General features: G+C 39.1%; 1 protein-coding gene across 2 annotated transcripts; it reads left to right on the top strand.

The window, feature by feature from the left end:
- The first annotated feature begins 47,546 nt into the window (after nt 1–47,546).
- Nucleotides 47,547–106,277, top strand: KITLG (KIT ligand). Of its 2 annotated transcripts, XM_062633719.1 has the most exons (10): nt 47,557–47,909; nt 76,201–76,314; nt 84,794–84,856; nt 89,276–89,455; nt 91,342–91,504; nt 92,441–92,536; nt 99,129–99,238; nt 99,728–99,804; nt 101,006–101,089; nt 102,318–106,277. In XM_062633719.1, exons 1-9 carry the CDS (start codon nt 47,895–47,897, stop codon nt 101,043–101,045), a joined length of 858 nt encoding a protein of 285 aa, XP_062489703.1. In that variant the 5' UTR covers nt 47,557–47,894; the 3' UTR covers nt 101,046–101,089; nt 102,318–106,277. The 2 variants fall into 2 exon arrangements, with proteins under 2 accessions (XP_062489709.1, XP_062489703.1); XM_062633725.1 differs by lacking the exon at nt 92,441–92,536 and having other exon boundaries at nt 47,547–47,909.
- The last annotated feature ends 27,149 nt before the right edge of the window (nt 106,278–133,426 follow it).

Raw genomic sequence — 133,426 nt, forward strand, 5'->3', positions numbered from 1 at the left:
AAACATAAACGTCTCATTTGAGTTACCTTTTACTTTAAAATTTAGCATGCAGACATTAAAGAAGGGAAAAATCAGCATTGTCACTGACAACAGGGATGACAGAACAGTAAAGAGGAATAAAAGAATGTGTTCATACTGAACTAAGAAGGAAAAATAGAAAAACGAAACCTGGCAAATTCAAAACACAGAAAAGTTTCATTTTAATTGATCTGTTTGTTTTTTTTAAATCCAAGAGAAACTGTTTTGTTTTCAAAACATTTGCCCCTCTTATCTCAAATCCTTAAACCCCTTTAGTGATGTTTTTACTGATTCTTCCTTAGATGAGGTCTATTTTGAAATGAAAAACACCATTAACACAGATATCTAAGTTCTCCACCAGTAGAATTTCTACCACATTTCTGTTCTTGCATGCTGTGCATTAGACTTAGATGCCTCCCAATTTTCTTGATTAGGTCAAAATGGGTATAATACATCCTTTCTTTGGTGAGCTAGATCAGTTAACATATAAACTGGTATAATTACCTCAATAATCAATAAAATGTTTGATGAAGTTGCTGATAGTGAAGTATAAAGAATTTCCTTCCAAATTCCTTCTCGCATGTCATATTGTACTTAGACTTTACATTTTCTTAAGTTATGCAGTGACTTTATCCTTTTCATTTCTCTACATATACACATTTCAGAAAGCCAGTTAATGGTATTGATTACATATGTGCAATACCTTGTTTATTAAATTTTTAAAATGTATTTTTTGTTTACATTCACTTCACAGATGTGTAAACTCATGTTTATACTAGTTGATGGCTGCAGTTGTTAGCAGCAGGTGCTCCCACACTAGGGCTGAGGATGGGATACCCATTGGAGTTGATGGGATAAGAATGATTCCTAGCACAGTAGAAAATAATTCAAAGTCAGAGGTAGAAAAATGTTTCCAAAGGAGTTGGCAAAATGCAGTGGCAGACATGGATCTAATGGTATCTAAGGTAAACAAGAACACAGAAGAGGCATATGCATGGGAATGCAGACACAGGACTATTGGCTAAGGGAAATATTTTAATGTCCTTTGATCAAAATGAAGGAGAAAACCAATTAAATAAATTTTGAATTTAAAATACTAATAAAGCTAAAGTGTAATGAAGATGTATGGTGACAATTCCTTATGTTACAAAATGGATTACCTTGTTATCCATAATCACAAGCAACTGTTCATTACTTTGCCAGTCTGCACTCTTAATTTGGTTGAAACAGTCTGAGATTTTGCATTTATACCCTGGAGAGCTAATTTTCTCTCCAGGATGCCCCAAAAGTTTTGGCAGTTGCTCATGCTTTTCCTATCCCTCCAGGAAACGAATGAGTTGGTGAGAACTGATAAGAGGAACTATCTGCTGTTCCCTTGAAGACTGACTGGGCTGAAAGCTAGTTGTTTTCCTGGATGGACAGGAAGATGAACCAGCCTACAGCATCAATGCCTTTTTGGAAAAGCAGTCAACTCCCTTTCTGACTTCACATCCAGGCCAGAACTAGCACACCTCCTTCAAAGTGACAAAATGTCCCTAAATGAAACAGTCATTTCTCTTCAGGTCTTTCCTCAATTCTCTGCAGCTGTTTTTTTCTCTACTGACAAGAAAGCAAAATCGCATGGAAGTTGTTTTAGTCATTCACCTTGCTCGTGGGAGACAGATTTGGCAGTTGAGATTCACAAGGCTTTTAAAAAAGAAAACTTATCAGTTAAAACTTTATAATCCCTGTACAGCTACCTAAAGTTTAATTGATTTCTCATTGCTACATTAGGAAAAGTATCGTTTACACAGCAATGCCACCAATAAGTATTAGACTATTTGCATATGAACTACTTGAAAACTGACATCATAAAAGAAGAAATTTATACAATTAACCTTAAAAGGCTTATATTTGAAAACAGAATTGTTAACTAAATGCAAAAAAAGTAAATTAAAAATTAAAGAAAAATTAGACTGTGCATTTTGCAAGTGAAGTTTTAGACTTCATTCCTAGAAATCATTTTCAAAAACAATACATCTAAAATGGTCCTTAAAAGCTCAACTAAGACTTTGTTTTCTTCTTAAGAAGAGAAACTAGGCTTGAATGGCCTTGACTAGCTAGGTGTTCCCTCCCAGGTCTTAAAAAAATAATCTCAGTGGCTTTTAACAAGCCCTCCTGATGATTTAAAAAATTGTTAAAATAACAATTTATTTTTATTCTTTACTTGTAAACAGCAATTCAACTGCCAACAAAACACTTTATCTGGCACAAAATTGGTAAAAAAGTAACAATTTGCTATAAATTTCTTACACAGTATACAGTTAAACAGATTATTAAAGTAAAACAGAATTATAAAATGCATTTCCAAATCTGTTCAATGAAGACTTCACAAAACCTGTAGCCTATGAGAGATATACCTTATATTAATGCCACCCTGGAACCATAAAACTAGTAAAATTTTGCCTACCTCTTTACAAACTAGGTCCATTAAACCGCAGAAACCCATGAACTCTCAACTCTTGCATAATTTGTAGAATTTCCCCAGGAACTTTTTATGTTTGAAAGGCCATTATTACACAAGCAAGGTCACAGTAATATGCTCTTACAACTTAGACCTTTGCTGTACTCCTCCTTAACACTACTGAAGTTCCAGTGGGATTGGGGATAATCCCCAATATTATTATTGTATTATGCTGAAAATTGTGTAATCAGTGTGGCATTTTAAAATCAGGTTTAGAAATGTATGCATTCTAAATTACGTTTTCTAATTAAATGCCTAAAACCCCTAAAGTATAAGTCTTCTGTGCAGGTGAATACTTTAGAGGTCATAATTTTAGAGATAAAAATTCTACAGCAGACAAGACTGGAAAGAATATCTCCTGGACACTAATTAATGAAAACAACTAAATGAATGATACAAGCAACTTCAGTGAAGACCTAAATGCTACCCAAAAGCATAATTGTGAGTAAATACAAACCGCCCTTTTAAAATAAATATTCACTTAACATCCTCAATCTGTAGTACATAAGTCAGTTAAAAGGGAAAAAAGCCTGAAAGAAATTGTTAAGCAAAACCAGAAGGATGTAAGACACTTTAGCTTGAAAAATCACAAATCAGAATTTGGCAGACAGATGAAATTTATGATTGAGTACTCCAGGTGCCCAAACTGGACATATTTTTCAAAACCAACCAAACAAAAAAAGTCAAGGAAATTTACACAGCTCTGATTTCAAGGTGAACAGCTGATTATTTCACCACAATGAAACACTGCAATAAATTTTAAATTCATAAATAGAAAAGAATTCTGTTTACCAGAAGCACCATAGGAGCAACAGGAGGTTGAAAAGCAAACCTTGTTCTCACACCTACTTTTATGTTGATTTTATGAGGTTTACATGGGAATAAGAAGAAAGTTGCTTTCTTTTCTGTTTAAGGAAAACATTGCAGTCTTCATTTAGGTAACTTAACAAAGACTCATGAAAATATTTCTAACTGTTCTCTCATCTTATAAAAAAAATTTTCATACTCTATATCTTTTTCAAATTCACATAATTGAAGTAGCCATTGCTTGTGAAAAAATGTATTTGAAAACATTCTTGAAATTAGAAAATTAAAGACATGAGCAGACAAACAAGTTATTCCAAGTTACAACAATGTTTAAATCTTTGCCACATCAGTTTCTCTTCAGCAGCTACCCGTATGCAATAGTCTTACCTTGAGACACACACTGGAGAATGCTAGGGAGGTTATTCTTCTCTCTCCAAAGGATATGCTCTTTCATGTTTCCACCGGGTGAGAATATTCAGACTGTTTCTGTGGAAAGACCATGCTGTAAATTAGTACATAACTTCACCTGGTGAAAAAAAAAAGAAAAAGAAAGAAAAATAAAAGTCAACCCATATTCTTCAATTTAAGTATCAAATACACTTTTCACAGCAGAAAAGAAAGCTAATGTAGAAAAACAAAATTGAGGATGAATTAGTGTCTGTCTTCTAAGGGAATGCTATCTTGACCTTTGTGTCATTGCAGAAATGATTTGGACACAAATCAAACTGCCATGATCAGCAACAAATAATTGAAATTATTCATTTCCTTCAGAAATATTTAGTTACAAAAATGAACTAAATGATGCAGTCTTATTAGATCATTGAGTCCTAAAGACAACAAAACTAGTCACCCCATTGCAGGTATAATAACTGGCATTTATCCAGAGTATAACTGATAAAGGCATTCATTTTTGGCAATAAAAACTCTAAGAGTTGTAAGAATTTTAAGTAACTCATTACACTATCTTTTAAAAACATGAGATTAATTCTCACTTAGAAAATATATTATTTTGAGTTTCACCCATAAGCATAGCATGAACCAGTCTCTCCTACATGAGGGAAGTTTTATCTAGACATTGATTGATGTAATTTTTAATAATGTGAACAGATTGAGCTTCTCAGTATAAGGCAGTTTTCTGATATCAAAATGTGTTTTGCTGCTATACCTTTCTCTAATTTTTACAGTACTTTACAGTGACTTTTTAAAATATTTAACAAAACTGAATATGGTATTCCATTATGGGACACAACTATGTTGTAAACATAATTTCCTTCTTCGTCTCATTCCTGCTTTATTTATATAATCTCTACATCTAGGTATAGATTTATTTTTCCCTAATATTCATGCTGGCAACACTTTCCAGAATGTTTGTCTAGCTTTTTTTACATGTGGCAAAAGAAAATTTGGAGGAGAACTGAGAAAAGGAAGAAGTGGAAATTCAGAAATTCTGGAGAAGCAATCCATGTCTGCGTGACTGGTCATGAAAAATAGTACTTCTTAAGAAAAAAGAGCATCTGTTCAATGGAAGCTGGCAGCATAAACCGATCAGAGTGAAGAATCAGCTAAATGAAACAACTGACAAAGTGAGGGTAGACCATGAAGAGCTTTGGCCAGCATTTGGGCCTTCTACATCATACTGATAGTTATCTATCAGTATGCTGTAGGAAAAGAAAGCTATGAAATGTACAGAGAGGAAATACAAATATGATCAAAACAGCTAGGAAAATATTCCTTATAGGGGCTTAGAGTTAAAAAAGGGTTCCACAAAGACAGCTGGGAGATGATGGGAAGATAGAAAGACATTGGCAGGAGGGGAACACAACTAGCATCAGTGAACTTTGTGAAAGTGAGTTGTTGCCCTTTGTCTAGTTTCCAATTCCACAACTGTTCAATGTCAGAACCTCAACCTTCTTTAAGAAACACTTTCATGGTTTTACAGGTAAAGGTCAACTGGGTGGATGTAAAGCTAGCCCTAGGACTCTCTGGTAAGGATGAAGAATTAGACAAAGTTCTGGAACATTAATAACAAGTTCGAGCTACTTGTATCATCATATATGCTATCTTCTCTGCAAAGCTTTTAAGCTTTTCACCTCCAAGGTTATTAAGCTTTCTAACACAATTAGCATCCAGTCAAAGGTCAAAAAGAAGTTTAATCCTGAATAATAAACGTAAAATTAGACATCCTGCAAACTAATTAGTACCTTTCCATTTGGCCTCCTATATAAATAGAGCATGTTATTGCCCAGAAGGTGGATTTGTGTGTTTAACTCAGTTTTACAAGGAAGACCGATGGCAGACCGTTTATTGCTTACCTTGTTATGTTCTCAAAGACTTAAACATTTTATTAACTTGCAACAGCTAATACAATTATGTAAATTACATTCTTCAAGTACCAAAGATATTTTCACTTTATTTTTCTGTAAAAAATACTTTTGATCTACTGAATTAAAATCAGATGAAATGCAGCAAGTTGAGACATACTACAGTCCTTATGTAACTAAAGCTACAGTGAAGCCTTTAGGTTTAAGATATTTGCAGCACATTAGAATTTTTATTATTGTATTTAATTACTATAAACCAAACTAATTAACTTTTTATAATGTGTTAGCTATTAGCACAGATGTATTTTTTAAAATATCATATTAACAATTGCCTAAAAGCCATTGCTAAATGTTGCTCTACATTTACTTCTGTAGTGATTTCTGTAACTTACTTACTGTTTAAGCCCATATTAAATTATACTCCCTTCATGACTTCAGTCTCAAGCCTCTGTTGGTATGAGATGATCTCAGATATAAACTTGACAATGTACATTAGATTTCCATTATAGCTATATAGAAATAACATTTTCTACACTTATGAGAGTCTGGCAGTCACTAATGTATTTCAGAATTGACTACATCATTTGTTCTCTCCATCTAAAAGCATTGGAATACAGGGCTAAGCATTTAGTGAGAGGAAACCATTAAAATGAATGGGAAATCTTATTTTATAAAACCAATAAGGAGATGCTTTCCAGATTCCTACTGCAATTCCTTTCATTTCATTTCAATCTAAATCAAAACCTTTAATAAGTAATTTAACTATTAATCTTAGCATTTTCTTTTCTGGGCTTTTTTTTTTTTTTTTAAGGTCTATAAATACCTGTGTGCAACCATCCTGGTATAAAAAGAGAGGCAAAAAAAAAAAAAAATCGATGAAAACATGCATCAGATATTTTTACTTTTTTTTTTTTCTGTAAGGGAAGAGTTCTAATCTGTGGCATTTGAATAAAAAGATGGTGGGGGGGCTGAACCAGTGTTTTTCTTTTGAACAAAAGAATATATTTCCTGTTTCCTTTTTATAATCAAATTATCAATAGAAAATGTAATTCACTGAACATCTGCTGTTCTTTTAGATCAAATCTTTTAAATGGAGAAAGCGACTCTGTATGAAGCAAAGCAGGGGGAGCAGGTGCTGATGAGCAGAAATGGCTTTTTAAGAAAACTGGATTTCAAGATGGGCAACTCTTCTTGCCTCATTCTTCTCTGTTTGTCACCTTCGATAGGAGACAAACTGGATTACTGGATTGCAATTTGGGTTGCATTTAGCTTTAAAGCATAGACCAGGACTTTGCACTTCAGAAATTCCTTGCTTAAGGACAATGCCTGTGCATAACTACTGTACTCAGTAGTTATTGTAACTAGAAACTCTCTCAACACACTTCATACCAAATATATGGAATTATAGTGTATGTATACTCATTCAAAAGCATGAAAAAAACTAATGTTATAGGCATGTTTGTGCTTTCTTTTTACAGTGGCTCATAATCAGGATACATTGCTAATCTCTATATACCTAACCCTGATACTGAATTTCCCTGTGTTATGCGTCCAGCAAACAAAAAGAAACTGTGTGAAAGCTTTAGCTGAAAGATCTTAAACTTAATCTAGTCACAAAAGGGTCAGATGTTCCATCCCCACTTTGCGGAGATTACTGCAGTCCAGACATACCATGGAGAACGGCACCCCGGGCCAACAGTGCCCAGCATGACATGAGAAAGCAGCCGCATGTACCAGAATTTCAAGGTCATTCTATCTGCATGTCTCCGTGTTCATACTTGGAGTGTTCTGATTTAGTCTGTTCCTAGCAGAAGGAGAACCACCTCCTTTCCTTCGTGATAATATCCTTTGGCAGAGAAGTAGACAACATATTAGTGCATTAATATTTATATTTGATAGCCTTACTTAAAGCACATCTTTGTGAACGCTGTTCAGACTTGCATCCAGAAAACATTTTTAATTTAATTCCAGTTCTTTCTTAGACTATAAACACTTCTCTTTCTACAATGTTCATAAGTTTCATGAATACAAGACCTTTTTCACCTCTGACATTCCTTGTTTTAATACACTTATGATTATGAAGAAAATTAAATATGGCTTACCATATGCTAGATGCTAGCTATAGACTGAGAAATGTCCTCATGTCCCACACAGACATATTTTAAAACAATGATCTAAGGAAGAACCTTGCAGGCTCTAGACCTGAGGCTCAGTGTTCATAACTAAACTTTCTAGATGAAATTTAGCTGTCTTTACTCAATACCACAAATGAAGCCCTGATCTTGCTTCACATCATCTTTATCCAGTTCGCAAAACTATATTATTAATGACGGGCTTTTTCTCCTTAAATAGCCAAGAATTAGTAAAAAATGAAAATCATTGCTGCAGGACAGGATAGGTTACTGTGCTGTGTTAAACAAGGGACATGAAGCTTTAGCTGTGCCTTTTCACATCACTCTTTCATGAAACCTATGTTACAAGTCTCCTACAGTTATAAAACACTTTTTTATAATTTTTTTTATCTAATTGTAGATGTTCAGAGGCTTATACAGACTTACTGACTTCTCCATCAAAGGTTCTGCAAGAACTTGTTAAAAAAGGGTGTTGGTATTGTATACATTAAAGATTTTTCTCATTTAATAACACTGAACATGACAGTCAGCTATGGTTATGCAAACAAAACTCAGAGCTTTGTTTCATAATATTTTCCTTTGGCTGTTACTGAGATCAAATAGTAACTGCTTCTCAAATGATTTTTCTACCCTTTATTTTGCTATGTGTATCAATACTAAATGTTTCTATTACATTTTGCCTCACTTCATGTTGCTGTCACACAAGGACTTAGTCTTACTGGAAGGAGTCAGTGTTCTTACCTGCATCCTGCTAGTACTTTTTAATGCTGTATAAATAAAATAATGCTAAAAGAAAGACCAAAACTATGGGGTTTTCTTGCATACATTGTATTTAGAACAGGACAACAGATATCAAAGAAACAAGAGCAAGTAACTCTGAAGTATCATCTAATTCAGTCCACTCTCTCAAGACCTAACCAACCATCCATAAAAATATTCTCGGTGTATATTATTGTAACCTGTTTTGGGGAGTTGTCAATGACATAAATTTTACTTTTGCTAGTAAACAGCCCCATTGTTTAGGTATTTCTAACAATTAACAAATTTTCCTGCTTCCTAACTTGCTGCTTTTCAATTTTTTTTGGTAGTTCTCAGGGTCCTCCTTCTTGCCCTTTTTGAAGACTGGGGTGACATTTGCCTTCTGTCAGTCCTCAGGCACCACTCCCAATTGCCATGACCTGTCAAAGATGATAGAGGATGGCCCAGCAACAATGTCTGCCAGCTCCCTTAGAACTCAGGGGTGCATCCAATCAGAGCCCACGGACTTGTGGATGTCAGGTTTGTCTAAATGTCCTTTAACACAGGTCTCCTCAACCAAGGGAAAGACTTCCGTTCTCCAGATCTTCTCCCTGGTTCCTTGGGACACGGATTACTGAGGGCTTGCCTAGAATTGAAGACTGAAGCAAAGGTAGCATTCAGTGTCTCCGTCTGATGAAGTATGGGACGTCACTGCTTTTTGAGAAAACCAAAGACATAACCTTCAAACAGCCACATGTGCAACATCACATGCACTGGCAAAGACCACACCACCACACCTGCCCCTTTTACTGACAGCTTTCTAAAACCCTAATGTGTCCTATCCCCAACTACTCCACAGTAGGACATGACATGAGAAAGGATTGAGAAGACCAGGGATGGGTCTTCCTCATCACCTGCAGACTGGGATGACCGGAGGCCCATATGGGGCCCTTCCCTTACTTCATTCTCCTCAAGAATGGGTTCAGGTTAAGTAGGATGATGTAAATACATGGAACTCATGCAAAATGAATCTTGGTGAGTAGATTGCAGTAAATACTTTTGTATGAGGGCAAAAAGATATTAGAAGCTGAAAAAGCTGATGGCATGTAAGCTTTGTTTCAGGAACACCGGCTAAATGAGTCATTGGACAGGTCTGGCAGCCAGGAGATGGAAAAGCAGCAACAGGCTGGCAGAGGCAGCAAGCTTCAGGCACATCTCCTTCCCCTCCACCTCGCCCCACCACTCCCTGCTTGCCGCCAGCTCCAAAGAAGAAATCCAGACCTGGCCCAACAGGGCCTGGGGCACAGGGAACACCTGGCTCTTCCTCCTGGTAGCTAAATATGCCACATTCCCAGCCACTAGCGGGCAAATGTGAGCCACACTGTCCACACACAAGGGATGCTGTCAATCACTTATCCTGTCAATGGCTACCCACATCCAATGGCAGTTTCTGATGGCAGTGGATGTAACCACACTGTGGTCTCCAAAACAAGATAGGACAAGGGGTAGTGGGTTCAAACTCAAACAGGGGAGATTCAGGTTGGATATAAGGAAGAAGTTCTTTACTGTGAGGGTGGTGAGGCACTGGCATAGGTTGTCCAGAGAAGTTGTGGACATCACTTCCCCATCCCTGGAAGTGTTCATGGCCAGGTTGGATGGGGCTTTGAGCAATCTGGTCTAGAGGAAGGTGTCCCTGCCCATAGCAGGGGGGTTGGAACTGAATGATCTTTAGGTTCTTTACAACCCAAACCCATTTTTAACAATGAGGGTGGTGAAACACTGGCACAGAGAGGTGGAAGATGTCCCATCCCTGAAAACATTCAAGGTCAGGCTGGATCTGGCCTCTGAGCAACCTGATCTGGTTGAAGATGTCCCTGCTTATTGCAAAGTGGTTAGACCAGATGACCTTTAAAGGTTCGTTCTAACACAAACTGTTCTATGACTATTTTATGATTCTATGGTTCTTTATTCTGCACAAGAGAAAATGGTTCAGAAGCGATGCATCTCCCCTCTGTTTCCTTCTGAATCCTTAAAGAAAATCTACTCATATTTACATTATTGTATTCTTGTGAGACATTCCAAGTGTCTTTTTTTCTTGGTCAGTTAAATAATAGAGACTAAAGTCTTGATACTGCCTGTGCTGCTTGAACATGGGATATTTCAAATTATTATACAGTTTTCCCATTTGGGTTTTCTATGACCTATTATATGCATCCACAGCTCCCCTGCTTCTTAGTCCTGTTTACACATTTGCCTAGTTATTGATTGTTAACTGGGTGTGACTGAAAACTGATAATCTTAGTTTAAAGCCATTTTCTCATGTTCAGATGATCTGTGGTGAAAGGTGCTCTTTTTCTTCTTCATGGTATGACTTCTGTCTCTGCTCTTTTTCTTGGACTGTCGCTCTTTACTAAAAGAACCAAAACCTTTCCCAGCACCATAATCTAAGAAGTCGTACATTCATGCTCTATGTTGTGCTTATCTGTTCCTGGAACTTCTTCATCTCTCACAATGGGGCGGTGACTAGTAAATGGTGACTAGTAACTAGTCCTGCCCTGTCGAGAAGTTGGGTTGCTTTCTGAGGGTGTGCAACAATGGTTCTCCTAGCCATTTATCCTTGCTGCTGCTTAGCCATCATTTACACTTTGTTGATTATGTTACGTACTCTTGAATGCTTTCCAATCTACCTTATGCTATTGGTATTTTTACCCCTGCTTCCTGAGAGATTTATTTGAGTAGGAGGCATGTTAGACAGTTTTATATTCCCAGCTTTCGTTGATAGAAACCTTTGGTATTAGTGTCCAAAAGCAGACAGAAAATGAAAATTGAGAATAGGTGGGGAGAAAGGGGAAGGAATCATTCCTCTTTGTGTGGATTCTGTATTTAAGCAAAGAAAACCTTTGTCATCATTGGCTGTGATGCTGAGCATGTGCTTCGGCTTTTTTTCATCTCTGCAGGCTTTTCCTTATACTCTTTCCCAAAGCTCCTTTATTGCTCATCATTTCTCTCCCACTATCTGCTAATCCGCTTATTTTAAGCTCTTTTTTGCTTACATCAAGAACTGTGCTTTTGTTAGGTATAATGAGTAACCAAAACCAGTGATGACAGCCAGTTGCACCTTGTAGCTGTTCTACAAATGAGTATTATGTCATAACATGCAGTCATAAGGGAAGAAAAGGGAGAATTAAATTTTACAGGAACACTTGCATCTATAATTTCATAACTTTTGAGCACTGACTTTGTCACCTTAGCTATTAACAAAATTTCTAAGTCCAACTGAAACCACTGCTCTCTATTAATAAAATCTTGTTCTTTTACTGCACAGTGGCTTCAATTACCTTAGAGACAGCAGGTTTTATTTCTTCTTGAACGCACAAAGATTTGTTCAAATCTTCATCTTTGAACTTGTTTATGCATATAAGCATCCTTTCCTTTTGAATTTTCTGACATCTGCCTTGCTCAATTTATTCTAAACACAGCAATATATTTTTGCTACCATTATGACAGTTCTATGCCTACTCAGAATTCTCTGTTGAATAAAATTCAAGCTGCTGCTTCTCAGCATCAAAGGTTTTACTCCTCCCTACTTAGTGTCCTGAAAGTTATTCAGCCATACATTAAGACACCTTCTGCTCTTCCAGAAATGCATCATTTGATTATAGATCTTTCTGTTTTCTACAGTTCCAGTTAAGAGAAAAAGAATCGAGTTCTTTTAAATTCATCTAACTCATTACAACACCCAAATGTTCTTTAAAGAATCCATCAGTGTTTTCCTTAAGACCCATTACATCTTTAAGGAAGCAGACAACTCAGAAATAGTAAAGGGCAGTCACACCATTCTTTTGTCATGTACATGTAAAGACAACATATAAAAATATATAATCATACATCTATTAATTTATTTGTATTCTCTAGCTTTTCTATATTACATCTTTTTCAGGTTTTTGAGGTTTCTGCAAAAACCATCGACTGGAATATCAGCTATATATCAAAGCTAAAATACAAAAGTCACAGATTATACTCACTTAGGAATTCCAATGCGTTTGACAATAATGGATTATTATAAAAACCTTATAAGTAAAGTATATAAAACATACTGAAATAAATGCCAATTGTTTTAGTATTATTAGAATTATCAGAATCTGATCCAAATGAAAATAATTGCAATAAATTTGGAGAAGTAAACATAGAAACAAGATACCTGTCAAGATGTGCTGTATGTCTGAAAGATACCATGTTCAACTAATTGTACGTGAGAGATTTGGCAGCAAAAATGCTAGCACAATTTAGGTTTCACACAGAGAAGGCTTAAGTCAGGGAATTAAAAGTTACTTTACCATTACTGTGGTGACACTACATGTGGAATAATATGTATGTTAGAAAAATAAAAACATGGACAAACTGGAGAAATACTGATTTTTAAAGTGCTTAAAGCAGGAAGATTTGTAAGTCTTGTAAGAATAAATTAATGGAGCTTTTTTTCCCTCTTCTTCTTTACTAAGAGATGATTAGAGAAAAGGACTATTACAGTTATTATTTATGTCTAAATGCTTGGAAACAAAAACTCAGCTACTATAAATCTGTGTAGTTCCTTTGGAAACAGAGTAGCTATGCTGATTTATGCAAGTGAAGGATAACGGACTAAGAAATGAAGCAAAATTTAAGTTGATAAAAGGATGCAGTAAGAGAATTTTAGTAGAGTATCATTAAAAAAAAACTGTGAAGAACCATTAAATTTTAGAGCAGACTCCAGAAAGAACTGTGAATAAGACCACTGTGAATAAGAAAGTGAAAGTGTTATAAGTTGTAATTGTTAATGACACAGATGAAGACCATCATCAATGTGACTGTGGCTTTTTCTTTTCCTATTTCAAACGGTGGGATCAAATTAAAAGATTGAATTAGAAGACTTTAAGAACACGATATGTTTTTCTTACCTTTACACACATTTTTAGATGGCAATAAACACCACAGATTTGTGGACCCTGGAATTATTCCAACGCTTAAAAAATAACAGATGAAAACCAAAATGAAACATTTTAAAATCTCACTAGGCAGCATCTGATACCTGTAAGAAGCATTCTGCAGCAGCAGTATTGTTAGCAATAATCTGAATTCTGACGCATACTAAAAGGCACTCTCCTCTTGTGACAGCCATGTCATTTAGTCATTTATATTGTATTGCATATGTATTATGTTCTTTCTGATATGCCGCCATTCCAGCTGGCACACTCACAAGTTTGGAAGGCATTCCCTCTTTCATTCACTCACTTTCTTTCCCCTCTGCTATTGTAAACTATAACTGTTCCTTACAAAATGGAATAGATGCAACAGAAGAGACTGAGAAGGTTCCTCTATGCTGCCACACAAGCACAGACTTCCAGCTCACCTTTGAGTTCAAAATCTCTCATTGTGTGCACTCTTCATGCATTGAATCTAACTGTGGGATCAATGCTCGTATTGATCGTAAGGAGAGCCTTACCCCAGAGTGCTTGACAGACTGGGTCACAGGAAGAGGTGGAAATTGAATTCAGGTGTCCCACATCCTTCCCCTTAAGCAAGAAAATGGTGGAGGTGCCACTGTATGCAGGGCTAAATTCAAGAGGTTTGTTCTGCAAACCCATAATGAGCTGGACTATGCAGGGAAGAAGTGCAGAGGGACACTTTGACTGCTGATATCCACTGAGCACAGCTACTCAGTCCTGTCAAGACTGTGGAAGTTCTAAAGGACTCACAGTATCACAGTATGCCAGAGATTGGAAGGGACCTCGAAAGATCATCTAGTCCAATCCCCCTGCCGGAGCAGGAACACCTAGATAATGTTACACAAGAATGTGTCCAGGCGGGTTTTGAATGTCTCCAGGGAAGGAGACTCCACAACCTCCCTGGGCAGCCTGTTCCAGTGTTCCGTCACCCTCACTGAGAAGAAGTTTCTTCTCAAGTTTAAGTGGAACCTCTTGTGTTCCAGTTTGTACCCATTACCCCTTGTCCTATCATTGTTTGCCACTGAGTAGAGCCTGGCTCCATCCTCGTGACACTCCCCCTTTATATATTTATAGACACTAATAAGGTCACCCCTCAGTCTCCTCTCCTCCAAACTATAGAGACCCAGCTCCCTCAGTCTTTCCTCATAAGGGAGATGCTCCACTCCCTTAATCATCTTTGTTGCCCTGTGCTGGACTCTCTCCAGCAGCTCCCTGTCCTTCTTGAACTGAGGGACCCAGAACTGGACACAATATTCCAGATGCGGTCTCACCAGGGCAGAGTAGAGGGGAAGGAGGACCTCTCTCGACCTACTAACCACCCCCCTTCTAATACACCCCAGGATGCCATTGGCCTTCTTGGCCACAAGGGCACAGTGTTGGCTCATGGTCATCCTGTCGTCCATTAGGACCCCCAGGTCCCTCTCCCCTACACTGCTCTCTAACAGGTCGTTCCCCAACCTATACTGGAACCTGGGGTTGGTCCTGCCCAGATGCAGGACTCTACACTTTCCCTTGTTATATTTCATCAAGTTATTCCCTGCCCAACTCTCCAGCCTGTCCAGGTCTCGCTGGATAGCAGCACAGCCTTCTGGCGTGTCAGCCACTCCTCCCAGCTTAGTGCCATCAGCAAACTTGCTGATAGTACACTCAATTCCCTCATCTAAATCATCGATAAATATATTAAATAATACTGGTCCCAGTACTGACCCTTGAGGCACTCCACTAGTTACAGGCCTCCAACTAGACTCCGCCCCATAGACTACAACTCTCTGGCTTCTCTCCTTCAGCCAGTTCGCAGTCCACCTCACTACCTGATCATCCAGTCCACACTTCCTCAATTTAGCCGTGAGGATGCTGTGGGAGACTGTGTCAAATGCTTTGCTGAAGTCAAGGTAGACCACATCCACCGCTCTGCCATCATCCATCCACCGTGTTATTTCCTCATAAAAGGCTAAGAGATTGGTCAAACATGATTTCCCCCTGGTGAAGCCATGTTGACTGCCCCTCATAACCCTCTTATCCTTGATATGCCTTAAGATGGCACCAAGGATAAGGTGTTCCATCACTTTCCCAGGGATGGAGGTGAGGCTGACCGGTCTATAGTTACCCGGGTCCTCCTTCTTGCCCTTTTTGAAGACTGGAGTGACATTTGCTTTCCTCCAGTCCTCAGGCACCTCTCCCGTTTCCCAAGACTTGGTAAAGATGATGGAGAGCGGTCTAGCAATGACTTCCGCCAGTTCCCTCAGCACCCGCGGGTGCATCCCATCTGGACCCATGGATTTATGGATGTCCAGATTGCTCAACTGGTCTCTAACCCGTTCCTCATCGACTAAGGCAAACCGCTCCATTGACCTGACTTCATCTAAGGTCTCAGGGGTACAGGGCTCTTCAGGACTGCCTGCAGCAGAGTAGACAAAGAAGGCATTCAGTAACTCTGCCATCTCTGTATCTTCTGTCACCAGGGCACCCATCCCGTTCATCTGTGGGCCTACATTGCCTCTGGTGTTAGTTTTGTCTGCCATGTATTTGAAAAAGCTCTTTTTGCTGTCCTTGACCCTTCTCGCCAGGTTTAATTCTAAGGAGGCCTTAGTCATCCTAGCTGCCTTCCTACATCCTCTAGCAGCAGCCTTATATTCCTCCCAAGTGGCCAGCCCCTCCTTCCATGACCTGTAAACTCTCCTCTTCCACTTGAGCATACCCAGCAATTCCCTATTTATCCACGCAGGTCTCCTGGCCCTCTTCCTTGACTTCCTACGTGTCAGGATGCTCCGATCTTGAGCTCGGAAAAAGCAATCCTTGAATGTCAACCAACTATCTTGGGCCCCTTTACCTTCAAGCAGCCTTGCCCATGGGATTTCCCCCAGCAATTGCTTGAAAAGGCCAAAGTTTGTCCTGCTAAAGTCCAGGGTTGCAATTCTACTTGGTATTCTACTAGTCCTACCACACAAGATCCTGAACTTCACCATCTCGTGGTCGCTGCAACCAAGGCAGCCCTCAACCCTTACTGCTTCGACCAGATCCTCCTTGTTAGTGAGGATGAGATCCAGCAGCGCTCCTCTCCTGGTCGGCTCATCCACCATTTGCAGGAGGGAGTTATCATCCACACACTGGAGGAACCTCCTGGACTGGGTTGCTGAGTGGTCCTTCCAGCAAACATCAGGGAAGTTAAAATCCCCCACGATGACCACGGCCTGTGACTGTGAGGCCGCTCTCAGCTGCCTGTAGAAGGCCTCGTCAACTTCCTCACCCTGATCTGGTGGTCTGTAACAGACACCCACAACAGTATCCCCCCTGCCAGCCTGCCCCTTAATTCTCACCCACAGACTCTCAACTCACTCGTCATCTGTCCCTGGACAGAACTCGGTGCATTGTAGTTGCTCCCGCACATAAAGAGCAACCCCACCACCCCGCCTGGCTGGCCTGTCTTTCCTGAAGAGGACATAGCCCTCCATGACTATATTCCAGTCATGTGAGCTGCCCCACCACGTCTCTGTAATTGCCACCAGATCATAGTCTCCTGACTTAACACAGGTTTCCAACTCCTCCTGTTTATTTCCCATGCTGCCCGCATTGGTGTACAGACATTCCAGGGAGCGAGCTGAGTACACTGATTTCACCCTAGGATTACAGGAGGCCTCCCAGTCTTCATCAATTCTGGAGCGCTGCCCCACTGGGGCAAGCCCAGCTACAACCCCATCCCCCTTCGAATCTAGTTTAAAGCTCTCCAAATGAGCCCTGCTAATTCGTGCCCCAGCATCCTTTTGCCTCTGTGGACTCATACCCAAGACCCTCATTCAGGGGACAAGGGGAAATTAATCACACACAGTTTATAATCCAATTTTTTAACCAGCGGGTGATGCTGGTTATGTGCCTACTAGGAGAGTACTTGGGCTAGTGCTTACATTTTTGGGTGGATGAAAAAGAAAAAACTGGAAGCAGGACCTATGGACTGGCACTGGGACAGGTTGAGATCTACAGCTACAATTGAGGGAGTGTGGCACAGAGAGATGGGAACTTTTGAGAGCTGGAAATAAGACAGGCACAATGCTCTGAAAGTAGTGGGGACAAGGCAAGATGTGGTGGTGACTAGGAAGGTCATCTGAGGAGTTGAAGAAGGTTTCGTGAGGAGGAATGATGTGGAGTCCAGAGGGAAAGACTATACGTGGAAGACAATTGTAAGGAAGAAATACGAAGATGAGAAGAAAGCCAGAAAGAAGGAAATAGAGCTGACTGTAAAAGAAAAATGGGACTGGGAAGCGAAATCAATGGTGGGAAAGAGATAGGAATGGTCCTTGCTTCAACTTAGAGAACACGCAATAAAGAAAAAAGATCATGCTTTGAATGAATGAGCAGAAACATACATATTCACATGACACCTTTTCTGAAAGCCTGCATCAGAACTGGCACGGCCTGGGTCTCACTCAGCTTAATTCTACTAATGTTTAGAATTGGAATGTTTAGGTTTAATCTTACAAGTTTTCCATAATCAGAATTTCTAAAAGTCACTAACAAAACAGATGTATAAATTCTCTGTTTGCTATTAATAAATGACTGTATTGTGAAGTTCTTATTAAAATTCTATTTAATATGTTTATACAGAAACCACAAAAAAACAGAATGTAGCACAATCTGCTTTGACATACTCTTGGCCAGAGTTAAATAAAATCCCATCATGAAGTGGTTCAGTTCTAGCAATACAACTCTGGTGACTATACAAGAAATGTTAGTATGTATCTTAAGAGTTTCCTTTAGTTTTGCTACAAAATGCATAGCTCTGTGTGATCGGCATGGTAACAGAGGTAGAAATAAACCTTGTCTTAATCTCTCAGATGGCCAAAGGAGAAATGCACAGTTATAAGTACTTTTACAGTTTTCTGTCTCTGAAGTCATTTCCAGGGAGGAAAAGCTGAGGATGATTATATTATTCTTCCCACTACTAATAGGTGTTAACTTCCTCCTCCTCTGATATCTAGAGGTTATATATAATACATTTTGTCATCCCTGTCTTACGAGGAAGGAACTGAAGTAATTCCTTACACTGACAATATCAGGAATCTTGGTCTGCCCTCCCCAAAAGATTGTTAAGGACAGAAGCTGTTAAAACTCACCTCAGGCATCAGCACATATCTAAAAGGAAAGGCCTATTTTTATTCCTATCTAAATCTATTTATAAAGTTAGATCTTTGATTTTAAAATTATAATTCTGTTCTTAAGAAGTAAATTGCAGAACTGGCATTATGCTTCTGATTTTATGTGGCATATCTGTTCAGTTTGCAAATAATAAATGTTCTTGTAATTATGCCAGCCTTCCATACTCATTCTGAAATGTTACACTGTGGGCTTTCTAATGTGTATGTCAAAGAGCTGGTGCAAACACAATTTGAAGTTAGTAGAAATATAGCCACTGAAATATGTTTGGCAGGCTTAAGACTAGACCTAGAGATTTCAGTGACAAACTTTACATCTAAATCCCAGCATTTTCAGTGGAATATATAGCTCTAAATAACCCATGAATTTCACAGTGGAACATGACTTTTTTTTTTTTCTTGGTCATGATACACAAGATAAATTTTAAATGTGTGTGTGAATCCTCTTAGGACCCAATTAGATCTCAATATGCTTGTCCAAGTGTCCAGAATAAACGCAGAAAATAGCCTGACATACAACACAGACAGCAGTGCATTGATGTGATAGATGAGCTGGCTGCAGACAAGAATCGGAATATACCTAGCCACAGTCACAAGATCCAGTGCAAAACACTGTACTTCGTATGCCAGAGACGCCCTGCCAGATTGTTGCTGGTACTCTTTAGCACTGTCTTTGCTGTCTGCACACAGCACTGCAGCCTGGGGCATGATCCAATCCATAGCCCCTGAGTAAAAGTACTTAGAATCATAGGAAAACAACATGTGAAGGGCAGAGGAAATGACAAAATGTAATATATTGTATGATTCTATCTTCGAATTTCCATCACTGAATTTAAAAACCAAATACGTAATTTGCACGGCAAAAGCTATAAAAACAGGTGAAAAATTGGCTTTGACATTAAATAAACATTGCTTCTTAATATGCAGAGGTTAGATGCATTGAGTAAGTGTCCTGTTTTTACAGTCTAATCCTAATTACAAATCTCTCCAGCATCAGTCTCTAGGACTCTGTATTTCTGTGTTATACAAATAATAAAATATTACCAGTATCTTAAACAGTTATGTAAAACAACATAACTAATGTCAATGTAATTCTACATTAACATTAGGAAATCCAGAACTGCAATTTAAGAACAAGCTTTTAAGCTTAATTAGAAGAAAAAAACAACCCATGATGAGCATTTTGTAACGCTGCATCTCATTATGTTCACAGTGCCATTCATTGTTAATGAGATTTTTCAGTGCTGTCTATCCCTCTCTGTCTATGATGATAGACATCACAGATAGAGAGGGATCTCTGGCTATGACATCACCAAAACAAAAACCAAGCCCAGCTCACTATCAATATTGATCATGCAATTATCTGCTGTAAAAATGCTTCTCGTAATAACCAAGCTCTCCTTTTTCACCCGTTTTTCTCTCCCCACAATGTCAGGAGTAACAATTCTTATCTACCAGGCCCCTGTCTACCAAGTCTGCTCCAAACTGTCTGCATAGCACTGCAGCCCCCTTCTTCTGAAGCTGTTTCCTCTAAACCACCATACCACTTCCCAAATTCCTCCTGACTGCCACATAAATCCCACTCACCATGCCCTTGCCTGGGAGGATCTCCATTTGTCCTCATCTCTAGCAGACAATCTGTCCAGTGAAACCTCTGACACAGGGGATGCAGCTCCCAGTGGCAAAAGACAAGGGCTTCTCAGGAGACCACTGAGGACACCAGTCACCTCCACCACCTGCTGACAGGTGAGGTCACTGTGGGGTTACTGCGGGGATACTGCTACCTCCTGCAGGATGCTTGGCCAAGCCAGGGAATTGCAGGATGCTGAAACAATTCTTTCTTCTCAGACGAATTCGACAAAGCAATTCCTTATGAGGTTACCTGTATTAACACAACAACATGAAAGAGATGTGACTACTATCTAGTACCTCATGTTTGTTAGAATTTAGAATTCTTTTGTGTGTTTTCTAAAATATCGTTCCTCTTCTGTCAGTTTTGCCCCACTTCTGAAATGAAATTAAATATAATAATGTTAAGAGATTTGAAGTTTTTAAAGCATCTCCTCACTACTTTCCTTCACTACCAGGAAGGTAACTGAAAACAAAAATCTTTCATTTCTGGCACCACACTGCAACCAAAAGTGCTGTAGAACATTAAGATATATTTGGGATAAGTAATCAAGCTAATCAAGCTAAAATGTTTCAGATGTTTGTCATAGACATCTTGACAGCAAAATGGCCTCTTATGTGAATTTTACATCCTAAAACCAGGAGGCTGGGCTATTAACAGAAAAAGAGAATGCAGGAAGATACCAGTGGAGCCAAAGATCTATGTCTCTTTTCACCACTTACAAAGATACAATCCAAAATGTTTGGGAGTGTGAGCAGTCAAAATCGAAGAGCAGTCATGCAGACACATACATCAGAGGTTAATGAGCTTGAACATAGGCTTATTATTTAACAGCTCCGTATTTCAACCAGGGACACTGTACAGCCAACAGTGCTTTGAATGCAACAAGCTTACGTCCTTTTCTTCAGCTACTAGAGTGTTCTTTGGCTCCATTCACAACTCTACTAAGAGCAAGGGCAACATGTACTATTACTCCTTCAGTGTTGACCTTCGCAAGGGAATAGTGGGAAGAAGGAAGATTTGGTAAACACGTCTTTCAAACATTGCTCTGTTGTTGACAAGCAGCTGCAGCTGCAGTAGGCTCTGATCCAATGTGGTCCAGCCACTGAAACTGGGAACATAAAAAAAAAAACTTTTTTTAATTATTCTAAAAAGAAAAGGGACAGATTCAATAGGCAGTAAGTTGAAGTAAAACTCAGAGAACAGCCATATGCAGTTACAAAGATAGCACATGATTGGAGCTTCCCATCTTAGCTAACAGTATTTGTAGACCACACAATCTTCCTTTGGCTCCACTTTCTGAAGCAAGTTGTGTGATAGCCTCTCCGGTAAATAGGGAGTTAGCCTAGTGTGACATGAAAAGACATGAGTTCCAGACTTGGCAGCTAGATACATCACATCCTAGGCAAAAAATGTGAAGATTTCATAATCATCTGAATTTCACAACTTCTGGTGGTTTTCTCATAGATTGCCTTTTCATTGAAAGAAAATGTTTCCATATTTTCTTTCCTAAAACTATAATATACAGTGTAAACCACTGTAGTGCCAATCCCTTCACCCAGATTTAGTTAAAAATGTCTTATGCCAACTCTAGATACAGGGAAAATAATTGTGGTGTCTCAGTGAATATACCAGTACTAGCAAGGCTGTGAGAGAATGTGGAAATTGGGGGAAATTTCAGCTTTATTAAGCAGGTAGGAAAAACTGTAACTGAACCCAAGATACTTTTGAAAGCTCTTGCTTATTCGCCTCCTCTTTTTGCAAAAAAAAAAAAGCTGTTTCTCTACCCTTCAAATACAGTTTTCGACCACAGTCACTGCAGCAAGTATTTGTTTGTTGTTTCAGTTCTCATCCTTTGCAGCAACTGCCATTAAGGATGGATAAACGATGGAAGATAGAGGTAAGAAATCTCAAAGGTTTTACTAATGCCCATTGTCACAAAGATCTAGCTAACAGTGAAGTCAAAGTCTATACATGTTGGATATAGCTTCAGAAACCTGCTTTTGCTGTTTTCTCCTCTGTCCTTACCAACTATCCATTTTTTCTAACTCCATGGTGAACTGAGAGCCAGCCCAGCAGAAAACTAATGCCTCAAAAATAAAAGTGCAATATCCTTTTCTCACCTTTGTGAACTGACTTTTTTGCAGTCAGATGACTGCAAGTGCTGACATGAAGCATGTGGGGCATGGAGCTGGAGAGCATGAATGGTAGGATCCTAGCAATGCAAGTACAGATTAGCTTTAAAGCTATGTTGCAGCCTTATTTTCCTGCTTGAAGTCCTGTGAAGGAAATGTCTAAACCAATTTAACTTGGACTAAATATTCTACCTTTTGTCCCTTTCTAGGGCTGTACAGTGTTATCTAAGCAAAAGCTCCAGGTGGGCTTTTGTGTGCAGTCATATTTTGATTAGCTGAAGAACAAACTTTTTAGAGCAATAGTACTAGGAGAGCATTAACACACATACATGAATTGATCTTACCGTGCTATGCACTTGGAACATATTTGGGAAAAAGATGTGCAGTTTACCTTTTAAAGAAAAATAACAGAGGTCATTAATTCTGTAAGACATCAAGCAAAACAAGATGGTGTACTCTGTACCCTATGTTCAGTCAACCAGTGGATCACATCCCATATTAACAAAAGAGTCAGAGATGGCCAGCACTTCTAATACAACTGTTCTCTGGTTCATTAGGGACAATGGTGAAAATTGCTATTTAGGTGCTTCCTAGCGTAAATTCAGCAGGTGATTTCACCAAGTCAATCATAGGAGATAGAGAAGGTTTATAAGGAGACTGTAAAGGTCAATCCATTTGAAAAAATGCACACTCTATTTTATGTACTTTTAAAACATGTTACTAATTATATTAAAACAAAATTAGATTGAATGCAATGGGACAAAAGGGCCATAACTGTGTTTTAAAGAGTCTCATGAAGATTCCTTCAAGTTAGGTGAATCCCTAGGGTTCAAGCAGCCTGTCTTATTCGGCTCTTCTGACATTTATTAGCATATGGCTGTGCCAAGACATAGGCAGGATGCTTCTGAAATGCAGCCTAACCAGACATACTAAAGCATTTTAAAAATAATTGCCCTTATGCTTCACTCACACTCTTAAACAGAGAGACACTGATTCACTGAACAGTCGACTGCAGTACACAGAACCATTTAGCCTGTCTCCAGCTTGGAGCATAGAGAGAAGCTCGATTCCAAAACAAAGAAGTCTAGGAGAGCTTTTAGGGGAAATAATGGCACATGAGAAACTGGATGAAAAAAAAAAAATGTGTTTTTTTTACCTTCTGGAGATACGTTCTATTTCAATTCAACTCAGCTGTCTTGATAATGACTTACTGACAAAGAACAACTCTGGGGAAGCAACCACAATATGCATTAAAACATTGGCAGCAGCAACAACAGAAAAAAAAAAAAAAGTAATTACAATTGTGGTCCACTCCAAAAAGAAGAATTACCTAAGAATAATGAAGCCTGTTAAGAATATGCTAAAAAGAGTAGCTAGAAGATGATAATAAGCTGAGTAAAGGAAAAAAAATCTCTGCCAGGAGCATGAGCACATTTTAGGGACTTCACTGAAGGTAAAAAGGATATGCATACTTCCTGTCATGAAGCTTTGAGAAAAGCTAAAGGAAACCAGCATGGCTAAACAACAGTGCAAGAAAGATTAGTAAATGCAAGAAGGCAAGTTTGAAAAAGTTGAAGTGGTGCCCAAATATGGAAACTAAAGAGGATGAAAACTTTGGCAGGTTAAACATAAAATCACACTAAGGCAAACCAGAAGACCACTTGAAGAAAGTTTGCTAAAAACAACAAATAATATTTTTTTCAAAGATATCAGGCACAGAGCCAGCAGATAGTCAGAGGATAAAAGAAGCATTCAGGGAAGACAAAGCCATAAAAAAGAAATGAAAGTAATCCTCTATTTTTTGCATTCACTGTCATGCAAAGGCTCTCAGGCCAGAAACCTTCTTTACTGGGAAGTCAGTACAGGAGCTGACTCAAATGTAGTAGAAAAGGCTATGGAAGAAATAGATATAATGAATTATAACAGCTGGGACCAGATGTCATTCACCAAGAAACTCAAGGATAAAAAAGCTCAGCCAGTAAGCGTGATGTGCAACCTTTGAATCAGAAAATCCCGAATACCTGTAGACTGGAAGGGAACAGATATGATGTCAGTTTTTAAAATGGGTTCCAGAACAGACCCAGTGAGCTAGGGACTAGTAAGCTTATTGTCTGCACTCGACAAATTGGTGGTAGTTACAGCAAAGAACAGAATCTGCAGGCACATGAAAAAATATTATATACTGAAGAAGAGCTGAAAGCATTATTGGGAAGGAAGGCTTTGCCTTGCAAGCCTCCTGGCAGCTGTTAAAGGAAGTAACAATCTTGTCTACAGAGGACATACAGCTTGCGCTGCTTTTGGCTGGGGTATATTTAATTTTGTTCATAGTAGCCAGTACTGGTCTCTGGTTTGGATTTGCCCTGGAAACAGTGTTGACAATTCAGGGATGTTTTAGGTATTGCTGAGCAGCAGTTACACAGGGTCAAGGCCTTTTCTGCTCCTCGTACCGTCTCGCCAATGAATAGTTTGGAGGTGCACAAGAAGCGGGGAGGGGACACAGCCAGGACATCTGACTCCAACTGACCAAAGGAATATTCCATACCATATGGTCTCATGCTCAGCAATAAAGCTATGGGAAGTTGGCTGGGCAGAGTGCTGCTCAGAGGCCAGCTGATCGATTGTACACAATTGTTTCCATTTACATCATTTGTCTTTCTTGGGGTTTATTTCTCTCTGTTATCTTCCTTTTCATTACATTATTCATATTCATTATTATCTTTATTTTTTTTTATTATTTTATGTCAATTAGTAAACTGCCTTTATCTCAACCCACAAGTTTTCTCACTTTTACCCTTCCAATTCTCTTCCCCCCACTCTCATTGTGGGGGTTAAACCATGCCAGAGCTGGTGCAGTCTACCTGGATTTCCAAAGAGCATCCAAAGAGGGTGCTTCATCAGATGTTCTTGTGGGGACTTAGAATAAGAGAGAACATCTGCTCATGAATTAGGAGAAAAATAGAAAACACTGGGTTAGATTAATTTGATCCCTGGAAGAAGGTCTACATGTATGTATGCTGGGACTGTGCTGCTTGAAGTTTTAGAAAATAGCAAGGTGACAGTGTTTCCTGTGACTATTACATTTTTCAGTGATAGTAAAGATAAGCATCAGCTATGAAGAGCAGAAGAAAAGCGTAAGACGTAGTGGCTAGATGTTAAAATGGTAGAGTTGGGGCTATTCAGCCTGGAGAAGGCTGCATGGAGACCTCATAGCAGCCTTCCAGTATCTGATGGGGGCCTACAGGGATGCCAGAGAAGGACTCTTCATCAGGGACTGCAATGATAGGACAAGGAGTAATGGATTTAGATATAAGGAAGAAGTTCTTTACTGTGAGGGTGGTGAGGTACGAGAATGGGTTGCCCAAGGAAGTTGTGAATGCTCCATCCCTGGTGGTGTTCAAGGCCAGGTTGGACAGAACCTTGGGCAGCATGGTATGGGGTGAGGCGTCCCTGCCTGTGGCAGGGGGGCTGGAACTAGATGATCTTAAGGTCCTTTCCAACCCAAACTATTTTATGATTCTATAGGATTCGGTGAAGATAAATGCAAAGTGCTCACAAAGAGAAAACAAAAATGCCAATGGACCTGTACCCCACATTTGTATGCAATTGATCAGAAAATACTGCAGTGCCACTCCAAAAAGAGCAAGGAAAGGAAGGACTAAAAGCAAAACAACACTAATGCAGATGTTATACAATCTAACTCAGGAACATGTGATTTTGATCCCCTGGGAAAGTACAGAAAGGGGAAAGTAAAGTAGGAAATCGAGCACTTACTGAAAGAAACCTTATCAAACACTCAAGGAGTCTGTGACACAAAGAAGAGAGGAGGAACGGCTTTTGCTTCATTAGGCGCAACTGAAGCAGAAATGAATCATATGAGAGGTGGAACACAACAAAAGGCACATCAGAAAGAACTGGTATAAAGGAACAATAGAAGTGCATGGGGTAAATCAAGTGCTATTGTTAAGACATTGAGAAGTAGCAGGTGAAGAAAGCTGGATGAGAACAGAAAGGAGTTAGCAGGAGTGCTAAAAGACAAAGCAGGATGTCATTAAAGGAAGGCCAACAGAAGACTGCCAAGTTTGAATCCTGTAACTCCCAATCCTACAGAAAATTGGCTGTGCGGAATAAAAGCTGGAATGGGCAAATAGTCAGGGGCTGTGTAGAAACTCCAGGCTTGAGCGATATTAAGGATATGCCATTTTTTCTGCCATTTCAGGATTTCTGCCATTTTGCATAGAAAGATAATTCAGTCAGACTTGATAAGGTGCAGTGAATTAACTTACCTGACTTAGGTTCTCTTGAATAGTTCTCTGCTCAAAGTAGCCTGGGCTGGTGAGTGCCTAGAAGGATGTGCTTTGTCACAGGAACTGTTGCACTGAGTGATGAATCTTCTTGGTCTTTCCTGGCTGAAGACTGTAGTCCCCAGGAATGCCAAGAGCATAGCTTGGGCACTCTGTGGTACATGCAACGATGTGATTTGCTTTCACATCTTGAAGAACATATATACTGTTGAAAGTAGTGTGTGTGCTCTTCACATACATACTTTCAGCATAGAGAAAAAGAAGAAATAGCTACTTCTCCTCACATCACAGCAGAAAGTAGACATTTCTGTACACACGCATGGTTTTTACAGGAAGGACAATCAACAGTATTGCATGCAGAGTTACTCCAGCCCAATACAGGCTGGATTCAGCCAAAACCCAACAGTCTTTATTTTGATGGTACCTGCAGTACTATTAATTAAGGGATTTTTTTTTTTAGACTGATAGTCACATGCATAAATGTGATTCAGACATATGTGGCTTAGTTCATGAGCACAATCAATTCACATTTGTTTTACTGAATTTGACTATTTTCTGAAATATTTAATACCTTCTTTATATGTATGAAAATAGCTATTAAAATGTTGTGAAGTCCAAAATCTTAACATATTCTGCAAAGTCATTACTCTGCCTTATGGGTCTCACTTAAATGTAAAATATGCAGTACTGTAAAAACCAGTACTGTACAGACTTGTTTAGGAAACGATAGGCTTCTGGTCTTGTCAGCATCAGGCAAACACAGCACTCTTACTCCTTGCTGTTTTTAAGCTCTAATGACATTTAAAACTGCAGGAATCAGTGCCTTGTCAGAAATTTAGGTCAGCATTTATGTTTCAAGTTTATAGCTATTTCTTTTTCTCTACGCTGAGTAATTATCTTGCTTAAATGCCCTTTAAAAAAAACATAAAGCCTTTAAAAGATCTATCAAATCTGAGTTTGTGTAAAAAAAAACCAATTTTATATAAAAGAATGTTAAAGTATTAACCTATTAGAATTTAGCTATAAAGCTATATAGTTCTTTTCTAGAGTGTAATTTCTCTGAAGTCTTTCTATTAGTCTAGTGATACTCTAAAAATTCAAAGAGTTGTCTTAGATCTCACCTAGAACTCTACTGAGAATTAAAATATGCAACAAGTAGGACTCCAGCAGTTTCACCCACTTTCTTAATGTGGTCGTCATTATTGCATATTCCATTCTGGTACCACTTTTACTAATGTATGAATGTCAGCAACATCAAAGAGTGCTTCATGGCAAAAGGAAGGGTAAGTATTCACCGAAAAATGAAGTCTTATGCTTAAGGAGTTTATATTCACGTTCACACTTGCACTGGGTGGTCATGTGGTGGAAAATGTTAGCAGTAAATTCATCAGCTTCTTCACAGACTCAAAAGTTACATTAGTTTTCATAAATCCACAGAGATAAGGTTCAAATAGAGAACGCCATAATCCTACCTTCCAGCAGTTAGTTGCTCATAGATAGTATTCATGTTTTCTTGGTCATTTTACAAAAAACCACAGGATGTTAAGTCAAAATCAGTGAAGAATACATAAGAGCAGTATCTCTTTTCCTCAAATTATTGACTTTTCTAAGGACATGGTGTGATTTTTCCACTGAAATAGATTGGGAAAAGGATTTGATAATCTGTTTTTCAAATCACTATGAAGCTGTCATCAAAAAAATCCATTTAGAGGAAACACAATTTGCTGGGCTATAGTCACGTCACCGGTTGAAATTTTATGCCGTATGTGACACATGACATTACAATATGTGATTTTTTTCTCATCTGTGTGTAGATTGTAATGATGAAAATTATATAAAACATTCTATATATAAAATACATAAAAATATATAATGTATAACATACACAATCTATATGCATATATAACAAATAACATTATTTAATATGTAATATATGTGTTTATATAATCATATGAATGATATAAAACATTCAAAAGGGGAAAAACTTTCAAATACAGCAAACATTGCCTAATTAAATACATAGCGTAGTATGAGAAGTGGGAAGACAGTGAAAACATCTGGAATTCATTCACTGGATAAAACAGAAAATCAAATCAAACATGAAAAAAGTTAAAAAGTTAAGTGTGAGTTTATTCTTTCCTCATTTGTGGGGTTTTTGGGGGTTGTTTTTTTTTTTTTTTTGTCTATATGGGCTATGCCATGAGAATTTTGTAAAATAATTGTTATATCAGAAATAATGTAAGTGAAAAATTCTGTTTGTTCTGCATATGCTTAATGTATTTGAATAACATTAAATATAATTACCTTCTAGATAAGGATAGAAAAATTACATTATTAGTATAAATATTTAGAGTGATAAACCAAAGCTTTGCAGAAACCAAGCAGCAGAGCTTAATTATCCAGTAAATGAAAATGTTATCTTAAAACTTATTGTCTTTTATATTGTGACATGGATTTCTTCACTTTCAACACTTTGAGCTCAACAGATAAACAAGACTCAAAAGGTACATAAAGTCTATGCCCTGGAGCTTTTTATGCCCACTGGCAAATTCAAGAACTGATCAAAGTTAGAACTCCAACTGTACAATGAAGGAAGAGTGTCTAAAAATGCATGTTTTGTGGACTGCTTTTTGCTTCCCAGGAAATGATGGCATGAAGCATGCATTCCCACCAAACAACTCTATAAAACATAAGCCTCTAGGTGTTCCCATAGACATAATCTACCACAGACTGTTTAGCCTCTTTTCCTTTTAGCTCTGGGCTAGTTCCATGGAAAGTCTTAAGAGCTCATAAATCTCTCTTCAGGCAACTAAAGCTACATCTGCATGAACATGTAATTCAGCAAACAAAAACAAGATTGGTAGACTGAAGATGCTGATGGCCCTACATCCACATTATGTATGTTCCAGGACTTGTCCTTCTTACTAGATCTAGTCTGGTGCCTTGACATGAACATCTTCATCATGCATATGATTCAAATCTACTCCAAGGATGCTCAGTGGTTTAGACCCCCATTGTGTGTTACAGCATATCTGTATATTCCTTGAGAAAAGCTCTTGTCTTAGTTTCACACAGAGAGATACTACACAGACATGCACATAAGCTGCTCTAGAACACAGTAAATGTGCATTAAGTGGGCATGACTGAGAATTTCAAAACTACATTACTGCACTGAACCAACAAATTCAGACACAAGAAGCCTACATCTAATACAGGAGTGTCAATGGTCTTTTCATCTAACTATACATAATTTCTGTAGATAAACACTAGCTTAAGATTTTAGCTGTGCAAATGAAACCAGATTCTACCTTTATCTTCAGAGCACCAAAATTTACCTTCATATGAGAAATGGACATATGCTATAGACACTGCCCTTCTGTAGGGTGCAGGCAGAACCCTGCTGGAACAGCTGGTGTGTCTGCAATGCAGTCATCTGCAGGGGAGGAGAAGGGGAGTGGATTTATGACAGAAATCCATGCCACATGTTCCTCTTCCCACTGCTGGACCTCCCCACTAATTGCATGGCCTCCTAGCCAGCACAGAGGGGACAGAGTAGAATTGAGTGATCAAGCAATTGCAGGATCATCCCTGCAAGCAGCTATATCTGCCTGTCAGTGAAACAAGAAAAGTGACTTGGTCCTATCTAAGGACAATGTCTGGAGAATCACTTTGTTGTAGCAAGTCATGATACTTTTGCTCCTGTTATCTCCAGGCATCTAGCTCTATAACAACTCAAAGGGTGTTGCCTGTTCTCCCTAATTTACCACGTGATATAATTCCATGCTTCTTGGACTACAGAAGTCATCCTGCAGAGAGCTGCCTGCGCTGTGGAAACAAGGCACAGGCTGAACTAATCTGGGGTACAAATGGTCCTGGCAAAGCAGGGTCAACATGGAGACTGGGAGGATAATTTAAATGGTGTAAAAGGTAATGAAGTGAGAGCCTCAAATCTCCAGGTCAGGTAACACAATTTGTGTTAACAGGCAGTAAGTATTGTTGGACAGCTATCACTACCACTGTGAAGGAAAACAGGGTCAGCTGAGTGATAAAATGATTGTAACTGGAAGACTTGATAGAATGAAAGGTAAGGGGAGGGAAAGAAAGTATGGTCGTAGAGCAGCTTTGTCTCTTACACTGACTACAATGTTTAGACAAACTTACAATTTATCTGTGAATCTTTTTCCAGGTCAACTGCCCTAACATTTTGTCACTCACAGCCTTATTTAGACAGTAATAAGACAAAAACCAAACTGTGTTTCTCAGTATATGACTTCCTCTATTCCTCAGTGCAAAGTTAGCTTAGCACTTATGTGTTTAACATTGGCTACAATGAAATTGGAGAAGGTCTCAGAACAAAAGAAAAAAGTGAGAACGTTGTTAGTCCCATCAAAGTGCTTAACATTGGCCGAAACTATTTTTAAAGCACTTGTTTAAATTTTAAAGCAGTAAGGGATTAAGAACATCACAGGCATTTCTTGTCTCCCTTGTATGTAAGTAATTTTAAAGGTCAAGCTCGGCTTTTTTGGTCCCTGAAAAAAAACCTCTGAATTTTTGAAAGCTAAAAAACATAGGCTAAATAATCAGTGAATGTAAATCAGCAGAGCTCTATCATAGTCAATGCAGGAGGCCAATTTACACTGGCTGCAGTCCTGGCTGCTGTTTTGTAAAATTCCAGGAGAAAAAGAGTACAGTGTTTTTAAAGAAATATATCCTGGAAGGGGAGATACAGATTTCCCTGTTTGAGTCTCTGCCAGAGGGAATGAACTCATAAGTATCATAAATCAAGACAACGAAAACAGGCAGTTAAAGTCCAGTTCTCGTGAGGACAGGTATATTGTTCCTTTAGGTTTGCAATAGGAAAGCCAGGCTGCGCATGCAGGAGCTCTCTACTGAGGAAGCACAAAGAGCGCCATTGCTTGAGGATGCCATTCCATTAATTCCAGGAAGCCTCCTGACTTAACAGTCATTAGAAAAGAATCACACATGCCTCTGACACAATAGTTCTCTCAAAAGGTTTTAAAAGCCCTGTTGGTATCCCTTGGATGGAAGAAACAAGCCAGCAGCATGGAGCTCCCAAGAAATAAATCAGGAGTTTCCTAAAGCTGACTTTAGAATATGACACTAACCACTGTTTTCATCAGAACTTCTAACAGTGTTTCTTCTGGGGCATCAAAGGGGAGGTTTTTGAGTTGGAAAGTATAAAATAAATAAAATAATGTTGTAATTCACCTCTGAAGTGTCTTCACTGATTCTTGCCATGATAATGAAAAAAGAGCAGTTGTAATTCCAGAGTCGTTCTTCCACATCTGCAGCTAGTGCAAATCTGAAAGCTGATTAAGACCTGATCCTAAAGCCAATCAAATAAATGATAATACCTTATCACTAGAGCAAACAAAATCAATATTATTAGTCTAATCCTGCTTCCATGGAAGTCAAGTTAGTAAATTTTCAGTAGGAACAGCCTCAAACAGTAGTATTTAATTTAAAATTCCTCATGAATAAAGCATCTTGAAAGACAGTATGAACAAAATTTATTGCTCCTTATTATAAAATTTTGCCATTAAAATCAGACTTCTAATCATTTTCCCAGTGCTTCATAAGAAGACATTTGCAGCTCTAAGAGAAGTATTTCTGAATCTTCCTTTTCTTCTCTGCTCCCATGCTGTAATTACTGCAGAGTTTAAAGAGCATATTCGTGTGAGAACACTTTATTTTCTAAATATGGACAACTGGTATGTCCAGGTGATTATTTTTTCTGAGTAAATTTCTGACATGATCCTTCTCAGGAGGTCTGGTATTACAGGCTTAAGTGAAAAGAAACATGTTTTCTTTCACCTTTTCTTTCCCATTTCAGTGCACATAACAGCTAGGTTATAGTAAGATTTTAACCTACTTCTATACCAGAACTGAGTTTTAATCATAATTCAAGGGTCTAAAACAATAAATTTTATGTGTTTACTCTTAATAGAAGCTGAAAAGTAACAGAATAGTTACACAAGCATTACTCCCAATTAATTAAAGTTGAAAAGTATAGAAACAAATATCCATCCTCCATTCCTTGCTGTCTGAGAGGTTTCTAATTCCAAATTTAACAGCAAGCAGGGCTAAAGATTAACCTGGTTTATAGCTCATATATGACAAGTCTTTCTTACTAGATAAGCACTCTGAAATAAGCATAAGGCTGGGTACTGGAATTTAGGCCACCTGAATATAAGACTTCAATAGAATTATTTAAAATGTCAATTTTAGTATTTCACATTTTAAAATCCCAATTTCTACACCAGGATCAAAGTATAGGATTCAAAATTAAAAAACAAAAGATATGATTATCAATATACAGGCAAGACTTAAAATGCATTGATTTAATAATCTTTTGCAAAAGAGCACTCTTTCCATGCTCAGGAAGCATTTCAAACTGCATTTGACACACAAAGCAATTAATTCCCTTGGGTATATTTATGTTAACATATTCTGCTCTTGGACACCTGCTGTGGTAAAAATGCTCCTTGTTTCAAAAACTGTAAAATGGGGTTCAGCTTTGCTTCATGGGGATACCTATTATAAGGTAACTATTTTCCTCTTCCTGTCTGCTTTTACTCTGTTCAAAAACACTAATAAATCTCTGTGATAATTAACATACTTTAACATTTTTGTTTGTAGTGAGCGATGCATACTTAGAGACTGGATTAAATATTATAAATACACACACAGGGAGGGAAACTATGTTCTGGGCAAAGCATCTTTATTATCTCTGCTCCCACAAGAAACACTAATATAAAGTGTCACTATATAAGGAACCTCCGGAATTACAAAGCTTGAGTTATCTTTTTAGACCATATGCAGAGATTACAGCTGTTCTGGCCTGCATTTTCCAGCCTGCGAAATACTAAAACCAATGCTACCCTGCTTTTATTAAAATATCTTTAGGATGCAAAAGCAATGACTAAGAATCTGAGGAAATGCAAAATTGATGTTTAATTGTGCATTGGTCAATCAGGACATTTTATATCTTTATGCATCTGTCCCACATGTTAAATGAAAGGAGCAACAGTAGATGGGTATGTAATATTAGACATTCAATACAATTAATTCATCAAATACATGTAAGTGGTTTCAACAGACACAGTACATGTACCATTAATTAAATTCTGGAACATTAATACAATATGGTCTAATGGTAATGCTTTCTGTAGAGAATTGCCTATCTGTTTTTTTTAAAGGAGGAGGGGGTAGAGAATTTTCTTACCAGTAAATCAAGTGCCATGTCCAGGGAAAATCCCTAAAGTCAATATTCCAGCACACAAGCAGAACTGAGCTTGAGCTGCCAGTCTCATTTGAATAGCTAGCAGCTAAGGCTGGCTTCTATTCCACAGCAGAAAATGAGCCACTGCCACTGCCATTCCAGAAACCCAAGTCCATCCTGTTTCCTTTTCTTTCCCATCATTAGAAGCTTGTGCTTTGCTGAGTTTGGAAAGCAGAGACAATATACCCATGTTTCTTCTTCACCTTCCACTTCCCTATATCATGGCCCTTAAAGCTTCAGGGCATTTACAGTTCTGCATGTACCTCTGCAGAGCAGAACAGATTCACTTTCAGGTTGTTCATGTTCAGCTAGCATTTTAGCAGGTTGTTAAAGTTTTCCCGGGGAATACAATTTCAAGAAAAGAAACTGCATTTTTTCAGTTTCTAATTTAGACAAACTAAAAGAAGAGCTTCATAAGACTAAGGAAAACACATTTTCCTCAGCTAAATTTTTGTAGCAGCCTTAGAGGAGGTATTTGAATATTTAACACAGATACAAGAAAAATGCAAAATAAAAATGGAACATATTAGGCAGCCAGGCTGTTTCCAGCTTCCTGTATAATTATTATAAACCTGCTTCCACTCATCCTGTAGATGTTCTGTATGTCTGGAGACAGAGAGGAGCCTCCTTTCAGAACGCAAATTCCCCTTGTATATAATTCTTTTTCTGACAAGTAAGAAACCTAAAGACCTAAAGTGGTTACTGGACACTTACATGGGTCCAGAATTCCAGAACTGAATACTGCCATTTGTCTTTTCCTAATTACCATGAATTCTTCCTTTGTGCTTTCAATGGAGATTGGATTAACGCAGCTATTCTGTTTAAAAACCAAACCTCAGCATCGCCACTCGCAGTGCTCTAGTAGCTAAATTTATAGTATCTTATCTTGCTGAGGAATCTTTACTGTGTTCCAGGAGCATCTGTTTATGTCAGCACAGCCACTGAAATGGCACAAGTTCATTACACTGTTATTGTATATACAGCATAACAAAAAACTAAACAGAAGGTCAAATTCTGATCATGTGACTATGTATATAAATCATGAATGTTTCCACGGAGTAAAGTGAAATTGTTGGAATAGCTGGCCAAAGACCTAATTTATTATTGTGACACACACAGGAATAGCAATTAGACATAAATATATGGACATATATGCAGTGAATAGAATATGTAATACTATATCTTTGTACATTTACATTTCTCTTAAAAAGAAACTGGAAAAGATCAAGAATACAAGGGTTTTCCATTAGTTTACCATGCAAGAAAATCCAATACAGATCCTGAACTGCCTGAAATAACTTCAGAGGGCTAAAGGAATCTTGCAATAGGATGATTATATTTTGCTTTAACACGCTTAGTTTTGCAGCCTTTTTTCAATACTCCACTTACCCCAGGAAACCTGGCAACTGCAAAAACAGATTTCTTAAAAGTGAGCACAGTCCTTTTTAATCCCATGCTTTGGCCAACAGTTAGTGCAGGTTTTGTGAAATGAACAGAGGTGCGACCCATTACTAAATCTGTCTCAGAACATTCCCCCCTCTTCCCATCCCCCCTCTTCCCATTCCACCCCCCCCCCCGGGTCAGAGATAGTTTCCAAGACTCTTAGTTCTTCTGTTCCTTGTACCCTTCCAACCTCCCAGGGGACTGAAATAGGCACGCCTGCTTGAAGATACCTGAACATGTCTGAAACATCCAAAGCCTGACACATGTCATACCTCTGCTAGACAAAAGGAAAGCAGACAGAGAAGAGTTCTAGGCTGCTGAGAATCTAGATTACCTTATAGCACTAGCAAAAGATCAGTCACTCTTACTATCAATGTATGGGAATTTCCATGCATGTTCTGAAAGATGAATTTTTGCTGGCAGTATTGTTTTATAAAAAGACAAGATCTTCTCAGCTCCTTCCAACATTATATATTCCATTTGTATCTTACCTTTACTATATAATGAGGTCTTTTTCCTGAATCACAGCATGGTAACATATGACTTATGAAGAACTTACAACACCTACTGATCCTTATAGTAATGAAGAGATGTGCCAATACCTTGTTCAGACCAGAGAAAAATCTCTTTGTCCTCCTCTCCTTTGTGTCACCCACTAAATCCCACATAAAAATCACATCAGGTGGTTCTATTGCCAAAAGAAAAGCCAGGAGATTATAAAGGCAGCAATGCCTGAGTGAGAAATGTTTCTTATCATTGTAGAGATACACCACATATCTGTCTACAGGGGCATACTTGAATATTCATTTATTAGGGAAACCAGAGATTAAAGAATTTCATGCACTAGCATTCACTAGACAGTTATGATCACTAGCCCTCTTCTGACAGGACAGCAAGAGGTGGCCTTGGTCTCCAGGTCTTGTTCACTTGCTGTTCTCTCCTACAACCACAACATATCACCCCCTTCATACACTGACTAAACTCCATGTAGTTATGATTTCTTCCCCATGCTCCTTTCAGAAGGTCAATCCAGACTATCAGTCCTGTGTGGTTTGCTTGATTCCAGGTTAAGCTGGCTGCCGGCCAATTTTTATCTACATATCCTTGTGTGAATATTATTACCTTATTCCCACTTTACCATTATATCCTTGACCTGCACAGAAAACCATGTCTTAGCCTCTGGCCTACCACACCAAGTAAACCAAGAAATTTTTATCCATTTCCACAAAAAAAGATACTCCATTCTCCAAAATAAGCCTTCTTTGCCGGTGTTCAAAACAAATAACCTCTTCTTAAACTAGGGTAAACAGAATCTTAATCCATTCTTAAAGGTGAGAATTTAGGAGAGCCTCATGCTTTGAAACTTCTCTATTGCTGCAGGCTGTATGGTGGACCAACTACCATATCTACCTTTTCCACAGCTATAAGTGCCTCTAAAATATTAAAAAGCATAGTTGATCTTGCTTTATTTACTTCTTTTCACTGAAAAAGTCTTACTTCAAATACTAAGGAAAACCACTGTTTCTCACATTTGTGATTTCTGCCTTTTAGAACTAGATTTAATGTTTCATTTTACAAAGAAAATGAATGCATTGAGAAAGTAAATGTGTTAGAGAAGATGAAGCAGGCAGCCCAAATCTGTCTATTTGTCACTAGCTGCAGCATACAGCTGTAGAGCTCCAGGATCATGCGCTGCCAAGGGAACAGCAACCAATTTCAGGGCCAGGGCCAGGAAGCAAGAAGTTGGCAAGGATACACTTCTCCTTCTCCTATACAGACAAATGGCTAGGGCTCAGTCTAAGAGAGGAGGAGGAGGAAGGGCCATCCAAGCACAGACAGCCAAAGCCCCTGGGGAAAGGCTGACATTACAGGCAGCAGAATTTGCTGATAGCAATTTTTATCAGCTGGCTTCTGTCAGATTTAACCACATCATTTCCAGTACCAGCCTGAAGTGTGCTGTCCGCATCACTATATAAGCTTGGCTCCTGTCCACCAGAACAAACACATATTCTTTCAGCCTCTTTTCCACAGGGTAAAATATGATAAAAGATAGAGAATGGAATGTATCTAAGTCATGGCATGGTTTTCCTATAAATAGGCACTGAGAAGGTCAAATTATTAATCTAGAGAAAGGTAAGCAGATATGTGTTAGATATGAAACAAATAATGAAGCACCAAAAATGTACTAATTGCTGTTTTGGAAGTTCTACAATAATTAAAGAACACAAGGTAAATAATTGAGATTGAAAGGCAGTTTGTTTAAAAAAAAAAAAAAAGATAGTTATAGCTTATGAAATTGATAGCAATACAATAATTGAGGAATAACTTCAGAAAAATCAAATAAGACTAAAATTAAATTGATAACAAAAATATCTGCATTATATTTTCTCTCTTTTTTTCTCTTGCTTTCCTAATGCTTCCAGAAATAACCATTCACTGAACCTAGGGCTAAGGCAGAAAATATGGCAAATCATCCTTCTGAAACAGCTGAGAATGATAACTGTTAGACAGTATTGCATGAAATAAAAATGAAAGTCATTAAGCATAATCCTCCAAAGCTGGAAACTCTCAGGAAAGAGTTGTCATATGAATCTCTCCTCCCGAAAACAATACTTTGAAATTATATTACTTCATAAATGAAAGCAGACTGACCTGCATTTCCTTTTTATAACTACTCTTTAAAATTAGTGAATGACTTCATATGTTCACTATATTCAGTGGAAATTGCCACTGTTTACAAAAACTTAAGGAAAAAGAACAGGAAAATACATCATCCTTTCACTGTGTACAGGTGGCATCTTTTTGATGTCCAGTAAAAGAGTGATGTAGTGGTTAACCTCACATGAAACTGGTCTGAGGAATGACTCAGGCTTATGATTGTGTCACAGCTCTTCATTTTGGATTATTTCCAAAATTGGGAGGCTGGAGGAAACCTCTTCCCATTTCTTGATTATCTATCCTTCCAGAGCTCAGGGCTTGCGGGTGGATTAGTACTGCCGTCTTAATGAAACTGCAAAGCAAAGCAAACCAGTTTAATTCTGTGTTATGCAAGTAAGCATATAGTAAAGTAAACTGAACAGTCAGCTTGGGGGATTTAAACTATTGCACAAATCAAATATCAAACATTTCTCATCATTCTAACTGGGACTCCAGTTCTGAAAAGGGCCTTTCTCTACAGCTGCACTGAAAATACCCTAGTCACACTGAGACTTTTTAAATGGGGAAAAATCATTAACTTTCTACATTTCCTCTTTATTTTTAAAGGGATATCTAAAGCAAATCCCTGATCTCCATGACCTCCTCGCTGCTGGTATCCCCATCCTTCCTTCTTCAGTGGTTTAAAAGCTTTAGCTGAGTTTTACTCCATGGTAATACGTAGGGATAACAAGAGTGGACAGTTTCTCAATGCACCATAACCACTTGTTGGCACAAGTGTGAGATTTCATTCCCTTGGTGAGCTGCAGGACCAGAGGACTTTCTAGTCAAGAACAGAATACTTCAACGTGAGGTCATTTCTTCATTTTCCCTTTTTATCATATTAATAGAATGCTTTGATTGCTTTTCCAAACCTCTAAAGGGAAGAAATTCCAGAGTTATGGTTGACTTTTACTGCACAGGTGCTGTGGTTGGGCATTTCCTGAACACCTGTTTAACCAAACCTTTCCATCACCGCACCCCCCAATATAATTTGCAAATACTATTTTTAGTGTGTACATTACAAAAGACAATCCAAACCACAGCTTTAAGCCTGGACCCATTCTCTGTCCCCAGGGTAAGTGGCAGAGGATGGTTTCATCCACACAGCAGAACTCTTCCTTCCCCAGAGGAGGGGAGAAAAAATGCCTGCTGGAAATAGGTCCTGGCTTGTACTCCTCCTCTGGCTGAGCTCAGGCCTGGAGAACATCAGTTGGTTGGACCAAAATCATGCCAAACCAAGTGCTAAAAATTAAACTCCAGAGACCACTGCATGCAAATCATAGAACCATAGAATCCCAGAACAGTTAGGGTTGGAAAGGACCTTAAGATCACCTAGTTACAACCCCCCTGCCATGGGCAGGGACACTTCAAACTAGACCATGTCACCCAAGGCTCTGTCCAGCCTGGCCTCCACAGCATCCTTATAGACCCCCTTCAGATACTGGAAGGCTGCTATGAGGTCTCCACGCAGTCTTCTATTCTCCAGGCTGAACAGCCCCAACTTTCTCAGCCTATCTTCATACAGGAGGTGCTCCAGTCCCCTGATCATCCTCATGGCCCTCCTCTGTACTTGTTCCAACAGTTCCATGTCCTTTTCATGCTGAGGACACCAGAACTGCACACAATACTGGGATTGCTCTGACCCAGGTGTAGGACCTTGCACTTGGCATGGTTAAACTTCATGAGGCTGGCATCAGCCCACCTCACAAGCGTGTCAAGGTCCCTCTGGATGGCATTCCTTCCCTCCAGGGTATCAACCGAACCACACAGCTTGGTGTCATTGGTAAACTTGCTGAGGGCGCACTCAATCCCACTGTCCATGTCAGTGACAAAGATGTTAAACAAGACCGGTCCCAACACCCATCCCTGAGGGACACCACTCGTTACTGGTCTCCAGCAGGACATTGAGCCATTGACCACAATTCTTTGCGTGAGGCCATCCAGCCAGTTCTTTATCCACCAAGTATTCCACCTCCCAAACCGATGTCTCTCCAATGTAGACACAAGGATTTCATGCAAGACAGTGTTGAATGCTTTGCACAAGTCCAGGTAGCTGACGTCAACTGTTCTACCCCTGTCCATCAGTTCCCTCCTTGATCCTATGCTTCTTCTGTTTTAAGTGTATTTATTACCAGTAGGTTGGGCAGAAGGATCAAAAAGCAGGGAATAAATAAAGAAAATAAAGAGCTATTTATGGTAAAGGATAACTTTGGCCCAAGAACAAACATACATAAATTAACAATGAATATATTAGACTTCAAATTAGATGAAGGTTTCCAACTATGAGGTGAGTCAAATTCTACAAACATTCCCATAGAAGAGCAGTGGCAAGAAACTTAACTCACTTTATGCTGAAAACGGATAAACCTTCAAAAGGAAAGAATGATAGGTTCTCTTAATGACAGGGGTCTCAGCCTTCTACCTAAGTTTTAGTCCTTCCTACACTCCTAATACAATCAGACTTCATCAAATAAAGAGAAAAGGAATAATATAACATGGCTCTGAAGCCACTGTACCTGATACTGTACCTCTCTCTTCAGACTAAACGCACGATACAAAAAAAAATCACAATTACACAGTATTTTGTTTCCAAATGAACCCATTTTATCCTTAAACTCTCTAGGGCTGTAATTACTGTGAATAAGCTGACATGGACTAGCACAAATTGAGAGATGTAGGCAACAAATCTGGGAACGGAGATATTTATTTCTCAGGAATTTATCACTTCTAAATTACTGGCCTCAAAATATGAATATAACAAGGCACTAAGTAAGTGTGGTAAAAAAGATAAGTTATTTCTTTGAAAACAGAATTGTTCAAGCAAAGTAACATGGGGTTTTTTGAGTTGGTATAACCATAAATGCATTAGGCTACCCAAACTGATCTCATGACTGGCAAAGAAAAATATTTTAGACATAATTAGCAGCTGTTGTCTTGTCTGGTAATAAACATCTAGTCCCACTGTAGCTGTCCAAGATGGTGTATCAGCTTAAGTCTGCCTACCTCCAACACTGCCTGGCTTGGTGACTGTAGCGCATAATTGTCTTCTTGTTCTCCCGAAGTGGAAAACAGGGCAATATGTGATGAAAATTAAAAATCATGTGAAAGTTGGGGAAACAATGAGTATTTAAAGCAGTAACTATAACTCCTTGCAATGCTGTAGACAGTGTGTTTTACACTGTCTGCAAATATGCTCCTTGGAAGTATGAGCTCCAGTACTTTTGAGTTCTCACGCCAGTGCCTTTTATATTCCTGTTTAAGAAGTAATGACAAATCTCCCTGCTCTTTTGTACCTGAAAGAATATAGATACTGAAATATCCTACAAACGTGGGGATAGAATTTCTTTCCTAGAAGTCAAATCAACTACAGCATCTTGAAGACATCAGTATCCATAGAATAAACAACTGTTCTTTTTCTCATCTAACATGTCAGGGGGCATTCCACAGTAGATGGCTGGTGGATTTCATGAAGAGAGTACTTATTCTTCAGAGTTAGGACTACTAACTGAATCTGTTGAACAGAGTTGAGAACTGTTTTCCACTCCTCTAGTGAAATCCAGTACAGAAACCTCTGCAAATAAGAGTAAATTGTCCTCCTGGGCTGGGTATTCCATCATTTCAGAAATAGGACAAAGGTGCTGTTTGGACTGGTAAATTGAGCTATGCCAAACACTGTTATGCATAACCACTAGCAACTACCACAGCACGATGTACTACGGTTACATGCAAACTCGAGGCTTGGAAAACAGTCAATTTGTCTGTCCCAATATATACTCTAGTCTCTTTCTGGCCAAATGCCAAGATGTTGGATGGGCACCGTTCATCCCTGCAACCTCTCTCACCATAGAAGGAAACAGAGACATGCCATCAGAGTGATCACAGAGTACTCTGGCAGGTCTCCCTGATCTGAACAACTGAATAACTTTCAAGATCACACATGTAGGTTAATTCCTCAAAACCAAACATTGTGGTTTTGAGTGCAATCCAGATGAATCAGACTCCTCCTTAGCACACAAGTGAAAAAAAAAAAAAAAGACAAAAAAAAAAAAAGATGTTTTAATTGCTGCTGTCCTCTGATCTTCTTGGAACCTCAGTGGCTGCAAAACTTTACAAGAATTTCAAGGAGCCTCCCATGTCTATTAACATCTATTAACATCCGGGGGATCATCAGAACCCAAAGGGGGACTGCCAAAGATCACTGATCCAGCAGAATCAGTTTTTCCCCAAGATATGCTCTCAATGTACCATTTTTTTTCTAGCTGAAATTTCCTTATTCCTGTGATCTTTACATGCTCATTTTAGAATGCTTTAAAACTATAGTATGTTCAAAGAATAGCTGAAGGAAGCTTTTATGTAAGTCAAGAAATGGACATTTATTTTTTAGCAGATACAACTGTATCTTTACAGGCTTTGGTTGAGTTTTAACAGCATCAGTGCAACTTCCTATTTTGGGCTTATATTCCCGGACAAAAAAACTTTCTGTATTAAAACACATTATCTTTGGCATGCTAATTTTCACACTGTAAAATCCTAACAGAAACAAAACTGTCATTTTACTGCAAATTAAACCAGCAAATACCATAATAGACAGAAGCAGGTTTAGGCTTCCAATAAAAATCTGCCATTCCTTCTCTCCATCAGTATTTCAGACCAAGATGGTAGTCAGATGAACAAAGCCCCACTTTCCTTCCAGAAAAAACGGAGACTGCACTCTAGCTTTGTCTTTATGCTTTTCTCCATAGCTCCTTCTGGGCAAACGAATCTCACACAAAATCTTATAACTATAGCCTCCTTCACTGGCACTTCCTGAACAGATTTCCAACAGTCTGAAGCCACCTGGCTCCGCTCTTAGGCTGCACTGCGTGCTTCTTCTTTTTCCTGCATCTAGATGGCTTCTGGTTTTTTTAAGGAAGCATCATAATGTGGTAATGAGCTACTTATGCTGTCATTTCAATAAACAATCGCATTTCAATTCAATTTTTTTTTTTTTTTTTAGATACTTCCATTCATCCAGAATATTGCATTTACCCCCAGCTGGTCTGCCAATCTGTCCACAAATGAACTGGCCAGGTAGTGATTTTACCATGTAATAACATCATTATCCCTAAAAATCTCAGTCTATGCTGTTATTATGGAGAATCAAACATTTATACAGAAACTGCTTTTTGTGAATTAAACTTTACAGCCTGTTCGTCTGAGTGAAAATAATGCACCTAAATCCTTTTATGCACCTAATGCATAAAATGCATAAATGCACCTAAGTCCTCTTCTTTTATGGTGCTCAATGAAAGTGTCTCCATAGTGGTGTAGGTGTCCCTGTGGTCCTAAGTCCATGACTGAGTCATTCACTTGTTAATCAGTAATATTGAATAATCACAAAAGTTCTCCCCATCATTTGTATAAAGCACAAAGGGTGTATAAGACTTACAAGGAACCAACAGTCACTTTAGTAACTGTTAAGCATAAGAAGGCTCAATCATAAATTCAAAATATGTACTTTGATCCAATATTAAAGTATTAATACTCTCTTGTGATTATGCTCTGAGATTAGAATATATTAGTTCTCAACCACAAAGTAACACCTAGTATATTTTCTGGTATCAAAGATAGGGATAGTCTCTTAAGGAGATAGTTATCTCAATGTACTTCTTTAATATCAAAGTAATTCATATGATTTTCTGCACATCTTGCACATTTGCAAGATTTTTCTTTTCTGTAGAGAACTGATTCCTCTATAATCAAATAATTCTGTAAATAAAACCTAAAGAATCTTGAGGCTACTTTTTGAGTTTCTTGGCTCTAAATACCTCAGTTTTAACTTTCATTTGATTTCTATGTGCCTGAAGTAGGTTAAAAAAGCTTGTACTTCTTACTGTATGTTCTTAAAAAAAGTCAGGGGGAAGAGGAGTTAACTGAGCTAACGCTACAGACTGGCCCTCTGTGCCAGAAAGGCCTACAGATGCTCAGAGTCTGTAACAGATTAGATGGGATTAGTCTGTTATCTTTCTAATATGTACACACTGGTGTTTGCCTTCACAGTTTAGATGGCTTCACAAGAAAATTCTTCAGTTTTCCAAGCTGGTGAAGCAAACTCAGTGGCTTGGGCTGGGTCTGATTCTCCATATTCCCAAATTCTGGCTGTACCAGCCAGCTGCCAAGCTATTGGCATGCTGAGTGGGGTCATTCCTCTCACGGCTGTAGCTACAGAAAGCACAGCAGATACTCCATAAAATTCCAGAGCAAAGAGCTATTTCTTATTTGCAGAAGATGGTGAGACTCTTCCATTCACACTAGACTGGAAAAGCGTCATTTATACTTCAGCTGTTACTATTTCCATATACGCAGAACAGTATTCCTGGTGAAGGACAATCCTGCTGAGCGTGTGGAACCAAATCCTGTGAAGAGCTAGGATGACCAACACTGCTTTCTATAGTTTCCCCGTGAATAAATTCCTGTCACAGAACCATGACAGGAGCCTGGGTTCACCCTCAAGCATTTAGAAATGCAACTGAGGTAGGCCACAAAAAACTGAATGCAGTTTGCAGTTGAGCTCTGGAAAGCCACCATTCAATGTGCTGCTTGGTTTAACCCCAGATAGCAACTAAGCCCCACACAGTCACTCATTCACCTTCCCTCACGAGATGTGGGAGAGATTAGGAAGGGTGAAAATGAGGGTGAAAATGAGAAAACTCATGGGTTGAGATAAAGACAGTTTAATAGGTAAAGCAAAAGCTGCACATGCCAGCAAAGCAAATCAAGGAATTAATTCACCACTTCCCATCGGCAGGAAGGTGTTCAGCCATCCCCAGGAAAGCTGGGCTCTCTCACACATTACAGTGACTGAGGAAGACAGACAGTGTAACTTTGAATGACCCCTCTTCCTTCTTCTTCCCCCAGCTTTATCTGCTGGGCATGATGTCATAAGGTAAGGAATATTCCTTGGGTCAGTTGGGATCAGCTGTCCTGGCTGTGTACCCTCTCATCTTCTTGTGTACCCCCAGACTACTCATTGGTGTGAGAAGCAGAAAAGGCCTTGACTCTATGTGAGCACTGCTCAGCAAAAGCTAAAACATCTTTGTATTATCAACACTGTTTTCAATGTTGATAATTCAAAGCAGAGCCCAATGCCAGCTACTATGAAGAAAATTAACTTCATCCCAGCCAGAACCAGCACATGCTAATCATCCATGGCTAACCAGTTCTCATCAGTAAATCAAAAGTCAGAACTACGTTGGAAATGGGCAAGACAAAAACATGCTTTCTTATGGCTTATGGACACAAGTCATTAATAAGTTTAAGCCACTAAAATCTGAATTTCACAGAAAAAAAACTTCCCAAACCATACTGAGGTCAATGTCAGCAGCAATGCACCTGCAAATTGCCAGTGCAAATGAAGAGATGAAAAGGGGGCTATATAATTCCATTACAGCCAGGCTTGGTTAAACACAAGGGCAGGTTCAAGAACTCAGGTCAGGGATGGAGAGAAAAGGCACATAATGCCAGGGTGGTAAAAAAAGTTAATTAGACCCAAGAATGCTACCCTGTCTGCACAACTATGAGTAAGGTTACTGGACGCAGCTTTCCTGTCATGACTAACGGTGGACTGTGACGGAGCTCAAAGCGGAGAAAAAATAGAGTGTTTTCCATAAGGTAGGTAACTGCTACAACAGACTGCTCTTTCACACTTTCCAGGGCTTCTCCCCAGGAGACTAAACCTGTCATCTGTTCTAAGGAGGAAAGATGCCATAACATTTTAATTCCCTGGCCCTGCTTGATAAATGCATAGACTGTGGAAGCAGCTTTGGTTGATCACTGCTAGGTGATACATGAACTATCCTTTCAGTGAGTGGGGGCCTCGATTTTTTTTGTTGTTGCAGGCTTCCTCCTTTTCACTGCTTGTCTATTGTTCGAATCATAACCTTTTAGAGGAAGAGATTATTACTGTAAGCATATAAAACAGTCTGACAAACCTCAGAGGGCAATACAAGAGCTCCAAGGTAATGCAGCACAGTAATAACTAAGAAATGCAAAAAACTGTAATGAATTCATCAACAGTGTCATGTTGTAAAATATCAACCCATTTTTCTGGATTGGATGCAGAGGCACACAGAGATTAGACATTTATCTGCTCTACAGTGAAACAGAAATACACAGTGGAGTTGGGGATGGGTTCAAAAATCTTTCTGTAGCTGAAGAGCTCACCTTTACTTTGGCAGAAACCTAGTCTTTTGAAAAATTACCACTAACTGAAGGCTAAATCTAGACAAACTTTTATAATGAAATACCTCACTGTGTGCTCCAAGTATTTCTAATCTCCCTCAGGAAATAACTACTGACTTGGGCACACTCTTCTTCTTTCAGTCCGTGTTAATGTGTTTCTCAATTTTCACCAAAGATTGATGTCTCAGGAAACAAACGCTAGTTCCAGAAACTACTCTTCTTCACACTTAATGCATGCTCGGGAATGCATGCCTGTGTTCACCTGACAGCTGTCTTATCTGAAGAGGTCTCAAGTTCTGTTGCTTCTGCGGGGATGGATTTGCCAGCAGGACTCCACGTAGCAGAAATCAATCGTCATTTTTCCACACCCAGCACTAATATATTATTTACATAGGACGCAAATTGTAGCAGCATGTTTGAAGATCTGCAGGATCACCTCTATGCAAGCATTAGGAGGCACTGCTCAACAACTTTTCTACCGCAGGAGCAGGTAAAGGGAGTTTTCAGGCTACAGGTGAAATGCTCGTTCCAGCGCCCGACTTGTATTCCGACTTTCCGATTATGGAAAGGCAGCCCTGAAATGGAGATCGCAAATCCGGAATTGCCTCTTGGGTGTGCGCGCCGCTGCCGCAGCTACGTGCTGCGCTGAAAATACCGGCCAGCGCCTGGGAGCCCAGCCAGCGCGCCGAGCCCGCTGCATCCCCTCCGCGGGACGACACGGCCCCCCGGCGGCGGGAGGGGCCCCCACAGGGCCCCCCCCCCCCTTCTCAACGGCGTGGGTGGGGGGACCCAACCCAGGGGTTTGCCTCCCCGCCGGCAGCCTGATTGTTCTCGAGTGCCGCGGCCGCTACCGGCGCCCCCCGCGGAGGAGGCTGGAGACCCCCGCCCCGATCCGCCCTACTCGGCTGGGGTCAACTCTCCAGGTCACTGCCGACACCCCGGGCACCGAGCGGGAGAAGCCTTCTGCTCTCACCCCACCTTGCCAGGGCCGGGATAACGACCCCCCCCTTCCCGCACCTCCTGCGACCCCCCCTACCGCTCCCCCTCTAGCCCAGCGGCGGACGCGCTTCCCTCTGTGCAGGGATAAGGGCAGGGCGGGCTTGCTCCTGCCTCTAACTTCCCCTAAGTTAACTCGGGTTTCCCCCTCTCTGCGGGGTCTGTCTGGGCTCTCGCTCCTCCAGGAGGGCGGGAGGGAGGGAAAAGGCGTGTCTTGCCTGTGCTGCCGCTGCCGCCGCCGCTGCTGGAGGCAGATCGGAGATATAAAAGACCTGGCCAGGCGCCGGGGGTGCCTCCAGTCAGTGCGGACTCTCACGCCGCAGAGAGCGGGGCGCAGCGGAGCGCGCAGGGCGGCGGCGGCGGCGGGGGGCAGCAGCGCAGGCGGAGGCAGCGTGGGGCTCGCCGTGGGCAACCCCAATGCGTGGACTATCCGCTGCTGCGTTATGCTGGAGCTACAGTTCCGCTGAAGGGAGTTTGGGCACTGCCGGCTGGGCTGGACTGCAGCGCTGCTGTTCCTTATGAAGAAGGCACAAGTAAGTGAGGCCGGGGGGCGAGGGGCTGCCAGGGGGCAACGGCAGGACCGACCTGCAGAGCACGGCTGGACCGCCAGTCCCCGGCGGATGAAGGTCCGCAGCGGACAGGGGCGCTGCTGGAGCGGAGAGCGGTGCGCGGGTCGGGCAGCCTCCGGGCGAGGAGTGCGCACCCGTGTCCGTGGGGGTGTCCGCGGGGAGCCGGAAGGTGAGGGGCGCCGGGGATGGCGACCGCTGCCCTTGGTGAGTGGTTTGGGAAAGCGGGGTGGGAAGAAAAGAAAAGATACCGCCCGTCTTGCCGTCGTCGCCCGTGGAAAAGTTGCAGCAAGCGGCCTGATCGGCGGCTGAGCCGTGGGAGATCTGAGAAGGCGCTTGGAAAAATTGCCTTAATAAATCAGTGGTCTGTGTTACACTGACAAGCTGAGCGCGAAAACGGGCAATAATCGGAGGCGGCGGTGGCGCGGCTGCTGCCGTGCGCGGGGCTCCATCCGAACCGCTCCGTCTTGCGGAGCCGAGCCGGTGTGGCGGGCAGCTCCACATACCGCCCCGTGCCCTCCCGCACCCGCTGCCAAGAGCCGCTCTGCACCGTGGCGGGCGTCGCTGCCGCTATTTCTCCAAGTTCTGTAGAAATATAGAACAGTGGTTGAACTGTGAATTGTTTTCTTGAAAGGATGGATGGGGACAGACGTGAGTGGAAAAGTCACCTTGTAACAATACACAGCACAGGGAAACTCCAAGAAGTTAAAGGCTTGACTTTGCGGGGTGCCGCCACCCTCCATCCTGGCTGACCTAGGGACTCGGTGCCAGACTGAGCTCTGAGAATTAGCAGTGCAGCGGGTGCTGTGCTGGGGGTTTTGCCTTCACCTCCGCTTCTTGGTTAGGAAGGAGATACTACCTGCTTTTATCTATTTCTTGGAAGCTGCTGGGTCCCCTGCAGGCCTGCAGCCTGTAGGCACTTCAGCATACAGTCATTGGAAAAATCACAATATATATATATATCAATTTTTTAAATGGAGAAGACCTTACTGAAGTCTTTGGGGCAGTTAAACAGTTTTTCAAGATGTGACAGGAATTATAAATATTTGCTTTCTGAAATATCCAGATTTCAGCTGGCCCAAGCACTGGAGAATGTACCATGGTTAAGAAGTTATAACTTGGAGAGTTAATTTTTGTGATGCTGAGGTACAGTTAAATGATCAGCTCCGAATTCTAACAGCATATATCCATTGCTGTTACTTATTCCCTATAGATGACTCAAGATGCCTTACACCACAGAGCTGTTGTTTTAGGCCTTATATACAAACTTGGTCAAATATGCTGAGTACATTATGAGATTGGAATGGTCTCTTAAAGTGTAAGAGACATATTTATGTGTGCTTAGGTATATGCGTTCATTTAATACTGGAGCGGACAGTAACAAAGTCACAGGATGTTATCCTAGCCCATGGAAGCATATACATAGGGCTCGCTCCCCAGAGAAGAAAAAACTGTTCAGCAAACAAATGACGATATATGAGTGCAAGCAGTCAAGCGTTTTATTTCACATGTTCTGTAAACTTCTAAAGCCAACAGAGTACTTTTGCAAATTCAGAACCAAGCAGGAGCAATCCCTCTTTCCCTGTAAACTGGGAAAGACAGGCAGTCTTGGCATTCAGGACCATATGTCTTGACTCAGGCGCTCACAAGCTGTATGTAGCCTGTGGAACAGCTTCTTGTCATGGTGGTAAAGCATCTGTCAGCCTTCAAGCAGTTACGCTTCCTGCTTCCTGGAGGCAGTGACAAGACTCCTAGCTCTCCAAAGGATCGTTTCCTATATTTTAAGGATTAGCAAACAAATGTGATACCAGACAATTAGTCATTCCAAGGGGTTCAGAGCAGGAGATACTTCAAGAAGGCCTTTCCACTAAAGCCACAAAGACCCTTGTGCAAAGAGAGAGCAAGTGAAGTGGATACATGAAGGAGGACACTCAGCACATTAAAAGCACATTTTAACCTATATGCTTTTCCTGCGGCTACTTTTGCTGTTGTCTAGACTGGTAAGTGGCATAGTGAAAAGGACTGGGGAGCCAGGAAAGAAGTTTCCATTTGTTATAATAAAATATTCTGCCATAGTAGAGAAAGTGAGAACCACTTGGTAGAACCTGGATAGTACTTAAAATAAATCAGGGATTTTGATATTTGTGGTAATGTTACATAGGGATAATATATAACTAGTGCAGCTGAAGGAGTAGCTGAGTCATACGTCAGTGCAACGCAAGTGCTGAAAGACAAGTCATGCTGAACGCCAGGCTCCAGGTTGGTCAGTTTATTTAAATCAGCCCTAACCTGAGAAACCACAGGAACTGCAGAAGCATGTTTCCCAGCAGTGTCAGCCCCAGAAGGATGGTTTCTGAAACTAAACAGTTTGATAAATATATAACCTCTTGGTCTGAGCATACCAACACCTCCTGGATTTTTAATATTTTTTTTAAGTAATAATGCCTTTAAAAGTCTGATTAAGCATTTGGGATCCAGTCATACAAATCCTTCTTCAATGGGACTATTTCCATGAATTAATCTTATTGAAGGATTACTTGTATGAGAGGATTTGCAGGCTTATATACTTAGTAATTAAAACTATTATCAGAAGTAAGTTTATGCTCATTTGCATGCATGCTAGTATTTTACAAGTAAAATATCACTGATGTGATATTTTGAATAAAACAGAATGAGTGGTGCTAGTGTGATACGATCTTGCAATAATATGGTAGATTTATGATTTGCTTTTTCTTTGTACGATTTGAAGGCAGTCTAAATAGGATTAAGTTACTAAGAAATATGCTGCAAGGAGTCACCCATGGGGCTAGCTCAAGGCTGCTAATGGTAAGGTATCACAAATACTTGGTTCAGCAGTGGATTAGATGCACAACCTCTTAGAAACCTCAGTATTAGAAGTGTCTTAGATCTCAGCTTGGCTTTTTACCTCTGAACATGTGCATTATTAATGGTAGTTAAAGGACCTTAGGTTGTCCTATCCGTGGTATGTTTGTGTCACTGAAGTGGGAGACTGTAGAAATAACTATGGAATAGTACCTGGAAGAAGAATTAGTACACAAGATGCCTGCTCCAGTTCTCATATCAGCAGGCTAAATCAGAAAAGCAAAGCAGGTATCTGATACCTTTGTGCGAGCTTGCAGAGTGACTGTTATAGGTGAAATAGTGAGCTCTGATCTCCCATCTTCCTTGCTCATTTTGCGAAAAAATGAACACTAGCTGCTCTAAGACATTTGGCACTCACGGTAGGTATAGATCTGCTACTTACCAGAGAGAAAAAGAGAACTTGCTGGAGCCAGAAGGATGTGCTGTTCACATTGAGCAGTGGACTAAGGTCTCTTTTCTTCTTTCCCCTGGTTTTGACCCTGCTTAGGGGAGGGGAGGACAGTTTGTGAGTACTGCAGCTGGAAAGAACATCCTGGAGTAAAGTGTCATATGGAGAATAAGCAGAAGGTGACCTGGAAAGATTAAGGGTGGGGGGAGTGTTTTGTAAGGCTTGCTTTATGATCTTTTATTTTCTTGGCATGCTTGTATTGTGCTCCTGTAGGTCTTTATTTCTGTGAACTATGCAGCACTTGGCTTTGTAGTTTAAACTGAGGCAGCTAACCCAGTCTGCTTCTGACCCAGTTCTGCCATCACACTGAAATCTAGTTTCTCCCTTTGTACACTGCATGTCAGTCGTTCAGGTGCAGTTCTGCAAGCTGGCAGTGCCATTCTCCAAGTTTTGTTATGTGACTTAATGGTATGCTGGCTCATGTTATCGCCATATTGTACGAAAGTTAAGAGTTGGCAAGATGCAGCCCTTGGCTTAGGGTGGGCAATGCTCAGTATGCAGTATGTAAACACAACACCCATTTATTTGAAGCAAGGCAGGAAAAATCTCCCTACGCAATTCCATTTGAGCGGCGTGGGAGCTGACAGATGAAAACGAAAGCATTTGTTCGCACTGGTCTTTGGTATGCCAAACCTGAGGTTAGCCAGCCTTTTAACTGGATTTGCAGTGTCCAAATCCACTTGGGTTTGTTTGTTTTGTTGTTCTTTTTCCCTGTGCACTTGCAGAAAAGGGAAATGGACAAATGCAAGGTGAGTGGAGAGGGGTAGCGCTCCTCTTTATTCTTGTGGGTTGGCCCATGTTTACATTGCGTACTGAGTCATATGTAAACCTGCAAAAAAGTTGTTCATAAATATTACTGATGCCGAAATAACTGATGGTGGGAAGCATGTAAAATACCAGTTTCATTGCTGGATGGTTATAGTTATTGGCAAATGTAAATAGTATCAGACATTTATTAGTATGAGAATGAAAATGTGTTACAATTAAACATAGAAAACAAAAATAGTTTTTTTTATTTGATTAAAGCTGGTACCATGCATATATCTGAAGTCTATGAAAGTAGATACACTAATGGACACGTTATTTCTACTGTATGTCTAAATAAAAGCCAATTTAGGAGTTCAGATTAATGAACACTTGGGATCATAGTAATGTCAGCAGTAAATTATTGTCTAATTTCCTGTTGTTATCTGATAGCCACCAGGTGAATGGTTGCTGTTTCTTGTTTTAAATGTTTTAAATTATACAAGGTAGATGGATGCGATAACCATTTTAAATCCAATTAGGAATTTCTACTTTATACATATTTTTGTGTTTTCATGGCTGCATGGAGCACACGTAAGTAAGAATGCATGGTGAAAATAGCATCAGATCTAAGAGGTATCTGCAGGTATTGCCTCAAGGAGGCCCTTGTGGAACTCCCTGCTTTGCAGCCATACCATGCTTTGGAACGCACTGTTCTGCAGAAAGTGGGTAAGTAAGTCAGTCCTGAGCTTCCAGCCATTCATCAGCACTTGAAGCGACACTAGAAGTGAGACCAGTTGGTGCAGGCTTGGGGGTGTGAGTGCAGGTTTCCCCCTGGCAAGGCCATTAGCTGACCACTGCTTGACAGTTGTCAATGCTCCTGGAAGGATCTCTCAAGCAAGTCTGCCTTTCAGGTACCTTCTAGCCCCAAACCTTCACTGCTGTGAAAGAGCACTTGTAAGCATGCAGGAACTGTAGTATTTGTTTATTATTATTTTTCTTCATTTTTGCTGCAAAACGTACTGGATCAGGTTCAGGAATGATCCTCAAGATCATATTAGCCTCAAGAGCTACCTCTTCTCCCATTTGGCACCTGTATAGCTGCCATTCAAATGATCTCTCTTAATGTCTCAGTGAAGAGTTACTAGGAGTCAGGCTAGGTATCTCACTTGTGCACCTTCACTGGCTTGTCTCCAGTTTTGGGCAGCAGAGCTGGGAGGTCAGAGGGGTGTGTGCTGGCAGCATTGGACTTGGGGCAGAGGTGGGCTGCACCCTTCCGCTCAGACTGATGTTCAGCAAAGCCTTGTTTAGACTGGGCTGTCGCAAACGGATGAGTGTATGGTCTACAAAGATTACCTCTGGGTTGGTGAACAGCCTTGTTTCAAGCCAGAGAAAAAGGCTAACCCAAAAGAATTCACCTTAGCATACTCACTGGAGTGAGAAAGGCAGAGTTCACATCTTTTCTTGGATAGGAACTTAGGTTTCCAGGAAGGGCCTATCTGTCTAATCTGTCTTGTTGATACTGTTCTGTTGAAGGTTTATTTGTTTAACCTTGAGGGTGGCTGACACATGAACTAGGAAGGGGGGGGGGATTGTATTTCAGGCCACAAATCCAAATTCACAGATTGCAAATCATGCCAGCCTCTGAACCTGCATTCAGAAAGATTTAGGTATCTGCAAAACAATCTGAAAACATTGGTCTGCCAGTCCTATCTGTGTGGTTTGGCCAGGCCTACATGACAGAGCCTGCCTTCAATGTAATCATGTTAACAGTCTCAGTGACAATAAACCCTCATCCAGTGTCTTATTCATCTGGCCTTTCATTTGTTCTTCTGTCGTCAGCTCCAGGGACATCAGTCCAGTGACAGTTAAGGCCAAAGATTAGTCCAGTTAGCTCAACCATTTCTTCTTTAGGTGTACCATAAGAAGTTTTTAGAAGCACCCTATATACAGCTTTGGAGATACGTTAAGTATATGCAATCTATTTATAGTATAATAGGGCCTACATTCTACATTTGCTTTGGCTGGCATCTCTCTACTTGATGTAGGCAGGATCACTTGTGCTGATAGCCTTCCAGTATCTTTCCTCCCAAGTACATTACATGATTTTAATTTTTACCTTGCAACTACAGAAGTTGGGAAGGAATCCAAATGTCTCACCCCATTGAACCAGTGCCCACATACATACAGGGGAGCACACACCATGCAAAACCAGCTGTATATATCTGGTATTCTCTAAGTGCATGCAGGCATATGTTTGTGCACAAACTTACATGCAGAGAAGTTTCTAAGTGTGGTGTGCAAGCCGTGGCACAACTGACTTACCAGAATGTCCAGTTTCAGCCTAGAATAACACATGCACAGAAATATGTGCCAGGGGTGTGTATTTCCTTTACAGTAGCAACATAAGCTGTGGGTGAATTCACACCGTGCTTTATCGTCAAAGAAGTAAGGCAGAGGATAGCGCAATAGAACCTTCTTGGAAATAAAGGCTTACCTGAGTCCTATACAGGATAATCTTAAACCATTCTTGTTGAGTGGATCTATAGGTTTTTCTTTGTGCATTTTTGTTCTTTATGTGTAACTCAGAACTCAGTGACAGGTAGAGTTAATTTCTCCTTAGTAGTGCTCAATTATGTTTTTGAAATGAGTTTTATGATGCTATGTGATACGTATATGCATTTTATATAAATTTGGAAGTAGGAGGAAAAAAAATGCAGATTTTTCCTTGCTACCTTGTGCTTGCTTGGTAGCAGTAAAGTATTTAGTAAAGTAAATGTCTTCTATTTATGTTTGTAGTATGATACATCATTGCTAGATGGATTTTTCCGTCTGTCTAGTAACACGTGACCTCTAATTACTTTTAGAAGAAAATTATTCGGGTAACATAAGTCAGACTAAAACTAAATTGTGCATGTCCTGACAATCTGTTTCTGCTTAGAATGGAAAATGAACTTTGTGCAAATCATGCAACTCTCTATAAGAGTTGCTCCTGGACAGAAGAATGAACTTACTTATGCCTAAGCAGATACTGAAAATGTGGAGTAATACACTGATGTGCAAGGTTCATTATGTTAAAGTGTGATTGTTTTGAGCAGTGTCTGTTAATGTGGAGATTTTGAAGTGTGTAAGAAAGTTTCTTCCTCCATTTCATGTTGATCCAAAAAAAGTCCTGCTTATGCAGATTTCATAATTGTGTAAAAAATGGGGGTAGGATACCAAGGTGCTGACTTTTGTGGTTTATCTAAAGTAATGGACTGATGTAAAGAGTCAGGCATGATGCATTTAAATTAATAATATGCTGCATATGTGCAAAACAATTCACTACATGAAAAGTCAAGTGCTTAGAAATTTGGGGAAGTTGAAATTTAAACATGCTAATGGTTTATTGTAAAGAATTGTAAGTTCCAGCCCTCTAATTTCCAGCCTCCATTTGCTCATTATTAAGCGAACTCAGCAAAATTTGTCTTTTGAATTAAATGGCCAGCAGACAATATTATGCATTATGTCTTTAAACTGATATAGATCTAAATGTCAGCTCTTCCTGAGATTTGTTTTTCTTTTACTGCTATGAAGCATGCAGGAATAGGAACATTAGTCAGCCAAATGAATTTAGGAAGCTTGTATAACTGCTTGGCACCCTCTTTCATTCAGATTAAAAAATATGTTCCTGAATAAACAGAGCTTTTTGGTGGTTATTTTAAAAGGAGGAGAAAAGAAGTATCTTCAGTGTTCATAATTGCTATCCTTTACAAATTACTGTGATTCTGCAGTGTGTGGACTACGTTTCTATTCTAATAACAAAACCTATCAGTACTGTATTTAACATGAGTTAAAATGGTTCTGATGGGTATTGCTTTATTTTCAGGGAAATAAGAACCTTATTTATAAATTGTGAGTTTAAATGCTGTCACTGAAGCTGCTTTGATCTGTATTATGATCTCTGGCAAATAATGTACCCTAGATTTGCCATGCAGTCTCCAAATCCACATCCTTTAAAAATTCTGGCTATAACCATAGTCTGTTCCAAACTATTTAGATAAATTTATTCAGTAATTGTTCCTTTAATAGCATAATGCTATGTGAAAGCCCTTTTATTGAGGCTACTAAAATCAGTGAAAATCTTGCTATTTTTAAAACTTGAACTCCATTCTCAAGATGGGAGGTGTTCATAAACTCGATCAGTTTTCTTCTGCTGCAAATACAGGTGGTCATCATTCAAGTTTCTCTCTCCTCTCCCCTTTCAGACACAAAATGGCCCTCATTTCTGTGTGCATCTTTCCTGGCTGTGTTTAAGTCAGCATCCTCACCTCTGATAATAAAACTTCAGCACTTTTAGCATCCTAAATGCTCAGGGTGTCTCTGTCACCATCCTGTTTCCTTCCACACAGTCTAAGCTTCATCTCTGGTAAATGTTTTCTAGATTATTTGTAGTAGTCTGTCCAGTCGGCATTTTTATTTCCCATTATCTTCTTGAGACCCACTTCAAATACTAATCCTTTGAATAACCTGGGTTTAGTGTGCTTTATCTCATATGTAGAAACTAACCATCTCATGGTTAGAATGAATCTACTGTTCCTGTGGAATATGTTATTTATATGATGACACTCATTAGTTATTATCACAGTTTCAAAGTGCCCTCTGGAGTATTTGTCTGCTCTTTCTATAGGCAAAATACCCTTTCTTCTGTAGTGTCATTAATTTTCTTAATATATTAGGAAAATCATTGTGCTTTTTTTCCCCCTTTTTTTATTTTTTAAGGGTCAGATACTTATTGAGACTTAATGAAACCCTTTTAGAATTAACTGTTATTGCCTTTTCCCATATCTCTCAGCTTTTTTACCTAAGGTAGAAGTACCTGATTAGGTGTTTTCATTTGCCCTTTAAAAAACTCTGGTCTGAAATGTTTTGTAAATCAACTGGAGTGAATTTCCTGTCTTTCTTCACTTTCTCCTCAGCACATTTAAAAAAGATTCTTCTCACACACAGGTTTTAGTGATCAAGTAGACATTTGCCATTAATAGTCAGATTGCCTACAATACTTTTGGTTATTTACCACTGTAACAGAATGTTGTTGACACAAATGGTTTGAGACATACGTGAAGTTAATCTGATATTAGCCTACTGGTTTATTCCTATTGAAACAAGTTCCTCTTGCTTTGCATCCAAGAGCATTATTTCAGTTACTGTTGAATTTGTGCCTGTTTAAAGTGCTAATTGTCAAACTATGATGTGCTTTTTGGCTTTATTGTCATAGATTCTTCTTAACATACATATTCCATTACTTATTTCAGAGTAAATGGCACAATTCCTACAAAACTGGGAAGAATTTTTCTCCTGTACAAGTATTACTTAAGTAAACTTGGAAGAAACCAAATACCAAACTAGTCTTACTGGAATTTTAGAGAGTAGGCATTGAAAAGTATACGCTCTGAGGGGATGTGCACTAATCTTCTTAATGATGGGTTATATTTTCTGTGAGATTCATTACAGAAGCCAAACAAATATTATGATAGGCCAGACAACTTAATGTCTTCTTTAAGTGCAATTATAGAAAACTTTTGAGAACTAGGTGTAAAAATAATCAAAGAAATCGTACTATATTGTGTCAGTATTTCTGTGAGTTTATCAGTACATCTGAAACAAGGATGCTATTGAACACGTACCAGAATAGTTTCACTACAGACAACTGAAGTTCTTTAATTCACATGAGTACTTTTGACCAGATGTAAATTTCTACAGGATGTAAATACAGTTTACAGCTGTAATTTTTATAAGTAACCCTTGTGAAAATCATCAGTTTGAGGAAAAAAGGATTTGGAGACTAAAAGCAAAGTGTAGGAATGAATCTAATTTGTAACATGGCAAAAACCTAAGAGGTAATGTTCTCTAATTGTCGGCAACCTCATATAGTTCAATCTGTTGAGAGAGTTCACAGACTGATGACAACATGTGCAAGCTACATAAATTACTCAGGTTAATTGAAACTAAAGGAGATTCTGAGGAACTTTGTAAAGGTTTAGAGAAGATAGGAGAACAGATGGCATGATGGCAAGTGGAGTTCGTTGTGTTGAAGAGCAAGGGGGATGCATTTTGGAAGGAATGTTTTGAACTAATTGTATCTGCATTAATAACAAGTTTTAATTATATAAATATAATTATATAATTATATATAAATTATATCAATATAAATTATATAATTATGTAAAACTACTTACAAGCTGGTTTTTAATGTTCTTATAGCAATACTTGGTCAAGAAAAATGGATGAAAAATCTCTGTATTTTACTTGCAGTAAAACAAATCAATCAACATACTGGGATGCAGTAGGAGCAGAAAGACAAATGTAAAAGGGGGATGCTTTTATGATGGTAATAATCAGCCATCTTGAAAAAAAACTTCTGATTACCCTATTGGAAAAAAGAATGTAAGAGAAAAAGTGGTCCTAAAATAGGCAAAAGCATTGTATGGAAACAATGTGCATATGAAGGAGGGCTGAAAGCTGAGGGCAAGAAATTACTGAGTGATAGGCAAGAATTAGTCTAGAGAGCAATTACTGGACATTACTGATATTTCTTGGTACAAAAGTGAAGAAATATTTAACACAGTTGAAGTCAGAAGGTGCTAAAACAGGCAATGCTACCTTCACACACAATTACCAGTCTGGAAAGGTTTTTGACACTAGATATAATATTACTTCAGTTGCAGCTTGATATATGTTAGAGTGAGTCCATTTCCATCAAAAACAGTAGTCCTAGTCTTCTCATCCTTGCACATCTCTTCTCCTCCACTCCTTCCTTAGGGATTAGTTTTCTGTCTCTGAGTTGAGTTAGCTAGTCACTGTGAATTTACTGATTTGCTGAGGGGTCAGGTGAATGTCAGAAGGAAGGAAACTACAGAGAAGGAGATGTTGAGAGCCCTCTCTCAGCAGCAGGGAGCTGTTAGATTGCTTCAGACCATCTCATTAACCTTGACTGAAGGAAAAAGGATTATACACTTAAGTAGGTAAAAAGCCATCGTTACTTTAGTGTACACTCTGAGCACGAAAGATTGCTTATCTTCTACTTCATGCAAGATATCTTCCCCTAGACAATACATTCTGTAAGTGTGAATGAACAGGTTTCTTCACTTTTCTGTGGCCACCAGACTGATCATGTGATGATCTGACACTTCTTATTTTCCAAATCTTCATTGCCTTAATTGCACAAGTCAGATTTGGCCTAATTATAAACTTAGTTTCATATACAACCATCTGCCAAAATTACCATCTGTAACAATTCAGCCTTTACTTTTGAGAAAGGGAAAGCACTTTGAAATATATTGTAGCTGAGCTCAATTACATGTGAGAGTAATGACAGTTGAGACGTTTATGAAAGATCTTTCTTTGAAGATGTATGAATGGTTAGAACTCATAAAATTTTATGCAATGTTGACACATTGCATGGCTCTAGCCATAGAAAGACAGCAGAGTTTCCATGGACCATGCCTAAAAGATATTCTCATACAGGACTTCAGTATCAACAGGAAAAGGCATTTAAAAGTATGTCTTCCCCTTGGAGGGGTGCATTGGAATTCAAAATATACTTGAGTTTCTGATGCAGTAATGCAGTCACTGGCTTTTTATGTTACAGGAAGCATTTTGATCTACCCCAGCCCATTTTTGCCGTCTTCAACTTACATTGTCCTGGAACAACCTTATACATTGCTTCAAATTCCCAAAATGACCATTCTGGCAATTTGTGTTCTTTAAAAAAGAAAAAAATGCATAGATCTCAGGAAAATAATTTCAGGAAGAACTTTTAAAATTAACAATGGCATGATATATTTTAGTAAATCTTGAAAAAAAAATTGATGTTCATTTTCTGTGTTTATCGATGTGAAGCTGGAATGGTAATAATCACTAAGGTATTTTTTGATGATGGAAATGTTTTCATTTTAGAACAAAAACTTGAAAAAATATAGTTGATTTTTCCATGCTAATATACCAATTTAAGACAAGGCATAATTTATTTGGAATTCCACCTTGCAAAGGTAAATGGCTTATTGGCTGCCCAGTGCTTACGTTGTCTTGCAAGCATTCTTAAATGATTTGAAGATTAGTTGCTAATTTGATATGTAGTTTGCCTGATTTGTCTGCAGTCCCACAAGCTGACTTCAAGGCATTTGAGATTAATCTCATCCATTAGCCTATCACTTTAGACAAATATTATTTTCACAAAAAAATATAGATCCATTCTTACTGTACTTGTATTCCAATAAGAGTGTGAATGTAAGACTGTTATTCTTTCACAGGTCATTACTTTAAACCTAAATTGTTCACTCTGGTTTTGAGCATGTATAGGAAAGCATATGATTCAAATTATGTAGGAGATAAAATAATGTCTAAGAGCTTAGAGCATTTTTGGAAGTAAAATTATTTACTGATAGCTTTCATAAATAAATATGAGAAAACTGAATTTAAATCAGGATCTGGAAAAAGTTGTGGGTTTTTTTCCAGTCAGAAAATGGATTTCAATCTGGTTTTGCTTTACTCTGTGTTATTTGGAAACAGCTGAGATGAACTTGCATGATTTTCACACGTTTGTTTGTGCACCATTAAAATGTACAGTTCAGCTTGTCAGGTACAGTGAGAAGAAATACAAAATCAAGATCTACTGACATCTTGAAAGTTAATAGGTTTAAATAGGTTTAGAGAGAACATAAACCTAGTAATATTGTTTCTGATGGGCTCATTGAAACTTCATTTGGTTATTGACAAATGTGCAGTCATACCTCGAAGTGTTTAAATGGTAAGGTTTAAACTTACACATTTCCCAGGGAAATATCCCAACAGACCTTTTGGTTATCTAACTGCTGTATCAAGAAATACTATGTAAACGAACAAAGAACAATAGGAATTTTACTGTGACAAGTAAGTTCAATATGCTGAAAGTCCTCACGGTTTTTTCTGCATCTTCTGATAAAGGAAGATGAAATCTTAGCACCAAAGCCAGCAGATGCAGATTTCATTTTACACTTTTGTTGGTTTTTTTAGTATGCTGGCTTTTAAATGGCTTGTCTGTAGGTGCTTTTGATCATTTCCCCTGAAAAACTGTCTTCTAGAAACCTCCTGGAGTTTTTGTGAAAATTGACTACAGATTATTGTTAAAATGTCTGCAGTGGCTGTTATGAGACCAGAAGCTGACTTCATTGCCTAACAACATGTGTTTTGTTGGAAACAGAACATGATGTAGAAAGGGTTATGTATTTGTTTTAAAACTCGAACAACTTCTAACAAACGAGGTGCTGTTATGTTATATTTTCCCCTGAATATTCATTTATGGCACATGCTAGGTCTTCTGTTGACTTTAGTATAGTGTTTTGTATACAAGATGCTTGTGAAACACTGCATTAAATCTGTAAATCCACATTTCTAAATCATGAATACAATACAGGCACATCATTAATAGACATTATGTCCAATGTAGTAAATTTCTCAATGAAATGACAGTGAGAAGGAGCAGAAACTCAAGCTTCACTATGGAAGACCATGACCTGGCTCTCTTCCTGCAGCCAAGTTGTGTAATGGCACTCTTGCATCCTACAGTAGAGGAGTGTGTGAAGAATACTTTTGATCTTTATTACGTGCCTCAAGGTAATAATGTAGATTTAGGTTAGTGCCAGAGGCTTGGCTAAATACCTCATTGGTTTGGGTTTTTTTAATCCCTCTCCTGTTTTTGGCTGGGATAGAGTTAATTTTCTTCTTATAGCTGGTTTAGTGTTTTTGATTTAGTATCAGAATAATTTTGATAACTCACTCTTTTTAATTGTTGCTAAATAGTATTTATACCAAGTGAAGGATTTTTCAGCTCCTCATGCACTGCCAGTGAGAAGGTTGGAGGGGCACAAGAATTCAACAGGGGACACAGCTAGGACAGAGGACCCCAGCTGACCAAAGGGATATTCCACACCAAATGATGTCACAGTCAATATATACACTTGGGGGAAGGCTGGCCAGGGGATGCTGCTGCTTGGGAACTGGCTGGGCATCAGTTAGCAAGTGGTGAGCAATTGCATTGTGCATCACTTGTTCTGTATATTCTAATTCTTTTATTATCATTATCTCCCTTTTCTGTTCCATTAAACTGTCTTTATGTAAACCCAGTAGTTCTCTCACTTTTACCTTTCTGATTCTCTCCTCCATGTCACAGGGGGCAGTGAGTGAGCGAGTGAGTGAGCAGCTGTGTGGGGCATCCTTACCAGCTGGGTACACCACAAAACTTTTCAAGATGCAAAATCACATTCCTCACCAACATTGTGCAAGAGAAAAGTACATGTTACATCACAATTTGAAATGTTATCAACTAAGGTTTTGGGGATCAAAGTGAAAACTTCTCAGTTCTGGTGCACTGAAATTTCTTGTTCCAAGCCTTTTAAGTTAATGTGGGTGCTGCTGTCTGGAGTATATCCAGAGAAGCCAGTTTTTGTGTGAGTAAATTTGGAATACCTTTTATGTCAGCTGTTACTTATCAACGGGAGAAACTACTTTGACTAATGAAGAATGATCCCTTTTAAAGGTTGCATGACATAATGTTGATTTTAAGTTTTTTGCTCCTCTTCATTTCAGAAGCAACCACCTGGCTGTATACTGCATCCATTGTAATAGCTCCAACAATGCTCAGTAAGAGGTAGGGTAATCCTCTATTTGCATTTGCTGGAGAGCAGAGCCTGTGTGAAACTAAAGTACTATAGAGAGTAAATAAATAGGATTTGTACTCTGAGAAGAGGTAAGAGATGCTTTGCTTATTTCCTGTGAGGTTTTGTTTTTTTTTTGTTGTTTTTGTGTCATGAAGCACTGGAAGTCAGATGGACTTTTTAATTAGTGTAGCAAAAGACTCAAATAGTAGTGTTGGTCTCCATAAATACATGAAAAGTACTGCCACAAAGATGGCAGTACAACTACACAAGCAAAGGAGCAGTGTTGCCATGAGAACACATTGATATAAATTGCTGTCATTACATTTAAACTGGACAGTACAAGATGTCTTTTAACCATCAGAACAGGGAAGATCTGGAACAATTTCTGAAGGTTCATCTCCAATACTGTGTTTAATTTTGGGCCCCTCACTACAAGACATGAAATGTGTCCAAAGAAGACAAACGAAGCTGGTGAAGGGTCTGGAGCACAAGTCTTATGAGGAGTGGCTGAGGGAACTGGGGTTATTTAGCCTGGAGAAAAGAGAGGTCAGGGTGCCCTCACTGTTGTCTACCACTACCTGAAAGGAGGCTGTAGTAAGATCAGTGTAGGTCTCTTCTCCCAAGTAGCAAATGGCCTCAAGTTGTGCCAGAAGAGGTTTAGGTTTGATATTAGGATAAAATTCTTCACCAGAAGGGTTGTCAAGCATTGAGAGAGGCTGCCCAGGGAGGTGGTTGAGTAATCATCCCTGGAGGTATTTAAAAGACATGTACACTTACGGACATGGTTTAGGAGTGGATTTGGCAGTGCTAGGTTTACGGTTGGAATTCATGATCTTGAAGGCCTTTTCCAGTGTAAACAATTCGATGACACTGTGATGTTATTCCCTCCACTCCCACTTATTCTCTCCACTTCTGCTTTACTCCTCCAGTCTTTGTTTTTATCCAGTTCCATTACAAATTTAAGTTGTTTGTGGCATCAAAGGAGTGGAATATAAAAGAACTCTTATCTGGAGCCTACCTATCCCAGGAGTTAACCACAATGACTTTGAAAACTGATATCTGCTGTGGAATGGGGCAGATAATGTCAGTCAAGAGATTTATGCTCCAGGAAAATCATTTGTTTGGGTTTTTTTATTGCCTGTTGATGAGGACTGGCTAAATCCATCCCTGTATGTTGGAATTCAGGTTACCGATATCATTTGCCTTATTAGTAGATGATGCCAGAGCTTTTCTGGGTGGACTGCAGATTACCACATTTGCTTGATGTTGGTCATGAGATCTTCACAATGGCAGAGGGACTGAGGAAAGCTGATGGAGCTCAATCCCATGATCTTTTTGTCATGGTGCCCACCACATTACTTACATAACCTCAGTTTCTTACCTTATCCTGAGTGCTCTTGCAGACAGACCATCAATGTATCTGTAAAAAAGTCAGGAAGTTAATAGTCTCACTAATCTCACGATACATAGTACATACTGATGTGAATAAATACCATCCTTCAGCACCGTCAAAGCTTATACTGGTGCTGACGTATCCAAGAGATCCAAACGGTGTTCTTTAATTACATGTAAGCTTGTAATTGCAAGGATTACAATTAAGTTAGGTGGATGAAACACACTTAATATTGACTATACTGGCATCTAGTTTTAGTCTGTGTTCTGCAATTATACTTCTGTAAATGAGGTGTCTCATATCAAGCCAGTCAGCGAAATTAGGTCTGAATTTATGCCCCTATGAAGATACAGGGCCTATCAGGGATGTTATCAAAGACATTCAGACTTCAGAAATGGAACAGGGTCTTTATAAGGACATGTCTTTGGTTTAAGACCAAGTTGACCAGTCTGTGATTCATATTTCAAAAATCATCCTCTGCTTATACAAGAAAGTATAAAAGGATTGGAAAGAAGAAAATGAAAGAAAAAAATGCCTAAAAACTTTTAATTTTGTATCAGAATATTTTTCCTGATGTTCTCTTCCCATAGGCTCAGCCATGAACTGAAAAATCTTCAGATTTATAATACAGTTTAATTTCTAGAAAAGTTCATGTGCATGAAAGAGTAAGAGTACACTTAATCTGTTTTATTTCATACTAAAATGAAATACTAGGGAAGACAGAGACATTTTCATCATGTACGTGAGTTTCATCGTATCCCAGGTATCAAAACAGCTGATATTTTCACTGTTTGTGGTTTATATAATTTTTTTTTTTTAATTTCAGCATTGTAACAGTTCTCCCAGCCCAAATTCCATGTACATTTTAGTGGATGGTTAGAAATAAAAATCCAGTATGGAATTTCTGTAACAACTCTTATTCCATTTCCTGTACTGGTGTTTGAATGCCTAAGATTAAAAAGGGTGACAATGCTTACATTTCCATTATAATTCAAAAGAATATTCAACATAGTGGATTTTTTTTTAGCACAGACTTGGCAAACAAGCAAGACACCTGAAATAGATCTTTAAAAACAATCTTTAATTAAATATTTTGTGTAAGAAAATGTCTTCCCTGAGGAAATCAGATCATCCACCTCCATACAGTGTGAGAATCTTGTCCTCCCTGCCAAGATAATCTTGTATCTTACTTTGCCTTCCCATTTCAATTACTTAAAATTACTTTGGATTTATGCAAGAAAACTCTTTTGTAATTTCCCAGGAGCAAAGAGAAAAAAAAAAACAAAAATGTTTGGAGTTTGAGGGAGGTTTTGTTGAGTCAACTGAAGTTTGGTGTTCTGCTTTTTTCTATTTTGATTGTGTAGGGATTCTGGATCTCAGTGTCTCTGCTAACGAAACAAGTAAATATTGGTCTTCATCACTTTAAAGTGGGATAGAAAAATATCATGGAATGGTTTGGGTTGGAAAGTACCTTAAGATCATCTGGTTCCAACCCCTCTGACATGGGAAGAGTCTCCTCACTCTGGACCAGGTTGCTCAAAGCCCTGTCCAACCTGTCCTTGAACATTGCCAGGACTGGAGCATTCACAAATTTTTAGGGCAACCCATTCCAGTGCTTCACCACCTTTACAGTAAAGAACTTCCTTCTTATATCTAAACTGAACTCCACCTGTTTAAGTTTAAACATATTGGCCCTTGTCCTATTCACTGGAGTCTCTAATAAAGAGACCCTCTCCAGCACCCTTGTAGGCCCCCTTCAGATACTGGAAGGCTGCTATCAGGTCTCCACATAGCCTTTTCCAGGCTGAACAACCCCAACTTTCTCAGCCTATCTTCATATGGGAGGTGCTTCAGACCCTGATCATCCTCGTGGCCCTCCTCTGGACTTGTTCCAACAGTTCCATGTCCATTTTATGTTGAGGACACCAGAACTGCACACAATACTCCAAGTGAGGTCTCATGAGAGCAGAGTAGAGGGGCAGGATCATCTCCTTCGACCTGCTGGTCACGCTCCTTCTGATTCAGCCCAGGATACGGTTGGCTTTCTGGGCTGCGATTGCACACTGAAGCCAGCTCATGTTCATTTTCTCACCAACCAACACCCCCAAATCCTTCTCCTCAGGGCTGCTCTGAATCTCTTCTCTGCCCAACCTGTAGCTGTGCCTGGGATTGCTCCGGCCCAGGTGTAGGACCTTGCATTTTTCATGGTTAAACTTCATAAAGCTGACATCAGCCCACCTCACAAGCGTGTCAAGGTCCCTCTGGATGGCATTCCTTCCCTCCAGCGTATCAACCGAACCACACAGCTTGGTGTCATCGGCAAACTTGCTGAGCGCGCACTCAATCCCACTGTCCATGTCACCAACAAAGATGTTGAACAAGACCTGTCCCAACACTGATCCCTGAGGGACTCCACTCGTTACCGGCCTCCAGATGGACATTGGTCACAGCTCTCTCCATGCAGCCATCCAGCCAGTTCTTTACCCACCAGGTGATCATCTATCAAATTTATGCCTCTCCAGTTTAGAGACAAGGATGTTAAAAGGGACGGTGTCAAACGTTTTGCACAAGTCCAGGTAGAGAATGTCAATTGCTCTGCCCCTACCCATCAGTTCTGTAAATAATGAAATACTCAGTACCATACCAATACCATATGAGTACCATATGAAATTTTAGTACCAATCCTCGATGATCATAATAGACCTTACAAGGAGGGGGAGGGTGGAAATATCTTTTGCCAGTGTATATTTCCTAAAAAGACTGTGCTAAATGCAGGACCTCTGAAGGTCCTCATAGTCTTTAATTATGACTTAACAGGAAGATTTCTTTCAAAATATCTGGTATTTTTGTTTCTTCCTTGAAACGTTTTGTCCATAAAATTCCTGGTTCTTCACAGAACTAGAATTCTACCTGATGGATGGATGATTATCAGTTAATATTTATTTGGACACCATTAACAGAAGCTCGGTAGGCAACATCCAGGTAACTTCAATTCCCAGTGTTTGGGAGCTAAACAAACTGGCTGTTATCCAAGAAATGGATAAATTGTCCTGGATTCATATTTAGGATGCATGGAAACTGCCTGAATCCCTGATTGTGAAGTGAGACTAAAGAGTGGTCATAATTTATTATGGATCAAGTAACATTTTTAAAGAGCAAAGGCCAACATTACAACATTGTCATAGCAAATATTTTACATTAGTAGTCTTAGAGGAGTGGAAAATAAATACAATGGTTTACAGATTAAAACCACTGTTTTGTGCTTTACTGAATGTAATTACAAAATACCTGGATTGCCTTGATTTGCAAGGCAAACTCTATGTCAATTTGCACTTCTTCTTGCTTATCACGTTCATCTTGGCTCCACCTGAAACACAGAAGCTAAATACAGCAGGAGTTTGGTTGCACGTTACTAAGTGCTATAGTACCACATTGGCTGGAGCAGCCTGCTGCTTCTGCATCTGTCAAGGAGAGCTGGAGGGAGTAGATGATGGTAGCAATTGGCCTGAGATATCATGAAATGAAATTGTCATACAGTCTAATAAGTGTCCTAGTTTTCCCAAGATCTGGATGGTGTGATTCCTCATTTTCTCAGCACAGTAAGACCGTGTATCTTTAATTTGTCTATCTCAGGAAATAGATGTGTGTAACTTAGCAGAACTACTAAGAAGGAGAAAAATGACTGCTCCTGCTGAACCCAGGACAGTATCCACCCCTTATTCCATACCATTCACGTCATGCTCAGACCCCACATTTTCAATATGCCATCACTCTTATCTCAGTGCACTCTTACCCTAGTGCATGGACCAGTCCCTATAAAGCTGCTGAGTCCATCTGGTCCGTGATGTCAGGCTCCATCTCTTGTAACAGTCTTCCAGAGCAGGAGAAGCTGTGTGCAGTGTTCACACTCGTGAATAATCTGGGCAATGGTGTCCATTGCTAAGTCCACCCCTCAATCGTGAGTCCATCTCTATGTTGCATCTCTGCCCTGATGGCCTGAAGTGTCATGGGCCCACCAGGCTCAAAATAATTCACTGTCCCCTTCAGCAGTTTCTGCAGCTTGTTGCTGGGGACTCCATACAGCTGCCTTCCATCTCCGATGCTTCCAAAGCGCTGGAGGGGCCCAGTGGACTAGATACTTGCCCATACTGTCCCACACACCCTACCACTCGTGGCTGTCCAGCCTTGGAGAAAATCTCTTGGTCCTCCTATATCTTCGTCTAACCCTAGACAAGACCCAAGCCCGACCCCACTTAACTTTTGAGATCAGACAAAATGGTTGTGGGTAAAACACTGTGTGTCCCCCAACATGCTGATCCCCATCATAATCAGCAGGCAGGTCCCAAGGATACCCAAAGGCCATTCAAAACTTTCAGAACTCTCAGCTGATGCTGCTGTACTTGTCACTGGGGCTGGTACAGCTGCTGTGCTTGCCGGCTCTCCCACCGCCAGCTTCTCTTTTCCTGAGTCCAGCTCTTCCTCCTCTGCCTTGCTGGGAAATGCTGCGTGGTCTCCTGCATCCTCCTGGGGCTCGGGCGGGGGAATGCTGCCGTCGCGGGGCTGGGCTCGGTCGCGGGGCTCGGCTCCTCCGCGGGGCTCGGCTCCTCCGCCGCCTTCTCCCTCTGCTCAGCAGCCGCCTCATTCCTCTCCTCAGCAGCCGCCTCCTTCCTCTCCTCGACCGCCCCGACCTCCTCCACCAGCAGCCGTCCCCTCGCGGCTCCGGCCCCGCTCCCGCTTGGTCCCTGGGGCCGCTCTCCCGGGCCGCTTCCGCTGCTGCCGGCTCCCGGGGCCGCTCCCCCTCGGCTCCCCGCAGCCTCACGAAGATGGAGAGTAGGGCGAGGGCCAGGACGGTGAGGAGCAGCCGGACGGCCAGGTACAAGTCCATCGCCACGTCCGTCCCGCCCTGCTGCTGGAGCCCGCCCGTATTACAAGCCATTGCCATAAAGCACAGTGAGACAAGAACCTTAGCCCAAGCCCCACACTTGATAAACACTATCACAGCAAATACCGGCTCTAAGTAATGTACAACATTCTGAAACTGTGAGATCAAGAGGAACAACTCTGAGAGCCAATAAATCAGCATTGTGACGAGTGACTATTAATCCTGTCAAATCTGTCGTTATCTCAACCCCTCATGCTCCACTGGGCACCAAAAAGAACTGTCAAGGTTTAAACACAGCCAGACAGCTCGTTCACTCACTCCCTCCCCCCTTATTGCCCTCCCCCTACTCCCAGAGGGATGGAGGGGAGAATCGAAAAGAATGCAACTCCCACAGGTTGAGATAAGAACAGTTTAGTAACTAATGCACAACACAAATCACTGCTGCTACCACCAGTGATAATAATGATAAAGGAAATAACAAGGGAAGAGAACACAGCGCCTCAGCACAGCTGACTGATAACTCCCCCCCCCCCCCCCCCCCGCCCCAGCCCGACCAAGCACCAGCCGATACCTCCTCCAACCCCGCAGTGCACTAGTCCTTCTGGGTAACTCCCAGTTACCTCCTGGGCATGACGTGCTGTGGTATGGAATACCTCTTTGGTCAGTTTGGGTCAGGTGTTCTGTCTCTGCTTCCTCTCAGCTTCCCCTCCTCCCTGGCAGAGCATGAGGCTCACAAAGTCCTTGGTCAGACTAAAACATCGGTGTTATCAGTTCTGTTCTCAGGCCAAAAGTCAAAACACAGCGCTGCACCAGCTACTAAGAAGGAGAAAAATGACTGCTCCTGCTGAACCCAGGACAGTCCATTAACCTGAACAGAGTTATTTCTGATTCACTAAGAGTGTGCCTTAGAAGGGAACATGTGTAAGCATCTGGATACTGGGCTTTTTCTTTGCAACGTACGACTTGTGGAGTGCAGCAAGTACCACTTTGCTTTAGCATTCTGACATGAAATGAGCAATTACCTGAAAAATCTTGGTCTTGTCAGTCATCATTAGTCATTCCAGAGGTTCCCCATGGGAAAGCAAGTTGTGTGTGTAAAGGTTAGGAGGAAGAGATTCTTATGGTTGGGAACAACATGGAAAGGCAAACACAGAACTGTCACAAAAAGATGAAGCAGCCGTGAAAGCAGGTTTCCCATTGAACTCCTTTGAATGCAGGGGGACAATGGCAACTTTCCCTGCTTATGTTTGCAACAGTACCTCATTAACTTCCTTCTCCCTTAGCCCAAGAATTACCCTCATGTTATGTATTTTAGATGTTAGATGCAGAACTGTGTAGAAGAATATACCACATTTTGTAAGTAACAGTATATGTCAAATATTTCATGTCTGAAGTACTCTAAAACTTACTCTGAAGAAGAGTGACCAGAATTCCTGTAGTCTGTTTAAATCAGAATGCAAATAAAACACTCTAATACTCCCTGATAAATTTTGTTTACTTTTATCATCATTCTCCCTACTACACATCATTGTTAAAAAAAAAAAAAGAATAGTATCAGTCACTAAAAGGTATGCATTTGCTTTTTGTAATCGTAACAAAGCTTATAGGGTGTGATCCAGAGACTTTTAGGTGTCTCAGCCTGGCAGGGTGACTCACTGAGCTGGAGTTAGGCTCCATTTTATTCAATGGACTGCCAAAAGGTTGTTCAAGAAAACTCACATGTTGACTGGGGAGCTTCACAGAAGTTAGGGTGCCCAGATGGAGGAGTATGTGTGAGACGAGGATACACATAAACGTTTTGATGCCTGTGCAGTGAGCAGGCCTTTTTTTTCTATGTAATGGCTTGCCAGTGTAAAATGTAAAAATGTTCTGAAAAATAAGGGTCAGGAATACCCGTGTACCCCTGTTTTGCTCTTTCTGTCCAGGAAGCCATCATTGGTGGGAAAGTACCTCTGGTGGTACAGAAGTAGGTGGTACAAGGTAGATAACAGAGGAACAGATCCCTATGAGTTGGAATTAGAGTTGGAATTGGTCAGACGAAATTTAACCCACTTGTTAGTGAGCACCCTAGCTGATAGGCTATTATCTTCAGTGGGATTAGTGCCAGTCTTTTGAAGGACATTGATGAATGTACACTGGACTTACTACTTTAACTACAAGCTATTCAGGGTTCACACAGTGGTTCCTCCAGCTGTACTAAAGTTATCTCCCAGGGACCTGAGAGCACCTAGGGACCTTTCCAATTCCATATACACTTGCAAAAATACTTTACTGGCTTCCAGAACTAGGTGTTAATGGGTGGGTGACTGTTTTTTCCACACTTAACTCATGTTAGACTTGATCAATATTTAGCATTTCGGCAGTATTTAGGCTTTTAGAGTACAAAACTTAGCAGTGTCATTTGTATGGGTGAAGATGTTGCTGAATACCATGAAAATAGGAATTAGATTACATTCTGTATAAATGCTTTTCTTTCATTTTAAAATTTTTCCACACTGACAGTAAATTACTCAAGTGGTAAAAGACAATTCTTACATTATTTTAATAACTAAATAAATTGATAGACATATGAAGGAATTATTGTGCTTCTTCTTTATGGTTAAAAAAGTAAAGGCAATAAATACCTTTTATTGCTATTCTCGTTTTCTTTGAACCTTCTTTCAAAAGGCTTTTTAAGGCGTAAGTATGAATGTTAAGTTAGCTATCCGTGACTGACCAACCAGTGTTGTTTATGGCAGAATTTCACAAGCTGCACCTCTGTAAAGCAGCATGCAGACGCTGCCTGAGGAGCCCTCACTGAGAGATGTTCCTACTCCAGCATTAGCAGAAGTGAAAACTAAACTTTGGAAGCCTGGCCTAGGGTGAATATTGTTCCACATTGTCAGCTACTGCAGCTGTGGCTTGGCTGTGGTTAACTGAATGGTTTGCTCAAGAAACTGGGGTGAAAAATTCTTTGGCTAACATGATTTGAATGCAAGAAATTTTATAATGAAGAAGCCATTCATCTGTGTAGTTACTACCTCTCCCTGCACTTAATGTTTTTTTTGTGTGTTTTATTATTTGCCCCCCTCCTTTTTTTTTTCTTTTGTATTATTTCTTCCTACTTATGATTAGAATTTTTATCAGTAACTAGATATATGGAAATGCCCAGAGTTTCCAGTGTTTGGTTTATTTAGCAATGCGGTATTCCCCTTGCTGCTTTCTTTTAAGGAATTAGCTGAGCATTAACCAGCATGATTGAATATCTTTGATAATATACTGTGAAAAAAGAAGCTAAAGCACTCATTCATAAGCCTTTGCCAACACTTGAGATCGTAAGTGAAGAACATAAATGAAAAACACACTAGATCAGTAGCTAAGCCTCTAAAATGCTGTTAACTGAAATTATAGATTGTGACTTATACGCAATAGTAAAAATTATTTACAGAATGATCAAAAATTGTATACTTGAAATCTTTAATTTGGAATATCTTTTCCAGTCTATTCATTATTTTTTCCCTTTCACAAAAGCAACTTTCAAATTCAGTACTTAAGAGATTTCAGAAGGCAAAAACAACTGAATAATTTTTGAGCTCAAGGTGGGAAGAGGCCCCTTGGTGTACAGGTCTGCCTCCTGTCTGCTATATATCTTCAGTTTAATGCTGGTAGATGATGTGTGATTAAATCCTGTGGCCAGCTTTGAAAATCCCATTTTAGCTTAAAAGTAATTATATATGGAAATAAGTGAGGAGTGCTGTGTGGGTAGCATTTATGCTTAGTAAAGTATAAAACTGGGATCTGTATTTACAAAGCTGTTGTTTAAGGTTTGCTTTTGTTCTGTCCGTGATTTAATTCAGTCCATTCAAGTTCTGCTCAAACAGCAGGTTTGGTCATTAGTAAATAACACAAAAATTGCTTAGCTCTTTGATCTATACAGTCCTGACATAAAATGTGCCTGTAGGCATGTGTAATATAAATATTTTGTAAGTGCAAATAATTAAAAGATTTTAGATAATAGGCATGTTGAAACTAGCAGTATTTTGCAGATTTTCAGTTCCTGTTGGATGACATACAGAACAAATAAGCAAAAAGAACCTCAAATAATCTCAAAATTTACAAAGCATTTGTTTTTAATAGCAGTTATAAAAATTACTGTGCTTTTAAATCACTATCTACATTGGGGAAAAAAGTGTATTCTTACTGATTTGGATAATTACAAAATGTGTACAGATTTCAAGCTTCATGATTTTAAGTTTCATGGGTTTTCTTTAGATCCAGAACTGTGAAGACTGACAAGATGTGTCTTAGTTCTGGTTTTATTTGGAGTGTGGTGCTGGTTTTATTCATATTATTCAGTTGATCTGGCAAAAAAAAACACGTTTTTCCAGCTCTGTTAGTTTTTTGATTATTAGACTGTTAGGTTGAATATCATTCTATGACAGTGACACAAGTCAGTGAACAAATCCATATTCCTTTACTATTCAATATTGAGGAGCCCAACAAAGAAATTGGGGATTTCTGTCATGGGCTCCATCTCCAAAGAACATATCAGGGAAACATCCTGTTAGTGAGTGTAACTGCTAGTGTACTGTGTAACATTGAAGGTAGAACTACTCCTTTTTCAGTTCTTGAAAGCATTATAGTTAGTCTATTTTGGAGCTGGTTGTCATTAACTTCTTGCCTTTTTTTAAATAACAATTTCATTTAAAAAATTGCAATGAGGAAGTAGTCTGTTAACTTGAGGTCCCCTTTGGTTTTGGAACTTACGTGAGGCAAGGGAGATGTGTCTCTGACCACCTAAAGCTAGTTCTTTGAGCTCAACTTTGAGCACTTATATACTGCAAGGAGCTCTCAAAAATCTTTTCAGAGACTAGTAGCATCTTTATTGTGTCTTCCCAGAGCTTGAATTGTTCATATAACTGCAGAGCTTTGTATAGCATAAGACACAGAGGTTTTGTAAGGAAAACTAAGTACCTAACTTCAAGTTAAGTACTTATTCTCAATTCTTCACAATGATTATTTGTACAGATATTAAAAGTATTTCTAAATGCTACTTATGTTGAAGCAAGAGGCATTTTAAGAAGATATCCTGTGTATTAAATGTCTACCTTGCTTGGAATGTTTTCAGTTTCTTTGCATGAAAGAAATCTATCCATCTGCATGATCCTGTGGTGTCTGAGGGTACAGCTCAAGGAAAGCTGAGCTCAGGCTCCTCTGAAATAAGCAGTCCTGTCTTGTCCCATCTGTAATGTTTCTGCTGTCTCAGTTACCTAGATCAGAAAATTAGCCTGATCAAAAAGCCTGAAAAAATGGCACAGGGAAAAAAAAAAAGGAAGTTGCCCGCCTGGAACAGCTGGTTAAACGATCTCACCAGTGCCGTTGCAAGAGGTAGCAGGGGAGGCTGAATTGTTTCTTCCAGCAAAAGCCCACACTGGTTCTACCTAAATCATAGAATCATAGACTGGTTTGTGTTGGGAAGGAGCTTAAACATCAACACACCCTACCACAGGCAGGGACAACTTCCACTAGACCAAGTTGCCTGAAGCCCCATCCAACCTGGCCTTGAACACTGCCAGGGATGGGGCAGCCACAGCTTCTCTGGGAAACCTGTGCAGTGCCTCATGAGCCCAATAGCGAAGAATTTCTTCATAATATCCAACATAAATCCACCCTCTCTCAGTTTAAAGCCATTAGCCCTTGTCCTGTAACTACATGTCCTTGTAAAAAGTCCCTCTCTGTGGGCGACATGAGTCAGGAAGCCATATTCTAAGAAAGCAAATGACCAGTTTTACTTGAGATATAAAATGAATGGGTTTTAAGAGCTACAAGAGGTTTACTTGTCATGTAACAGCTCTAGGTAAAGTGCCTGGCACTGTTCCATCATGTTTATGCAACTCGTGAGCAATCTTTATCATCATACTTCCTTAGCCCCTCTAGGTTAGTGTAATGGTAATCTTTTAAATCTGTGATTTTCTCTCTCTGCTTTCCTAGAGAGCTTTATGTTTGATGCACTTTGGTGCTAAGTTGAAAGGCTGGGTAGCATTTGAAGGTAAGGCTGGAGAAAGGAGCTCTCTACCTGTAGATGGGGCTGAGATGCATCTGGATTTGTGCAAAAACAAATTCTGGTCTCAGTCCTGCCCTCATGGAAGCTCAGGAGCCTGCACAGGCAAATTCCATACTTGCAGTTAAGTGTACACCATCATCAGCTCTTCCTGACAGCTTCATTCAGCTGGCACAAAAAGCTTCACAACCCGAGGCAACTTTTGATTATCCATAACTTAAATGCTTTAACATTCTGGAAATCAAGATCTGCAGCTTAAACTTGGCATGGGGCTCTGTGGGAAACCAGTGAAGCACAAGGAACAACAGAAGGCGAGGAAGTTCAGGCAGTGTAGCCAAGTAGACACCCAGGTGCATCATGGCTAGTTATCTGGTGCTCTTCTGGCAGAGTCTTACAAGCCTGTGTGAGTACAGTGCATTGCAGTTCCAAATAGGTTTTAGGAGGGGAATATAATGCCAAAGCTAAGCTGCCACTCCTAAGAGGCCAAGGCACGTCACTTAGAGAAAATATATTGTATTGCTGCTTGAGATGTCAGTATTTGGGCAGAGTCCAGTTGTGGTTTTGCTTGCAGTTTAAGTACCAAAATGTAATGGCTGCGATTATGAACTGTGTCTTTTTATCTTGCTATGGTCAGGTATCATTTTGTTCCTTATCAACCATTATCACATTAGAAGTACAAGTTTATCAAATACCTTATCAGGTGGATGGCAAGTGTTTAATTAGCTTTATGGTGATGATGAAGAGTATTGGAAAGTTGGTCTCTTTCTCGTCTTTGGTATCTATAGATGTCACAGAAACTCACCTAAGTAGGATCCTGCACAAGTAATCTCATACCTCAATACCAGGTTTTCCATTATTACTCTAAGGGTACCCGTTTCAGGTTTTCCATTGTTACTCTAAGGGTACCCGTTTCAGGTTTTCCATTATTACTCTAAAGGTATTTGCTTCCAGAAAAGATCAGATAAGTGCATTTCTGTGGATTCCTGCCAAGAAGATTATATAATAGTGGTACAAGTACATTCTCATGAAAGATGAAGAGTATTGTTGCACCTAGAGCTCCTATATGAAAAGCATTACTGCTATCTGTTGTTACTTCACATTGGAGATTGCTTACTTGGGGTTTCTTGTTTCTCTTTGTGTTTGTTTGTTGGTTTGATTTTGTTATTTGTTTGGTTTTTTTTTTACTAAATAGACTTGGATTATCACTTGCTTTTGTCTTCAACTGCTCCTACTTAATCCTCTTGTCAAAGCCCAGAGTTCCTGCGGGAATCCAGTGACAGATGATGTGAATGACATTACAAAATTGGTAAGTAGCTTTTATTTAAAATTATTCTTTATGTTAAATAATAATTAGTGACTAATGTTACTTGTATTTTTAAGCAAAGTTAGAAAATCTGTATTAGAACCAGGGCAATATTAAAAAAAAAAATCGATGTCTATCCCATGATCAAAATCAAAACCTTTATTGCAGAGACTGGCGAATAGTGTCAGAGTTCATTAAAGAGATGATCTTCTTGACCAAGGTAGAGTCTATATACGTATGTGTTTTCCTCCCTCCAAACTTCCATACAAATTGTCAAAAGTCTTGATTTCATCAAACGTTGTCTGGGATTAGATTGATTCCCATGCAGATGAAAGATTATTGTTTTTGTGTTACCGATTTGCATGGAGCAGACTGGCGGCAAACGCATCTGAAATGAACCAGAAGTTTTTACCTTTGGTATATAGGAAACTTGTGCCTTATATCAAAATAGAAAGATACTAGACATCATAGTAGCAATCAAGGGAATAACAATTGAACAGCACTTATAGTCTTTAGGTGTGAGTGGGCTACACTCATTATGTGTTTCTTTCTCTACTTGCTGTACCTAGAAGTTTAAGTCTGAAAGACTCATATAGGCTTCATATAGGAAGAACTGAATTCATTTAAGTACATTTTAATTTTTACTTAATTGAACACTGCTTTAACCTGAAAAACTGTATCTCCTTGTGTGAAGTCAGTTGTTATTTACCTCCACTGAAGTCAGTGATTATGCTAACTTGCAGCAGCAAAGGATCTAACACAAAAGTTTTTAAGAAATAATATATACTGAACACTTAAAAAGTATACCTTCATCTAAAAGTATATACAGGTATATTCAATATGTGCAAGTATATCTGCATCTACTTCAGCTGAGAAGTGTGGTTTCTTTATGGAAAAACAGTTGCAATACCAGAATTCATACTACCAAATACGTAATTTGAAGTTTCTTGCATTTGCTGCCAGTGCAGTGTTCTCAGCTTGTTTTCTTTGGGCATGGTTATACACATTGCTGTATAGTATAAATCTCCGGGGGTGCTCTATATTCCTACTCAAATACTTAGTGCTTTACATTAGTCCCCAGTGGCAGAATTCTGAACTATTGGCATGTTTATTCAAGATAATATTTAATTTCTTGAAAGAGTATTAAGCTTTGATTTAAACCTGTTGAAAGCATGACAGAACAAAAGAACTCTTGTGAGGGCTGATGGAATTGTTTAATATAACACTAGCAATAAGTTTTTGTCAGTTATGTGTCCTTAGAACAAATGCTTTACCTTTCCCTTTAGTACAGTTTAAACTTCAAGAATGTGTAAATACAGATGACAAAAATTTGCAGCTTGAGTAATCACACTTTGCTTTTGAGATAAATTAGGAAAGAAACCTTTCAGTATTATGTTCCTTCATCTTCCTCCAGACTGGTCCAGCAACTGCAGTTCTTGCACATAGTCCTTGCAGCACTATGTTTCCATACCCACACTCTCCTCCACATCCCCTCTTAGTTCCCTCCCATGCTCCCTAGCATGATGCCTACCTACTGAAGCAATGTTTTGAGCGCTTGCTGGATTTATATCCCCTTTTGCTTGGGCTGCTCACTTGGCTGGAAGGACTTTGTGTGGCAACCGCTTGGTGTATGTGCTGCTTTTCCTCATAAAAAAAACCTCTGCCAAGTGTCCAGGTTGTACTGTGTTTCTGCTGCCAAACCTGAGCAGAGTGGTGTAGGGCTGAGCTCCTCCAGCCACTGCTCAGTACGGATGCTGTACAGTCTTTCTCCTGATTTGCACTCATACCTTTCAGATCTCTCTACCAAATGCAACATTTGGATAAAGTCAACTAGCAAGTTCAAAGATATTTTGAGTTGGAGAAATAGCAGAGAGGTGCAGATAATATAAAGCCCATATACCTGGATTCTCTCTGCTTTGAGCTGTGCATCTGAGAATGTTTTTAGGAAAGTCTGTATCCCTGTCTTGCCTGTGTGTTATTATTTGCAGAAATAATTTCTATAAAACCACTTGAGAATTAAAAAGAATACCATGGAAATAAGTTTAGTGCGTTCCATTTACTGTGGGAACCCTCGGGTTATATTAAACTGACTGTATTGCAAATTGGTCTTTCTCTTTTGAAATGCTGTACCATTACAAAAACTAATAATAAAAAAGGTTCAAAGTACATTTAAAACAAAGTATCATCAGCTGACTGAATACAAGGGTGAAATTCACAGAGAATATTGACTGATCACATTGCTAAAAAGTATATTTTTTAATGCTATAGGGAGCAGTAGTACATATAATAGGGACTCCAGTATGATACTGCTTGAAAATATAGCTCAACTCTCTTAAATTACTATAGAAGTTTTTCTGCTACTTTTGATTTTTGGAAACAAAATATGCTAACTGAATTAAGGAATGACATTCTGATGACATGCAATGTCAGAATTAAATACAACACACATAAGTGGTTGGGTTCTTTATTGATCCTACTGGCCTTCAAAAATTTTATTTCTCTGCTGATCCAAACAGTTTGTGCCAGTAGGACATAATGTCTTTAATAAATGTCCTCCCCTTTCACACTGAAAACAAATTGTAATGTTGAGGGTTTTGCAGAAGTCAGTGTTGCTCATACAGTTATTGCCTATAGTTTTTGTGATGTTACCCACAAGCTCTGTTGTGCTACCTGAGAGTAGTATGACAGTTATTTCTAAAGGCTTTATTCTTGGCCACACTGTCATGTTCTTTTAAACCCTTTTGTTCACAGTCATGAGTATAGTCCCTTATCTGTGTGCAATAACTAGCTGTTCAGCTGTACTACACAACCCATCATTTAACTTAGGATACTGGCACCTCTTCCTCCTGTCTCATCACAAATGCTCAGACATCAGCTTAGATTCAGTATGGCCTGAATCCTCCACTGAGGCAGATTATGATCTCTTTATCTCCCCAAAATATTAGTCTTCCCTGGGCCTTTTCTCCCTGTAAAGTTATGTCACTATCTGTCTTCAGCCATTAAGGTCTATAACAAAGGTGTCCATTTTGGCTCTTGATGCTTAACAGACCCTTGTAAGCTCACTCTTAAAACCTCCATTGTTTTTCCTGTCATGACAGGAAAAATCACTTTTATAGCTGTCTATATAAATTCACTTTTCTTCCAAATTCTTGGTAGTTAAAATCCAGTTCACTGAAAAAATCTTTTTTCTGGCTTCAACTTCTATAATTTTGTCCTTCTGTCTGTTAATTTGTTGCTCTGACCCTGTATCTTCTACTTACTTCCTTCAAGCTCTTCCTCCTTTGTTTCATTATCAATGACAAGCTTCTTGGTTTTGCCTTCAAAGGCACTATTATCACTGTCTGTGATGTCTTAACACATAGTGAGTTTGCCCTCTTGTCCTAACTTCTCCTCATTGTTTCCATAGTATCTGTTAATGCTGTTTGTGGCTGCAGGAAGGATGCTCCTTGATGAACTCCAGGCAGATTTTAATGCTCTTACTATCTCATGCTAAAATTCTTTGCAGCATGAATCCATGTCCCTACTCTTTCTTTTTCCTACTCGTTCTTCCCTACCTCTGCTGAAGTTCACCTACCGCTTGCAAAACAGTGCTAGAATTACCTACCAAACTCTTTTGCATGTAGCTTGATTCAACCTAGCCTTCACTTATTTGTTCCTGGGCTTCTTCTTCCAAGTACTGTGAACTCCCTATATCACTGGTAAAAAAACCCTGAGCATTGCTGTGGCTGTGTTCTGCTGGACTGTATTGTATTCGAGGAAGATGAGAAAAAAATGCGTCAGTCAACACTTTCTGTGAATACAGATCAGAGATGTCAACTTAAGCCTAAACTATCAGTGAATAAATAAGGCATGCTGTGCAGTGCTTGAAAATGTGGGTCATTTGCCTAATCAACTTTGTGTTGAATAGTAAATTGAGGACAGATGTACAAGCGTAACTTGTTTTCAGTGGTGTTAATCTGGATTTTCACTAGCATCATCCTAGTCTCATACCAGAAGCCAGAATTGGAAAGAAAGAGCAGATTCAATAACAATAAGGTTTGTGAGCCCTCAGACCTAAGTACACTGGACTGTTCATACAGAAAAATAACTTTTTTGTATTATCTGTAAGATTAAAATTTATTCAAGTCTTTATAATTTAATTTTCTCATGTGAAGAATGTCCTAAATAAAATGATTTGAAGAAGCAAAGAACAATTGAACAATCTTTTTTTTTTTTTTTGGGGGGGGGTGTGTTTTTTAATAGTGAGAACTTTAAAAGAGCAAAATTCCATGCCGATAGAGAATGAAAGTATTTAGAGATTATTCACCCTGCATTACTAATCACTTGAACTCCTGCTTCTTTTTTTAATGAAGATATCTGGAGGGAAGCACATTACTTGATGAAAAAATGTTCTGTATTATGAAACTGTAATTGCAGCACCTGTCAATAAAACCTGTCCCCATTGTTCTTTTCAGCACAGTAAATCAGCAGAAAGCTGCATTACTGTAATTATGACTGATTTTGCATAAGAATTAGGAATCTATTGTATATACATTTGTTAAATATGATCAAACCTACATATAAGTAGAATTTTCACTGAACATAGAAGTAGAATATTCACTGAGCTGTTCAGTATGTATCTACATATTTCAGTTTCATCCGTTAACAAAATCTAAGATACCTCTTCTCTCATGATCTACTTCTCTAAAGCCATTTTTTTTCTTCTGAGTGTTGGATGCCCAAACAATTGTCAGTATTTACCAACCAGGTTGCTTGCTCAAGACATGCAATTTCAAACACTTTGCCTTCACTTTGCATCTTTGCTGTAAATGTGTAGTTTACACTCTCTGCAACATTTTATTTTTATTTTTTAATGGATCTAACTCTCAAAACTGAAGGGTTTATAAAAAACAGTCCAGTGTTGTTATCCTGCAAATGATCTGCCACTATGGCTGTAAGAAGTGTGAACGGAAATTGTTAACATGTTGTCTTAAGCCAAACGATGAGGATTTTATTAACTGCTTCATTAGCAAATGAGATAGAGTGGATTGTGAGATGATGGACAGAAAGTGGAAGCTCCTGAAGAAAAGCCAAGGATGCAAAGAAGGGAGATGCAGAGGTATTAAAGAGTAAGAAAATAAGAATCACAAAGAGAGAAGTGGGAGGTGGAAATGGTAGCCAAAATGAAAGTGTGGGTTTTCCCATCATATGCCTAAGAGTAAATAAGATATCACTGATTTTTACTTTTAGCAACTTACTTTATCCTTGATCTGTGTAAAAAAAAAAATATCTGTGCTTGTTTCCTTAAAATTTTTATAATATCACAATAAAGAGAATTCCCAAGAGTGGTTGCTCTCGTTTCAAAGTGCTTGACTGCAGAGATAGGTCATCTCTTTTATGTTTTGCTCTTCCAATGAAAGACTACCCTACAGAATCCAAATAGCTTTTACAACATCCCTCTTCTTTCCTTATGTGACCATGAACATACTTCGAAAGTATATTTGGGTTATGCAATGTTAACAGTGCTGTATTAAATATTCAGACCTCTGTATATATGTTGTATTTCCCAGTCTAAGATTTTGTTACAACTGGAAATACAGCACTTAATGTTAGTTTTATATGGATTTAAAAACATTCCCTGTTCTTCACCTCTTCTCAGAGCCTGGTATGCTTTCTACAACCACACCTCCCCCCCCATTAAATCAGAGAAACTTTTTGTGGCATTTTAATTGCAATGCAGGGTTCTTTTAGCTCTATACATTACTTTCCAAGATTATCAGTTGACATTCTCTATAATCATCAGAACTGTTACTTTTGTCTAAACCAAGGCAAGACCTGCAAGTAGGTGTTTCGTTGCCCCCAGATTTGTCACTGTACTTAAGATGTTGATTACAGGAATCAAAAAGGCCATTCCAGGACTCAGGGAGTTTCACAGGATGGTCCCTTTCCATTCCACTTCACTCAGGCAACTCAGAGCCCTCTTCTCATCTGCTTCTTGCTGGGAGCTGCAGCAGTCAGGCCCCCACACTGAGTGTGAGGATGCAGTCTTTTCATTCCTTTCAGGATCTTTTCAGCAGTTGAAAATCAAGTGGTTAGTTTTGCATCATAGTCTTAGGAGGTTGGAGCTAGATGATCTTAAAGTCCTTTCCAACCCTAACTATTCTGTGATTCTATGAAATTTCAAGATTAATTTCAGGAAAGCAAGAGAGTATAAAATGCAGAGATTTAGTACAAACATATCCTTAAGCCTTACTCTACCCTGTTTTCTGTGTGTGAGTTGGGAAGTCCAACTGGGAGACAAATATAACTCCCTCTCTTTGACTGAGCTCCATCGTTTACCATCAGCAAAGCATCTGGCATGTGGAGCTTAATTAATAAAACTTCAACAAGTTGTTTCATCTTGAGGCAGGACATATATTTTTTGTTTGACACCCTCCCCCCCAGTGGTCTTCATTTTTAGTAGTAAATTCAAAAATATCTTTTCTGATTCACAGTCTGTCAAGGAGAAAAATGACTGGGGCTGAGATGTATTCTCTGGCTTTGTCTGAGAAGCTGTAAGTGCTCTTGGACAGTTACGTTTTTTTAACTGTGCATGAAAAGTGCTTGACAGGCTCTGATGCTGGTAAAGTAGATTGTATACATAATGCATATCAATTCTTGTAGTGTTCATTGATTTGGAACAAATTTAATCTTCCAGTGACCTTTCTTAAAGAACAGTACTTTTTGCTGACATTGCTAAATATTGAATTCCTATAGAGTATGGGAATCTTTGCACATAAAGTACCATCTTCACTATCTTTGCTGCTTGAAGTGCTGCTAATCCTACCTCTCCGGGCACGCAAAGGTAGCTGGAAAAGAATGATTACTTATTAATGTGTCGTGATGTCAAGATGCTCTTTGGAAGAAGGAAAAATACATAAAAACCTGTGGATGAGAATTTAGAATGGATCAGGTGCTCTAAAGAAAGAACAAATGCAACACTGCAACATTTTCCAGTATTTATAGCATCTTGAATCAACTCCCCTGAATTCCAGGTAAATGGAAATTGATACAAAGAATTTTAATGGCACCTGTGCTACTGCTGCTTTGGGAATACGTAGGTCTAAAAGTAAAAAATAAATTTGATCCATGAAAAGGAATTTACCAGGATCAGTTGTATAAAATTGCTTTTTAAAGCTGTAGGAGAAAGCTAGATGTCATTGAACTGAAAGATTGTGGCTCAGCCCATGGTGTAAACAAAAAAATGTTTGGAATTCACTAGTGACTGTACATAAGTATTGTCCTTGATCATTTCCAGAACCATAGCATTTTGAAATTGCTGTATTAATTTTTAATTGAAACTAATTTTCAATTGACAAATAAAACATTCTGTTGTGACAAACAAAATGCTACCTAAAAAAAATGCACAGGAAAAAAGAAATTCATGTGCTGGTTGCTATAGCAGCAGAATCAAAAGCAGCCATAACAGGATGATCTTTAACCTGAAGAAGTAGAAATGCTTTGCTGAACAAAGTATAGATTCTGGTTCACCAAAGGAATTATTTATGTGCTTATTGTCTTTTGACTAAATGGATTACAAACCAGGATGAAAATATCAATTGTAGTTTTCACTGATACAGAAGAAAATAGATTTGCTGTATCACTGGGCATCATAGTATTGGTAAACCTTCTGAAAAAAGTACTTCAAGAGATTGCAGATTGTGGCAGCATCTCCCTCTTCATCTTCCTGCTCAGCACATTCACCAGGCTAATAAACACATCTCATGGTAGTGTTGGATTCCATTTGTAGCATTTTGTGCTGTATAATTCAGTGAGAGCCCTTCCACTCCTTATCCTTGCTTCAGCACACCCCATACTCACCCACATCTGCAAAGCTGCACTCATCTTACGTGTGTAGAAGCCCTCCTTTGCCCCAGCACATTGCTATGATATAATTGTATTGCTCATCATTAGTAAGAAGCACAGCTTCAAAGTTAAAGTTGTGCTCAAGTGTTTTCTGACCTGGTACATAACCGAGCACAAAGCAGGTAAGTATTTCTTTAGATGCAAGTGCTTGCTGAAGTTGGAAATTATTTGAAGGAAAAAGGCTTAGAGACTATCCGGCCCTTTACAGTTTGGAGTGGTTGGAGTTATGTAGAAATTGTCATGTAAACATTCAAGATACGCCATTAAAAGATGAAAATGCAGTGGAGTTTCTGCAGTAGTGAATAACCTCAGATCACTTCTCCTCACCACCTTACTGACTTTTATTTTGCTGGGAATTCTTAGCATTGAACATGATCAGATAGCTTTTGGGAATGTTACAGAGGTGTGGAAAGATGCTTCACTTGTGAGCAAATAAGTCAGTAGCATTTTGAAAGGAAATTGAGTATGTAAGCTTTTGCACCTGGTAGGTTCTGGAAATGTGTGTTGCATATTTGATAGATTTCATTGAATACTGTGATGAAATTAAGTCTTACTTCGTGTAGTCAGTAATAACTTTTTTATTAACTGTTTATTGTAGGTTGGAAATCTCCCAAATGATTATATGATAACCCTTAAATATGTCCCGAAGATGGATAGTCTGGTATGTACAACCACTCTAAGTTAATGCCAATAAAATAGCCCACTGGAACCAGTGATAGCTGTAATATTTTGTACGTAGTCCTATGGCTTAGTAGGTTACAGTTAAATAATGGTTATTTCACTTTACGTACACTTCACAAATACTCATTTAAAAGAAATGTAGAGAGATTCCTGCAGTCACTTAAAACCTTTTTAATTACAGGTATCTTAGAAAAATGTTTCTTCATGCTGAATTTTTTAACATTTTTTTTTTCCTGGAAAATTTCAAGCTATGATGTCACTTCATCGTGTCAACTGAAAATTGTTTTCCTAAAGAAGTAGTTTCTTTCTAAGTGTGCTTTTGAACACGCTGCAGTGGAACATTCAGCCACTGGAAGTGCCATTAAAGAATAACAAATACTGAGTAGCCAATAAAGAGAACCCTAAATTCAGCAAATGGTAGTGTCGATAACTAAAGACTGGTAGAAACTAAGGACATTTCATTCAAACATGCTTTGTCTTATTCTTTCTATATAATCCCATATACATAGTGATACTTTCAAATAAGCATTATATACTCTCTTTAAAAAATTGTAATGTTTTGTATTAAAAACATTTTCGTATCATCTTGTTGCCTATTCTGCTAAAACTTTTCATGCTATATTGTACTATAGTACTAAGGAAGGAAAAAAGAAAGTAGGAAAAGGACTAGTTTGTCAAACTGAACAATATTGTGCCTGCCTTCTTGAGAATGAATCATTGTACACATGCATCAGTGATTGGAAATTATCTGGTAGATGTAAGAAGCTGGGTTTGTGTATGCACAAAGTTTTCGTTATGAAAATCCAATTTGTGTGTGATATGCATAAAACCGCATTCTATCCTCCAACATTGTAGCAAATCTAGCAAAAGTCCTTATTGATATTGGAGAACAATACTAGAAGAAGCATTCTCTCAGTCCTGAATAAAGATGGCTGGAGGAAAAGAAGGCTGTGAGATTGTCAGGGCCCTGAGCTATGATGTTACAAAGTATTATGACAGATCTGGCAGTGTTTTTGAGTTTTATTGGAAGCTTGTATTAGTATTTTACTAAAACTTAGAGTACTTTAGAAAACCCAGTTTAAACTTGATTACTCAGACATAAAAACTGCAGAACAAATGCCATGGAAGTCAGATACTAGAGCCTATATAATATAATTAAAGCTAATGGAAAAAAATTCAGTTCCTGAAAATAGCCAATATCCAGAGAATAGGGAAGTAAGACTGGCTGCCACCGTCCACTGGATGTGGTGCTTTTTAAAATTCAGTGGTTTTGGTGCCTGATGCGATGAGATTTATGGCTGTGGAGGACACCTGTAGCCTGAGTGCTGGTCCCTATCCTCCAGGATGAGCTTGGCAGCTAATGGGTGAGAGCTGGGCTGGATTGGGCTGTTCCCTCTGGTGCACTTCTGGGGAGGCTGGTGCTGAAGATGAATACGGCCAAGGAGCCTGCTTCAGCGATGATTCCTAGTCATTCTCACTGCTTAACTCTTTGCTCCATGGTTCAGTTTTGGCTGCCAGCACACAGTTTCTCTTCTATAGTTTATATGCCATGTCATCTTGCTGCATCATATCAAGAAACTTAGATCCAGTTTATGTTTACAATGAGCAGCCAAGAAATAAATAGGAAGAAGTTCAGAGCTGGGATTTCCATATTGCCTTTGTTCAAATGCCACTTTCAGTGATGGTGATGGAAGGTGTAGCTCTTGGCCACATGCCTTCACATGAGGAAGTATTCAGTGGTATTCACATCCCACTTTGCCAAATTCCTCTCTGGGGATTTCAGGTGGTTTTACACATAACAGAGCAAAGGCTGGCTCTGGGTTCTGCAAGATGGGAAACACGGCTCTGCATAAGGTGAATGCCCGTTGTTCATCTCTGAAAAGATTGAAACAGCGTTCTGCAGTTTTTTTCAATAGATCTTCAGTGCGTGAATATAGTGGAAAAGGTACCCAAGGTAGCAAGTCTCAAACGTAGATGACTAAAGGTAGGAAGGCAGGGTGAATGGAAAGCGGATGGGAAGCCAGTGTAGTGCATGTAACAGGAACAGACTGACCCAATCCATTAAACAGAAGGGTTGTTATATTATGCACTAGATCAAGGCAGCTGAGTGGCTTTAAAAGTATTTTAGCACAGAGTTAACTGTGTAGTCCAACCTGAAGGGTAAAAAGGAAACGATGACAGCATCAGGGGCTGAACGCAAAAGAGGAGATAAACTTTAAAGTTTTAGATAGGTGTAGAAAGAAAAAGCTAAATAAGGTCTACCTGCAAGCCCTAAAATGTGAATCTCAGTCAAGGTTTACACAAGAAAGCAGATTTTAAACCTCCATTTCTCCTTGCAAGCAACATCACATTTCTCAGTTTCAGCAGTTTCATTCCTGTGTTTGGTATGTATGGAGCTAGCAAGTGATTGCGCAGCTTGATACTACTGAAAAGAAAATTTCAAGCTCTTGTTAAATGCAGCTTTGTAGGTCAGAATGGTTCAGTCAGAGGAGACTCCTACACACATGCTAAACCATGGGAGTAACAAAATAGACTCCCTGCTGATATCACCAAATGCTCACTAAAGAAGCAGTAAGCTTTTGCTAGTCCCTGCCAGAGGAGAATGCACACCCACAAAACCTCAGAGGAAATTTTGCAGCTCAGTGAAGCACAGGAGCTCTGTGTCCGTGTTCCTACACCAAAGCAGAAGAAACTGTGTTGTCTGTCTCATGAGGGCAGTGGGACATGGCACAATGTGTGCTGCTGGAATGGAGTGTTTTTCAAGAAGCTTTCTCTGATTTATTTGCTTCTGCCTCTCCTCTCCGGTTGTTGTGCTTGAAGGGAAAAAGGGGGGCAGGATCAAGCCAAACACCATCCATTTCACAATTACAGAAGGTGATAATAACTGACTTACAACTTGTCTGTGTGTGAAAGAGTTGTACACAAAAGTGAAAAGTCAGGTGAAGCTGAGCAATGCATTTACATATGGTTCTTTAGGCCTGGGAGCTTAATTGTCTGGTTAGTCTTCAAAAGCATGAAGTGTGTTTTTCCTCATCGAAAACATTATACATCCAGGCAGAGCACCACCTCTGTCACCAAAAGAGTAATTTGTTGCCAAGTGGTGATATCGGTACTAGTAGGGACAAAAAAATAATTGAAGAAATTATCTGTATGAAGGTTTATTGCATAAAATTAGTAAAATGAGATTAAATCTAGAAGCAGATAGATCGGCCAAACATTTACTGTGTTTTTGGGAAGATGAAGTGGGTGGATTCAGTGGATGCTGCCCATCCACTGGCAGCAACTGGTAACTGGTTTAAGTGATACTGAGAGAGTACTTAGGAGGTGTTTGGCCAAGATCTTTGTGTGTAGCAGGGTTTAGTGATCCCGAGACTTTTTTAGCCATTGAAAAAAATAGCTTCACATGTGGAATAAATTCCCATAACATTTAACATTAAAAATTCAGCTTTTATTAGGGAGTGACTTCCAGGTACGTGTTGCAGTATGACTAATGCATTACCTGTACTTTTGCTGATTGTATTACATTAGGGGGTTTTCTGGGCTGGGTGGCTTTTTTTGTTTACGTGACTACTGTGTGTAAATCTAAGTAAAAGAAGTTAACTCCCTTTAAGGAAGCAAGATGAATGACCAAGTTTCAATTACATGAACAGCTGCACAAACTTTGTCTGCAAACTAATTGCATAGGTGTCAGTGAGAGGATTTGAACTCTCTTCCAGTGGCACAGATGTGGCAGGTACCACCGTGACCTGTGCAGAACCCTCTTGTTGGCAAAAACTCAGGAAAAGAAAGACTTTCAGATCTGGAATCTGTTCTGAGGAATGGCATCAGGTGGAAAAGCTGAAGAGAAGAAGTTAATCAAGCTAACTCTTTCAAAGGTGGATAACAGCATACATGGATTTCATGCAAAACGTTTACAGAAACCTTCCTCAGAAGAGATTTAAATCAAGGATCTTTGAGGTTAACTGAGTCATGTATGGTAACAATAATAAAATGAAAACTGAGATTGGTTTAAAGAAAGTCTGGATAAAATTGTTAAAGCAGTAGTTATTTTTTAAAAATAAATAGGTTAATGAAAGCATGGACTAGAGTTAGTAGTAGCATGTCCCAAGGCTCAAATTCTCAACAGACTGATGCTTAGTATTCATTAAGAATTTAATGAAGGGATGGCTTTTAAAAGACAAGCATAAATATGCCAGTATCAGTGAGAATAGAAAATTTACCAAAAGGACTGAAGAGAAAGTTGGCCACACTAAAGAAGACAAATTTTAATTCAGACTTTAAAGATAATTTGAATTGGAAAGAACATTCTAATCTACTTTTGCACATTGAGCTGCTTAACCAGTTTTTGTAAAAGTCTGATATTTAATCTGCCTCTTTGTTTCTTTTTATCCCCTGACAGCCTAGTCACTGTTGGTTGCATTTGATGGTGCCTGAATTTTCAAGGAGTCTACATAGTCTTCTCCAGAAATTTTCAGATATTTCAGATATGTCTGATGTTTTAAGCAACTATTTAATCATCAATAATCTCACAAGGATAATTAATGATCTTATGGCATGCCTGGCTTTTGATAAAAATAAGGTAATCATATATAGAGTTTCTGCTTTTTTGCTGGATTTTTTTTACTTGAACATTCTGTTGCATAGTACTCAGTAATTGCTTAAAAATGTCCAAAGCTTCATCAGATTTGTTCTTATTTATGTTCCTGTACCTCTGAAATCCTACTTTGTTTAGAAATGCATTGAGTACACTGTGCTTAGAGTTGGCTAGTCATTATCTCCTGTGTCAAAGGAAAATGTCTTACAAGGAATTACAGTATATACAATGACTTGTATACAGTCAGTCAAAAATGTAACCTTCATCTTTAAGATAATTCATTCTGTCCTGTTTGAAACTGGCAGAAATCTTCCTTGTGCATCCAGCTTAAATTATTCATTTTGCTAGTGATCCTAATGTCAATTTAAAGATGACATAGTCAAAACTATTAATATACTTTTAGTATGTATCCCACTGTGTGAAGCTCCAAAAGCTTCATCATGGTGTAATGATCATTTTTATACAAATACACAGCAAAGAGTAGGGAGTATCAGTGCATTTCCATGTGTTTCTGGTTTCCAACAGCAGCTGGAAGGATTCCAGGAGTCTCATTCAAGAGACATACGATTCTCTTGTGTGAAAATTATGGGGTGAAAAAAGTAACTTTCTAATCCCTTATCCAGCTCTAACCAGTTCTGTTGTCAAACACGTTGTCCCACTGAACAAAATAGGCAAAATCTGCCATGTTCTTTAGGGCAAGGATTTCATCTTCCATGTACGCTGACTTCTATTAAGTAAGTCCTTAGCTGCTGTAATTGAAACTTTTTAACATCCAGAATGAATTAAATGGACCAAACCACTCAATCTCATTTAGAGTAGCATAACCTTGTAACCTTGTTGCATTGGTAGTACATTGCTGAGGGTATTTACACATTCCCTACCTTTCCATTTCAAACTGAATTCTGTCCAGTCTTCAATGTATATCTTTTTTTTTCTTTTCTATTTTTGTCCTGATGACTCACAGCACTCAGCTGGGATGTGGTTGGGAAAGAGTAATTTTGTTTTGTAGAATGAAGAATTCAATATCCTGTAATTCAGGGAAACAACCAGCTATTGATTTCCTCAGAGAAGAATGATCTTAGGTCTAGTACTTTCAGCGTTAAAATAATTTTGGAGCCAAAAGTGGGAAGTTTTCCTTAGTACATATTTACACCATTCTTAGGACTGTCATCCTTCTTGGGAGTACAGAGTAACACCAGGCCAAATTTGACCTGCTGGCATAGGAAACAGTGGTTATGAAAGCCAGAATCAGGTGAAAAGAGAAAAATAAGATAACTATCAATGATCTTAATGTGGACCTCAATCTTGTTGTTTAGTCTGGCATAACACACTTGTCTTTTAGACCTCAGAGACTAAGTGGGCTTCCTTGTTTATAGTCCTGCTCTTATTTTTAGATACATTATCAGGAATCTCAGACTGCTTCTATGCAGTAGTGTGTCCCAACTATTGTATTCTTTTCCTTGTACTTTTATGACAATAGCTATAATTGTGTTGTGTTCCTGTGTTCAGATTAAAAGGATCACGGGAAACATTGCAAAATAGCATTAAATGGGGATAATTTTTTTAATGATGGAAATAAAAAAAAAAAAGTCTCTTCATTTTCAGTGTAGGATGGGAAGCTGCCTTTCATTCCTTGGCGATTTTCCAGCACTATATTAATAATTTATTTCTATTTGCAAAGCTAATTTGAAATCTTCAGATCAGAGGGCTTGTATGATTTATGAAGATTGTAGACAGCAAATTTGGTCTTCTGCAGGTTAAAATTTTAAACTACCTTGTGTTACCTTTGGATATTTTTATCATCTGTTGAGGTTTTGAAGTGAGTGTCTCTCTTGACCTTCTTTCAAGCTAAACTCTGTATTTTACTCTAGGATTTTGTAAAAGAAAATGGTCACCTTTATGAAGAAGGTCGCTTCATTCCTGAGGATTTTTTTAGGCACTTTAATAATACCATTGAGGTCTACAAGGAGTTTGCAGATATATTGGATAAGAATGACTGCATTCTACCTTCAACAGTAGGAACACCAGAGAATGGTAAGATGGCCCTTATTTTGGGGAACAGAATCTAAGTAGATATAAATGGGTGATTTTTCATTTGTTTTCAGAGATGCTAATGATCTGATGCTGTACCTCCATGTCTCCTTTTTACTGCCAGTTAAAATTGCTACCAGCACCAAAGATTGTATTTCATTTCCAAGTTGAGTTCTATCTGGCAGTAAAACTAGTGCCATCATACCTATTGACATCATTCCTTAATAAAATTCAAATAACCTCACAATAATCTGCTCTGTTTCTTTTCATCCCAAATATATCCTGGATCACCTTTTTACGTTGTTCTTCTTATCTTCTATTAATGCTCTTAAATTTTATAAGGCAGTAGCAGAGCCTAACATTGCACTACTGAAAAAATAGGAAGCTAGGACAAGTTGTAAATTCCAGCAGCCTCAAGTTACCTCCATATTTGAAGAGGCCCATGTTTACTTCATTTAAAAATTTTAACAAGCTCAAGTCAAGCTCCTGCAGTTCATTCTTACCCTTGCAGTAAATGGAGGCATTTCACTCTTTCTAGCGACAGCTACTAGCTTTGTAATTAGTGCAACGCATCTAGTTGCACAGTTATACCAGTAGTATAACTAGAAGTATATAGTATACTATTAGTATAACTAGAAGTAGAGTAGTTCCATAATCTAAGAACTTGTTCAAGGCAATTGCTTTTCCACAGTACCTGTTCAGTGTGTTCCACAGTGTGTTCCACTGCTTTTCCACAGTACCTGTTCAACAGCTCAGTGTGTCTAGACACATCTGCTCCTTAATAAGACTGCCTTTTCTGGCTTAATCAACTTTGTAAACAGCCCTGTACCCAGGTTTTTAAAACAGCCCCACATCAGAGTAGCCCTACAGCCCATCATCTTATACAGGGGGAACTGTATTTTGCGTTACGCAATGCTGACACACTCATTTTCTATTTAGATTCCAGAGTCGCTGTCACAAAAACATTTTTGTTTCCTCCTGTTGCTGCCAGCTCCCTTAGGAATGACAGCATTGGCAGTAACACTAGCAGTAACAGTAAGTACAAGTGATTGAATTAATATGTGTCTCCATCTTGTTCTGGTAGCTGGTTGTTATGAGAGTTCAGAGGAAAAGAATGTCGTTAATTGTGCAAATTAATGGGAAGTTACTTGTGCCTGATGGTGTACCATGTGTTCTCAGCTGTCATACCGAAATGCAATGAACTTATCTAATCAAAATTTACAGATGCTATCAAATTGCAATAATGTGACAGCTCTCTAAAATTTGGAGAGGGCAAGTCTCTTCGTTTTGGCTGTCATGAGGTCTCACTAGTCATATGGCCTCAGCAAACTTGGCTCTCCCAGATGCCTCATTTTAACTCATAAAAGGAAGTTGATCCAAACAAACAGAATAGGTGAAGTAAATTGGGCCCAGGGTACCCACATGGACAAAGAGCTTGCCGGTACATTGCATTTTGAGAGTACTGTCAATCCTAAACTTGACACCAAACCCAAAGACAGTCCCTTGTTTGCTTGCTCTAGTCACAACAGGGCCAGCTCCACAGTCAGCATGCTTTTGGCTGAGGTCAAGGACAAAGTCACTACACTTTTGGCAGGCTCTAATCTTCTCTGTCACAGCCATCTCTGTGTTTCTTGTCTGATTGGTCAGTGTACTACATGACAGATTACTGACTGGTAAGAGAGCACAGAACTGCTGCTATAAGAGCCTCTACATTACATTATTCCTCATGAAGTCAGAAAGGGTATAGGAATCTGAGGCGAAGACAAGCAGCTAAGTTTCAGGGGCTTTTACTGACATCATAAATACTCTTTTACTGACAAACGAAATACTCTTGTGAGCAAAAGAAGGGGATTTTCCATGGAGGTTCCTGCTTAACCAAGTTGTTGTTTTCCTTGTTCCCGTTTCCTGGAAACATCAGGATGACAAATATATCTCTTTTATAATTTCACCCTTTCAATTCACAAGCATCCATGCTAACTGAAAGTGTGATGAAGTCTGTGGCTAGTACTCCTTGTGTTTAAGAAAACATGGACAAGGAAGCAGCCTAACATTGAGTTTCTTCTCATGCTTCTTGGGAATGTGTAATCTAGTTATTCTCTGGGTTTTTAGCACCATGCATGCTACCTCTTAGTTGACAAACAGTTGCTGCCAGATTTGTAGCCCTTCCTGATTGCTTTGTAATTAAGAGAAGGTCTTGAGTCATCATTTCCCAGAACCCTCTGAGTACGTGGCTGGAACAAAAACTGCTTTCAACTCCTGGCTGCCAGCCGGCCTCTCTGGAAAAGGGAAGTCTCACTGCCATAAATTCCTCACCAAGAGGTCAAGGAGCTGACTACAAATAACCTGATGATACTGGGGCCAATTATGAGGTACCAGGAGGGGGCTACAGAGTGCGTATCTGTCTCTCAGGTCTGAACGTGATAATTTTTGCTGTCACTGCTAGAGGCAGAATCATTATCTGCAGCCTGAAGCAATGGGAATGGATCAAGGAGCCAAAAAAAAGATAGATTACAGAAGCAGTTCAGATGAAAGGAGTTTTACCTGGTAAAGTAAAAAGAGAGATGCCAGGGAGCACAGCTGAGTGTGGCACCTGTGTCTGTACTGTGTAAGGGAGTACAGAAGCAAGTCTATCAGTCCTATTTTATAACTGGAACTGATAATGAAGTAGGAAAAAAAGACTAATTAAAATAATGCAGTAAGCCAAGGGAATTGCTTGGCTGACCATATGCTGTACAGGTGTGCTTTAACTGATTATCATTCTCTTAAGCAATTTATTGGAAAATTGGATATCAGTTAACAACCTTATGTAGCAATGACATGAGGACTGCATGTCTGAGGCTGGGAACAGTTTGAACTCCTAATCGGATTAAATTACGTTTGTTTGGAGATTGAATGCTGACTGGGTACTCTTTAGGTATCTGTTTGGAGGTTTTTACAGGGAGTGACCTGTGGCATCTTTATTGGCATCTCTGTTTTACACCCTGAAAATGGCCTTCAATACTGGTTTTAGTTTTGTCTTGGCTTTATTGCTGAGTAAGTTTTCTCTTTTACTTAATCCCTACCTTCTTGAAAGCAACAATAATGAATAAATCTCATTGCTTACCATGTGAAAACTCCCCAGCACAGGGGACCTCTCTGCTGGCTTCAGTACTGTTCTCAGAACAGCACCACTGTTCAGCACAGTTGCAAAAATGAAAGCATTTGGAGAAGAGAGGAAACATGAAAAAAAGCATTTTCTGGCACAAACTACTGCAGTATGTTTTATTAAATGAACCTCTTTAATTTTAAACAGATTTAAATTGAGCAATTTAAAATTAATGGTTTCTAGACCATTTAGAAGCATTCACTGTTTGCAAAAGAACCCTTCCAGATTAATAATGAATTTTTAATCTATTAATTATGTCTGTGAAGTCAGATGACTTGAACTGCTCCTAATTCTAAACTCAACTTAGACAAACCTGAAGTGCATCATCTAATAAAAATCATTTGTGAAATAATTATAATAGAAATTGTATATAATATAAATTAGCTAAATTACATTTTTTCATGTTGTTGCTACATTTGTGGAAAGAGTCATATTTCTTGACTCCACTGTTATTACACAACAAAATTAAACTACTATAATACAGTAGAATCTTGACCAAATCTACAACAAAAATCTTACCCTAATTAAGTGTAAAATGGAACAATTATCCTGTTTAGGGTTCATTTGTTCGCTTGTTTGAATGGCAGTAGTCCTGTTTTCGTCCTAGTAATATTGAATGTAGATCTGGGGCATGTTCCCACTCCATCTTTTCCCCCCACAAAATTATCAAACCACCACCACCAGCGCTGCCAATTTATTAAGGCTGGTTTATTTTCTTCCCTTTATATTACATGGTTGTAGTCCAATTTAAATTGCAAGTAACTGCTTAAGTACCAGTCTTACTGATATTTCTTTGAATCATTATACTATGATTCGTCTAGAGAATTCAGATGAGATTGTTCCTATGTAAAGGACAAGTGTCAGAATAAGAAGTCTTGAGTTCTAATCTCCAGCTAAACAATAAATAATAGTATCTTTTTTCCCCATCAGTTGAATCTCATGTTGCTGTAATTAAAGCTTGAATTTACAAGCTGTTGCTAACAGTTCTCAATTTAGTACCATGGGATTATTTATATTTTCATAACAAGTTCTTTGTTTTACTTTCTTCCGTTTTTGCATATGATTTCATCACAATAATTTAGCTTTATTATTCAGTACTTAACAGTTTAAACTAAAACTTTCTAGGAGGAAGGTCTCCTTTTTTAATTAAGAATAATGTAGTTTAATTCAGTAATTGCACAACAATTCACCCATAACAATGCATATGGTGTTGCCTTTGTTCCAACTTTAGAGTGAATGGAAAACTGTAATGAACAGGAGAAAGCTGCTCTGCATTTTTATAGATAAGATCTTGTGGTAGTTGTGTTGAAGCTGAGCGGAGGTAAACTGAAAAATCCTTTGAGACATATACACAGCAAAAGATCGAGCCAGTGCTTTGAAATATAATTGGCTGGTAGACCTACACACAGGGCTGAAGGTGGAGAGCAGCTCAATAGCTTCATCGTGTAGCTGAGTGGCTTTTAATGTAAATATATTTTGTTCACAGCTTAACATCCCAATGCCCATAAAGACTATACATAAATCGACATCAGATGTGCTTGCTTCCTTAGGGAGTCTTTCACATGGTGGAGAGCAAAATCTCTGAGGGATGCTGGCCTGCTTCCACTCCTGTTTTGCACCTTGCTAGATAAGAGTCTGTTTTAAGTGAATAATATACTAACTGCAAAGCCAGTAGTTCCTCTGGAGTTGCCCAGGGAGTTTACAAAGTTGCTGATACACCTGGTTCCTCCTATTCCTTCTCTTACTTTGCCTTTACAACTGTTGGGAATAGGAATCTTTCTGTGTAAAGCTCTAAAGTTTCTAATAGAGGAAAACATCCCTGTGGAAGGAATAAAAAGCTATTGGCAGCCTGCTTGCTTTCCTTATCTCCTTTCATTAGGACACAGGTCACCAGGAGGTTCCCCAGGCTTAAAATTCTCCAACCTGCTCTGTCATAGATGTTGTTATAAATAAAATGCACATGAAGGAACCCACCATGACTCATTTCATTCTTTCCAGATCTTTCAAGAGACTTTTTCGGGACTTGAAAGTGAAATCAAATAATCTGTTGTTGTTTGCTTTTCAAGGTAGTTATGGGTTACTTAACATTCAGATTAATTCATACACTATCAAGTTATGGAAAAAAATCTATTGTCATTTTTAAAAGATAGGCTGGGGATGGTGTAACAGTTTGACTGTATGTAGGCTCTTTACCTGGGTTGCAGGTCCCCACATGGAAAGCTAAATATTAATTCCTGTCAGTTTTCCATAGCTGCTGAGGAGAACATCTGCATTGGAGTTATTTTCTCAGAAATCAGATTTTTTTGACGTATCTAAAAGATACTTCATTGTAAAGGGACCACTTCTGTTGTCTAAGACTCTCTGAAGTTTGTGAAAAATAATAGTAAAAATGAGGGTGCTAGACTATCACCCAGCATACAGAACATTTCTTTAGACATTTATGTAAAAATCATCACACTTGCCATGATATGCTGCTCAGCATTGCAGAAAAGGCAGAGAATTTTTTAGGTTATACACTCCTCTGTAACGTGTTATCAAATAAATTATGCTCTGTATGACCTGAAGAATTTTTCCTTTGATTTTTATTTCACTTTTCCATTTTTTTTCTGAAGTTTTCAGGGCAAAATCCAGAAAACATGACCATAATTCAATTGCCTAACTGAGCAGCCTGTCACTGGGATGAATGACTAATGGTATTAGGCAAATCAGTTTTATTTATCTACTCATTTTCCTTGAGTAGATTGCAAGAAAAATGTAGGAGTTTTCGCCTAAGAGTACAGTTCAGATAAAGTAATGTCAGGAATTTCTTATTTTTGAGCTGTTCAGACTGGGTGTACCCCATTTGAGGTTGTCCAGATTTTTTTGAAGGTCAGTTGTGCAAGCAAACCTCCTCCATGCATAATCTGGGACAATCAGTTGGAGAAAACATATACCCCCTCCAATTAATTTCTGCTCTTGATTTTAATGTCTGAGCAGACAGGGGCAGACTAATTGATAGCCTCTCTTCTTCAGCTGATGTTTACCTCTGTAGAACTTAGATATCTTTCCCTTCTCTGTAGACAGATTTCTTTCATGGCAAGGGCATCTGTTCTGCTTGACCCATGTTTCCTTTTGGTGCACCAAGTCTATCAGATGTGAGTAAAATTCAAGCTGTCAGAACCTAGAGGTTGTATGCTTTGTATGGTATACAGAGGTACATGTAGTATATAAGTACATAAGATACAGACTTTTTGTTGCCTTACTTTTTAGCTCTGTCTGTGACTGTGGCACTATAAACACAGCTGAATTTCAGAGATAAAAACATTTAAAGAACATTTGTGTAAAAACTTCAAAGTGTCAACCGGAAAATCTCAGAAATTTGAAGATGAGCTACTAGTTAATTATGAGAATGCTCCTTTCTACACTAGAGTGTTTTTTCTTAGAGGCTGTTTAATAATGTACTAAATGCACATTGCTTGACCCAGTATCTCATACAGTACGTGCTTAGACATTTGCTGTTTGCATGAGTCACACAAATTTCTAGTGCTTTCAGTCCATTTTCATCTGTATCTAATCGCCTACATTTTTTCCAGTGCTTACAGTTTGGTTCTTTTCCTGTAATCTGACAACACATCCACCATTTGAGCTGCAGACACCAGATCTTGAAATGAACCAAAACTGGATGTATAGTGTTTAAACAGCAGGCTCCTGTGGCTCACTTCGCATTTTGGAAGGTGGATCCCAGGGTGACTCTGTAGGACTTTTTGAACCCTGTTCTTGATTAAATAACTGGATGGCCACATTCTAGTCTCAGCGTGTGACAGGAATGGAATTACTTGTGGACATAAAAGACTAGGATTGGAGCTCTTCTGTATAAAATGTAAAAAGCTATCAAGAAATGTTTACAACAAAATAACACAGCTAGATTTCAAGATACAAGCGCTCGATCTTACTGAAGTCATCAAAACCTTTCCAGACAGACATTAGAAGTGAAATCAGGCTTATTTTGTTAAACTAACCTCTCTCTAGAGCCCTCGTGTTGGTAATCCATTAGCAGCAAGTCAGAATGTCTATCTGCACTCAGTGCCTTATGGAACTTAAGCAAATGCACAAAGATACATGCTGTTCCAAAGAATTACTTTGTGTTACTGAGTAAAACCTTTAAAAAATTGATAAACCCAAAACTTCGAAGTGCAGGAAAGAGAGAAAAAAAACCCAAGCAAACAAAAAAAAAAAAAAACCAAACCAAAAACAGACAAAAAGCCCAGGAAGAGAATTAGTGCTGAACTGTTCGACGCAGCAGTTTCAAAATGGGATAAGTGTCTTTGTGGTCAGAACTTCCCTCTGAGACTTTGTATGAAGTGCACCTTGTGTACATAGCACCTTGAAGTATCTGTTCTACTATTTAAGATCTTATGTAGGTGGTGAATAAAAGTGCTCTTGCTAATAGTGTTGCCCTGAAGATTTTCTGCTATAAATATGTCTTTCCTAATGTAATTACAGAGAAGGCACTTGGCTTCATTAGCAGCTCCAGTCTGCAAGGGATCAGCATAGCACTGACATCACTGCTGTCTCTTCTTATGGGGTTTATTTTGGGAGTCATATACTGGAAGGTAAGAAATATTTCATTTAATTGCTTACATAGTGATACTACATTTCATAGCTATAGTCAGGCAGGAAGAACTTCTGCATTTGAAAGCCAGAGACATCTCTTTTGATTTTCACTGAACTGTGTGATGTGCAAATGGAAATCTGTTGTCAGATTCTTGAATACCACCACCAAAGTGCAAATCCTGTCTAATCAGCATGATAGCTGTCCAACTGGAAACTAAAACCACAGGATTTCCCTGATTTCCCAGTTCTCCTATTGCATCTTGAGAAGAGGATTCTTTTGCTTTTTCACCTTGTGCCCCTGCTTACAATACAAAGGCTCTGATGGTAAAATTATACCAGCAGCAGATGTGTATTAGAGGACAAGATTTGGCGTACATTTTGCAAGATGATTGATATTGAGAATTTGAAGCAAACTGAAACACAATATTTTTTTAGGGAGTTACAAGGAAAGCTTTAGAACATTTATATTTCATGCATCTTCTTCCTAGAAAACACATCCCAAATCCAGACCAGAAAGTGGAGAAACTACACAGTGTCATGATTGTCAAGAGGAAAATGAGATAAGGTATGTTGTTTCACTTTATATTCGTATATACAAATGTAAGTTTATCGCAGAGATAAACTTTCTGAAGGTTTCTCTCCAGCTCTAAGACAAACACAAAAAACATCAAACGCAAGGTCTTGCTGTAGAAGCAAAATATGTGCTGAGGATGTATCCTTTAAAGGAGGTTTTAGTTTAAACATAAAAATTGATATGGAGGAGATTTCTGCATACAAAATGTTACTAAAGAGACATTACCTTTACTTTATCTGTCCTTACTCCCACTGTGAGAAAGGAAGGCTGAGACCTATATAGGAAGCAACAAAAGAAATTGTGTTATTTGGTGTGTGGTGTAAAGGTTCACATTATGTAACAAACTAGAAAACATCGTCTTCCTGGCTGTGCTCCTATAACCTTCTAAACATTTTTCACAGGAACATTTTTTGCATTATCTCACTTTTTTTTTACTTTCCCCAGGGTATATGTATATAAGCATCTATGTTTTCCAGGGTTTTTTTTAATGTTAATGAGAACTCATTCAAAGCCTGATAACTTTCCAAGATCATACTGAAATGATTTATGGCTCTATTCGTACTTAAAAACTGCATTACCTGATTTTTAATGAGAAAAAATAATCCTGTGTAACTCAGTCAATCAAATATAATTTTGGAATAACGCTTGAAAACATTCAAAGTTGCTTGGACATGACTTGGGCAAAGAAGTCAGGGAAATTCAAAAAGGACTTAGGGATATTTTAAGTTAGAGTAGTTCACACTAAAGCATTTTGAGAACATTACTTAACCTTGTATTTCAGGGTGTTTGGTAAAATTTTAACTATGAGGGATTAAGGGACAGATGTGATGCAGATGGCAGAAGGACACATCCTGTAGGCTCCTCAGGCTGTGTGAAATGCCTGGTGCTGTCCACTGTTGAAGGCAGAAATAGACAAGGTTCTGATCTAGCAGTTTGGTCACAGGAGTGGAAATCTTCTGTGTTTAAACTTTCTAGAATAATACATTCTTAATACAAATTTGCTTCGTGTGCAGTACTTAGAATGGAAGACTTTGTATTCATCAAGTATATTAGTTACTACTAATAACTCATCCTGTACTTCATCCTCATGCTAAACTTTGGTTTCATTTTTATTGTAACTTATTGATAAACCCTTCCATTCTATTTTCTTGAAACACTAGCACTGTAGTAATGAAGTATCTTTTTCTTTCAGTGTGTTGCAGCAAAAAGAAAAGGAACATCTACAAGTGTAGCTGTTGGTTTTTCTCCCTCAACACTGTTACTGTTTTGTGTACTGGTAAGTTGTTATGATTGAGAGTCTTACCATAGGCTTAATAACTTTTAACTGCTGAAATATAAAGTAATTCAAAGTCCATTTTGGAAAAAAAAAAAAAAAAAACAAACAAAAAACCAACAACTTGTTATCAGTAGGCTTTCTTTATGCTTAAGGTCCTTAACAGCAAATACAATTAATCTTATATCATTAATTTAGGCATTTGACTTTTAACCTGAAAATGTTACAAAATGAAATATGCCAGAATTCTCAAATGAAGATCAGCTTCTGCTTCTCAGTGCGAAAGCTGATACAGATAAATCTTCCGCTGTTGTCCTACAGCTGCTTCAAAATAGGGTAATCTAAAAACCAAAATCATTAAACTAGCAGATAAGTGCAGGAGAACAGACCAAGTAAAGCTGAGCATCTGTTAATTGTTGTTTATTCAGCACAGTGTGCAGACTCTGTAGCCTTATCAGATACATCATTCTTGCTTTAGTGTGTAAGAGTTAGCAGCAAAGGCAAGTGAGCTTTCTCAGTCCCAGCTGGTCCTGTGCAGAATGGTGCATGTCTCTGGCAAGAGGCTTCTTACCACAGGAGTTGTGCTGTACTTAATCCATCCATCTCTGGCAAGGGCCTGGAAGATTCAGGCAGTGCTGGATGCTTCATTTAACATTATGAGCAGAAAGAGCAGTGTAAGAGTATAACAAGCAATCCAAGTTTTGCAGGTCATCCTGTAGCGGTCACTCTCAAATGTATTTCAGTGTTTGTTGTGATCAAGTTAGTTACAACTTCAGATATTTTCAATCTCCTTAACTGTTTTGTTCTAACATCTGCTCTCTGAGAAGGGCAGTCATCACTGAACTGCACAAGTTGTCTGATTTTTCCAAAGATGTAAACTCAGTTTGGTATTGGCTTCTCCAGATGACTTCAAAGGGAAGTCTGCTGCCAGAGATTGCCAGATAACCAAAATGCACAAACACAGTTCTGTAAAACAATGAGAGTTGTTTCATCACCATAGATGACATCAAGGAGCTTTTGCAGGCAAGTGTGTTGTCGGACCAAGAAAGTACATCTTATAGCGATAATTATTTCTTCAAAATAAAGGGATATCTATGGAAGAGTTGTTGAATTTGTCTGTTTCCAAAATTACAAGAAAAAATGTCTGTGCTGTATGTGAAAAGCTCTGCTGTTTAGCAATGCAGACAGAGAAACTAAGCAGCAAAATTATAATTTTTGTTTTTCTCTTCAGGCAGGTAACAGTTCCATGTTCGCTTCATAAATGAAGCAGCTTTAAGCACATTCGTATTCCTTCTGGAGTGACAGACTGAGTCTGCATCTGTTGTTGCTGCCCATGACTCCATAGACATGCTATAGAAATCAGGGCAATTTGTGTTTGTTACTGTGAAACCAACACTGAATTGACGACAAGAAGAGTGTGCAATTAGCAGGACTGTGTCTCTGTGAACATCTACCTTGTTTGGCATTTGGGGATTTGTAATTGCATTGAAACTTGCAGCTGACTCTGGCAAACGAAGTACATATCCTGAACAAAAAGCATCTTTCAAATGCCTCCAACTGTGTGTAATCATTGAAAGTCATAAATACTTTTGCATCCTTAATTTAATTTCTGTGTCCTCTACCTTACCTTCGTGTCTTCAGATGGAGTTTTCTGAACCAAGAGAAAACAGAAATGGATACAGATAACATACTCTTCAATGTTGTATATAAAACTTGAAAGCAAAGTCATGCAATGGACCTGTGTTCTAGCCTTTTACTTATAAGGAGTGTTTTTTGCCTGGCAAAAGTAATGTATACAGCAACATGTGGTCTCTGTTGGGTGCCAGGTGACTCACTGCTCACCCCAGAAAGCCTCAAGAACTCATCAGCCTTGGTGGTCTCTGTTTAGGAGAAGCAAGTACTGGATGAGGATGAAGTAAGCAGGAGGTGAATGTACCTAATGGAGCTTCAAAGCATTACCCACATTGCTGGGTATGTGAACACTGGTGAAATTTCAGCCATGCCAGTGGAAGGGAAAGAGTCTGAATTGCGTTCAAACATCAGAATAAAGACAAACCTATGAAATGCATTTTAAATGCTGAAGATGCATGCCATTTGTACCTTGTCTTTAAATGTATAGCATAGAAAATCTGAAAGATTCTGAGTGTATTTAGCTTTTACTTACATCAGCTGTAATTAATGTTTGCATTGTGGTTTAAGTGTTTAGTAAGCTTTAATATCCTGTCATTCTCCACTCTTAAAGTTAATTCTCCCAAAACAGAAGAGAAAGGCTTTATTTCCCACTTGTCTTCTGCATCTTTTGCTGTTATAGCATCCATGGAATCTACACAAGACTGATGTACAGACATGCATTTTCAAGTAAATCCAAAAAATGCCATGCTAAATGTTACAAGTGTAGTTGTGCATCTTTTCATCTTGATTCTTTACAGATAATGGGTATGAATTATTTATCTGTTAGGGGGTTGTACTTCAGAAGGTAAAGATGGCTGACTTGAAATGATAAACTGCTGTCTGTTGTCAAACTGACAAGGTCAGCAAGAGGTTTAGTTTAAGTAACTTGAAAACTTGAAAAACCCACTATCATTTTAATATTTCACTTAAAGTTGGAGTTTTCTTTAAGCATAAAGTTACTTACTTTTGTTAAGATTCTTTGTGAAAATTTTAATCATCTGCTGAATTTTCTGAGAACCATGCATAAAAAGGATATGACATGCATATAATATATTTGTGTGTGTGCGTGCATGTGTGTGTGTATTATTGGTAAAACTGATTCATCTTTCATACTTCCCAAAAAAGAAAAAAACTCAAAATCTCACTATGTTTGATGACAGAGCTTATGTATATGTATGTATGTATGTATGTAGCCACTCTGCGTGGAATTTTGACCCTACTGCGATCAATGTCAAAACTTCTCATGAATACACTGACAAGGATTTGATCATGTGAAACTATTTTTTATTTATACGGAGGCCTTTTTGCACTTCCTGTGTGTCAGAAAAGGGTTCTCATGTCCTGCTCAGCTGGTACAAATTAACATAGTTCTATTAATATTAACAGAGCTTTAGAGGTTGCATCATGGAAGGAACTTGGACTCAATCAAAAGAAGCTTAGCATGAGAATTAGGCCTTCATTTTTATTCAGAAGTTGCTGGAGCACTCACCACTTAATAAGAAAATAATCAGGGTTTATCGTCACTTCTAAAAAGCAAGTGCATTTGAAATCTTAGTTCTGCAAAAATCAAACAGAATTCTCCATCTACAGCTGAGTCTCATTTGACATTGTGTAGTTCTTTACTCACAAGACCCTCAGACTTCATGTTTTAAACTTATTTAAGAGTTACCCTGAAAGAAATGCCAGCATGACCTAATTTTTGGGAAAATTGCACCTTATTGGTAATGTAGAAAATAACTGCATATTGTTTTGACATAGCGCAAAAGAATCCACAATGGATGGAGGCATTTATCTTTGTGTTGCTATACAATATCCTCTCAAAGCAAGCTTATGCATTTGAAGCTTTACAGTATTTTTCTTAGATTCAGTTAAACAAAAACATTGTATTTATTTATATTCTTTGTTCATAAGAATGTTAGTTTTCCTAAGCACATTTTTTTTCCCAGAAACTCAAATACATAATAAAGTTACACATTGATATTCTCAAAATTATACTTTGATATTCAAAATACATGATGTTTTTAGCTCCTGTTCAATACCATAGAAATTACTGATTGTAAATTGAAACATACATACATTAAAACCAGATAGACTGATGCAAAATGTTCACCTTGCAAGCATAACATTTTAAGATAGTAGCTAAGTGACTTTCAGATAATGTCAGATACTTTAATCTCTTCTGTGGAGCAAGGCAAATTTAAGGCTACATGAGAACATGTATAAACTTTACAACTTCATATTGTATACAGGCACCAAAGTAGTATGACACATGGAGTAGAAGAACTGTTACTGGAGCCTATTGGTTTTCCTGTTCTCTGCGCATCTTTTTGAGAGATCTGAACAAAACATTGGGTATTCCTAATCATCTTGCAAAGCAGAAGGACACTTCTAGACATTTGTGCATACAGTGGATGGCAATGCATTTGGAAACATGATAGCTGAATTTGTCTACCCACTGAGGAGGCCCTAACTTTGGACATAGTGATGTTTTGAAAGACTACTGACCTGTGAGACATCTTTGAAATCAATGGAATTACAATATGTTGCTGTTCAGTGAGAGCAGGTATGGCAGGAATAGTCCTTTATTTTCTTCATTATGCAGTAGTAAGCTATTTAACTTCTGAAGAGTAATCAGTTTTTCAGTCTTCTTTTTAGGTAAACAGAGTCCATGCATTAACACAGAAAATTAACTCCCTTTCTCTTAAAATTGGGGAAAAGCAAGTGGTGTATTCTTTATACAAAAGTCAACCTAATTTGGATTAAAGGTATCTGTGGGTTTGTGAGAAACTAATATTTTTAGGTTTCCTTGGAGTAGTTGAATTTTGCATGCAATTAATAGTGACCTTGTGAGAATAAAAAGCTAGTGATATGCTGAGTAACTCAGTGTGCTACTTTAGATGTGTGTTTACTTGAATAAATTAATGGTACTTGTTTCATCACAAGGTCATCTTATAATTAAGCTTATAAAATGTACTATACAATGGAGTATGTGCACAACCTGCACATTTTTTAGATTCTGATCTTCACCAGCTATTTCTCTGTTGCTCTCTCTTTGTAATACGCTGAAACTGTCCAGTACACCTAATATAAATTGAAAAGCCAACTGTATATATAAAATACAGATACTCTGAGTTAAATTTACATTTAAGAATTATCCAGCATTCTTCAATTCAGGAATCTGATTCAACTGTCAGATACAGTAATGGTGGCATGTTGCTGTTATCAAATTGATGGAACGCGGAAACTTCAGACTCTTTAGTGATAGCGATGCAGATATTTGCTGATTGTATTGTGGGCAAAATCATTTATTTCAGTGTAAATGTCAGTACAGTCTTACACAGTTACATTCTGACTGAAGGTAATCAACAAAGTTTATAAAATGTGATGTGTATGTATATATGTGTCCTCTTAAAGATAGATGTTTTCCCAGATCCTTTTTTATACCAGTTCAAATTTGGAATTTACATTATATACATATACTTTATTGTTCTAAATAAAGATATTATGCACTGCCAAATAATTAGTATATTGCATTGTGTCAATCCCATTTAAGAGCACTTTTTTAAGTCCTGTCATCTCCTTGAATTTTCTGCAAGAACATAAGCTACTAGATGCAGACTCCGTCATAATGATTTCATTTCTTAATCGTGCATTTTGAAGTCTTATGCCACCTCACTATATGCCACCTTATATGTCCTCATTATCAGCCTTCATTGCTGATCCATAGTTTATTTGTGATTATGAAAATTATTCCAACCTCAGAATTAAAAGTTTCTTGTAGCTTCTTAATGAGCTTAAATTTGTTTGTGCCCTGCTTTAGGCAGTTTTTCACATTCCATTCATGCTGTTAGCCACATACTGGGATTTTAATTTACCAATAAAAAGTTTGAACATTGTTGATGCACTTCTTTCACAGTAAGTGGCATTTACCAACTCAAAAATTTATTACAGATAACAGGGGTTTTCAGCAGAGGTTAGAGCTTATCCCATGAAGATAGCATTTGGCCTTTCAGGTTTCAGGAGCTTATTGTGGCTTTTCACTAAGAAGGCCAGGACATGGGATCAAGTTGGGAGGAAAAACAGCTGCTCAGGGAGCTCCGGCACCTCTGCACTCCTGGAAAAGAATGAAAGGATGCCAGCCTAGGACAAAGAGATAAGCCTGCTAAGGCTTTCAACCTACCTTAGAGAGTGATAAGAAGAAAGAGAGGCAAAGATCCAGTAGGCAGATATAAGAGGGGTTACAAATAGGGGTGAGGTACAGACAGGACCGATGAGAAAGAGCAGAGAGCAGTGTTACTGGGCTGGCTGGGAGTCTGTGGAACAGGATTTAGTTACGGCAAATCATAGAGCATGGATGAGAACTGTAGCTGTTGGTCTAATCGCATCAAGAAACACAGAGCTGATGGGCTTGAAGAGGGTCACAGAGCATTGGAGCTCTGCACTGATGGTGTAGGAAAAGTCATGCCCTTGGGAGCAGCAATGATAGCTCGGGTGGGTTGGAGGTATGATGGACACTGTTCAGCTAGGGCTAGGCAAGCCCCATATAGCTGCAGAGGATGGAAATGAGCATTCTTCATGTGGAAAGTAGCCTTAATGTGACAAAAAGGAGGTTGACTAGATCCAAAAGTTCAGGAAGGCAGAATTAACAGCAGGGTACCTGGAAACAAGATGTGAGATCTCACTGAAGTCAGTTTAGTAGAACCTGTTGCAAGGGGTAATGGTTTTAAACTAAAAGAGGGTAGGTTCAGACTAGATATGAGGAAGAAATGTTTTCCAGTGAGTGCAGTAAAACACTGGAACGGATTGCCCAGAAGCATGGTAGATGCCCACATGGAAACATTCAAAGTCAGGTTGGACAAGGCTCTGAAAAACTGGTTCTAGTTGAAGATGTCCCTGCTCATTGCAGCGGAGGGTTGCACTAGAGGACCTTTAAAGGTCCCTTCCAACCCAAACTATTCTATGATTCTATGAATTGTACATAGATGGAGTGAAGGGTAAGAGTGAAAGGCTGGGAAAACAGATGTTAACTCTTCAGCCAGAGAGACACCACCATAATATTTTTGGTCCTCTTGACTTAGAATTTTTGGTGCCTTACATAATGCAGACTAACTACTGCCGACCACTGCCATTCAATCTGAACACTGGAAACTTAAATGTGCTAGGGACTGAGAGAAATATTTACCTTCAGTTTTCCAGTTTTAGTGTGTCCAAACTAATGAATATAAGTATCTCATTCAGTGGATGAAAATTAAGGCAATCTTTGTCCAAGGCATGGAGGGTATTAATAATAGCACTTTCCTATTTCTGTCATGCAGAAAAACAATGATTATTATAATACAATACTGTTTTTTTTTTAACAGCTTAACGCTTCTGTGAAATGACACTATTTGTATTAGCTGTATATATTTCCACTCCACACACACTCCACATTACTCTCCAGTGTATTTTTTATTCCATGTTAACAAATATGCATTACACTCTTGCCTGAAGCTTCTAATTGGTAATACATAAGATGCTTCTGGTTTTGGCAAGATGGGTTGTTTCAGGATTTCACACTACATTAACGAATTATAAAACCACTTCCTTTACCACTGCTCATGTAGCCATTGATAAATTTTCTCCTGAAGTTCAAATATTTCTAAATTGGATTAAGTTTCCCAATAACTACACTGAAGCATGTGCTAACACAATCAAGTTTTGTGTTGTTATACTTAAAAGGAATTATTATGTGCTGGTGCATATTAGAAAATAAGGCTAAATTACAGCAGACTGCTGAAATTGCAAAAAGTGAGGGAATAGAAGTTTACCCCTCTTTCTCCTCCGCCATATCCCAAGGAAAGTTATTTCAACACATAACAGAAATAAAACCCAAATGCAATTATAGTTTTCCTGACTTGTGGCCCTTTCTGCAAGATCCCAAGATAAGGAAGCAGGAGCTAAAAATACAGATTACACTTTTTCCAGGCAGACGTGGGCCTTGGGCTTCTGTCCAGTCACAAAATACAGGGACAATTTTCATTCTTTTTTGGCAAAGGAGATAATTTCTTGCGCTCATGGAAAAATATTCTACTGAGATCACAAAAGCCTCTTTGTTTGTCACCAGTTCTGCTGTGCAGGATAATAGCATGATAGTAAAACTGGCCCAATTAGAGTAAAGAAGCTGCAGAGCAGCATGTATAGCTTTTGTCAGTTTAAGTGACTACCCCAAGTGACAAAATGTCATCTTAGAAATTTCACCTTGTCATCTCCTACATTGTGAATGATGATTATTAGGACCCCACAGGTTATTTAATCTGTCATGTTCTCAAAGTTAAATATTTTAGACCTTCCTTTTTCTCAGCAATGCTGTCATCATTAATAAAACACAGAACAGCCTTCACCTTTAGGAATGACAAAATGGGTGTCTCAAAACCAATTAATACCATCAGTGAAGGCAGAGACACAGCATCTAAATCTTTTGAATCACATTCCAAGAATAAAGCAATGAGTTCTTTGGGGCAATTACTCATTTGCCCAAAGTTGAGAAGAAAGTATCCTATTGACATGGTGGTATCACTCAGCAGTTTGTTGTTCAGTCTTGTTTCATACTGTTCCAGAGGAATCTAGTTGCCTCAGTCAGTAAGCACTGTGTGTTCTTGATTTGGTTTTAAATGCTTTAACCTTTGGATCAAAGAGTTGTGCATATGTATGATGCTGTTATGTGTTATAATTCAGTACTTGCCACTTTTCAAATAGAATCACGGATACACAGAGAATTTTTAAGCAGGAATACTAATGTACCTGTATGTGCATGTGTGTGGGATGGAGGGTGCTGGTAGGGGTGAGAAGGTGGAGGTGTTTGCATTTAGCAAACTTTATAGTTAACACTGTGAACTTCAATCGTACACCCTGAAGGAATTCCTTCATGTTACAGGTTCTCTTCAAACATCCAACCCTTGGCAAGAGCGAGCCTCAGGATTGCCAAGTCCTATGCACTGATCAAAAGGCTCACTGGGCACCCCACCCTGCACTCTGCCATCAGCAGCTCAGCACCGTCACCCTTCCTGCTCTGTGGCTGCATATGCCAGAATCACATACACCTACTGAGTCCCTGGAGGCAGCTATAATGAATCCATCTATATTTCCATATAGGCCACCAAGGTTACTTCACTGAGAATCAAAATCTGACTACAAGTTGCATGATTCAAACAGATATTTATTTCAACCTGGACCATAAGTGGAAACTCCCCAAAAACCCACGTTTCCTCTCTTGCATACATACATTTTTGTGTCCTGTTGCTATCTAGTCTCTCCTTCAGCCTCCACTCCAACTCCCCATGCTCTCCTGTTGAGTCATACTCTGCAACTAAACCCTCATATACCCCAGTTGCACTTAGCACCCTACAATTAGCAGTTTTTATGTAGGCAGTAAACATTTGAGTTAGTATTTAGGAAGAAAACACTTCAAATTGTTTAGCAAAAGGCAGGACTTCTGAAATTGTCCCAGATGGCTTAATCTCAAAAATTGCCGTATTTGTAACTCGGATGAAGGGTGAGGTCACCAGGACCACCAGATGCAGACACGGTACAGCTTTTACTGGGGTACCGTCAGTCTGACTGCAAAGTGTACTGCACAGCTGTATGCATGCAGGTTGCAAGCACAGAAAGTCCCTGAGAGTTTTTCCTTAGAGGTAAAAAAAAGGTTATGCTGCATAAATATATGTTTAACCTTGTTTACCCCTAAAAGTATCTGCCCATCAGATTTGAGATAGCAACAGCTGGTCAAGTTAATCAGATGCTTGTTTGTTCACTTGGTTCTCATAGAGTTCCTGCTGATAAAACTGGCTGATGTCTAACCTTTCCTCCTGGTGAACATGCCGTTGGTCTTGCTCACACTGATTATAGCCTGAGCTTATTTTTCTGGGTTTCATCTTGCAACCCCACCACCTCCTGTGACCCTTGTCTCTCCAACCTCAAGTCAACTCAAGTCCCACGCTCTTCTCACCCATAACTCCATGTCTGTTACCAAATCTTGCTGTGTTGCCCAGGTCTCCTGACCTGAGAGGCATGAAGTGCACCCAGCCAAGCGCCACCTGCACATCCAGCAGGCAGGCTTGCATGCTCTGGGCTCTCAGACACCAAGGGAGAAGCACACAGCCTCTAGGGGGCGAACAGTGCCCACTGCCTCTTCACCCTGCACCAGCAGCACTGCTTCACAGCGCGTGGGAAGCCATGCCGCGCCTGTCCCCACTTCCCCCTGCCCTGGTTCTGGCAGCACTGCGTTATGTTTTGCACAGCAACCCAGAGTCAAAGGGAGAGAGGAGCATGGCCTTACCCCCAGCCTAGGGAGCAGGCGGTTGGTTGAGAAGCCCTTTATTTAATTTTTCCTCCTTCCCAGGCAGACACTTTAATGATAAATCTGTTGAGTAACAGGAGGAATATCCATTGTTCTCTTTGTGTGCTGTGATGGGGAGGTTCGTGCCTGATCCCTGGTGTTAATAAAAAGAAGAAGCAACAAAAATAAAAGCAATTTTTCTTAAAGAAAAAAATAAAGAGCAGTGTAACAATGCAGGAAGTCAGTATGACTTCAAACAGCCTGAGACTGTTCTCAAATTTCCTGATGGTTTTGTAAATACCATGTCGAAGTGTCATGATGGCAGCTTAAAAATAAATTGCAAAATTTGACTTTTCTACATTTTTAAGATTAGAAAATTGTAATAACTCTGAGAAGCTTTAGAGCAGTAAAAAAGTTAAATAGCCTTCACAAAAATGGTAATGTTTGAAATTATACTAAATTTGCCTACCTCTCTAGTGCTGCAGTGACAGCAAGCAATCCCAAAAAACAGGAAAATCAAAAAAACAAGTCATGTTGTACAGCAGCTCTAAATTCAAGAGATCAGGTTTTAGAAGCTTGTAGGTAATTAATTTTTTAAGAAAAATTCATTTCCAGGCACTGGAATTCTGTAAGTCCTTTTGAAGGCCAGAATCAGCATTAAAAAAAAAAAAAAAAAAAAAGGGAGGTGAGAACAGCAAACTATTAACTCCCATTAACCAGTTAAACATCTGAAACTCTTGCATATAAACCATAGAATTTCACACAGGGATTCCTGAATTTAATCTGCCAATTTATAATTTACCTTGTACATTGCAAATATCCATTTAATATTAACAGAAAGAGATATGAAAACAAATTTTCTATGCAGAAAACTATTAACTATCATTATGTAAAAACATAATTTCATTTCCACTTCAAACTTTTCTCTGTGGTTCTGTGAAGTGATAACAGTGTTTTAATAAGGGCAAAGTTCAACTGCAGGAGCCAGAGGAAGCCATCCTAGGACTCTGGCAATTAAATAAAGCATTTGAAATATCAGAATATGCCATCTACTTAATAAGATGTTACTTTTCTTGAAATGTAAAAAACTGTTCAAGCAGGAAACAACAAACAAGGATCATGGAATCATAGAATGGCTTGAGTTGGAAGGGACCTTAAAGATCATCCAGTTCCAGCCCTCCCTGCCATGGTCAGGGACACCTTCCACTAGACCAGGTTGCTCAAAGCCCCGTGCAGCCTGGCCTTGAACAGTGCCAGGGATGGGGCAGCCACAGCTACTCTGGGCAATCTATGCCAGTGCCTCACCACCCTCATAATGAAGAATTTCTTCTTAATATCTAATCTAAACCTCCCTTCTTTCATCTTAAAGCCATCCCCCCTTTTCCTGTCACTACATGCCCTTATAAAAACTCCCTCTCCAACTTTGCTGTAGGCACCCTTTTACATTCTAGAAGGCAGCTATAAGGTCTCCCCAGAACATTATCTCCTCCAGGCTGAGCAAGCCCAGCTCTCATCCTGTCTTCATAAGAGAGGTGCTGCAGCCCTCTGATCATCTTTGGACACACTCCAACAGCTCCACGCCCTTCTTGTATTGGGGGCCCATAAATGCACACAGTACTTCAAGTGGGGTCTCACAAGAGCAGAGTAGAGGGGCAGGATCACCTCCTTCGACCTGCTGGTCACGCTTCTTTTGATGCAGCCCAGGATGTGGTTGGCTTTCTGGGCTGCAAGCACACACTGCTGGGTCATGTTGAGCTTCTTGTCAATCAGCACCCCCAAGTTCTTCTCAGGGCTGCTCTCAATCCAATTGCCACCCAATATGCAGCTGTGTTTGGGATTACCCTGACTCAAGCGCAGGACCTTGCACTTGTCTTTGTTGAATTTCATGAGTTTCACATCAGGCCACCTCACAAGACTGTCAAGGTCCCTCTGGATGGCATTTCTTCCCTCCAGCGTGTCAACCACAGCCACACAGCTTGGTGTTGGCAGACTTGCTGAGAGTGGACTGTCTCACTGTCCATGTTGCTAACACAGATGTTAAACAGTCTGGTCCCAGTACCAGCCCTGAGGAATGCCACTCATTATTGGTCTCCACTTCAACATCAAGTCACTGACCACATCTCTTTGAGTGCAACCATGCAGCCAATTCCATATCCAGTGGATTCCATCCATCAAATCCATGTCTCTCCAGTTTAGAGACAAGGATGCTGTGTGGGACAATATCAAATGCTTTGCACAAGTCCAGGTAGACAGCATCAGTTGCTCTTCACCGATATTGTAACCCCATTATAGAAGGCTACCAGATTTGTCAGGCACGATTTGCCCTTTGTGAAGCCATGCTGGCTGTCACCAGTCACTTCATTATTTTCTATGTACAGTAGCACAGTTTTCAGTAGAATTTCCTCCATGATCTTGCTGGGCACCGAGGTGAGACTGGTTGGCCTGTAGTTTCCTGGGTCTTTCTTTTTTCCCTTTTTAGAAATGGGGGTTATTTTTCCCCTTTTCCAGTCAGTGGGAACTTCACTAGACTGCCACAACTTCTCAAATATGATGCATAGTGGTTTAGGTACTTCATCTTCCAGTTCCCTGAGGACCTTCAGATGCATCTCATCAGGTCCCATGGACTTGTGCACCTTCAGGTTCCTTAGATGGACTCAGACCTGATCTTCTCCTCCAGTGGGAAGTTAATTCTCTCTGTCCCACGCTTTGCCTTCTGGGACTTGGGTGCTGTGGCTGGAGCACTTGCTAGTGAAGATGTTGAGCTCTTCATATTCCAGGTAACCAGGTCTCCTGTCTCCTTCCAAATAGGGCCCACATTTTCTTCTATTTATCTTCCTTTTAGCACAAGAAAAAAAAACAAAAAACAAACAAAAAACAACAGCACAGAAGTTTTTTTCTTTTCCTTTGGAAACTGTAAGATATCCTTTCCATTCACAAACATTTTTATTATCTTAAATACTTTTTTTGCTCTATCTGTATGATATGTAACTTGCTTTCAAAGCGCTTAATGCATTTCTAAACTGAATTTCATTTGTGACTAATTCTTCATGAATTGTTTCCAGTCTCATTACAAGTTTCTTTCTGTTTCAACACGTTTTGGATCTTAGCACTTCTGGAAATCAACCAAAGCTACAGCTCTAGTAAGAAATTATTGCAGAGAAGTCTCTAGAGGTTGTGTGTGTTACAATTTCCCACAATTTTTCACAGCTCCTCTGCCTGAGGTTACTGCTTTCAGAGCAAAGCTGGCAGAACAGCTCAGGTAAGCATTTCTTACCCGTTTTCATACTAAATCAAACAGGCCAACTTGAAACACTTCAGAAAAACACTGTTATTTAACAAATGAAGCTGAGATAGGCAATATAGCACTGCAAGGGTTGAGGTCCTCTCATATGTTTTGCCAGCTCTAGAGGGATAGACAGTGTCCAGCAAAGGACTGCTAATAGACACCTGAAATTTTGAAAACCCACATTATAGCCAGTGGCAACCATCTGACTACAGTCTGCTACTAAAAATAGACAAGCTAACATGCCAGCAGAGTGAATTAGCAAATCACCCATCCAGACAACAAGTGTGTTGCCTGAGAATAGCAACACAAAAGCTGATCCTTGATCATACCGTATGATCTTCAGAAACACCAAAACACAAGCTCCATTTTTGAAGTTACTCCCTAGGAACCAGATTTACGATAGTCAGGAAGATGAAACCCTCCCTTCTTGCCTAGTTTCTAGTTATATGATGTGTACTTAGTTCATTCCAGGCAGTGTTTCTCAGTGGCAGCCAGGATCTCAGAGCACCAGTGAGGCAAAAATAGCCGAATCTACAGGCTATTGCAGATGGAAACAGTTAAAAAAGGGAAAGGAATTTTTAAGTACTTTTTATAAAATGATACTTCTCTGGGTTCAAAAAAAATGCTTTTGAGTCATTGGGTTTGTTTGCTGCAAGTACTAATGTGCAGAATTTATTTCCCACTATAAACTTGAGGACAACGTTTCAAGTTTTTGCCCTAGAAAAATAACACCAGTTACATTTTATCTGTCTATCTGGAATATTTACTTTACCATGTGCAAAATTGATTGGTGTCTATAAAAATTTTCCATTTAGAGTTCAGCCAAGCATAGTATTGTCTTTGTTTATTCCGAGGACTATGGTACTTTTCCTTTTTATTTTTTTCCCAACAGTCTGTTGCAATCTTTTTTCTTTTAAACTTAAGCCACATCTGGTTGTTTCTCTCTTCAACTCATATCTGACCTTTTCTGCCTACTTCTAGGAATAACAAACTAGAACATTTTGTCAAATGGAATCTTTAAAAAACATTAAAGCGTTTTCAGCAAAAATCCTGTTATCACATTTTTTGAAAAACCTAGTATTTAATCTTATGTGGTCCCTCTCAGGTTTAGAATGCTACAGTAGGTAAACATGAACCTCATTATATTGAGGAAGTAGCTTAACAAAGATGTAAAAGATGAATAAGCCTCATAGTAATATGACAGGCATTTCAGCTTGTGAGAGATCACCTGTTTTCTTCCCCCTGCTTACAACAATTTTTAGTTCTCCTCTCCCATGTATCTAGAAATATGAACTGTGTGTTTTATCAGAAGTTCTTACTATGTCATAAAGCTTTAAAATTGATCAGTATCTCTTCTTTCTTTTTGGAAAACAGGCTAGAATAGCAATCCTCCTAACCAGTACAGAGTCAGTGGTATCTTTGTCAGTCCTGAAGCAAGTTGGTTTTACCTGCCAGTAATAAAGAACCCATGGTTGCCCTGGTAAACTCAAGTGAACATCAATCTTTATTCTCAAAATAATGTCTTTAATGTCTCAGTAATAGCTCCCTAGCTGCACTGTGTTACTTACTTCCCTGAAGAATGGAGGACATGCTATTTATTCTCTCTCTCTTCAGAAGTACATTTGAAGTCTATTAAATTTAGTCTTTTCAGCCTTTTTCAGATTAAACCATCCCACTTACTTCAGTCCTTCACAGGCTATGTTTCCAGCAAGCTCCACTTGCTGCTGTCCTTTAGACTTTCCAGCTTCTTCAAATATATCTAGAAGGTATTGTCTTTAAACAAACAGTTTATTCTTGAAGTAGCTGCTATTTGCAACAGGATTAAAGTAATTACTAGTTCTCTGTATTTGATCAGTACCTGTGGAAACAGTAGAACAGAATCCCTCAAAGGTTTTACTTTTCTCTGATACAACACAGATATGAGTTAGCTCCTGTTGCTTATATATTTTCTGGGTCAGAACACTTTCTGTGAACTCTGTCACCTTTTGAAGAACACAGAAACAGGTGTTCCTGTTTATTTTTATTATTTAAAGTATTTTTATCCAAAAGAATGAAACTTTTTTTTATTTTTTTGCAATTGCTGGTGGTTCAGGAAAAACAACTTGGGATCATTGAAAACAAGAAAATACTAAATCAACATTCAACAAGTGAATCTAGCCACAGAGTGAGTTTGATGGACAAAATTATGGTTTATATTGAAAGGCTGCCTTTATTGAGTATATTATGATGAAATTAGATATAGCCATTTCAGATTTGGTTTTCATCTAGGAAGTCACTGTAAGGCTCAGCAGTCATACTGCAGGCTACTCTAAACATTGAATAATTGATGTGATATTGAACTTTTCTCTTAAGAACCCATCATACATGTTGAACAAAAATGTTCACAAGAAGTTTTCTTTCTTGTTTTTTTTTTAGAAAAAAAAATAGTAATTGTATGTCACCTTAAAACACAAACATTTTTCAAGTAGTGCATCATTTCCCTAAAGTAGTGCATCATTTCCATCTCTGTCTTTACAGAAAGATAAAAGTTTGACTGCATGGGAGTTGCTCCTGAATAGCTACTTCTGGTTAAATACAGGAGTGGGCCTTCTAAATTTGATTTAATACTGCCTGCTTATAAGTAAATTCATCCATTTTGAAAAGGGATTAAGCTCTTTTGGTACAAACAGTCTCATTTTCAGTTAGGATGTCCAATATTATTTAAAAATTAACTGCACAATACAGATAAAGAGGAAAAGGGGGTTTTGCTTTAATTTAAAACTTGCTTTGATGGAAATTAATTTTGATAATAAACAAGTCACCAACACAACCACAATATAAATGTCAGCAATGGAAAAGTGTCAAAACCTCTTAGACAAATGGGTTGTACAAATAAGGAAGACATACATTATCTGGAAACTATTCATCCAACTTTTTAATGTATTTGATTATTACAGAACCTTCTCAAAACTTTAGTATATGTTATTCCACCATCTTTAATAAATTATATAAGTTATATATTTATTATGTCTCTAAATATTTATTCATTTAAGTAAAAATGTTATCAACTTTTGGGCTCCAGTCATTACCACCATTCTAAGTCATCAAGTTTTATATCTGTCCTGTGTTCAGCAGTAGCAGTTATTTTTCTCCTTCTTAGTAGCTGGCGCAGTGCTGTGATTTTGACTTTCAGCCTGGGAACAGTCCTGATAACCCCGATGTTTTCAGTTGCTGCTTAGTAATGTTTACTCTGACCAAGGACTTTCTGAGTCTCATGCTCTGCCAGGGAGGAGGGGAAGCCAGGAGGAAGCAGAGACAGGACACCTGAACCAGGCTAGCCAAAGAGGTATTCCATACCACAGCACGTCATGCCCAGTTTGTAAAACTGGGGGCAGTGACTCAGAAGGGCGAGTTCACTGCTCAGTAGGGGTGGGTATTGGGCAGCAGGTGGTGAGCTGTAGTATTCTCTTCCCTTGTTATTTCCCTTATCATTATTATTATTGGTGGTAGCAGTACTGATCTGTGTTATACCTTAGTTACTGAGCTGTTCTTATCTCAACCAGAGGGAGTGACATTCTTTCGATTCTCCTCCCCATCTCTCCAGGAGCCAGGGGGAGGAAAGGTGGGGAAGCAAGAGAGTGGGCTGCGTGGCTGAGTTGCTGACTGGGCTTAAACCACAACAATATCTGTTGGCAAAAAATCAAAGCAATAAAGAGTTCTCTGAGGCATACAGAATGAGATCTGTAGGCACTGGTGTTTTAGCAGCAGACAACTTCAGTGAAACCTATGTTTTTAGACATAGGCTTTACACTCTGTTTCTCATTTGCTTAGATAAAAAGCCATGTATTATCAAATGATAGCATCAGATTCCAGCACCCTTTTGAGCACTAACCTATTAAAGACATTAGAAATGTCTTTAAAAACATGTCTTGTATTTCTAATCACATGCACACATATGGTCTGCTTTTCACATAAAATCTCTCTAGCCAGCTCTGTCACAGGCTAAAAGCATAAAAGAAGGTCCTTTTGAGCAGAATTTAAATCACACCTAGGTATTATTACATATTCAAAGTGTCTCCTTTTCTATGGGAAACCACTTAAGTGCAAGGTGGTGGGTGAAGTGCTTCAGACTATTTTGTTTTTGCTTATCTGTCACTAGGAACCCAAAACTGATTCAAGACATGGCAGCAGAAGACTTGGCAGATAGGCTGGTGAACTCTATCTGTATGAAGTTCTTCACTGCCAGTTGCAAGTGTTAGACATCACACTTTTCCTACAGAGATTATAGACACTGAGCAAGTCTGCAACTTCCTCTCTGCTGTGACTTCTGAAGAATCTGGATGTCCTCTTTTTTTTTCTCCATAGACCCACCCATGTGCGTGGCATTGGAACAGGCTGCCCAAAGAAGTGGTAAATGCTCCATCTGTGGTAGTGTTCAAGGCCAGGTTGGACAAAGCCTTGGGTGACACGGTCTAGTGTGAGGCATCCGTGCCCAAGGCAGGGGGGTTGGAACTATATGATCTAAAGGTCCTATCCAACACTAACCATTTTATGATTCTATGTTTGCCAGAAAAGTTTGAGAAACAAGTAAACAGATCAAATGATGGGAACTAATGAAGCACAGACTACCTTAGCACAGATCAGACAGATCAGCACCTTCAGTGTGAAGACCTACCCATGTGGGTATCATATAAGGGCATCCCAGTGGTGACGTATTCACTTTTGTGCATGATGAAGACATTATGGTAGGGATGCTTCATCCTTCCCACCACCACGTTAAACCCAGCTTTCTCTGAATTCATTTACGACCTGCTCTAGCTGTTTCTTTTTCATCTCACCTATTGAGGAGCTGCTAGCTGTAGCAGTGACAGGAGAACAATACTTTATGTAAATAACTTCCAAGTGGAGGTAGTCATTAATGCAGACAGTTCTGAAGGCAAGTGAAAGAGCGTTTGGCAGAAAGCACCATTATTGAGACTGTCTTTTAGGACTGTAGTCTGATTCAGAACACGCCTTTCTGACTTCCTCATTTTTCACTTATTTTTCAAGAATGCAAACTCCCAAACCATAGGGCCTTTTAATTTTGCAGCACAGATTATTTGGGGAGTTGTTGTTAGCTTCAGCAGAGAGGAGATAAGGAGCAAGCATGTGCAGGTTTGAATGACAACACAGGAAGGAGAGAAGTGTTTAGTATCCATCATTAGTCTATAGACTGTAGGTTGCCAGCCTATGCAATGCCAGACTCAAGCTTAAAGCTGTATCTATAGCCACAGGTATGTAGCTCCCAGCATTCAAAATTCAGATAGTGTTATTTTTGTGGGTTGAGCTTGGCTGGACACCAGGTGCTTACCAAGACACCCTATCACTGCCTTCCTCAGCAGGATGGGGCTCTTGGGAGGGGGGAGGCAGGGAAAAGGGGAAGAAAAAAAGATGGAAAAAGTCTTGTGGATCAAGAGAAAAGCAATTTACTAAAGAAAAAACAAAGGCTGCACATGGAAGTGAAAGGAAACAAAGATTTATTCTCTACTTCATATCAGCAGGACATGTCCAAGCACTTCCTGGGAAGCAGGGCTTCAGTACATATAGCAGTAGCTCCAGAAGGCAAATGTAAAAATGAATGTCCTCTCCTCTTCCTCCTTCCTCTTAGGTTTTATTACTGAGCAGACGTCATATTGTTTGGAATATCCCTTTGTGAGTGGCCTCCTCCTCTCTTCCTGCCCCAGCACACACTCACCCAGACAAGCACATCAGAGCACACAAGCATATTTCATCTGAACATGCAGAGTCCCATAAAACATTCTTGTGCAGATGCCAGCTTCCAATGGCTGGACAAAAACAGACTGAAGGCGAGAAAAGGCAGAGTCAATTGTCTCATGTAAAGGATTTTAGGCGAGGATGAAAGAACAAATTCTCCACTGTTGCCAGAGGCACTGAGAATGCCTGGGGATATGGATTATTTTGCTTTGATTTTTTTTCTTACAGCACATTAGGGAAGCTGAAAGTGAAAGATTACAAGGGAAGCAAGTGAACATTTTTCTCAGTCAGTTATTGTCATACATAACCAGTAGCTGACCTATAAAAGGTGCAGTTCAGTCCCCAGACTGAGAGAATTGGCTGGTCCATGTTGCAATGTCCATATTTAAACCACAGTATGAAATCAAAACTATAAGATAAGAATGCAGTTTGGAAGGGGTGCCTGGAGATTGTCTGTTCCAATGCTTGCCAGCATTTAGAAGCTCTGTCACCAAAGTAATAGAAAGTATTCTAACCTTTCAGAGAAGGTTAGAGTACTTTTTGGTGTGGGAAGTGGAAGTTTTAATAGTATCACCTGAGTTACATAGACAAGATAACTGCAAGGGTAAAGCACATCAAACACAGGAAAAACAGTGGAGAAAGGAAATTGGATGACATGTAGGAATTAATACAGAATAATATTCACAGTTTTTGAAGGGTACCATATCCACACAATATCTTCTCTTTAGAATTTGTTGTTCTCTGCCTCATACTGTTTGGCACTCTGCCTTTCATCAAATGTGTGGTAAGTAAATACACTCAGTAATTGTATTCTTCCAGTTTAATAGGAAATTTGTTGGAATATAATGCACAAAATCAACATTTTTGCACCTCCTTTAGGAAGAAGAGCTGGCAATCTCAGAGCCAATGCACAATCTGCTTTACCCCAAAGTCAGTTTTCTATGGGGTTTGAATTTTTGCTTTTGCATTGGCATTGAGACACAACAGGATTTTCTGTAATTTACTAGGGAGACAGAAAAGAAGGTGCTCTCAATCTTTTGAGAGAGTGAGTTAACATGGCATTGTGGCAAAACATTATGCTGTGTGTATGACCAGAGAGTGTACACGCAATGATGCAGAAACATGAACCTGGAGAGCTTGTACTTTTTTTGCAGATATTATCTTATTTTTCCCAGGGAGCAAATATTCCTTTCTGGCCCATCACATTGTAGGAAGCATAGAAAAGTTTAACTCTGCATCCTTACAACAGACGTATATGTTCTGCGTTACTCCAAAACTACTATGCTTTCGATGTATGCGCTTAATCTCTGTGGAAATTGGTTTCCATTCCTTACTACTGGACAGTGAAAGAAGTACACAAAGCCACATGAAAATGGAAAACGAATACTATGATGAGTATGTGGAAGGAAAAGGAAGAGCTAAGTTAAATTGTTTACTGGTTTCAAAGTAGCAAGAAAGACTGAAGTTGTCTGAACTGAGTGACCCCTCATGAAGAAAAAGTGAGAAAATGTATAGCTTATATGATGTGGAATTTTCCTAAAATAATCACTGGAAAATTATCTTTTCTATACCAGCAATTCCATGTATTCCTTATACAAGTGAATATCCTGTGTCCTCAGTGGAAACTATTGGAGTTTCCAATATTCAAAAAGAATGTCTGCATAGAAAGCCACTTCAGAACAGCCACCATGGAAGAGCTCTTACCAAAGATTATATTCTGATCAATTTTACTATGTTACACAGCATTCAGTTTGGTATTTCTAGTCTATGTTTATTTACATCTTGTTTTGCAGAAGGGAGCAAACGACTGCAATATGATACGAATCTTGTACCAAAGGGAGCAGCTCATACAGCCAGTGAGTTTCCCAGCCACATGTCATCAGGCTCAACAAAAGATCAACTAAGCTCTTTTGGATATTAAAACAACAACTAATTTTGAAGGAAATGTCATAGTACTGACTTGTTTAACACTCAATGAGGGTTTTCATAAGTCTCCACTTAGTTTGGTATTCCAACATGACTGCACAACAAGCCCCGAATAAAATAAGCTGCAGATAAAAAGAGCTACTGTTCAAGCATCTAATCATGATCTTTTTCCAAATCTAGTCTAGGAGCCAGTGTAGGGGTGGCGACATCAGCACCAACTGAAGTTTCATGAGAGGACAAAGTAGCAGCTGGAGTTAAAACATGACGCTAGGAAGAAGGAAAATGACAAAGCTTTTTCAGCAAGAAACTAGCTCAGGTCGCATACCTGAGTATCTCTGAGCAACAAAAATACTTGCTTGATGTTTTTCATCTCTCTAGTTAGTCAAGAAAGGCAAAGTGTTTATATTGTGAATACAGATTTTACTAAACACGTAGCTGTTTCGTGTAATAAACTTTCCATCCTAATTGAAAAAAAAATAGTAGGGCCCTACTTGGGGCTTTATTAATGAAGACCTATTTAAAAGACAATAACTTGTTACTCGTGTCAAAGTCTCAGCAAAATTTTCAGGTGTGATGTTATTTCAAAAAAGATTAAATTTACCTAATTTATTTTGTACTGAAGTGAACTAGAAGCACACAGATACAGCTTTTCTATAGATGCAGATATAACAAATTACAATCTCTCAATTAAAAGGTAATTAAATTTGCCACATCCTACCTGCCAAAAGTGATCATAATACCCATCCTTTAGATTCTTAAAAACTGACTTAGTTACTGAGCAACAAAAATACCCACTGAAGACCATAGATAGTGGTGTTTTCCATAACTTCTGAAAAGCAAACCCTGATGCAAAGCAGAGTTTACAGGTACTGAGCTGGGTGCCTTCACTCCTTCTATTCACATTTCAGTGTATTTGTAAGCATGTAAGTTATCTGTCAGTTAAAGTCTGAACATTTTCAGGCAAGAAGTGTATTTTGATTGAAATAAAAAAATATGTACTGATCACCTATTCCCAGAAGACACAACAAGCACTGAAGTAGGGCAAACTCTAAAATGGCAGTACATTTATAGGTGAGATAGGTTGTAGACCTGGGAATCTACAAATTGGCAGTCTACTTAATGAGACAACACCAAAGTATTAAGAGAAAAGCAAGGCCTTTCTCTAATCTTGCCCTGTTTCCTGCCTTTGCTAAGCTTACAGGATCAAAAGTACATTTTAGGGCAGCTTAGCAGCAGACTTCAAACACAAAGACAGAAATCCATTCAAGCTGATGTTCAGTGAAAGCTGGGAGAAAATTAAACCTTTCCATGGAAGCGGTTGGAAGAGGGCTGGCAGAGCTCTTAGCTAGTGGAGACACCAAGCAGTGTTATAGTGTACCCCGCGCTCCCAGGATTGCTCCTTCCACAAGCAATACTGAAAGAGTCTCAGAATGTTTCTGGCAGGCTTTCAGTGACTGTTCTCCACACTGTCCATAATGGTGGTGTGCCCAGCCCTCACCCCTATATCCTACTGCCCCTAACCACATGGTCCTGCATATCTCTACTCCTCCCTTTACTCTCTTCTCCTGTGCCTCCCCCCCGCCTGTTCAGTATTCAATGACTCAATTATGTCCTCCCACTTAACATTTCCCAGCTCCCAGAAAGCTTCTCTTCTCCACAGTGGAGGAGCACTTGGGTCAGGAAGTGGAAGGGAGCTAGGAGGGCACAGTAAATCCCAGAGGCAGCAGCACAAGGGCCCTTCTCAGGCAGAGCTGGGTGTGAGGAGCTGGGGATGAGAAAGAGGCTGGATTAGGAAAGAGTTAACCTCCAGCTGCTTTGGCAGGCTGCTAGGTCCACTCAGTTACCTGCAGACATGCAGCTTCAGCCTAGAGGAATGCAGGGATAAGGCCCTGTAGACTCTAACAGGACTTCCTACAAACTGCAAGAATTATGTGACATCAGCAGGTCAGCAGGTGAAAAAATAGAGAAAATGAGCCATGAGCCACAATAGCCTAGGTGGAAGAGGAATACCCAGGTCCATTAACTGAGACCATCACACACAGCATCCTGCTCAAAATCAAGCTAAATTTTTTTGCAATGGAATTTAAACTGGATTAAGATACGGTGTTAATGCAAAGGGTGACTACTGTTTGTAGAAGACTGTTCATTTAGGGAGTTAGTTATTCATAAACTCTGTATATGAATGTTAAATCTGTATCCTCCCTGCAGAGAAATCATGCAAAATAAATGATAATTAAAAAAGAAATACAAAGACAGTCCACCACACAATACTGTTGATTCTTCAGAAACCTTAGTGTCAAAAACTGATTTAACTTTTTTTGTTATTCTGACTGATGGTTTTTTCTAACATCTGAGGCTGTTAGCATTACTGTCATTACTCTTTCCTCCCTGCTTTCCCTCCCTCAGGAAACTTACTCGTTTCCTCTTGGCAAACATTAGTTCTCAGACCTGAGGGGCCAAAAGCTTAAAATTATGACAGAAGATTCTCCATCTATTTTCATCCTCCTACTTTCTGCTTCCCTCTTAAAAAAAAAAAAATATCAGATCTGCTTCATTCCATATGGAACATTTCTGAAATACTCTGAGGAACAGCCAACAGTAGCCACTTCAGATATATTTAGCTTACTAACTCTTTTTTTCCCTTGCTCAACTGAAGAATTAGGTATGTCAACGCAATGAAAGCATTTTTATGTATAATTTTGCCAGTTTTTATAATGAGTCCTTTTTTAAATTAACAAAATTATTCTATGAATCCATAACGTGTTAAACTGGCAACTACAGATAGAGTATAAATATCTTACTCAGTTGGAAAGGAAGCCCGCAAATGACTAAGAAATTACTACTACACTGTTCCCACCCTCCCTTTCCCATCCCCCTCAGAAAAACCTTTATGAACTTCCCCTGAGTGAATGAAGCAGTATAAACTAGAGCACAAGCACACTAAAAATAACTAGGTCTCTAACTGAAGTAATTTTTTTTATTCAAGCATTACTTGCTATCAAGATAGATCAGATCATTTTCATCAGAAGGAGTAAAAGGGTTGTGAAGAAGCTCTTATTTTTTGCAGGGTCTTATCTCATTAAAGAAAAATGTCTGCATCATACTAATAAAAACCAACACCCTCTTTCATTATATGAAATTTAGCATTGAAACATACAGAAGTACTGTTGGATATAAACTCGGTCTATGAAGTTAGTAGTGTTTCAGTCACTGCTTGAGCGCTTCTGCATTTGAAATGCAAAATCTACTTCCTGTTGAAGTATATTGGCTATTATTTTGAGGATGTCAGATGGAAATAATTCTCTTATAATCTTAGGAGAACTCAGAATTCTCATCAAGTATTCACATGCACATTGAGTTAAACCTAAGAAATAGATATCCATGGAAGTTTTATAAGATTAAATTTCATGTCAGTGGTACTGAAAATCAGAGAGAAAAAGAGAGAGGACAGGCTGGCCCAAATCCATTTCATTAATGGCTAGGGAAAGGAGTATTAAATGAAATTATTCACCTTAGCCTGCAGGATGTGTTTCACTGAATAAAATTGCCTCCCCTCTGCCTTTATTTAGTTCAATCAGAACTAACGTTTCCTTCTCTCTCTGTTTGTGTGAGAGCAAGAGATTAATAAAATTTGTAGAAAAATGTGGGGTTTTGAGAATTTTCTGCTTTGCCTTGGTTAACCCAGCCACACTTAATACAGGGCTTGTGCCTGCTACAGGTTAGGTGGCCAAAAAGTTATCCTAGGTGCAGTCTCCAAAGATCTGCGTTTGTGTTCGAGGTATAGGTGCTCTCCACTGCAGCAAATGGCTTCTGTTACCTGTGAGTTTGACATTTTGGGCCATGCTACAGTGTGCATGTAGCCCCAACCCATATCAACCAAAACTCTGAAGCTGCGCACAAAACAGCACCCAACTTTTTAAGGAGTCGTTTTCTCTGAGACCACACATTATCTCTACTGGATTGTAACTATACCTATGCCGCCAGTGACACTGTCCCCTGGGAGCATTCCCTGAAGTCCAGGCTAAGTTGCGCAGTGTGGGTCGCGTTCTCCCTGCAGATGGTCAGGCTCTTTGAGGCACACAATCTGTGTGCACACTGAGTAACACTTGATCTAAAGCCCTCTTCTGAAAGTCCTCTGTATCATCACCACTGAACCCTGAAAGATGTATCATTCTGTTGCAATTTTTAGGTTAAAAGTACCTAAAATAACATAGACAATGTTGCAGAGCCCAACAGGATGCTAGGATATCGATGGTAGGCATTGCATACAGTGAGTGACAGCTAGATGAGGGCTCCGCACCTGCTGGGGTGGTGTTAAAGGCAGTGACGACCAACGCAGAGAAATCATGACTGAAGCAAAGCACTTCCTGAGCTATGTCACAGAGAGAGAACTGACTACTTTGTTCCAAACAAGAATCTAGGAAATACTAACATATTTATTATGCGATAAAGAAGATGGGACCTGAGGAGAAACTACAGTGAAGTTACTGCCAGCTTGTCTTCCCTCATGACTGCATGTTCTGCCATAGAGGTAAAATTTCCAAATTCCAAAAAGTGAACCTATCCCTTATCTTGACAAAACGTGGTGTGGTGTAACACAGTCTGAATTAATCTGTAACAATTCCTGTTTATGTTTCTACTTTTAACATATTTATGTATAAAAAAAAACAAACTTTGCAGAAAGGCTTCTGCTGTTTACTGTTTTGCTTTGCTTGAGGGAACTTTTCATACAGAGTAGTCTTCTGAGATTGAATTGGAAAATTGTTTTTAATTAATAATAGTTGGGCAGCTTGGATAATGAAAAAGGTGAGGTTTTTTCCTACTCACTTTAGTCTTACTTAGCTAAGTTTTCTGCTCCCTAGTAAGGGATTAAAAACTATCCAAGACTATTTGGCAAAAAAGCGGGTGAAAAAAGCCACCATCATCCACACCACAGCCTGGATCTGTACCTTCAGAAGACTGTGTGGGTGTGCCAAGGGCTCTCAAGTCAGTTGGCTTTCAGGAAAGCATTGACATAGTTCATGGCTTGGGTCCCTAAATCATATTCCTGGAATAGATTTCTTATCTCACTTGTTGCATAAAGCAGAGGTAATGCTGCAGACAGGCCCCTGAAATCCTCTAAATATTCTTTGATCTCAGCTTAGTTCTTGTAAATACTTAGATTGTCAGCATTTGAGGCTGGGCAGAATCCTTCTTATTTACATGAGCCCTTAGACTTTGCAGCAAAGGCACACGACACCAACTCCTGATCAGTCCCCAAAGCTCTTGGCTGTTTAAATCATGTCCCTCCAGCCCATGCCCCACCTCTGACAAGGTCTTTGCCTGCTCCACAGGATCAAACTGGCATTTGTGCTTAAAGGATCAGCCTTGCCTCTATTTGAGCCATGTTTTCTGTCTTTTTCTTCCATGACTGTGTTTTTTTTTTAACAAGCTGGCATTTCTCCTAGTGCAGGCAATACTTTTCGAGAAGCAGCTTGAAGTCTTTCTAGGTTTCATAACTGCTTGGTCTCTGCTGGTTGTGTTTTTATGCATTCATTTCTATAAAATGAATAAAGAAAATACATAAAGAATTATATTTGTGGAAAAAATCAGTATTTTTTCTTTATCTTTCTTCTGCATGATTTTGTAGTAAATGAGACAATCTGCATTTTGAAAGACTTTCCGTATGTATCCTAAAATAATCTAAAACCTTTAGAAAACACATTTCTTCTCACCAGCCCTAATGATCACAACCAGAAGTTAGGGAAAGACATGAGGTGGAGGATGTCTTTCAAAGTTCCTTTTTGTTCCATCCACATCCACTTAATATACAATCTCTCAGTCTGCTTTGGCAAGTACTTGTAAGCTGATTCAAAATACTGTGAAAAATTCTACTGCACTATCAAATGTCATTAGCTTTGAACAAAGTGTTATTAAGTGAGCATCTTGAATTAGAGCTGTTAAACTAAAATAAGTACTAGAAGGTGACTCAAAGATTTTTAAAGGGACAGAGGTCGGTGGCCTATTCACACCGAATTGGGACATTGTAATATCATTTCTCTCTGGAGAAAGCGATCTCATTTTAGGCCATGCTGCAACTATTTATTATTAGATTTGGATGGGTTTTATTCATGTACATTACTTTTAATACATAGAGATTAAACAACAGAATTATGATGATGCATGTTTCTTTAAAAAGAAAGGAAGAGACTTATTTGTTTGCTTTTTTTGCTCTGCTAGGCAATACAATGGTGGGAGCCAGTTTATTACAACCTTTCCCACAGGCCTACCCCTGGGAATAGTTCTCTATAAAGTCCCGTTCTTGTGGCCCTACAGAAATAGAACATAGTGCCTTTTTCAACTTGAAAATTATTACACCAGGCACCCAACTGCAAATGAGGTAGAACAAGCTGTGTCCTGTAGTGTGATACTAATGTCTCTGAATAGATTCATACACTTTCATAACGGAATATTTAGGGAAAGTGTCACAGCCACAAAGTATATAAACAAAGAATAAGTAGATGTGGCATTCTCAGCATTTTTTTTAGTGTCCTAAATGGAAGTGAATTTTAAAATGCAAGCAGCCTTTTTTTACTTGGCCTTTCTGATAAGTCTGTCACAATCCCCCTAGCTGAGACATGGGATACCTATTCTCCACCTCTAATATTTAATATAGTGCAAAAAAAAAAGTACAAAAATATTTATATAGCATCACAAAACTTCCATCAACACACTGGCACAAAGTGTATGCAATTCCCAGAGCAGTCTGCAAGGAAATCAAAACCTAGCCAAACCCCATAGATGTTAATGTAGATTCCTTGGGATTCCGTAGATCATCTCCTGAAGCTGCAGAAATGTTAGTGGCTTTAGGTAATATAAGGAGCTTGCCAGAATTTAGCAGGGGGACAGGAGAGAAAAACATCTTTTCAGGCAGGAAGGTTAGATGATATATTCTAAGTGACTTTTATCAGAGTAAGGTTTTTACAGCCTCCTAAGACATTCTGAGTAATCCCCACAGATCACAGATTTTCTCAGCATTTAACCAAGAGAGATAATCAAATTGCAGCTCTTTCCAATGTCATTCTGTTTGCACTTGCATATGCAAATTGCTTTCTGCCTGAAGTTCTGCAGAATCTGCTAGGACCTTGTAAGGAAAGAAAAAGACACAAAATAGAAGAAAAGCAGATGGAAAAGTAGATGCAAGTTTTGCATAGGTTGCCACTTCTCATTTCTGTGAAACATATTTATGCATAAACTGCTAAGCCCAGGGTTGCAGACAAGTGCTCAGGCATACTGTGATGGATGTGGAGATCAATTGTTTGTGAAGGCAGAAAGGATTCTAACCCAAGCTGATACTTTTAAGTTAAACAAATTATGTCACCTTTTTTTTACATATCCAGAATGCTTACAAGTATTACCTGCTCAGATGTTATGGTTCTTTGTTTTCCACAGAGTCACAGTCTAAACTAGGCTAACATTGTTTACTATGAAAATCCAGGGCTGTAATCAACATACATACTTTATTGTCACTTCTTCCAAAAATTCACTGACAGTGTTATAGAAAGTGTTTCCCAAAGCCAGCAAGGACAACTGAGCCGTTGCTCCACAAAGTTCCATATAGATAATGAGAAATGAAGAATGAGGTACAAATTATTTCTCAGTAGAAACTCACTGTATCAGTATAACTTGTCAAGCTGTGTAGTTTATTCTGGTGTTACAAAGAAATACAGTGGAAATCCACAACCACCCGAAGTGATCCATTAAGGTCATGTCTGTTGAAACTGCCTTTCAGTCAAAAGTCAGAAAATAATCTGTAGCATTACTACAATGTGTATGGCAGTATAATGTGGTTGTCCAGTTTCTAGAAAATATCAGGATCAATGTGAAGAGATATCATTCATTGACTTAGGAAGTTAGAAACGCTTTTGCCCTGCAGTAAATGACTTAGCTACTTGCTCAGTTCACCTTGAAAATAATCTTTCATTTGCTGGATAGAAAAACAAGGTTAGCCCTGGATCATACCCAAGAGACATTAACTTTTCCAGGTTAGATAAAGCAGACACTTTTCTGATGACAGGAAAGTTGAAACTTTGCCCAAAATCCTGAGTCTTGCAGATGGAATTTTAATGCCGTTAAACCTCAGCAGGAGAATCATTGCATTTGTGAAGTAGTAACAGCAAATCTAGCATCTACTTTCATGAATGCAGATGGACAAGGTCAGGTTGCTTACAAAACAGGTTTCAGAGAGGAAGGCTGTGAAGTATCTGTCAGCTTCATAATGGAAGTCTGCGGGGTGGAATGAACCTTGAAAGCTAAAATGATAGGTAGATATATGTTGATTCTTTTTATTTCTGAAGGCTTACAAATATTGTCATAGATTTACACTTGGTAAATAAATACTTCTTTTGCTTATTCTTATGCAGCCTGTTATGAGATAAAAGCTAATTTTAGTATGCTTCCTGACTTTCCAGCATTCCATGCTTAGTGACACAGAGCGCTTAAAAGCATCTCCTGGTCCAAGCTGACAACGCTCAGTTCCCCAGTGCATTTCATTAAGGGATCCGAGAGTAGTAAGACCATGCTTCCATTTAAGCTGAATAAACTGATTTTAAAGATGCTAATGCACATGTCTGATCAAAAAGAAGAGTCTCTTCTGGTGAAGTGATAATGTAATTTGATTTCTACTGAAAGACAATTTCTTTCATGAATTATACCTCAGCTTTATTGTGATGAACATGAATATTACTGAGTGCAGTGTTAGTCTATCAATGCAAATTAACCCGTCAATGCAATACAATAAAGGTGCCATCAATGGTACTTGCATTATATGCAATTTCAATTTCCCTTTATCACCCATATTTTTATTACTATAAATAGAATTAGTAAAAAACCCCATACATTTTATATCCATTTATACCCTGCTGAAGAAAGCCCCAGTTGGTATTACTGGAATTGTCATAACCATAAACAACTTATTACTTCTCATTGTGCAGATATACAGTCAAGATAATATTTTCTAAACTTACTGTTTAGGAAGCTGCTTTCTAAATGTATGCATTTTATTTCAAAACCATTCTCGGAATGCTCCTCAGTGACAATGGTCCTGTGAAAGGGATTCAAGATATTATCACTGGTGCCCAAAAAATATAGTGTATTTTAGCACTGAGACAAAACCAGTGCTTTAGAGATTTCTTTAGAGAGCTTGTAAGAATAAGACACACATCACCTGCTTGTATGGCTTTAAAAAAAACAAAACCAAAACCAAAACAATTTTGGTTTTGATCAAACAAGAAAGACTAACAAAGACTGGCACAGAACACCTCTCCAGCAATGAAATAATCACACACTAAAGACCTCCATCCTTAATCTGAAAAAGTTTGTCCCCAAAAATAACCTTTTTAAAAAACTTACAAATGTTGTGACTTAAAAAACAGAGGTCATAAGTGTCACCAAAATTAACTACTTATTTTAAGAGTCACTGCAAGAAACGAGTTTAAATAATTATGTGCAAAAATAACATCTTCAAATGTAATGTAAAATTTTTATATCTTCATATTTGTAAGTAATATAGGTGTATATATAGATAACTAAAGTTAATAATTGCTTTGAAGAAAATAACCACTTTAAAGTGCTTGCAATGCTGACGTAAGATGCTGCTCCTAATCATGAAATAGCGTAGCTTTCTTGTGCCATATTTAGTTACTTTCTTAGGTGAGCAGCCAAAAGTATACAAAAAAGAAAGAAATTTGAAACAAGGTTTTGCAGTTTACCCAATGTGCAGAATTACATGTGTCCCTCCCACAGCACTTCCACACCTGAGCTGCTCTGTTTGACCCTGACCACATGCTGCTGCTCCATCCTTCCAATCCAGCAGACCTGCAAGCTCCCAGCAGCCTGCTAACGGCCTTGCTCACCCCATGCTTTCCTCGGGACTTCTATGAGTATGGCAGGACCCAGCACTCACCCCAGACCCTCCCACAGGCTTGTGCACCATGCACACCCCATAATCCTCCACACCCCTTCCAAAAAACTCTGCTTTCTCGTTCTGACAGTTTTTCCCTTGCCTTCTCTGCCTCATTTGCCTTCAGAGGCTTTCCCTTTGTTGCCATCAGAATTTTTTAAGGCTTCTCAGCCCATGCATGTCTTGCCTGGTCTCTCTATCAAAACAAATCTCTTATTTGTAAGTAAGTGACTAAAATATAGCATCACACCTACTTTCTTATGAATTTTTTACTATTTGGTTGCCATGGTACTGAAAGCTTGTGGAGGCTGGCTAGTCTTTTGTCCCTTGATGTTTACTGCCCAAACTCAGATATCACTGCGCTGTACCTTGTTCTCCTAAGTACATGACTCGAAGGTTGTATGAAATGCTCCCCAGCAGGAACAGAGCTCTTTGTTAGGATCAAGGCACAGGTCAGTGGCTCTTGCACTACACCAAAAGTGGGGAGGAGGTGTGGAAGACAGAAAGGTAAAAGCTCTCTGAAGTCCAGAGGACGCAGTGCTTTGAAGTGCAGAAATATTTTCTTATTGTCAAGCATGAAAACAATTTTTATTTTGGCAAGTACTAACTGTGTTAGCCTTGAAAACCAGTCCATACTTAACAGAGCTTCAACAACTGACTGCCCTCTTGGAAAACTAATGGAAAACAACAGAGAGAATATTTACATCTAGGCCAGGCCTTCTTACTGGCCAGGACACATTCATCAAAGTACAATGAGAATACATCAAGAAAAGCCACCCTTTCCTACTGAGGTCATCTGGACTCTCTCAAAGCTTTGGCATTTACGTGCCCAAAGGCTGTCTTCAGGCTATGGTCTGGGGAGATTGCTCAGTGGAAGCCATGGCATACACATGGAGGCAGTGCTCCTGCTTGGCCTTTCAAGGCAGCTAAGAAATAAAGTTTTGCCTTCAACATTAACCTGTGGCCAAAGAGCAGTTAAAAAAATTAATGGTTGCTTCTCTGTAGGAAGTTAAGTGTCTATGAAAACCACCAAGAAAAATTGTTGGTTGGGAGAGGGCAGAAAAATCTGCTGGACATTTGTTGTCCTGTAAAACCACCCTGCCAGGCACTGTTCCTGAACACTCCATTGTCTCTTCCTGCCTCTTATAACAGACATTTCTTTATGCTGGAAGCCTCTGCCAGCATTGCTGCCATTCTGACTACAGGCCAAGGCCAACATGGGCATGGACATATGTGAAACTACCCATATAGCAGATATATGAGAATTCCTCCTCTGTGTTAGGACTAGGGATAACCACTCTGGTCTGGCTGGATTGCCAAATATTTGGAACTTAGTACTCTTTAGTAATGTGAGACAAGGTTGTCATTCCTTCATCAAGTCCTGTGTCATGATTTGGTCATGCCCTGGTCATGAGAAATGCTGCTGAGACAATGCCAAGTTATATGTCTTTGAAACATCTTGCTGGTGTC

The sequence above is a fragment of the Pezoporus occidentalis genome, unplaced genomic scaffold, assembly GCF_034315485.1.
Source record: "Pezoporus occidentalis ecotype Australia unplaced genomic scaffold, CSIRO_AGI_Poc_V1 ctg112, whole genome shotgun sequence".
Lineage (NCBI taxonomy): Eukaryota > Metazoa > Chordata > Aves > Psittaciformes > Psittacidae > Pezoporus > Pezoporus occidentalis.

Coding starts and splice junctions, on each gene's coding strand:
- KITLG (XM_062633719.1), top strand. Junction 91,505..92,440: donor AGTAGGAACACCAGAGAATG/GTAAGATGGCCC, acceptor TTTTCTATTTAG/ATTCCAGAGTCGCTGTCACA. Junction 92,537..99,128: donor CAGTAACACTAGCAGTAACA/GTAAGTACAAGT, acceptor ATGTAATTACAG/AGAAGGCACTTGGCTTCATT.